This window comes from Gorilla gorilla, chromosome 19 (assembly GCF_029281585.2).
Source record: "Gorilla gorilla gorilla isolate KB3781 chromosome 19, NHGRI_mGorGor1-v2.1_pri, whole genome shotgun sequence".
NCBI lineage: Eukaryota > Metazoa > Chordata > Mammalia > Primates > Hominidae > Gorilla > Gorilla gorilla.
The window spans coordinates 78,970,894-79,092,789 of NC_073243.2; the positions used below are offsets into that span (position 1 = coordinate 78,970,894).

A 121,896-nucleotide genomic window follows, 5' to 3' on the forward strand; every position below is an offset into this window, starting at 1 on the left:
ATGTTCTGGGTGTCTACTCTGTGCCAAGCACCATAAAAGCTTTTTATGTGCATTAGCTCATTTGATTTAACCCTCTCAGCAATACTAGTAGTAGTAGTAGTAGTAATAGTAGTAGTAGTAGTGGTAGCAGTAGTAGTAGTAGTTAGGCTCAGAGACCAAGTAACTAAACTGCCACGGTGAGAAAGCTTGTAAGGGATGAGCTAACATATGAACACAAGTCAGTCTGACTCCAACATATGTGATTTAATAATTCCTAAAAGAGAGTTTCAAAATTTCATTATTTTATTTATCAAAAAGTTTTTAAAGACCTTTGACAGTTTCAAAAATCCCAAATAAGATTAAAATAGCCTCCTAACTGCACAAAACAAAAATGTAGCTAACTAAATAAGAATAAAAGTCTATCAGAGACAACAATGGAATCACATCATGTAACAAACCTTGTTCAATTAGAACCTCTCACAGAGACAGACCTTTCACCCTATAGTCCATGCTACTGTTGGACAGTTCTAATTACTACTAAGTTCTCTATACTGAGTTGAAGTCCTCCTTCCTTTAACTTCCATGCATGGGTCCCCTCCTACCATCTGTATACATAGATATAGAGTGAATTTCCATCTCCATATATTAGAGGCAGCCAAGATACCCCATCTCTATCTTTTTTTTTTTTTTTTGAAATGGAGTCTTGCTCTGTCACCCAGCTGGAGTGCAGTGGCGCAGTCTCGGCTCACTGCAGCTTCCGCCTCCCGAGCTCAAGCAGTTCTCCTGCCTTAGTCTCCTGAGTAGCTGGGTTACAAGCACGCGCCACCACACCTGGCTAATTTTTGTAGTTTTAGTAGAGATGGGGTTTCACCATGTTGGTCAGGCTGGTCTCAAACTACTGACCTCGTGATCCACCTGCCTTGGCCTCCCAAAGTGCTGGGATTACAGGCATGAGCCACCGTGCCCAGTCTATCTTCTTTTAAGTGAAATAGCTGTTTCTTCAACCATTCCTCACATTAGAGTTTCCTGACTCTTCGACCTCCTGTTTATTTGCATCTAAACTCATTTTTACCTTATGAATCTCTCTCTTCACATATAATATCTAATCTGAGTAGATCCTTCTAGAATCTAGATCCTTCTAGAATCTACAATGTTAGGGAGTATAGCAGGACTGTTAAGAGACCATTATCTCTTTTGCTTTGGATGTTATTATTGTAACCTGAAATCAATTAACTTCCTTTTTTTGTCTTCATATAACACTGTTGACCTACTCATATTGAGCCCTCAGTCTTTTTTGTACACATGCTCATCCCTGGCATGTGAATTAGAGGTCTCAAATGCAAGACTTTGTATTTACCTCAGTGGAGTTTTATCTTATGAAACTTGAATAAATCCTAAACTGTCAAGATTGACTTGTCCAATGGCTCCTAAGGAAAGAGTGAGCGAAGTAACTGTGAAGGAGCCCACTCTTGTCACGGACCTCTGGGAACTTAACAGCAGGAGCTCCTATGACCCCATTCCCATTCACAATAACCACAAGTAGAATAAAATAACCAGGAAAACAGCTAACCAGGGAGGTGAAAGATCTCTATAATGAGAATTACAAAACACTGCTGAAAGAAATGAGGTGACACAAACAAATGGAAAAACATTCCACGCTCAGGGATAGGAAGAATGAATATTGCTAAGATGGCCATAATGCCCAAAACAGTTTACAGATTCAATGTTATTCCTACAAAACTACCAACATCATTTTTCAAAGAATTAGAAAAATCTATGCTAAAATTCATGGAACCAAAAAAAGAGCCTGAATAGCAAAAGTATTGTAAGTAAAAAGAACAAAGCCAAAAGCATCACACTGCCCAGCTATAAGGCTACAGTAACCACAAAAGCACAGTACTGGTACAAAAACAGATTTATACACCAATGTAACAGGATCAAGAACCCAGAAACAAACCCACACACCTGCAACCATCTGGTCATCAACAAAGTTGACCTAACAAGCAATGGGGAAAGTACTCTCTATTCAATAAATGGTGCTGGGATAACTAGCTAGCCATATCAGGAAGATTGAAACTGGACGCCTTACTTTCACAATATACAAAAATTAACTCTAGATGGATTAAAGACTTACATGTGAAACTTAAAATTGAAAACATCCTAGGAGAAAACCTAGGAAATACTATTCTGGATATTAGCCTTGGCACAGAATTTCTTCTCCAAGAGCAATTGCAACAAAAACAAAAATTAGCAAGCAGGACCTAATTAAACTAAAGAGTTTCTGCACAACAAAATAAACTATCAATGGAATGAACAGACAGCCTACAGAATGGGAGAAAATATTTGCAAACTAAGCATCTGATAAAGGTCTAATACCCAGAATCTTTAAGAACTGACATATTTCAACAAGAATAAACAACTTAATTTAAAAATGGGCAAAGTACATGAACAGATACTTCTCAAAACGAGAAATGCATGTGGTCAACAAATATATGAAAAAATGCTTAACATCACTAATCATTAGAGAAATGTAAATTAAAACCTTAATAAGATACCATCTCACACCAGTCCGAATGGCTATTATTAAAAAGTCCCCCCCCCCCGCCAAAAAAAAAGTTGTTGGCAAGGTTATGGAGAAAAGGGAATGCTTACCTACTGTTGGTGCAAATGTACATTTGTTCAGTCATTGCGGAAAGCAGTTTGGATATTTCTCAAAGAACTTAAAACAGAATTATCATTCAACCCAGCAATCTCATTACTGAGTATATACTCAAAGGAAAATAAATCATTCTACCAAAAAGACACACACACTCATATATGTTCATTGCAGTGTCATTCACAATAGCAAAGACATGAAATCCAATTAGATGCCCATCAATGGTGGACTGGATCATAAAAATATGGCATATATACACCATGGAATACTACCCAACCATCAAACACAACAAAATCATGTCATCTGAGGCAACATGGATGCAGCTAGAGGCCATCAACCTAAGCGAATTAACACAGAAACAAATCCAAATGCCACATATTCTTACTTATAAGTGAGAGCTAAACAGTGAGTGCACATGGACACAAAGATGGGAACAACAGCCACTGAAAAATACTGGTGGGGGGAGTGCGGGAGGGAGGTAAGGATTAAAAAACTATGCAATTCTATGCTCACTACCTGGGTGACAGAAGCATTCATACACCAAATCGCAGCAAAACACAATTTACCCGTGTAACAAACCTGCGTGCGTACCCCCTGAACCTAAAACAAAAACTACAATAAATTATAAAATATTACTGAGATAGGTTTTTATGATTTTTCCATATTTGTAATGATTTATTAAAGTGAAAATGTATTTAATAAAAACAAACATACATTAAAAATGTAAAAAGATTGATTTGTGTTATTTTCTTTTTTATTTTATTTTATTTTTTAAATTATACTTTAAGTTCTAGGGTACATGTGCACAACGTGCAGGTTTGTTATATATGCATACATGGGCCATGTTGGTGTGCTGCACCCATTAACTCATCATTTACATTAGGTATTTCTCCTACTGTTATCCCTCCCCCTTCCCCCCACCCTACAACAGGTCCCGGTGTGTGATGTTCCCCACCCTCTGTCCAAGTGTTCTCATTGTTCAATTCCCACCTATGAGTGAGAACATGCGGTGTTCGGTTTTCTGTCCTTGCAATAGTTTGCTCAGAATGATGTTTCCAGCTTCATCCATGTCCCTACAAAGGACATGAACTCACAATTTTTATGGCTGCATAGTATTCCATGGTGTATATGTGCTACAGTTTCTTAATCCAGTCTATCATTGATGGACATTTGGGTTGGTTCCAAGTCTTTGCTATTGTGAATAGTGCTGCAATAAACATACGTGTGCATGTGTCTTTATAGTAGCATGATTTATAATTCTTTGGGAATATACTCAGTAATGGGATTGCTGGGTCAAATGGTATTTCTAGTTCTAGATCCTTGAGGAATCACCACACTGTCTTCCACAATGGTTGAACTAATTTACACTCCCACCAACAGTGTAAAAGCATTCCTATTTCTCCACATGCTCTCCAGCATCTGTTGTTTGTTGACTTTTTAATGATCACCATTTTAACTGGCATGAGATGGTATCTCATTGTGGTTTCGATTTGCATTTCTCTGATGACCAGTGATGATGAGCATTTTTTCATGTGTCTGTTGGCTGCATAAATGTCTTCTTTTGAAAAGTGTCTGTTCATATTCTTTGCCCACTTTTTGATGGAGTTGTTTGTTTTCTTGGAAATGTCTTTAAGTTCTTTGCAGACTCTGGATATTAGCCCTTTGTCAGATGGGTAGATTGCAAAAATTTTTGCCCAGTCTGCAGGTTGTCTGTTCACTCTGATGGTAGTTTCTTTTGCTGTGCAGAAGCTCCTTAGTTTAATTAGATCCCATTTGTCAATTTTGTCTTTTGCTGCTATTGCTTTTGGTGTTTTAGACATGAAGTCCTTGCCCATGCCTATGTCCTGAATGGAATTACCTAGGTTTTCTTCTAGGGTTTTTATGGTTTTAGGTCTAACATTTAAGTCTTTAACCCATCTTGAATTAATTTTTGTATGAGGTGTATGGAAGGGATCCAGTTTCAGCTTTCTACGTATGGCTAGCCAGTTTTCCCAGCACCATTTATTAAATAGGGAATCCTTTCCCCATTTCTTGCTTTTGTCAGGTTTGTCAAAGATCAGATGTTTGTAGATGTGTGGTATTAATTCTGAGGGCTCTGTTCTGTTCCATTGGTCTATATCTCTGTTTTGGTACTAGTACCATGCTGTTTTGGTTACTGTAGCCTTGTAGTATAGTTTGAAGTCAGGTAGCATGATGCCTCCAGCTTTGTTCTTTTTGCTTAGGATTGTCTTGGCAATGCCAGCTCTTTTTTGGTTCCATATGAACTTTAAAGTAGTTGTTTCCAATTCTGTGAAGAAAGTCATTGGTAGCTTGATGGGGATGGCATTGAATCTATAAATTACCTTGGGCAGTATGGCCATTTTCACAATATTGATTCTTCCTATCCATGAGCATGCAATGTTCTTCCATTTGTTTGTGTCTCTTTTATTTCATTGAGCAGTGGTTTGTAGCTCTCCTTGAAGAAGTCCTTCACATCATTTGTAAGTTGGATTCCTAGGTATTTTATTCTCTTTAAAGCAATTGTGAATGGGAGTTCACTCATGATTTGGTTCTCTGTTTATTATTGGTGTATAGGAATGCTTGTGAGTTTTGCACATTGATTTTGCATCCTGAGACTTTGCTGAAGTTGTTTATCAGCTTAAGGAGATTTTGGGCTGGGATGATGGGGTTTTCTAAATATACAATCATGTCATCTGCAAACAGGGACAATTTGACTTCCTCTTTTCCTAATTGAATACATTTTATTTCTTTCTCCTGCCTGATTGCCCTGGCTAGAACTTCCAACCCTATGTTGAATAGGAGTGGTGAGAGAGGGCATCCCTGTCTTGTGCCAGTTTTCAAAAGGAATTCTTCCAATTTTTGCCCATTCAGTATGATATTGGCTGTGGCTTTGTCATAAATAGCTCTTATTATTTTGAGATACATCCCATCAATATCTAGTTTCTTGAGAGTTTTTAGCATGAAGGGCTGTTGAATTTTGTCCAAGGCCTTTTCTGCATCTATTGAGATAATCATGTGGTTTTTGTCTTTGGTTCTGTTTATATGATGGATTACATTTATTGATTTGCCTATGTTGAACCAGCCTTGCATCCCAGGGATGAAGCCAACTTGATCATGGTGGATAAGCTTTTTGATGTGCAGCTGGATTTGGTTTGCCAGTATTTTATTGAGGATATTTGCATCAATGTTCATCAGGGATATTGGTCTAAAATTCTCTTTTTTTTGTTGTGTCTCTGCCAGGCTTTGGTATCAGGATGATGCTGGCCTCATAAAACGAGTTAGGGAGGGTTCCCTCTTTTTCTATTGATTGGAATAGTTTCAGAAGGAATGGTATCAACTCCTCTTTGTACCTCTGGTAGAATTCAGCTGTGAATCCATCTGGTCCTGGACTTTTTTTGGTTGGTAGGCTATTAATTATTGCCTCAATTTCAGAACCTGTTATTGGTCTATTCGGAGATTAAACTTCTCCCTGGTTTAGTCTTGGAAGGGTGTATGTCTTGAGTAATTTATCCATTTCTTCTAGATTTTCTAGTTTATATCTGTAGAGTTGTTTATAGTATTCTCTGATGGTAATTTGTATTTCTGTGGGATCGGTGGTGATATCCCCTTTATCATTTTTATTGCATCTATTTGATTCTTCTCTCTTTTCTTCTTTATTAGTCTTGCTAGCAGTCTATCAATTTTGTTGATCTTTTCAAAAAACCAGCTCCTGGATTCACTGATTTTTTTAAGGGTTTTTGTGTCTCTATTTCCTTCAGTTCTGCTCTGATCTTAGTTATTTCTTGCCTTCTGCTAGCTTATGAATGTGTTTGCTCTTGCTTCTGTAATTCTTTTAATTGTGATGTTAGGGTGTCTATTTTTTATCTTTCCTGCTTTCTCTTGTGGCCATTTAGTGCTATAAATTTCCCTCTACACACTGCTTTAAATGTGTCCCAGAGATTCTGGTATGTTGTGTCTTTGTTCTCACTGGTTTCAAAGAACATCTTTATTTCTGCCTTCATTTCGTTATGTACCCAGTAGTCATTCAGAAGCAAGTTGTTCAGTTTCCATGTAGTTGTGCAGTTTTGAGTGAGTTTCTTAATCCTGAGTTCTATTTTGATTGCACTGTGGTCTGAGAGACAGTTTGTTATAATTTCTATTGTTTTACATTTGCTGAGGAGAGCTTTACTTCCAACTATGTGGTCAATTTTGGAATAAGTGCAATGTGGTGCTGAGAAAAATGTATCTTCTGTTGATTTGGGGTGGAGAGTTCTGTCGATGTCTATTAGCTCTGCTTGCTGCAGAGCTGAGTTCAAGTCCTGGAGATGCTTTTTAACTTTCTGTCTCATTGATCCATCTAATGTTGACAGTGGGGTGTTAAATTCTCCCATTATTATTGTGTGGGAGTCTGAGTCTCTTTGTAGGTCTTTAAGGACTTGCTTTATGAATCTGGGTGCTCCTGTATTGGGTGCATATATATTTAGGATAGTTAGCTCTTCTTGTTGAATTGATCCCTTTACCATTATATAATGGCCTTCTTTGTCTCTTTTGATCTTTGTTGGTTGAAAGTCTGTTTTATCAGAGACTAGGATTGCAACCCTTGCTTTTTTTATTTTTCCATTCACTTAGTTGATCTTCCTCCATCCCTTTATTTTGAGCCTATGTGTGTCCCTGCACATGAGATGGGTCTCCTGAATACAGCACACTGATGAGTCTTGACTCTTTAGCCAATTTGCCAGTCTGTGTCTTTTAATTGGAGCATTTAGCCCATTTACATTGAAGGTTAGTATTGTTATGTGTGAATTTGATCCTGTCATTATGATGTTAGCACGTTATTTTACTCATTAGTTTGTGCAGTTTCTTCCTAGCATCAATGGTCTTTACAATTTGGCATGTTTTTGCAGTGGCTGGTACCAGTTGTTTCTTTCCATGTTTAGTGCTTCCTTCAGAGCTCTTGTAAGGCAGGTCTGGTGGTGACAAAATCTCTCAGCATTTGCTTGTCTGTAAACGATTTTATTTCTCCTTCACTTATGAAGCTTAGTTTGGCTAGATATGAGATCCTGGGTTGAAAATTCTTTTCCTTAAGAATGTCGAATATTGGCCCCCACTCTCTTCTGGCTTATAGAGTTTCTGCTGAGAGATCCACTGTTAGTCTGATGGGCTTCCCTTTGTGGGTAACTCGGCCTTTGTCTCTGGCTGCCCTTAACACTTTTTCCTTCATTTCAACCTTGGTCAATCTGATAATTATGTGTCTTGAGGCTGCGCTTCTTGTGGAGTATCTTTGTGTTGTTCTCTGCATTTCCTGATTTTGAATGTTGGCCTGCCTTGCGAGGTTGGGGAAGTTCTCCTGGATAATATCCTGAAGAGTGTTTTCCAACTTGGTTCCATTCTCCCCATCACTTTCAAGTACACCAGTCAGATGTAGATTTGGTCTTTTCACATAGTCCCATAATTCTTGGAGGATTTGTTCATTTCTTTCTACTCCTTTTTCTCTAAACTTCTCCTCTCACTTCATTTCATTCATTTGATCTTCAATCACTTATACCCTTTCTTCCACTTGATCGAATCAGCTACTGAAGCTTGTGCAGGCGTCACGTAGTTCTCGTGCCATGGTTTTCAGCTCCATCAGGTCATTTAAGGTCTTCTCTATGCTGTTTATTCTAGTTAGCCATTCATCTCATCTTTTTTCAAGGTTTTAACTTCTGTGGGATGGGTTCGAACATCCTCCTTTAGCTCAGAGAACTTTGTTATTACTGATCTTCTGAGGCCTACTTCTGTCAATGTGTCAAAGTCACTCTCTGTCCAGCTTTGTTCCATTGCTATCAAGGAGCTGCATTCCTTTGGAGGAGAAGAGGGGCTCTGATTTTTGGAATTTTCAGCTTTTCTGCTCTGGTTTCTCCCCACCTTTGTGGTTTTATCTACCTTTGGTCTTTGATAATGGTGACCTAGAGATGGGGTTTTGGTGTGGATGTCCTTCAAGTTTGTTAATTTTCCTTCTAACAGTCAGGACCCTCAGCTGCAGGTCTGTTGGAGCTTGCTGGAGGTGCACTCCAGACCCTGTTTGCCTGGGTATTACCAGTTGAGGCAGCAGAACAGCAAATATTGCAGAACAGCAAATGTTGCTGCCTGATCCTCTGGAAGCTTCATCTCAGAGAGGCACCTGGCTGTATGAGGTGTCAGTTGGCCCCTACAGGGAGGTGTCTCCCAGTTAGGCTACTCGGGGATCAGGGACACACTTGAGGTGGCAGTCTGTCCATTCTCTTATCTCAAACTCCATGCTGGGAGAACCACTACTCTCTTCAAAGCTGTCAGACAGGGATGTTTAAGTCTGCAGAAGTTTCTGCTGCCTTTTGTTCAGCTATGCCCTGCCCCCAGAGGTGGAGTCTACAGAGGCAGGCAGGCCTCCTTGAGCTGTGGTGGGCTACACCCAGTTTGAGCTTCCCAGCCACTTTGTTTACCCACTCAAACCTCAGCAATGGCAGACGCCCCTCTCCTAGCCTCGCTGCTGCCTTGCAGTTCGACCTCGTACTGCTGTGCTAGCAGTGAGCAAGGCTCCATGGGCATTGAACCCTCTGAGCCATGTGCGGGATATAATCTCCTGGTGTGCCATTTGCTAAGACCATTGGAAAATCGCAGTATGAGGGTGGGCGCACCCTGATTTTCCAGGTACCATCTGCCACAGCTTCCCTTGGCTAGGAAAGGGAATTTGCTGACCCCTTGCACTTCCCAGGTGAGGTGATGCCCTGCCCTGCTTTGGCTCACATTCCGTGGGCTGCACCCACTGTCCAACAAGCCCCAGTGAGATGAACCCAGTACCTCAGTTGGAAATGCGGAAATCACCCATCTTCTGCATTGCTCACGCTGGGATCTGTAGACTGGAGCTCTTCCTATTTGGCTGTCTTGGTACCCTCCCCCATGATTTGTGTTATATTCAAGTTAGAGACTGATGCAGATACAAGACCCTAGAGAGGTTTCTTTGTTTTGTTTTCCCTTCTGCCACTTTGACTGGTAATGTTCCAGATGGTGGCTGCTTTGTCAATCTTGGTCCCAGAGTAGGGACAATAGCGTAGTGCAACAAAATCCTCTGCTGGGTCACAGTGGACATGAGTGGGATCAAGGAATATGCCTTTGTTGTTTCAAGCCATTCAGATTTTGGTATGGCTTGTTACTACAGCCTGACCTAGCATGGTGAATAGAAGCACTTAAGTTTGTACATAGCAGCTGACTCACCTGGTACCAGATGCTAGTTTCAGCAGTTCATCCCTCTTACATAATTTGAAAGCTGAAAGACAGAGCTCCTCCCTCACTCAATATTGTTAGGAAATAATTCAGAACTGTTGCTATTTCCTTATCTGTGAAATTTGCCATTATTGCCACTATACACACACACACACACACACACACACACACACACACACACACACCATTCTCGGTTATTTTTTCCCTTCAAAAACAGAATTCTGCCCAGGGGCTGGTTTTAAAGTCCAAGGTTTCTTCACTTCTGCCCTGGTACAGTGACTCCCAAGATAGATGCATGTAATTCTTGTCCAAAGGACTACATTACAGCATCATGCAGACATCCAGATACTCAGTTGAATCACATGTGTCATGTTCTTTTGTTCACAAAATGCCATCACCACACAAAAGAATCCTGTGTTGTTTTCTCTGGTGGGTGGTTAGGGTGGGAATACATTATTGAAAAAGGCAGGGAAATGTTCAAATAAAAATTACAGACGGAATTTCTGATATGTAGCAGAAGGAATTTGACCTTTAACCAAATGGCTAGGTCCAAGAAGATACTGGAATAGTAATTTAATTTTAGAAACTCTATCAGGAACCACAACACAAACTACTTCAGCTCATACCAATCAATTATTTATCCAAGTAGTGATTGTAAGACACAGTATGTCACTTAATCGCCACTGACTCTTTTTTCATAATTTCATGTGTTTTCTCTCGTTTACCTAAGAAGGCTATAAATAACTAAAGGCAAAAATATCTTACATTTCAGTTAAACCAAATCATCTCCTGGCAACACTGAGACTACAGAGTGCTCAATCAATAATATCTTTTTAACACATTTTAATGATACTTTTGACACCACCAATTAATTTAAAACATAATTTGCTAATAACAAAACCTAAATTAAGGATAAAGTTTACATTTAGACAGCAAAAACAATTTTAATAAGAAAGCCCTAAAGGTGATTTTATTGTTTTCTTTGTAATTTTTTCATAGTAGCTGTAAATACCCTTGCTTTGTGTTTTTTATTAGCTATAATTCAGTTTAAAATCCCTTTATGAAGTCATCCATGACTGTCATATATTTAATTGCATGCTTAATTTTCCATTATTAGGAAAAATGAAAGTTGTGATATATTCAAAATGTTTACATATGTCCAGAGAATATTCAAGAATACATCCACTGAACCTTTTGATGTCATCAGAATTATAGTATGTGGCATCTCTTACAGCTATAATAGTAGAATGAATACAACAGAAATGTTATTTTCTCTTTGTACACCAAGTAACATCAGTGCTCCTATTTTCATTTTCTCAAATATCTAGCTAGAACTCATTTCAAGAAATGTCAAAATATAAAAGCCAAAACTTATAAAACAAGTAATTAAAAGGTTATAATTTACTTGAGGAAAAAAGGAAAATTTCTTTGCATGGTGAGCCCCTCTAAAGAATTTTAAATAATTTGATATATTAAAAATCAAATTACTAAAGTAATAGAGGAGTCACTATCTAGGAATCAAACTGGCTGTGTTCTTTCCTAGTTTACACCAATTATTATTATCATTATTATTATTGTTGCTGTTGTTGTTATTTATCTCTTTTTAAAAGAAAAGATCTCAGTCTGGTCAACGTGGTGAAACCCCATCTCTACTAAAAATAACAAAAATTAACTGGGTGTGGTGGCGGGCACCTGTAATTCCAGCTACTTGGGAGGCTGAGGCAGTAAAATTGCTTGAACCCAGGAGGTGGAGGTTGCAGTTAGCTGGGATCACGCCATTGCACTCCAGCCTGGGCAACAAGAGCAAAACTCCATCTCAAAAAAATTAGAAAATGAAAATAAAAGAAAGGATCTCACCCTGACCCCCAGGCCAGAGTGCAGTGGCACAATCATGACTCACTACAACTTTGACATCCCAGGTTCAAGTGATCCTCCCACCTCAGCCTCCTGAGTAACTGGGACCACATGCGTGCATCACCACACCGGCCTAATTTTTTGAAAACATTTTTGTAGGGACAGGGTTTCCTTATGTTGCCCAGGGTGATCTCAAACTCCTGAGCTCAGGCAATCCTCTTGCCTCAGCTTCCCATAGTGCTAGGATTACAGGAATGCGCCATCATGCCCAGCAAAAACTGCCCTTTTAATCTCTGGTGATGGCTCTATCCACAAAATCAAAGATTTTTTTTTATAATAATATAACAAATCTCAGACCTAGGATTGAACACCCTTTCTACTTTGAGTCTGGATAAAACATAATCTTCACAGCCACCAAAGCTAAATATCTCTCTAAATCAGCCTTCTTCTTAACTTAGATCTATAGGCTCCTATCTCTCTCAGGGTTTTGGTCTCTGACTGTTTCAATGATTCCCTCTCCACTGATCTTATGTTCTCCCCTCCTTCCAACCGCAAGAGAGGTAAAATGCTTTCCTCATCCCCTCCGTTGTCCAGTCTCATGGGGAAGGCAAAGTCATTGGGGCTGAGAATAGCCAATGAATAGGTCAAAGGCAAAGACTGAGACCTGGAGAACAGGAAAGCCTCACCAGACAGCATCAGTGATAACTGGTGGGGTTGGAGAGAGGGAGTGAAGACATAAAAGGACTTTCCTGCTGAGAAAAATACTTAATATTAGGTATTTAAACGTAAGAACTGTCTTGCTATAATAAACGTCAGTTGGCCCCAACTTTACATTTTAGGAGTAAACTTCCCAAACTATTTTTATTTTAAAAAGACAAATGGAAATAAGCCTTGGAATAAAGATGCATAAGTTAACTAAAATGTCAAATTTCTTTGCTTTATGCTGAACTGATGAGAAATCAGCATGTTAATTTTAGTTATCTCATGATTGAGAGTTATAGACATCTCATTTAATACATAAGAAAGTGACCTCTTTATGATAAATGCAGTCTGAATTGTTTTTCTGTCTAAATTTTGAGTTTTTAGAAAACTCTTAAAAAGTTAGGAAAGAGAAACTGTAATTAATTAAAAGAGATTTATGAGATATAGCAACCAAATAAAATGTGTAGGCTTTGTTTGAATCCAGATTCAAACAAACTGTTAAAAAATATTTTTGAGGGGCCAGGACCAGTGGCTCATGCCTGCAGTCTCAGCTGCTTGGGAGGCCAAGACAAGAGGATTGCTTGAGCCTAGTAGTTTGAGGTTACAGTGAGCTGTGATCATGCCACCACATTCCAGCCTGGGCAACAGAGTGAGGCCCCATCTCTAAAAACATATATACATATTTTTGAGGAAATAAGAGAAATTTCAATATTAATTGGGTGTTAAATGATAAAAAGGAATTATCGCTATCTTGTTAAAAATGATGGCATTGCAGTTATAAGAAAAAAAATCCTTATCAATTGGACATACATACTGAACTATTAACATATAAAATTGCGGGATGTCTGGAGATTTGCTTTTAAAATACTCTGGGCAAAATAAAAGGGGAGCAGAGAATTTAAAAGAAACAAGATTGACAAAAAGTTGATAACTGTTGAAGTTGGGCAATAGATACATGGAGACAATTACACTATTTTTTTATGATTTTTATGTATGTTTAAGATTTCCATAATAAAAAAATTAGCTTTAAAAATATGTTTTCAACAACAGCATTCACAGGGAAAATAATACAAGGAAAAATGTTAGAAACTGCTCTTCATCATTTGGCACAGGGAATGTGTAAATCGAGAGATTAAAGGAGAAAGAGATCAATGACATAGAATGGTGAAAGAAGATTTCAACAAGGAGGTGCAAATGGAATTAGAACTTAAGGAATCATAATGGGAAACAATTTAAAATCAGATAAATAGATTTTGATTAGGAGAGAGATTTTCTTTAATGAAAGACAGGAATAATGACCCAAACCCCAGATCATGGTAAAAGAGATCTAAATTAAGTTTATGGGAAAAATAATAATAAAGAAGTCAATAATAATAACACAACTGGCAGCAACTGAGTGCTTACCACTTGCCAGGCACTATGCAAAACACTTTACATTAGTCCATTTTCATGCTGCTGATAAAGACATAACCAAGACTGGGCAATTTACAAAAGAAAGAGGTTTAATCACCTACAGTTCCACATGGCTGGGGAGGCCTCACAATCATGGCAGGAGGAAAGGAGAAGCAAGTCACATCTTACATGGATGATGGCAGGCAAAGAGAGAGATTGGGCAGGGAAATGCCCCCTTGTAATGCCATCAGATCTCATGAGACATATTCACTATCATGAGAACAGCACAGGAAATACTTGCCCCCATGATTCAATTACCTCCCACTGGGTCCCTCCCACAACATGTGGGAATTCAAGATGAGATTTTGTTGGGGACACAGCCAAACAATATCATTCCACCCCTGGCCTCTCCCAAAGCTCATGTCCTTACATTTCAAAACCAATCATGCCTTCCCAACAGTCCTCCAAAGTCTTAACTCATTTCAGCAGGCCAGGTGAAATGGGAGTCAGGCCTGTAATCCTAACACTTTGGGAGGCCAAGGCAGGCAGATCACCTGAAGTCAGGAGTTCAAGACCAGCCTGACCAACATGGTGAAACCCCGTCTCTACTAAAAATACAAAAATTAGCCACGCATGGTGGCACATGCCTATAATCCCAGCTACTCAGGAGGCTGAGGCAGGAGAATTGCTTGGACCCAGGAGGCAGAGGATGCAGTGAGCTGAGATTGTGCCACTGCACTCCAGCCCAGGTGACACAGTGAGACTCTGTCTCAAAAAAAAAAAAAATCTTAACGCATTTCAGCATTAACTCAAAAGTCCACAGTCAATCCAACATCTCATCTGAGACAAGGCAAGTCCCTTCCACCTATGAGCCTGTAAAATCAAAAGCAAGTTAGTTAATTCCTAGATACAATGGGCTACAGGCATTGGGTAAATACAGTCATTCCAAATGAAAGAAATTGGCCAAAACAAAGGGGACACAGGCCCCATGCAAGTCCAAAATCCAGCGGGTCAGTCAAACCTTAATGCTCCAAAATAATCCCCTTTGATTCCATGTCTCACATCCAGGTCACACTGAAGCAAGGGGTGGGTTCCCATGTTCTTGGGCAGCTCCACCCCTGTGGCTTTGCAGGGTACAGCCTCCCTCCCAGCTGTTTTCAAAGGCTGGTGTTGAGTGTCTGCAGCTTTTCCAGGTTCATGGTGCAAGCTGTCAGTGGATCTACCATTCTGGGGTCTGGAGGATGGTGGCTCTTTTCTCACAGCTCCACTAGGCAGTGCCTCAGTAGGGACTCTGTGTGGGGGCTCTCCGACCCCACATTTCCCTTCTGCACTGCCCTAGTAGAGATTCTCCATGAGAGCCCCACCCCTGCCGCAAACTTCTACCTTGACATCCAGGAGTTTCCATACATCCTCTGAAATCTAGGCAGAAGTTCCCAAACCTCAATTCTTGACTTCTGTGCACCTGTAGGCTTGACACCATGTGGAAGTTGCCACGGCTTGGGGCTTGCACACTCTGAAGCCACAGCTCAACCTCTACGTTGGCCTCTTTCAGCCATGGCTGGAGCAGCTGGGACACAGGGCACCAAGTCTCTATGCTACACACAGCACAGGAACCCTGGGCCTGGCCCACTGAACCATTTTCTCCTAGGCCTTTGGACCCATGATAGGAGGGGCTGCTGTGAAGAATTCTGACATGTCCTGGAGACATTTTCTCCATTGTCTTGGGGATTAACATTCAGTTCCTCGTTACTTATGCAAATTTCTGCAGCTGCTTGAATTTCTCCTCAGAAAATGGGTTTTTCTTTTCTATCACATTGTCAGGCTGCAAACTTTCCAAACTTTTATGCTCTGCTTCCTTTATAAAACTGAATGCCTTTAACAGCAGCCAAGACACCTCTTGAATGCTTTGCTGCTTAGAAATTTCTTCTGCCAGATATCCTAAATCATCTCTCTCAAGTTCAAAGTTCCACAAATCTCTAGGGCAAGAGCAAAAATGCCACCAGTCTCTTTGCTAAAACATAACAAGAGTCACCTTTGCTCCAGTTCCCAATAAGTTCTTCATCTCCACCTGAGACCACCTCGGCCTAGACCTTATTGCTGATATTGCTATCAGGCTTTTGGTCAAAGCCATCCAACAAGTCTGTAGGAGGTTCCAAACTTTCCCACATTTTCCTGTCTTCTTCTGAGCCCTCCAAACTGTTCCAACGTCTTCCTGTTACCCAGTTCCAAAGTCACTTCCACATTTTCAGGTATCTTTCCATCAGTGCCCCACTCTACTGGTATCAAATTACTGTATTAGTCCATTTTCACACTGTTGATAAAGACATACCCAGGACTGGGCAATTTACAAAGGAAAGAAGTTTAATGACTTACAGTTCCACATGGCTGGGAAGGCCTCACAATCATTGCAGAAGGCAAGGAGAAGCAACTCACATCTTACGTGGATGATGGCAGGCAAAGAGAGAGATTGAGTGAGGAAACTCCCTTTATAATACTGTCAGGTCTGGTGAGACTTATTCACTATCATAAGAACAGCACGGGAAAGACTTGCCCCCATGATTACCTCCCACCGGGTCCCTCCCACAAGATGTGGGAATTCAAGATGAGATTTGGGTCAGGACACAGCCAAGCCATATCATACTTCATACACATTTCTCATTTAAGCCTCACAACAATCCTACGAAGAATGGGCTATTACTAGCCCCCAATCCACCTCTTTCATGTTTGAAGAAACTGAGCTCAGAGAGATAAAAATAACTTACTGAAAGTCACATGTTAAGAAAAGTCAAAGCTAGACTTAAATGCAGGTCTGTTTGAATCCAAACCCCCAGTCCTTAAACATCTCGTTGTTCTATTCCTTGTGACATGGCACATTTTTCTACATACAAGGAAAGCATAAGGGATATTTGGGGCTATAGTTCCTGGCATTTGTGATTCCCTATTGTTGCCTGAACTGTTTCAGGAACAATATAATAAAGAACTATGGAGAATCCCTCAGGGAAAGGTTTACAAATAATACAAGCACATGACACAAAAGAGAAAGTGAAGTACCTAGCCTCACATTTCAGCAAAGAAGCAGGAAAGAGAAAAGAGAATTCCACATTTGTCTCACACCCAGAGGTGATGAAATACCATAAAAAGGACTAGCTAAAGAAAAACTGAGAAGTATGTATGCCATGGTCACATTCTCCTGCTCTTGGAATCCATTTCTGCCCTAAAGATAATCCACCTAAGTGTTCCAATTGTAGAGTCCAAGATTGTTCTATGCTCTCCTCCATGAAACATTTCTGTCAGGCAAAAAATTCATATCTATTTACTTATTCTATGAGTGTGGAATAGAATGGTTGTCTAGCCTCTCACAAGTATTTACATTTTATGCCTTAACACATTCCTACTCCGCACTTCTCCCCCAGCAGCAATCAAAACAATCCCCAACCCTCCTTGATCACGAATAAAGGACGTGTGAACTGGAGAGCCAAGGAGTTCTTGCCTGAGCCTTGAAACATGCATAATCCGACTAGTAAATTCCTCATGTAATGGTGTTAAGGACTTGGGACATTATCTCTCATAGTCCTGAATAGAAATCACCATGTGGAAGCTGGAGAAACTGGGTTTTTATTTTCCCACTTTTTGCTGCTAACCTGCTGTACTATCTTTGGCAAGTCGCTTAGCCTCTCTGGGCTTCAGATTCCTTATTTGTAATGGGCCAGGGCCATAATTAAGAATTGGTTTTATAGCTTATTTCTAGCTGCAGAATCCTTTCATCAAATGATTATTTTTCAGGAGAACCTACAGTGTATAACAGACAAAAAGTGAAACTACTAAGGGAGGAGGGGTGAGGGGACCACTTCCCATGCTCCTTTATCACATTAAGGTGCTTCACAGCTTAAACATCCCATGATTATTAGTAGACTCCCTGCAGTCTGAGAAGGAGGCAGGGTCCCAAGTGGGCCACTGCACCAGAGGACTCCCTGGCCCCCAGATGGCTGCCTTCTTTTATCAATGAGCCTCTTCCTAAAGCAAATAAGCAAAGAGAAATCCCACAGAAACCAAGTCCGACGTGAGGACTCAGGGAGCCGATGGAATACTCAACTCCGTCCAGGCAAACTAAAATACACTCCAAGGAAGAGATAAGGTTTACGAAAAGGAAACTAACACAATCACTTAAAAGAATTTCAACACTAAACCACTTGAGCCAGGCCACCGGGAGGCTGCAAAACATCAAGGTCAGCCCTGAAAGAAAAGATTTCACAGGGACCCATGACTTGATTTTCCTTTTTTGTTTCTCATTGCCCTGGGGTCAACCTCTTTGAGGTCACTAAGTGCAGGAAGTGTCAGTGGCACAGTACACAGGCATTTCTCCTGGCTCTGAGTCTTGCAGGACCTCAGCACACTGGTAAGAGGGTTATAGGAGGAATGACTACAAATGAATAAATCTGGAATTCTGAATATACCAGACAAAAGCAGCTAACTCAAGAGGTCACCAGATGAAAAACAAAACAACTTATTTTTGAATTTCAGAAAAACAACAAGTTTCAGCTATATTTGAATTTCAGATAAATGACAAATGTTTTTAGTATATGTCCCAAATATGATGTACTTTTAAAAAATCATTTATTTGTCTGAAATTCAAATTTAATTGAGTATCCCATATTTTAATTTACTAAACTTGGCAACTTTATCCTCATTTTTTTTTAAGAGACAGGGTCTCGCCCTGTCACCCAGGCTGGAGTGCAGTGGTGCAATCATAGCTCACTCAACCTCAAACTCCTGGCCTCAAACCTCCCAGACTGCTGGGATTAGAGGCGTAAGCCACAGTTCCTGGCCCAAATTATTTCTTTTAAACTCTTCCTTGGAAATGGTTTTTACAAGATGAGGAACATTCCTTCCACTAGCCTCTATGGAGTTAAAGCTTCAGCCTTGATTTAATGACTTACTGCACACACACACACACACACACACACACATGAACACACACGCACACTCCAGAAACAAAAACCAAAACCCTAACTTGCACAACTCCTATTCTATGAAGACATTCTCTCACTCCAGAATGGGTCTTCCCAGGCTTCAAGATCCACCAAAGAGAATGGACTTCCAAAAAATTATTTTACTAAGGTACATAAGAAGAAAGCACCTTTTCAAAAATTCATTTTGGCATCAAGAATGTATGCTTTTTCCATGGTGGTTTGGGAATCATTACTTTAGAGATTTCATGACAAAGAGATGAGGCTAATTTATTATTAGTGTTGGTAAAGTTTAGTGAAAACTGAATTCTAAGAGAAAGATTGGAAAAGAAAACCAAAATAAGGACTAGTACTAAAATAAAGAATTGACCACATTTTTTAAGGAAGTTCAAAGAAAATATTTGCAGAATACTTAAAGTGCCTCCATGGATGGAGCCTTGTGGGAACAGCATTTGAAAACACTTGCTGGCTATTCTTTAGGCCTTTGCTAGCAGTGCATTTCTGCGATTCTAGTTACTCTTTAGTAGAATGCCTCCATGTTTAACCCAGGCTATGGAGAGGAAGGACATGGTCCTCTGGATGCCTACTCAATCTCAGAAAGCACAGGCCAGTAAGCCTCAACCAGGCTGAGTTCACTAGAGCCCCTTCTGACCTTGAGGAGTTCCTCCCTGCAATGTAAATAACCCCATGTTTTCTCTTCTTGCATAAAAAAAAAAAGTATACAAAGACAAATCTTCAAGCACCAATTTCCTCATTGAGATCATGCCCCTATCACAACGGAAGTGTTTTGCTGAGAGCTATTCATAGTAATTTCCGTTGGTAGTGATATACCCTCTGTTTCTGGTAAGTGCAAGGAAATCCACCAGCCTCTTCCTAGCAACCCCTTACTACTCACATAAGAAAGTGACCTACAGAAATAGGGATGGCCACCCATAAGGTTAAGAAGGTGGGTCAAGAGTCCAAGAAATAGGAAGAAGCTGGGGTGATTTTGCTTTATTCTCCCGTAACCTCATCACCACATTTTTGTGTATGAGAAGCAAAGTAGAAAGGCACCCCGTGGTCTCCTTCTGCCTTCACAACAATCTAAATCCTCCCTCTTCAGGCAGAGGGGATTTTAAATTAAAAGAGGCTTAAGAGTCACAACAACCAAATAAAATGAGTAGACCATTTTTGGCTCTAATTTAGCAAAACACCAAAAAAGAAACGTTAAGACAGTCAGAGAAATATGAACTTGGTATTAAATAAGTAATATTCAAGAATTATTATTAGTTTTGTTAGGTGTGACTGTTATAAAATTGTCCTTTTTTTAGATGCATGCTAGAGTATTTAAGGGTGAGAAATGCCATTCGTCTACTTAAAAGAGTATGTTAGAAATTTTTTGTAGTTTTTATTTTATAAAAAAGAAGAGAGGTAGAAAATGAGTATGGCAAAATGTTGAAAGTCACTGAAGCCCATCTCTAAAATGGAAATACAGTTCACTCTTGAACAACGTGGGTTTGAACTGCACAGGTCCACTTACACACGGAGTTTCTTCTGCCTCTGCCATTCCCGATACGGCAAGACCAACCCCTACTCTTCTTCCTCCTCAGCCTACTCAACATGAAGACAACAAGGGTGAAGACCTGTATGATGATCCACTTCCACTTAATAAATAGTAGATATATTTCCTCTTCCTTGTGGTTTTCTTAATAACATTTTCTTTTCTCTGGCTTACTATATTGTAATATTACAGTATATAATACATATAATATACAAAATATGTGTTAATCAACTGTTTATGTTAAATCGGTAAGGCTTCCAGTCAATAGCAGGCTATTAGTAGTTAAGTTTTTGAGGTGTCAAAATTTATATATGGATTTCAACCACACAGGTCAGCGGCCCCAACCCCTGTGTTGTTCAGGGGTCAACTGTAGTGAGATTTACCTTGTTGGACTGTTATTAAGATTAATGAGTTCATAAATGTATTTAGAGTACTGCCTGACATATAGTAATCATTCAATAAATGTTAGTCATTATCATTAGTTAAATAATTTCTTAATTAGTTAGTTAAATAATTTCTGAAAGCATGAAGGTACTCTACAACATCATCTAGTCCAACTCCTTTATGTAGTAGAAGAAACACTTAAGGTAAAAAATGTTTTGTTTTGTTTTAAATGTCACAATGTTAGGTAAGTCAGAGCAGGTTCGAATTCAGCTTTCCCAGAACCCAGGCCAAAGGCCCTTTCCCTACACTTTACTCACTTTAAGATATATTCAATATTGAACTGAGTCCGTGTCTACCATGCTTTCTGCTCAGTACTAAGTAAAATACTAGGTCTTTTAAATAATGTAACATCTAGTTAGATACAGTAATAATACTGGATTTTGTACAGTGGCTTTCACTTTTCAAAGTGCTTCTAACAAGTTCAAGCACAGGAAAAACATCTGTGGTGATGGAATAGTTGTTGCCTCAGGGTGGGAAGGATTGATTGAAAGGGGATATGAAATGGACATGTGGGAAGTTTCTGGGATGATAGAAATATTCTATATCTTAATTGGAGTGTTGGTTACATAGATGTACAGGCATACCTTGGAGATACTGCAAGTTCAGTTCCAGATCAGTGGAATAAAATGAATGTTGTAGTAAAGTGAGTCACATAAATTTTTTTGTTTCCTAGTATATATAAAAGTTATGTGTCGGGTGCAGTGGCTCACATCTGTAATCCCAGCACTTGGGGAGGCCAAGGCGAGCAGACCACCTGAGGTCGGGAGCTCGAGACCAGCCCGACCAACATGGAGAAACCCCATCTCAACTAAAAATACAAAAATTAGCTGGGCATGGTGGCATATACCTGTAATCCCAGCTACTCAGGAGGCTGAGGCAGGAGAATCGCTTGAACCCAGAAGGCGGAGGTTGTGGTGAGCCGAGATCGTGCCATTGCACTCCAGCCTGGGCAACAAGAGTGAAACTCCATCTCAAAAAAAAAAAAAAAGTTATGTTTACACTACACTGTAGTCCATTAAGTGTGCAATGGCATTACGTCTAAAAAACGATCTGCATGCCTTAATCTTAAAATGCTGAATTGGTCGGGCACGGTGGCTCACGCCTGTAATCCCAGCACTTTGGGAGGCCAAGGCGGGCAGATCATCTGAGGTCAGGAGTTTAAGAACAGCCTGGCCAACATGGTGAAACTCCATCTCTACTAAAAATACAAAAATTAGCCAGGCTTGGTGGTGCATACCTGTAGTCCCAGCTATTTGGGAGGCTGAGGCAGGAGACTCGCTTGAACCTGGGAGGCAGAGGTTGCACTGAGCCGAGATCGTGCCATTGCACTCCAGCCTGGGCGACAAGAGCAGACTCCATCTCAAAAAAAAAAAAAAATGCTGTATTGCTTAAAAAATGCTAATGATCATCTGAGTCATACTCTTTTTGCTGTTAGAAGGTCTTGCCTTGATGTTGGTGACTGCTAACTGATCAGGTTGCTGATCAGCTGGGTGGCTTTGGCAATTTTTAAAAATAGGATGACAATGAAGTGTGCCATATGAGTTGACTCTTGAGAGAATCTCTGGAGCATGTGATGCTGTTTGATAGCATTTTACTCACAGTAGAATTTCTTTCAAAATTGGAGATGGTCCTCTCAAACCCTGCCACTCCTTCACTAAGTTTATGTAACACCCTAAATCCTATGTTGTCATTTCAACAATGTTCATAGCATCTTCACCAGGAGTAGTTTCCATCTCAGAAACCACTTCCTTTGCTCATCCATAACAAGCAACTTCCTCCCCTGAAGTTGTAAATCCCTCAAGTCATCTACAAGGGTTGGAATCAACTTCTTCTAAATGCCTATTAACGTTGTTATTTAGGCCTTCTCACGAGTCACTAATGTTCTTGATGGCAGCTAGAATGGTGACTCCCTTCCAGAAGGTTTTCAATTTACCTTGTCTAGATCCATCAGATAAATCACTGTCTATGACAGCTCTAGCCTTATGAAATGTGTTTCTTAAATAATGAGTCTTGAGAATCAAAACTACTCCTTGATCCATGGTTGCAGAATGAATGTTGAGTTACCAAGTATGAAGACAACATTAATCTCCTTGTGTATCTTCATCAGAGCTCTTGGATGACCAGGTGCATTGTCAATGAGAAGTAATATTTTGAAAGAAATGTTTTCTTCTGAGCAGTAACTTTCAACAGTGGGCTTAAAATATTCAGTAACCATGCTGTAAACAGATGTGCTGTCATCTAGGCTTTGTTGTTGTATTCATAGAGCACAGGCAAAATAGATTTAGCCTTAGGATTTTCAGAATGGTAAATGAGCATCGGCTTCAACTTCAAGTCACCAGCTGTATTAGCCCCTAACAAGAGAGTTAGCCTGTCCTTTGAAACTTTGCAGCCAGGCGGTGACTTCTCTCTAGCTATGAAAGTCCTAGATGGCACCTTCTTCCAATATGAGACTGTTTCACCTACACTGAAAATGTAGTTTAGCCACCCTCAACAATGATCTTAGCTAGATCTTCTGGATAACTTGCTGAAGCACGTACATTAGCACTTGCTGCTTCAACTTGCATTTCTATTTTATAAAAAATGGCTTCTTAAACCTCTGAATCAACCTCTGCTACCTTCCAACTTTTCTTCTGAAGCTTCTTTACTTCTCTCAAATTTCATAGACTTGAAGAGAGTTAGGGATTTGCTCTGGATTAGGCTTTGGTTTAAGGAAATGTGTGGCTGGTTTCATCTTCTATCCAGACCACTCAACCTTTCTCCATATCAGCAAGAAGGTTATTTTGCTTTCTTATCATTCATGTGTTCACCGGAGTAGCACTTTAAATTTCCTTCAAGAACTTTTCCTTTGCATTCACAACTTGGCTAACTGTTTGGTGCAAGAAGCCTGGCTTTTAACCTGTTTCAGCTTTCAATATGCCTTCCTCACAAAGCTTAGTAATTTCTAGTTTTTTATTTAAAGTTAGAGACATGCAATTCTTCCTTTCATGTGAACACTTAGAGGCCATTGTAGGGTTATTAATTGGCCTAATTTCAACATTGCTGTCTCTCAAGGAATAGGGAGGCCTGAGGAGAGGGAGAGAGAAAGGAAACAGTTAGCCAGTGGGGCAGTCAGAACCCACACATTTATTAAGTTTGCTATTTTATAGGGGCATGGTTTGTGGCACCCCAAAACAATTATAATAATAATATCAATGATCATTGATTATGGATCGCCATGACAGACATAATAATCATTAAAAAGTTTAAAATATTGCAAGAATTACCAAAATGTGATACAGAGACATGAAGTGAGCACATGCTATTGGAAAAGTGGCACCACAGACTTCCTTGATGCAGGGTTGCCACAAACCCTCAATTTGTAAAAAACACAGTATCTTCAATGCACAATAAAATGAGGTATTCCTATATACATTCTCTAAAACTCATCAAATTGTACACTTAAGATCTATGCATTCAATCGTTTGTAAATATTACTTCAAATTTAAAAAAAGCTACTTCTACATACATGTATTTCTCTGGTTTCTCAACACTGTTAACTACAGCACATAAATATTTCTTAAGAGTTGAGAAAATTGGAAGTTCTAAAAGGGCATGTTCACTGATACATGGCAAAGCTAATGCTAGAAGTAGGTCTCTTGATTTCTGGTCCAACATGACTTCAAATACAAGAGTAAACTGAGACAACATAAAGCACAAATATTACTGAAAAAATAGAGGAGGCAACAGAAGAATTGCTAGCCTTGTTTGAAGAAAATATGGAGGAGATAGAGAGCATCACAGGACAGAAGGCTATGTGGGTGAAGTGGGAGTTATCCAAGCCCATTGCTAATATGCTCTGACTTACTTAATGCAGGTGGCATCTGCTCCTCTCTGCCAAAATGTCTCAAGCTATTGAGAGCAAGAATCATATTGTTCTGACTCTTTAATCAGGTCCCATAGCAACTGCATGCAGTAAACTCCAGGCATAAATACTGTCACTTCAGCTTTTCCTCTGGGTCATCAAATTCTGCTTCTTTATCACTTCTCTCAACCCCTTCCCAATGAGGGAAGGACACTGTTAAGTCTCCCTTGGATAAAATCTGAGCCACTTGACTCTACTTTTCCTAATGGCAGATACCTTGAAACCAGGAGAAGCATAAAAAACTTTGGGCTTTCTGTGGGATAGGGTGAGTGTTTAGTGATTAAAATAAAAGTCCATTGTGCTTTATTCTTCCCTCCAGATCTTATCAACATGGAAAATAATGCCCTTTACACAATGGCAAGGAAAAGTACAATGTGGTCTTTAATCTGTCCTTCATGTAAACACATGAGCCATTCGGCACCAAGTAAGCAAAGAGCAGTTTTATTAAGTGGGCAAGGGGGTGGAGGGTGCGGGGGGGATCCCGTCACTTTCACACAATGCATCAGAGCTGGGCTGTGTAATGTCACTATAGTCTTAAGGTAAAACTACCCACTAAGGAGTTCTAAACTGCTCCTGTTTTTATTGGCTTGGATAGCCTGTGGTTTAACTGCACGTAGCTGAGTGACTCAGTAGAGTTCATTGACGTACACTACCCTCATTATCTACAATGCACTAGCTTTTAGGACTGGAAGGTTCCTTAAAGATCCAGGGTGTGGGGAGTGGCAGATGGAGTGGGGAAGGGTCAAAGGTGAGAAGTGGTCCAGTTTCACTACAGATCTGTCAGAGCTTGTGACCTGCATCTTTCCTGTGGATCTTAATATACCATTGAGTCTTTGATTATTTCCTGTTCTGTTAGTCTCTAATTGCTCCATCCGTGGTGGCTTTGCTTGCCTAACTACATCAAAAGCTCCCAGGAGGAGATCTTATTATAGTGCTAGGCCACAGCAGACAATAACTACATGCCTTTCTCACAATACTCATGTCTGGCACCTACTATGTGCCAGACAATGGATTCTTACAATTACCCTATGAGAGAGGCACTATAATCCTCACCTTACAAATAAGAAAGCCAAGGCTAACAAACTAGGACATGGCAGAGCTAAGATTCTATCTCACGTCTAACTTAAAATCCCATGGACTTTTCATTAATCCATTTCATTAATCATGACATTTCCATTATAAGAAAACTTTTTGTAGCTACCATTACCTATATAACTCTCAAACTTTAGTAACTGCTTCCTATTACATTAAATTAAAACTTTCCAAGCTACCTTTTTGCATTATTTATCTTAACCATTCTTAAAAATCAGGAATTGTCGGCCAAGTGCAGTGGCTCATGCTTGTAATCCCAGCACTTTGGGAGGCCGAGGCTGGTGGATCACGAAGTCAGGAGTTTGAGACCAGCCTGGCCAACACAGTGAAATCCCGTCTCTACTAAAAATACAAAACTTAGCTGGGCGTGGTGGCAGGCACCTATAATCCCAGCTACTTAGGAGGCTGAGGAAGGAGAATTATTTGAACCCAGGAGGTGGAGGTTGCAGCAAGCCGAGATGGCGCCACTGCACTCCAGCCTGGGTGACAGAGCTAGACTCCATCTCAAAAAAAAAAAAAAAAGGGAATTGTCCCAATGACCAATGGTTGGGATTTTTTACTTGTCCTGCTGGATCCATTTTCTCCATTTTCCACCCAGCTCTGTCCCCTGAAAGTCCAGGCCTTTATGAACATCATTCAGTTCTCTTGCCTCTGGATTTCACTTGGGTTTAGCCAATGGGAGGCACTGGATGGAGGTCAAGGAAGGGAAGAGAGTGATGATGATGACAATTTTTTTTTTGATTTTATAATTCTGACATGACTAGACACTGCAGAGCTTCATTGGCTTGGCTGGGATCCTCTACAATGGCCACAGCACCTATCCTGTGGTTGTCTTCTAGAACCATGGCTATTCTCTTTAAGGCCAAACTTCTCCCTTCAGTTGCCCATTCAGTTTTAGGGGTACCAACTTCTAACTCACTGTTGCTAACCCCAGGGTGCTTCACCATTCCTTGTTACTTTCCTTTATAACCAAGTTACAACTATGTAAATAGTCCGTAGGTTGAACTTTCCTTGTTCAAAATGGAAATTGTTCCATTTGATGATCTCACTTATTTCCCGCAGGGACTCAGATTGCTACAACCTGAGCTCTGAAATCTGTTTTAAATCACTGATGAAATGTAAAATGTCTTTTCTGTATACATTTACACATTAATTCCACAAATATGTATTGAGCAACTATTGTGTGCCACACACTGGGTAGCAGATGTGGCCACTGCCCTCCTAGAGCACATAATATAGTAGGGTAGATAGATATAAATGGGTAATCATACACACTAATGAAAAACTACAACTGTGCCATGCGCTTTGAAGGAAATGCACATGGCCCATTGAGAGCTTATGATAGGAGTCAATCTAGTCAGGGAGATCAGAAAAGGCTGGTATGAAAAAGAAAAACTTGAACAGATATCAAAAGGACAAATAGTTGTTTATTGGGCATAGAAGGAAAGAAAGATCATTCCAGGCAGAAACTAATGGTTGATAAAAGCCAGTACACAGGAACAGAGAAAGCAGGAGGGCACTTGAGGAAAAATGAAGCTGAAGAGGCTTTGTAGACCATATTAAAAATCTGTCTTTTTTTTTTTTTTAGATGGACTTCCGCTCTTTTGCCCAGGCTGGAGTGAAGAGGCACAATCTTGGCTCACTGCAACCTCTGCCTCCCAGGTTCAAGCGATTCTCCTGCCTCAGCCTCCCAAGTAGCTGAGATTACAGGCGCCCGCCACCATGCCTGACTAATTTTGTATTTTTAGTAGAAACGGGGTTTTGCCGTGTTGGCCAGGTTGGTCTCAAACTCTTCACCTCAGGTAATACACCCTCCTCGGCCTCTCAAAGTTTTATGATTACAGGCGTGAGCCACCACGCCTGGCCTAAAAATCTGTCTTTATCTTCTAGTTGCAATGTGAAGATTGAATTGGAAGGCCAGAGTGAATAAACATAGACCAGATGGGAATTTATTACTGGAGTAGACAAAGTGAAAAGTGATCAGATGATTGTGGAGAAGATGGAAAGAAACTGACAGTTTTGTCCCTCCCTGGGCGATGTGCCTCTCCCTTATTCTTTATGTGTGTTACACAATTGTCTTAGGACAATGAATGCCTAACAAATGGGAAAATGCTGTCTTCTCATAGTGGGATGGGAGTCAAGAAACACTACTCGGCCAAGTGTGGTGATTCATGTCTGTAGTCCCAGCACTTTGGGAGGCCAAGGCCAGCAGATCACTTGAGGTCACAAGTTCAAGACCAGCCTGGCCAACATGGTGAAACCCCATCTCTACTAAAAATACAAAAATTAGCCATGGCACATACCTGTAATCTGAGCTACTCAGGAGGCTGACACAGGAGAATTGCTTGAGCCCAGGAGGTGGAGGTTGCTGTGCCACTGCACTTCAGCCTGGGCAACAGAGCAAGACTGTGTCTCAAAAAAAAAAAAAAAAAAAAGGAAAGAAAGAAACATTACTCTAGATCTAAAAAAAGAGGAAGAAACTCAATGACACAGTCATATACAGAGGCTCAGGACATGAAAAACTGTCTCCGTATTGGCTTTCTGCCTTTTCCTCTAACAATTCTCACTGCTTAGAAATTCTGTAAGAGGGAGATATTGAACTCGAGTCAGAGAGACCTGAGTTCTCATCTTGGTTATGCTACATAATATGTTGACTATGTAAATAATTAATTTCTCTGATCTTAAGATTCTTCCTCTGCAAAATGGAATAATAAATATTTTATAGGGTTGTCATAAGGATTAAATTAGGCAACACATGCGTATACATATACCTTTAGTTAATTTCGGTAACAGAAAACTGATTTAAAAGGACTTAAACAATAAGGAAAATTATTATCTAATATACTGGAAAGTCCTAAGATATGGCAGAATTCAAAGTTGATTGACTCAGTAGCTTAATTAATTCATTCTCAACTTTCTTCTCTGTCACCCTTAATGGGTGGGGTCTTTCTTGAGCTGGTTCCCTTTACAATTATAAGTTAGAACTACCACATTTAAAGAGAGAAATATCTAAACATAAAAAGGAAATATCCTTTGCAATATTGCATACTTAGGTGTGAGAAGCTTTAAGCAAACAGTAACAGATTTATATCTTATTAAGTAGAATGAATTAGAATGTAAGATACACAAGAATATGATTTTGTGTCTGTTTTGTTTACTGCTGTGCCCCTAACTTTCAAATAGTGGTTATGACTCAATGACTATTTGTTTGAATGGACCACATGTCTAAACCTATTCCAGCCATTAGAAAACAAGGTGGGATTATCATGTATTGACACTTTTTCTATAAACGGCAAAATGATAACATAGGTTTTGTGGGCCACATACAGTCTCTGTAACACACCAGTCTTCTTCTTGGAACCTTGTAAAAACATTTTTAAAAATTGTTATCTCATGGATCTTACAATCACAGGCCTAGGATTGAATATCCCACGGGCCATAGTTTACTACCCCTTGGCTTACACTGATCATTTGAAATGAAACAGAGTTAAGCACCATAACCAGCATAATATGTACAGCACTCAGCTGAGTCCTCAATATATCAAAAGCACTCAATCAATACTAGCTGCCACTGTTGATAATGCTATTGTTTTTTCTTGTTCCTGTCATTCTAGGATAGCTGAACTCTAGAATAACCTGCAATAAACCTACCGTAAGAAGTTGACTGTCTCTACCCTGGACTAAACAGCATCTGGGTTACAAATTATGTGAACCACCACATAAAAAGATGTACTGTAAGAGAATGAGTAGACACAGAAAATAATAAGCTCAAGGTCAAAAGCTAAGATTCACAAAATTAGCAGAGAATATGATAGGTGATAATGGGGAAAAATGAATTATATTCTCAAATATTAGAAAAATCAAAGTTAAAAATGTAAAATAAGTTCCTTTACAACAGGCCATTTCAGAGTCTTGAATAGGCTAATGTACAGTAAGTCTTTCCTAGGTAAAATTCTATGTAGGTTTTCTACACAACAGAATTATTTTTCCAGAGGGCATTTCTATGACATTTTAGAAAATAGTGCTTTAAGGTTTATGGCTGACCCTCTCATCTTTGTAGCTATTATTCCTAATCATTGAAGTGAAGTGGGTCCTTAATGTCCCCTGCTAAGCCATAGCCCTGGAGTGAAGTGGGTCCTTAATATCCCTGCTAAGCCTATCAACCCTTTTGTTGCTAAAGTGTGAGGAGGTGGGAGGGGACCTCAAATGAGGGGATCAGTTGGAATGGGTATTCACTAAATAGTATGGAAGGATTTCAGTATTTTAATAAGCAATATGACCGTACCATTATATACCACATGACTATCAGCCCTGTCTACATTTGCCAAACAGAAAAAGAAAGATGAAGTGGCTTTTAAAGGACTACAAACGAGTATTTGGAAAAGCTGGAATTCAAATCTGGTCTTCAAGGATCCAAATCCTCTACTGCTTTCTCTCTGCCTCCCGCTTTCTTTACTTGTGCATTCCTTTTCACATCCTATGGACCACCCTAGTTAAAGACTCAGACAAGGGAAAGAATACCAGATTTGGAGACAGGGACTTATATTCAAGTCCTACTTCTGTTATTTATTAATTGTGAGACTTTAGGCAACTGACCTAATCCTACAAGACTTAGTTTCTTCAATGGGGAAATCATGGTGATCACGCCTACATAGCAGGGCAGTTGAAAAACTTCTTAAATCCCGGGCGTGGTGGCTCACGCCTGTAATCCCAGCACTTTGGGAGGCCGAGGCGGGTGGATCACGAGGACAGGAGATCGAGACCATCCTGGCTAACATGGTGAAACCCCATCTCTACTAAAAATACAAAAAAAATTAGCTGGGCGTGGTGGCGGGTGCCTGTAGTCCCAGCTACTCGGGAGGCTGAGGCAGGAGAATGGCGTGAACCCGGGAGTTGGAACTTGCCATGAGCAGAGATCACGCCACTGCACTCCAGCCTGGGCAACAGAGCGAGACTCCGTCTCAAAAAAAAAAAAAAATACTGTGTAAAGTATTAAGCACTATTTAGATGTTAGCCTTTCACATTATTTGCAGATTGGCATTTTCATTTAAAAAATGTGAATGTTGGAACGGTCATTCTTTTTCCAGGTAAGGAAACTCACACTTCACAGAGATTAAATTATTTACCCCAGGTCACATAGCTAATGATGACACAGCCAGGACTGATTTCAAACCTCTTGACTTCTGATTCAGGGCTATTTTCTGGGCAGCCTCCTCTAAACTCCTAACATGGGCTTCCTATAAAGAGAGAAATGTGAATGACCCTAAACTACAGTCACGGCGCTGTTGACAGGCCACTGTCATCAGCTCCATTCAAGTTTGCAAGAAAAAGTCCTGCTTTTGGCCCAGCACATATCTTCTATAGTTCAGGATGTACCTAGCCAATTGCTAGGTCACTCCAGCTGCTCTGGTACTAGAAGTCACTCCAGTGCCTCTGGGACTGGAAGAGCAGAAAGTGGTTTGATCCTGCTTCTGCATAGATATAGGGGCAGAAGATAGCAGAAACAGAGACAAGTACCATACCCCATCAGGGTCTAATTTTCAAGCCCTCATCTGCCTTAGGCCAAAGGGGTCAGGCTTTCTGGTATGACAATTGAGAGGGAAGGGTTATTCTCAGCCTATAAAGATTTAGGGTTGAGACAATCCTGACTGAAAAGCAACAGAAAGTCAAAACGTATGGATCTACCCCAGACCCAGAACTCCAGGCAAGTTGAGTAAAGCCATGTGGTTTTGTGAAATAAACCTGGCTTTGGAGTCAAATACTTTTGGATTCAGAAACCAAGTCTCTGACTTACTTGCCCTGGTAGTCATTTGCATCACCTCCAAAATGTCTGGCTTTATCCTCCAGACACATGGCAGAGCTATACTTCCTGGCCCACCTGTGGATAGGTGGTGTCATACGACTAATCCTAGTCAAAGTATGATGAAAAGAAGGGATGGATGTCACTTCTAAGTAAAGCATTTGTTGCTGGTATGACACTCTCCAGAGGTGCCTTTCCCTCTGGTGTAGGGATATTTGTGGTGGTTGCTGCTCTGCAGCCTGTATCCCTAAGTATAATAAGCAGGGCCTTCCTGCTGGCTCCCAGTGAATATGTATTACAAGCAAAAAATAAACCATTATATTTTAAGTTACTGAGTGTATTAGGGTTCTCTTAGAGGGACAGAACTAATAGCATAGATATATTTAGAAAAGGTGGTTTATTAAGTGTTAACTCACATGATTACAAGGTCCCACAATAGGCCTTCTACAAGATGAGGGGCAAGGAGACTCAGTCTGCGTCCCAAAACTAAAGAGCTTGGAGTCCGATATTCTAGGGCAGGAAGCATCCAGCATGCGAGAAAGATGTAGGCTGGGAGGCTAGGCCAGTCTCGTCTTTTTACATTTTTCTGCCTGCTTTATATTCTAGCCATGCTGGCAGGTGATTAGATTGTGCCCACCCAGATTAATGGTGGGTCTGCCTTTCCCAGCCCACTGACTCAAATGTTAATCTCTTTTGACAACACCCTCACAGACACACCCAAGATCAATACTTTGCATCCTTCAATCCAATCAAGTGGACACTCAGTATTAACCACCACACTGAGATTTAGAGATTGTTTGTTATTACAGCATAACCTAACATATCCAAACTGATACATTAGCTATACCATTTCTAGTAAGTTATTTAGCCTCTCTGAGCATAAGTTCCTGATATTTAAAATAGGAATAAACACTTTTTCAGGGTTGTGGGGATTACCAATGGTTTATGTAAAGAAGTAGCACATATTTGGTCCTCAAGCAATGTTAACTATTACTGTTATCAAAACAAGGAGAAAAGCAGGTGGAAGCAAGATATCCTTAAAATATACACAGTTTGGAGACTTCACTCAGCCAGTCACCTAGATAGAGAGCTTTGGCAGCCAGGTAAGCCAGCTAGCAGAAGGCTCCTAAATGCCTCCAGTCAATCATTCATCCCTTCACTTTACCAACATATAGCGAGTATGTGAACAGTGTCAGTACACTTGCACTGTTCACAAACTCACTATATGTTGGTAAAGTGAACTGAACATATAATACAAAACAAAGTCCTGACTCTCCTGAACTTCACCTGTACCATCTAACACATTTGCATACCTATATTTTTCATTTTTCTTAATTGTACCTTCACAGAGAACTAAAGGGTCGGAATTTGATCCTTTGCATTTTAAGGTGTTTTTATTTCTTGGAAAAATGTTTGCCTATATTAACATGTAATTTCCACTGTACACCTAAAAATAAGAAAAATTATTACTGTATAAATTCACCAGTGGGAAAACGAGGGTGGAGAAGCTTTTGTTGTTGTTGTTCTTATTAGCATCAAGTGGCACTGCTAGGTCTAGGATCTGTACTCTCAGATTCTTGATTAAGGATTTTTTTTTCCAAATCCCAGGTTGACAATGAAGATACGAATCATCACTTTAGGAGGCTGTGGCAGGTGAATCACTTGAGGCCACGAGTTTGAGACCAGCCTGGCCAACATGGTGAAACCCCGTCTCCACTAAAAATACAAAAATTAGCCAGGCGTGCTGGTGCATGCCTGTAATCCCAGTTACTGGGGTGACTGAGGCACTAGAAAAGCTTGAATTTGGGAGGCAGAGTTTGCAGTGAGCCAAGATCACGCCACTGCACTCCAGTCTGGGCAACAGAGTGAGACTCCGTCTCAAAAAAAAAAAGATCTCAATCACCATTTTGCCTAAGAGATGTCTGGATAACTCCTATGTGAAAATGCTCTAGGTGAAAGATATAGGAATGTAGTCACTCTCTGATTATAATACAACATGAACAGTATACTAGACAGAAGTGCCCCTGTATCAAATTCTGCCTACTAGTGGATCAAATTTCAGGAAGTTCCTACTTCACAACTCTATGTGTTGAAAGACACCTAAGTACACATCTAATGGAGACACTTTCACCAGATCTGCATAGAATATAATAAGAAAAGACCAAAACAAATAGTCCCTGGCTTCCTGGTGACTTTTATTGGAATAAATTTCCTAGAAGGCTGGGCCACATCTAAGTTCTCACCAATAGCTCAATATTTCACTCTAAACCCATACCTTGAAATCCAACAAATCAGGAACCAGTTCAAATGTCATCTCCTTCTAAAAACCTCCTTGATTGCCCTATTAAAAGTGATCACCAATCATCTTTTGTATCTCAATCTGGCACATGCTATATCCTGAAGTCATATTCAGATGGCAGAGAAGCAGATGGACCGTGCTGAGACTCCACATAAGGACATCATAAAAAAATAAAATAAGAAATATAGATTGAGGTAAATTGTGAAGGTCCCTAAATGCCAGATTTAAAAAATCAGATTTTCCTCTACAGGCAAGAGTACCTGCTGGGAAAACTGGAGTATTTACAAAATAGAAATACAGTGATGTGATCATTTGTGCTTCTGAAGGAAAGGAAGAAGGTGGAGTAGAAATCAGGGTTTAAATAATGTGAATGATTGAGAATCTAAACAGTTATTTTTGTCTTGAAGATGTTTTTAGATTTACATTTCACTAGCCAGATTTGCTTCAAATCCAATAAACAAGCTGGTAGTATACAATTGCAACCGAACACCTGAATCTGTGAATTCACAGTTTCACCATCATCTGTGAAATCCTGGAGGAATTCTCCTAAATCGCTACTTTCATGGACGATAGCTCCTACTTTCCAACAACCCAGGAGACTCTGAAATACAAAGTACTCTTTCTAAAAAGTTCAGTAGTTGATTTAACCAAATACTGATTGCCTTTGGAAAGTAAATTTTTGCTTACACCGGTATCATTACAGTCACCAAGAGATTCTGGGTGTCTTCAGTAAGCAAACCCATTATTCATTTACAACCAACAGTGCATTCCTCTTCCTAAGTGGCATGGGAAATCCTGAGGTGCTCTCACTTCTATGTGTAAGACACACAGACTGCTTTGCATGAGTTGAACCATGAGTGGTCAGGATGGACTTATAGCATCCCCCAAGTGAAATCTTCATGGTTCCTCTCCATCCGCACTGACTCCAACTCACCAACTATGCTTGGAACAGCTTCGCGTTCCACCTCCCTGGAAATCTGTTGTCCCAAGCCAACTTGCTGTCACGAATCCAATCATATCCTTGTGCAGCTGAACATCTTTGACGAATCTTCGCCATTTTGTTTTACCCTTGCTTGCCCCAAGAGCCACTTCCCTTCCAGCTGGGTCAGCCAAAGACCTCTCTGTCCCTCAGTCTTCAGGCGCCCCTCTATGGTACTTCTGTTGTACTGCAAATAACGTATGCTAATCCTCCTTTCATTGTTCCCCATTTCTTCCCAAGTACTCTTTGCTACCCGCAGTAAGTAAAGCACCAACTTTACCCAAATTGCACTTTTCATTTTCTCTGTAACAATGGTCTTCCCACTTTTGGTTTGCTTACTTACCAAAACGTGGAAAGCTAAGTACCCATTCACATATTTTGTAAATGTTCTCTCAAATTTTTCATCATAAATTTAAATAATTGCAAAAGGTGATGTTTCCGGTGTATTGTAAATAACAACATTTAAAAACAAAACTGCTGCATGTTTTTATAAATTCGTCCAATGAAAGTTAAATACCCTAGCAACTTGGTATGCAACTATTTAAAAAAACGTAAATGAACATTTAACATACATGCTACATCGTTGCTTTTTTTAGGCATCAAAAAGAATGCCCCTCACATAATTTACCATAATAAAATATATCTTTATGCTATTTTAATCACCCTGTAATACTCTCCACAGCTAGCATATGTATGTTATTTGAAATATGAATTTACTTTTAATTGCTTGTATCCATAATCCTCTCATCCATATAATTTCTTCTAGATTGAAGTGGCCATTGAAATTATTGTTAGTATACAATTGTTCCAAACAACATATATATTACAAAGTTCAATAAATAACTAAATTGAACATAAAAAGTAAAATTTTATTGGACATATGTCTTTTAATGAGATGAGAATTTTTTCAATTAGTTCACTAAATAATAATAATTATTTTAATGAGATACTGCTCAGTATCAATTTTACTCATGTTTTTTATTTTTTATAAATGTAAGTACTGAAAAAACCTAGTCATATAAATATGTATAGAAGGAATTTTATTATAGCAATATAATTTAATGATTTGAACTCTTTTTAAGTTACATAGCAAAAATTCCACAAGGAACTATCTTCAAGAGTCATTTTTAATAATTTGCCAACTGGCTACTTTTATTGGAAACAAGGAATTGGAAGCCACTTGAGTTGCAAAAGGTCTATAATCTGACAAAATCGTCCACTTTCTGAAATCTGGAAAATACAACAAAAAGGCTTTATCCAAAGTTGTCAAGTGATTGATATGTCTTGTTCACTTTCAGGAAACTTGTTTAACCCAATATATACAGAAAGGTTTGAAAAACTCAAAATAATATTGACTTGAAATGTGGAAGGGATAGCAGTCACCATGTCCAGCCATGAAGGTGGCAAGAAGCCCCTGAAACAGCCCAGAAAGCAGACCAAGGAGATAGAAAAGGAAAATAAAGGCTTTTTCAAGCAGAAACCAAAGGAGGAGCAAAAGAAACTCAAGAAGCTAAAAGCAAAGGCTACAAGGAAGGGCCCTAGGCCACAGGTGGAATTAAGAAATCTGGGAAACCATGAACTGTTCCTTATGCCTGAGGCAATGGTGCCCCTTGATTCCATTCATATTTAAAGATCTGCCATAACATGTCTTGCCACCTGGCTAGAATGAAATGTTGTCTTGGAGCCTGCTGTACATTTAAGAATAAACTATTGTAAAAAACTTACACTGTCATACATATTTCAATAAAATTATTTTATCTTCATTTGTGTTTTAAATGCATTTGCAGATTTTACTCATTCAACAAGTGGAGAATCCTTGTCAAATTAAGTCAGACAGCCAAGTCAAGTATTGTTGAAGAAAAAGTCTGAAATTAAATAAGTATTAAATTAAATTTAAGATTATTACATGTGAATTCTAAATACAAAATAGGAAAGAGAAGAAAGGAAGGACATATAGGGATTTTTTTCTTTTAAGAGACAGAGTCTTTCTCTGTTGCCCAGGGTGGAGTGCAGTGGTGCTATCCACTAGTGGTTCTAGTAATCTTCTTGTTTCAGCCTCCCAAGTAGCTGAGACTACAGGTGTGCACCACCACACCCACCTGACTTTTCTTTTGTACAGATGTGGTCTGACCTTGAAATTTTAGCCTCAAGCAATCCTCCCACCTTGGTATCCCAAAATGCTAGGATTACAAGCATGAGCCACCACACCTGGCCTCAGAAATAGAACTTTGTTATGAGTGTGTTACCTGGATGCAATAAAGTGCTGTAGTCGTGTGTGTGTGTGTGTGTGTGTGTGTGTGTGTGTGTGTCCAGGTCTTATTCTGTTGCCCAGGCTGAGGGCAGTGACACAATCACATGTAACTGCAACATTGACCTCCTAAGCTCAAGCGATCCTCTTACCTCAGCCTCTCAAGTAGCTAGGACTACAGACATGCACCACTACACCTGGCTAATTTTTGATTTATAGAGACAAGGTCATGCAATGTTGCCTAGGCCAGTCTAAAACTCCTGGACACAAGCAGTCCTCCCACTTTGGCTTTCCAAAGTGCTGGGATTACAGGTGTTAGCCATTGCACCTAGTCCAGTGCTATAATAATTAATATTCATTCATTCATTCAGCAAGTATGTGTTGAATGAATGTACCAGAGCCTAGTTCCTAGGGATATAGCAGTAATCAAAAATAGATGAAAGTCTTTGATATAATAGCATTACCATGAAAAGAGATGGAGATTATAGGTGAAGTAGGTGTTAGGGAAAAGATAGTTCTCTTTTAAATATTTTGTTTGAGGTGATTATTAGACATTCAAGTGGAGCAATCAAATATGCAATTTGAGTCTGGAATTCAAAGAAAAATTCAAGGTAGCATCATAGATTTGGGAATTTTCTTCATACAGACGAAACTGGATGACATTATGGAATGAGTGTAGATAGAAAGGACTAGAGACCCAATGTTAAGATAAATAGGAGAAAAGGATAAAAGGAGACTAAAAAACTGTAGCCAGTTAGGTAAAGAAAAACATGAAAAAAGTGTTATCCTGGAAGCCAAGGGATGAAATGACTTCCAGGAAAGTAGTGGTGATCAACAATGTCATATGGTATTTAAGTTCAAGTAAGACAATGACTTTAGGCTTTGGACTTGGCAAAATGAAGGTCATTGGTGACCTTGACAAGAAAGGTTTTGGAAGATGATGTAGTAGATGGAGTTTAGGACACAACACCCCAAAATATGGTACCTTGACACTTGAAGAAACAGCAGAAACAAGAAGGTCATTGTCTTCTTGACAGTTGAAGAAACAGCAGAAAAAAGGTCATTGTCTTCTTACATTTTGTGCTGCTACAGCAGAATACCACAGACTGGATAATTTATAAAAAGTAGAAGTTTACTTGGCTCATGGTTCTGGAGGCTGGGAAGTCCAAAATTGAGAAGCTGCATCTTGTAAGGGCCTTCTCACTCCATCATAACATGGTGGAAGACATCACATGGTGAGAGAGAGCAAGAAATGTCCTAACTAGATTCTATACAAACCTACTCTTGGAATAATGAGCCAATTTCTGTGAAAATGACATAAATTCATTCATGAGGGCAGAGCCTCAAGACTTAGTTATCTCTTAAAGGTTTCACTTCTCAACACTGTTGCACTTGGGATTAAATTTCCAATACATGTTTTTTGGAGGACACATTCAAACCATAGCAGTCAGGCTTACTTTTCCCTCCCTCTTCTCCCTTGAAGCAGGTAAAAAAAGAATTCTCTGACTTTCTAATGTAAGTCTAGGTCATAAAAACTTTATCCTGAGGTGTCCACCCTGTACCTTGAGGAAAGAAATGACTTTATCCTTGAAGATACAGAGATGCCAAGAAGAATCTGAATAAACAGGTCTTGCTAAGTTCCCATCAGTTTTTTACCATTAGATCATGTCTTTTTGTCCTCCAATCATATTTCTGCATGACTTTTCATAAAAATACACGGGTTTCCTGCTTTCTTTCAGTCTTCATTTCAAAGGCTCTCAGCTAATGTAAAATGTATATTAAACAAATTTGTATGGTTTTCTTTTGACAATCTTTCCTTTGTTATAGGGGCCTCAGCCATGAATCTTGGGATGGGTGAGAGGTGATATTACTTTTCTCCCCCACGCAGGAAAAGATTCAGTTGAGTGAGTTTAAGACAGAATGCAGGGAAAAGAACTGGAGACAGTGAGTTGAGACACTCTCCTAAGGAGTTTTGCTGTAAAGGGGAGCAGAGAAATGGGACAATACACACCCAGTAGGAGAAGTGATATTGAGAGGTTTGTTTTGTTTTTATGATAACAGAAATAGCAGTTTGTTTATATATTAATTAGGAATGGCCTAATAGATGGCAGAAAATTAATAATCTGGGAAAGAGGGGAGAATGCTTGGAACATTATCTATGCATAAGCTAGGGAATGGAGTCTATCATGCAAGTGGAAGCATTGGTCTTTTGCCTGTACCTGAAGAGTTTAACAGAAAGAAGGTAGAGTATGAAGATATAAATTGTCAGTAGATACATTGACAATAATGATGGTGAGAGCCTGTGAAAATTCTCTTGTGATTGCTTCAGTATTTTCATTGAGACTAGGAATCCAAAGGCAGATGTTGGCGGCTTGAGGACTAGGAAAATTTATAAAACAGTCATCTACAAGAATGGGTGTATTAATCCATTCTCATATCACTACAAAGAAATATCTGATACTGGAAGCATAATGCTGGCATCTGCTTGGCTTCTAGGGAGACCTCGGGAAACTTAAAAACACAGCAGAAGGCAAAGGGGAAGCAGGCATGTCTTACACGGCTGGAGAAGGAGCAAGGCGGGGAAGGTGCCACACACTTTTAAATGGCCAGAACTCCCAAGAACTCACTCAATATACAGTGCCAAGGAGGGATGGTGATAAACCATTCATGAAGGATCACCTCCATGATCCAGTCACCTCCCACTAGGCTCCACTTCCAGCACTGGGGATTACAATTTGACATAAGATTTGTTGGGAACACAGAACCAAACCATATCATTCCACTCCTAGCCCTCCAAATTTCATGTCTTTCTCACATTGCAAAATACAATCATGCCTTCTTAACAGTACCCCAAAGTCTTAACTTCTTCCAGCATTAACTCAAAATTCCACAGTCGTATCTGAAACAAGGCAAGTTCCTTCCACCTACGAGCCTGTAAAATCAAACACAAGTTGGTACCTCCAAGATACAATGAGTGTACAGGCACTGGGTAAATACTCCCATTCCAAAAGTGAGAAATCAGCCAAAAGATTTCATGCAAGTCTGACCAAAAACCAGCAGGGCAGTCATTAAACCTTAAACCTCCAAAATAGTATCCTTTGACTTCATGTTTCCCATCCAGGGCACACTGGTGCAAAGGATGGGCTTCCAAAGTGTTGGGCAGCTCTGACCCATGGCTTTGTAGTGTTCAGCCCCTGCAGCTGCTCTCATGGGCTGGAGTTGAGTGCTTGTGGCTTTTCCAGGCACACAGTGTAGGCTGTTGGTGGCTGTACTGTTCCAAGGTTTGGAGTATGGTGGCCCCCTTCTCACAGCTCCACTAGGTAGTGTCCCAGTGGGGACTTTGTGTGTGGGCTTCAACCCCATGTTTTCCCTCTTAATTGCCTTAGTAGAAGTTCTCTATGAGGGCTCCATCCTTGCAGCAGACTTCTTCCTGGACAGCCAGGCTTTTCCGTACATCCTCTGCCATCTAGTTGAAGTCTTCCAAGCCTTCATTCCTTTCTTCACACATATGAGCATAGGCTGGTTGAAGCAGCAAGGCCAGATCTTGACTGCTTTGCAGTTTAGAAGTTTCTTTCACTAGATACCCTAAATCATCACTCTCAAGTTCAAAGTTCCACAGATCCTTAGGGAAAGGGCACAATCCAATCAAGTTGTTTATTAAAGCATAGTAAAAGTGACCTTTACTCCAGTTCCCAATACATTCCTCATTTCCATCTGAGACCTCTCAGCCTGGACTTCATTGTCCCTATCACGATCAGCATGTTGGTCACAACAATTTAACAAGTCTCTAGGAAGTTCAAAATTTCCCCTCATCTTCCTATCTTCTTCTGAGCCCTCATCCTTCGAAACTCTGCCTATTACCCAGTTCCAAAGTCACTTCCACATTTTTAGGTATCTTTATAGCAATGTTCCACTCCTTGGTACCAATTTTCTATATTAGTCCATTCTCACATTGCTATAAAGAAATACCTGAGACTAGGTAATTTTTAAAGAGGTTTAATTGGCTCACAGTTCCACAGGCTGTATAGGAAGCATGATGCTGGCATCTTCTTGGCTTCTAGGGAGGCCTAAGGAAACTTACAAACATGGCAGAAGGCAAAGGGCAGCAGGGATATCTTACATGGCTAGAGAAGGAGCAAGGGAGCGGGGAGGTGCCACACACTTTAAACAACCAGATCTCATGAGAACTCACTCACTATAGAGTACCAAGCGGGGATGGTGCTAAACCATTCATGAAGAACCACCTCCATGGTCCAGTCACCTCCCACCGGGCCCCACCTTCAACACTGGGGCTTACAGTTTGACATGAGACATGGTGGGGACATAGAATAAAACCATATTAATGGGACATTAAACTCAGACTAGGAAAATGTAAACTATTTGTCAGGAAGCCTTAAGGGAACACTTAGGATTTGTGAACTTTAAAGTGGTGCTAATCAGCAGTGCTGGCACAGAATTCTTCTGCTGTGTTAAGCCACATTGACATAAGCATAGAGTAGAGGAGAAGTTGGATTTAACAACTGTTAAATAGACAGTAAAGGATAGGAGAGTCAATGGATTAGGGTCAATATTTTCTTATGGATTCTCTATTTGCTTTGCTCTCATATGATAGTAACTCAAGAACAATGCAAAAATTATTTTATTCCCACTCACTCTGTACTATGTTTGAACCCACAGCATCCAAAAGTGGGTCAAAATCTTTAGTTCCAAAGTCATACTTTGTTGGTCTATTGATATAAGACACAGAAAAAAATAAGATACAAACTGTAGATATATAAATCAGATCCATGATTGACAGGGTCTGGGAGAGAAAGAGGTCAGGCTGCAAAGGAGAAAGAGAGAACTTTTTGATATATTGGATGTGTTAGTCTGTTCTTGCATTGCTGGAAAGAAATATCTGAGAATAGAAAATTCATAAAGAAAAGAGGTTTATTTCAGCTCATGGTTCTGCAGGCTGTACAGGAAGCATAGTGCCAGCATCTGCTTCTGGTGAAGGCCTCAGGAAGCTTCTACTCATGATGGAAGGAAAAGAGGGAGTAGGCACATCACATAGTGAGAGAAAGAACAAGACAAAGGGAGGAGGCAAATGCCATACTCTTTAAAAAAAAACATATTTCCCCAGAACTCACTCATTACTGTGAGAAGGGCATGAAGACATTCGTGAGGGATCTGTCCCCATGAACAAACACCTCCCATTAGGCCCCCCACTTCAACAATGTGGATTACATTTCAACATGAGATTTAGAGGGGACAAATATCCAAACCATATGAGTGGTAATGTTCTATAACTTGATAAGGGTTATTATTGTTTGACAACATGGATTTGTTAATATTCATTGAACTGTACATAAAATGTAGTAATATTTGCTGTATATATGTTAGAACTCAATAACCCTGAAATGAAACTAACCCTGCATGAAAATAAACATATAAGCATCACATATGTGGGTATGTATATATATGTGTGTGTGTGTATATATATATATACTCAATAATAAAATAAGAAAGAAGACATAGGACAGGTCTGGCAGCTCACGTCTGTAATCCCAGCACTTTGGGAGGCCAAGGTGGGTAGACTATGAGGTCAGGAGTTCGATACCAGCCTGGCCAATATGGTGAAACCTTGTCTCTACTAAAAATACAAAAATTAGCTGGGCATGGTGGTGCACACCTGTAGTCCAAGCTACTCAGGAGGCTGAGGCAGAAGAATCGCTTGAACCCAGGAGGCAGAGGTTGCAGTGAGCCAAGATGGCACCACTGCACTCCAGCTTGGGCAACAAGAGTGAGACTCTGTCTCAAAAAAAAGAAAGAAAAGGAAAGGAAAGGAAGGAAGGAAAGAAAGAAAGAAAGAAAGAAAGAAAGAAAGAAAGAAAGAAAGAAAGACATAAAAACATGTGAAGACCTCCCATGATTCTTTGTTTAAAGAAGGCTGTACAGACTCCAATATTTCAAATTGTCTCTTTGATCACCAAACAAACTTAGTTTTACAGCCTGAGGCAATGAAATATAGTAAGATCAGGAATGAATGGGAGATATGCCTTTCTTTCTTTTTTTCTTAATCATTATTTTCAGTTGACAAATAATAATGGTATCTATTTATGGTATACAGTGTGATATTTTGATACTGTTAATTAGCATGTCCATCACCTCAAATATTTATCATTTCTTTGTGTTAAGAACATTCGAAATCTTCTCTTCTAACTATTTGAAAAATATACAATAAATTGGCCAAGCGCAGTGGTTCCCACCTGTAATCCCAGCCTTCAGGAGGCTCAGTTGGGTGGATCACCTGAGGTCAGGAGTTTGAGACCAGCCTGGCCAACATGGTGAAACCCTGTCTCTACGAAAAATACAACAAATTAGCTGGATATGGTGGCGGGCACCTGTAATCCCAGCTACTCGGGAAGCTGAGGCAGAAGAATCACTTAAACCTGGAAGGCGGAAGTTGCAGTGAGCCGAGGTCACATCATTGCACTCCAACCTCAGCAACAAGAGTGAAACTCTGTCTCAAAAAGAAAAAAAATAAAATAAATAAAAAATGAGTTCCAAGATGGCCAAATAAGAACAGCTCTGGTCTGCAGCTCCCAGCGTGATCGACGCAGAAGATGAGTGATTTCTGCATTTCCAACTGGGGTACCTGGTTCATCTCACTGGGACTGGTTGGACAGTGGGTGCAGCCCACAGAGGGTGAGATAAAGCAGGGCGGGGCGTTGCCTTACCTGGGAAGCACAAGAGGTCTGGGGATTTCCCTTTCCTAGTCAAGGGAAGCCATGACAGACTACCTGCAAAACGGGACACTCCTGTGCAAATACTGCACTTTTCTCAAGGTCTTAGCAACCAGCAGACAAGGTGACTCTCTCCCATGCCTGGCTCAGCGGCTCCCATGCCCACAGAGCCTTGTTCACTGCTAGCACAGCAGTCTGAGATCAAACTGCGAGATGGCAGCCTGGCTGGGGGAGGGGCGTCCCCCATTGCTGAGGCATGAGCAGGTAAACAAAGCGGCTGGGAAGCTCAGACTGGGCAGAGCCCACCCCATATCAACAAGGCCTACTGCCTCTAGACTCCACCTCTGTAGGCAGGGCTTAGCTGAACAAAAGGCAGTAGACAACTTTTGCAGACTTAAACGTCCTTGTCTGACAGCTCTGAAGAGAACAGTGGTTCTCCCAGCACAGTGTTTGACCTCTGAGAACAGAGACACTGCCTCTTCAAGTGGGTCCCTGACCCCCAGGTAGCCTAAATGGGAGACACCTCCCTGTAGGGGCTGACAGACACCTCATATAGGCAGCTGACCCTCTGGGACAAAGCTTCCAGAGGAAGGATCAGGCAGCAATATTTGCGGGTCTGCAATATTTGCTGTTCTGCAGCCTCTGCTGGTGATACCCAGGCAAACAGAGTCTGGAGTGGAACTCCAGAAAACTCCAAACACCTGCAGCTGAGGGATCTGACTGTTAGAAGGAAAACTAACAAACAGAAAGGAATAGCATCGACATCAACAAAAAGGTCATCTACACCATAACCCCATCTGTAGGTCACCAACATCAAAGACCAAAGGTAGATAAAACCACAAAGATGGGGAGAAACCAGAGCAGAAAAGCTGAAAATTCTAAATATCAGAGCACCTCTTCTCCTCCAAAGGATCGCAGCTCCTTGCCAACAACAAAACAAAGCTGGACGGACAATGACTTTGATGAGTTGACGGAAGTAGGCCTCAGAAGGTCAGTAATAACAGACTTCTCCAACTAAAGGAAGATGTTCAAACCCATCGCAAGAAAGATAAAAACCTTGAAAAAAGATTAGATGAATGGCTAACTAGAATAAACAGTGTAGAGAAGACATTAAATGACCTGATGGAGCTGAAAACCATGGCACGAGAACTTCATGATGCATGCATAAGCTTCAGTAGCTGATTCAATCAAGTAGAAGAAAGGGTATAAGTGATTGAAGATCAAATTAATGAAATAAAGCAAGAAGACAAGGATAGAGAAAAAGAGTAAAAAGAAATGAACAAAGCCTCAAAGAAATATGGGACTATGTGAAAAGACCAAATCTACATTTGATTGGTGTACCTGAAAGTGATGAGGAGAATGGAACCAAGTTGGAAAACACTCTTCAGGATATTATCCAGGAGAATTTCCCCAACCTAGCAAGGCAGGCCAACATTCAAATTCAAGAAATACAGAGGACACCACAAAGATACTCCTTGAGAAGAGCAACCCCAAGACACATAATTGTCAGATTTGCCAAGGTTGAAATGAAGGAAAAAGTTTTAAGGGCAGCCAGAGAGAAAGGTCGAGTTACCCACAAAGGGAAGCCCATCAGACTAACAGCAGATCTCTCGGCAGAAAACCTACAAGACAGAAGAGAGTGGGGGCCAATATTCAACATTCTTAAAGAAAAGAATTTTCAACCCAGAATTTCATATCCAGTCAAACTAAGCTTCATAAGTGAAGGAGAAATGAAATCCTTTACAGACAAGCAAATGCTGAGAGACTTTTGTCACCACCAGGCTTGCCTTACAAGAGCTCCTGAAGGAAGCACTAAACATGGAAAGAAATAACCAGTACCAGCCACTGCAAAACAGGCCAAATTGTAAAGATCTTCGATGCTATGAAGAAACTGCATCAATTAACGGGCAAAATAACCAACGAACATCATAATGACAGGATCAAATTCACACATAACAATATTAACCTTAAATGTAAATGGGCTAAATGCCCCAATTAAAAGACACAGACTGGCAAATTGGATAAAGAGTCAAGACCCATCAGTGTGCTGTACTCAGCAGACCCATCTCACGTGTAAAGATGCATATAGTCTCAAAATAAAGTCATGCAGGAAGATCTATCAAGCAAATGGAAAGCAAAAAATGGCAGGGGTTGCAATCTTAGTCTCTGATAAAACAGTCTTTAAACCAACAAAGATCAAAAGAGAGAAAGAAAGCCATTACATAATGGTAAAGGGATCAATTCAACAAGAAGAGCTAACTATCCTAAATATATATGCACCCAATATAGGAGGACCCAAATTCATAAAGCAAGTCCTTAGAGACCTACAAAGAGACTTAGACTTCCACAGAATAATAACGGGAGACTTTAACACCCCACTGTCAATATTAGACAGATCAATGAGACAGAAGGTTAACAAGTATATCCAGGTACTGAACTGAGCTCGGCAACAAGCAGACCTATTAGACATCTACAGAACTCTCCACCCCTAATCAACAGAATATACATTCTTCTCAGCAGCACATCGCACTTATTCCAAAATTGACCACATAATTGGAAGTAAAGCACTCCTCAGCAAATGTAAAAGAGCAGAAATCACAACAAACTGTCTCTCAGACAACAGTGCAATCAAATTAGAACTCAGGATTAAGAAACTCACTCAAAACTGCACAACTACATGGAAACTGAACAACTTGCTCCTGAATGACTACTGGATAAATAACAAAATGAAGGCAGAAATAAAGATGTTCTTTGAAACCAGTGAGAACAAAGACACAACGTATCAGAATCTCTGGGACACATTTAAAGCAGTGTGTAGGGGGAAATTTATAGCACTAAATGCCAAGAAGAGAAAGCAGGAAAGATCTAAAATTGACACCCTAACATCACAATTAAAAGAACTAGAGAAGCAAGAGCAAACAAATTCAAAAGCTAGCAGATGGCAAGAAATAACTAAGATCAGAGCAGAATTGAAAGAAATAGAGACACAAAAAAACCCTTCAAAATATCAATGAATCCAGGAGTGGGTATTTTGAAAAGATCAACAAAATTGATAGACTGCTAGCAAGACTAATAAAGAAGAAAAGAGAGAAGTATTAAATCGATGCAATAAAAAATGATAAAGGGGATATCACCACTGATCCCACAGAAATACAAACTACCATCAGAGAATACTGTAAACACCTCTATGCAAATAGACTAGAAAATCTAGAAGAAATGGATAAATTCCTGGACGCGTACACCCTCCCAAGACTAAACCAGGAAGAAGTTGAATCTCTGAATAGACAATAACAGGCTCTGCAATTAAGGCAACAATTAATAGCTTACCAACCAAAAGTCCAGGACCAGATGGATTCATGGCCGAATTCTACCAGAGTTACAAAAACGAGCTGGTACCATTCCTTCTGAAACTATTTCAGTCAGTAGAACAAGAGGGAATCCTCTGTAACTCATTTTATGAGGCCAACATCATCCTGATACCAAAGCCTGGCAGAGACACACACACACACACACAAAAGAGAGAATTTTAGACCAATATCCCTGGTGAATATCAATGCAAAAATCCTCAATAAAATACTGGCAAACTGAATCCAGCAGCACACCAAAAAGCTTATCCACCATGATCAAGTTGGCTTCATTCCTGGGATGCAAGGCTGGTTCAACATAGGCAAATCAATAAACGTAATCCATCACACAAACAGCACCAACAACAAAAACCACATGATTATCTCAATAGATGCAGAAAAGGTCTTCAACAAAATTCAACAGCCCTTCATGCTTAAAACTCTTAATAAACTAGGTATTGATGGAATGTATCTCAAAATAGTAAGAGCTATTTATGACAAACCCACAGCCAGTATCACACTGAATGGGCAAAAACTGGAAGCACTCCCTTTGAAAACCAGCACAAGACAAGGATGCCCTCTCTCACCACTCCTATTGAACCTAGTGTTGGAAGTTCTTGCCAGGGCAATCAGGAAAGAGAAAGAAATAAAAGGTATCCAATTAGGAAATGAGGAAGCCAAATTGTCCCTGTTTGCAGATGACATGATTGTATATTTAGAAAATCCATTTTCTCAGCCCAAAATCTCCTAAAGCTGATAACCAACTTCAGCAAAGTCTCAGGATACAAAATCAATGTGCAAAAATCACAAGCATTCCTATACACCATTAATAGGCAAACAGAAAGCCAAATCATGGGTGAACTCCCATTCACACTTGCCTCGAAGAGAATAAAATACCTAGGAATCCGACTTAGGGATGTGAAAGCCATCTTCAAGGAGAACTGCAAACCACTGCCCAATGAAATAAAAGAGGATACAAACAAATGGAAGAACATTCCATGCTCCTGGATAGGAAGAATCAATATTGTGAAAATGGCCATACTGCCCAAGGTAATTCATAGATTCAATGCCCTCCCCATCAAGCTACCAATGACTTTCTTCACAGAATTGGAAAAAACTACTTTAAAGTTCATATGGAACCAAAAAAGAGCCCGCATTGCCAAGACAGTCTTAAGCAAAAAGAACAAAGTTGGAGGCATCATTCTACCTGACTTCAAACTATACTACAAGGCTACAGTAACCAAAACGGCATGGTACTGGTACCAAAACAGATATACAGACCAATGGAACAGAAGAGAGGCCTCAGAAAAAACACCACACATCTACAACCATCTGATCTTTGACAAATCTGACAAAAATAAGAAATGGAGAAAGGATTGCCTATTTAAAAAATGGTGCTGGCAAAACTGGCTAGCCATATGTAGAAAGCTGAAACTGGATCCCTTCCTTACACCTGATACAAAAATTAATTCAAGATGGATTAAAGACTTAAATGTTAAACCTAAAACCATAAAAATCCTGGAAGAAAACCTAGGCAATACTATTTAGGACATAGTCAAGGGCAAGGACTTCATGACTAAAACACCAAAAGCAATGGCAACAAAAGCCAAAATAGACAAATGGGATCAAACTAAACTAAAGAGCTTCTGCATGGCAAAAGAAACTACCATCAGAGTGAACAGGCAACCTCCAGAATGGGAGAAAATTTTTGCAATCTACCCATCTGACAAAGGGCTAATATCCAGAATCTACAAAGAACTCAAACAAATTTACAAGAAACAAACAAACAATGCCATCAAAAAGTGGGCAAAGGATATGAACAGACAGTTCTCTAAAGAAGACATCTATGCAGGGAACAGACACATGAAAAAATGCTCATCATCACTGGTCATCACAGAAATGCAAATCAAAACCACAATGAGATACCATCTCAGGCTAGTTAGAATGGCAATCATTAAAAAGTCAGGAAACAATAGATGCTGGAGAGGATGTGGAGAAATAGGGACACTTTTACACTGTTGGGGGAGTGTAAATTAGTTCAACCATTGTGGAAGACAGTGTGGCAATTCCTCAAGGATCTAGAACTAGAATTACCATTTGACGCAGCAATTCCATTACTGGGTATAAACCCAAAGGCTTATAAGTCATGCTACTATAAAGACACATGCATATGTATGTTTATTGTGGCACTATTCATAATAGCAAAGACTTGGAACCAACCCAACTGTCCATCAGTGATAGACTGGATTAAGAAAATGTGGCACATATACACCATGGAATACTATGCAGCCATAAAAAAGGATGAGTTCATGTCCTCTGCAGGGACATGGCTGAAGCTGGAAACCATCATTCTCAGCAAACTATCACAAGGACAGAAAACGAAACACCACATGTTCTCACTCATAGGTGGGAATTGAACATTGAGATCACTTGGACACAGGGAGGTGAACATCACACACCAGAGCCTGTTGAGGGCTGTGGGCTGGGGGAGGGGAGAAATACCTAGCATTAGGAGATAGCATTAGGAGCAATTTTCCTAAGGATACGCAGCTAATTAATAAACAGTACAGAAATAAGGCCAGATATGGATCTTGTTAAAAAAAATTATTCAGTGACACTCATTAAAGCATCTTAAGGAAGACATGATTCAGCACCATCACAATAGGTATAGCGACTATGGAAACAGGGTCATGCAGTAGGGGAGAGAGATTAGACCCAACTCCAAATTCAGCAGGAGCAAGGTGGAATTTACAGCCAAGGGGCAGGGTGGGGTCAGTGGATGGAAAATTACTAAGAGGAAACATTAGTGGTAAGAGGGATTCTGTCTCAACTGACCTAACAGTATTCTTGCTGACATTAGTCAGCATTGCCTGGGAGATAGCGGAAGCTGAGGAACCCAATCAGATATTGAGAGTGATCAGATATCAAGGGTGGGGGTTCTTTCTGAAACTGGATACTGCAATGAAGTATATGAACGGGCCTAGGAGAAGGTTCAGGAGCCTGACTAATGTTTGGCCAAGCAAAGAATCTTTGTCAGTCTTTCTTCCTAACAGTCCTATTCCACCATCCCAAAGGACCAAAAAGCAACTAGTGAAGCAAAGTACCACATGAGTGGCTGAAGTCAGAATTATGTGCAAACTTGACTGCTAGTCAGTTATGTGATTTGTGCTGTACTGCACAGAAATAAGTTGGCCATTGTTTTGTGCGTGAAACATTATGAATGTTTTATACAATCACATATTGTTGATTTTCACAGGAAGAAGAGGAAGCTCTTAAACACCATAGTGACAGATAGCCAGGAAAGGCTATGATTGATCCGGTTTTAACTATTCCACTAATTAAACATGGAAACATCAGCATTATTTTTTTTCCTGATTCCTTAGCGGCTGTTACATATGAATTTATAAAGGCAAGGGAGGCCATCTTAGTGGGTATTTGTGGGCACACCCAGAAGTGGAACACTGCAGTCTTGATGGAAGTTGTTGCTCAAAGATACGATACAAATGAGATGCCTGTTTGCCAAATTCCATATATTTTTCTTTTTCCTTCCTCCACTGACATCTCTGCTTTTGATTGGCAGGGAAATTACTTGATTCCACCAAGGTCATTACAGTGGAAATCTTAAAGCCAACTGGCATATTTATTGGGCATCTCTCAAGGCAGTCTCTCCTGCTAGCCCAGAGGGAGATTACTGGGAGATTCTGGTCTGTCCTGCTTCTACCCAACAGAGGTCACGGAAAAGGGGCAGTCTAAAATTTGACATACAGGCAATGGAGCCAAGAATTAACTGAGGCATCCATTTCTTTCAATCCCAAATCTAGTAATTTCCTTTCTGACTTTGTCAACATTCATCCACATGGTATAAGCAATAATGAACCACTGCCAAGTGCCCAGAGAGAGCCTCCAGGCTCTTGTTCTGAAGTAACTTTTGATCAGCCCCTCCTTTTCCAAACCCTTAATAAAAGAGTTCTTGCTCTTCCACTTTTTGTCTAAGCTCAGGGTGGACCCCTTAGATAATAGTCCAGATTCAGTGTTGAGCCAACAATGCACTTGGCTGTCTTACAATTACCCTCCTCACCATGGTCATAGGAAAATCTTCTGAAGCCACAGAAGTTCATCTTTTCAGATTTAAGACCTTCAATACATATTCCCCAAGGGAAAATATCATCAGTGATTTTTCTTTTTAGTAATTCAAGGTGTACTTTTAAACCATTTTCTATTTACTTGGTACTTTAGGGTATATAAAATTAAAGTGCATGCAATGGAGTTGGGAATCTGTATTGTAGAGAAAATAGCTGGGTTTTTTCACAGCAGAGAGAGTTTTCACTCTAAAACCCTGGGATCTGGCCTGCTGTATGGTGCCTGTAAGTGCTTAATAAATGTGAATTGAAGTAAATTGAATATAAGAAGCCAATTAAGTAACAAGATGAACAGAATAAAGAAGTACAAGACAGGCTGGAGACCAAGTTAAGGAAGGATTCAGGGAACCAGAAACCTGGCCTTCAGGCACAGGTGATTGGTTATCCATCACTGACTGAGAAGATAATTAATGCAAAGCAAAAAGTAGAAATAAGCAAAATATGCTAGATAGAGGAGCATTTTATTAAGGCAGTGTGAAAAAGAAAGCTGGAAAGGGAAGTTTAAGCTCAATATGGAAGATTTTTGAATCCCTGGCTTAGGAGAGAGGCCTTTCTCCTGTATGCAATGAAGATTCTCTGTAGAGAGTCAGGAGGTTGCCACTTCCTGCACCTTGTGAAAAGCAGCTCCAGTGGGCTCCATTTGCAATGTCAGCCCTACATTTACTATGACGTATGTTGTAAAATATGTAATAAGAAAGCCTCTGTCACTAAGGCTAAGAGGCAGATAGGTATGTATTTGTCTGTGTCTTTACTCGGGAGGGAAGCCTCAGAGATATGGCAAGGAAACAAAGAATTCATATACTCAAACTGCACTCTCTCTTAAATACATAAATAATATCTCACATATATAAATACCACTATTTTCAAAATGTATAGAGATATTGTGGGGATTATTAAAATGTAAATTAGTCTAAACACCTGGACTGAACTTAAAATAACCCTTTGCTCTTATGTATTTCTTCAGTCTGACACAGCTAATATCATGTAAGGCTCTGAGAGTGCTTTGTTATTGAAAAAGAGTCTTCATCTCTGGAATCTTAATAACCACTGCACCAAAGAAAATTCTTTCACTTGGAGTCTGATGAGTTATCACAATTCCAGGATATGAATACTCACATTACAAAGAAGAAAACTGCTTTTCTGAAATTGTCAATGTGGGGAGAATCTCCACGAGAAAGGGGAGGTGGATAGATCTTTCAGCCACAAATTTTCTAGTCTATAATTAATCTTCTCTTGGAAGAATGTAAGTAAAGAATAATTGGAAAAAATATTAGATAATTTTCACTAATTAGTGGGAGACAGAGAAGTGAGAAGGGGTATGAGCTCCACCATTATGGTAGGTTGATTGGATTAATGGCTCAATTTTTCACCTCTCCAAGCCCTTTGCCATGTAACCTTGTCATTCCCTCTGAACCTGGCCATGTGATTTGCTTTGTCCAAGAGAATACGAGCAGACATGATACTATAAGCATGGCTCTGCTTATTGCTCTTTCCCTCTGCCATGCCATAAGATGGACCTGCCTAGACTAGCAAGGAAGGACAAGAAGTGAAGAAAAGAAAAACTCCTAGTGATCCCAGTTGAGGTCATCCTCAATCAGTCAGTAACCAGTCAAACCCTAGGAGCAAGTCCAGCCAAGATCAGCAAAGCCACTGAGCCATCCCAGAGCTGGACACAAGAGGGGGACGGGCTGAGATAAACCAAGTCCAGATTAGATTAGCTGAACCCCCACAAACTAATGCACAAAAACAAACATTCACTATTGTATGTCACTGATGTTTTGTAGCCATTTATTTTGCAGCATTATTATGGCAATAGATGACTGAAACTACCACTTACCAGTTCTGTGGCCCTCAAAAATAAAGTAGAGGTAATAATGGCACCTATTTCAAGTGTTGGCATGAACATTAATTAAGATATTATGCATGAAGTTCTTAACACTGTGTGTGACACATAGCCTGCCCTCCAAAAGTATGTATGTGGGTAGCAGTATATGGATACCAAGAAAGTAAGAGTGGTAGTGTGTGTGTGTGTGTGTGTGTGTGTGTGAGAGAGAGAGAGAGAGAGAGAATGGAGATGGGGAAAGTGAAGGAATTATAGCTGCCTCACTATCCTGACCTCAGGGGGCATTACGGTTTTTTTGGTTCAAAGAGCAAAACAGCCAAGATCAAGTTTAAGCATTTAAATAAAACTACTGAAGATTCTCAGATCACAAAAGAAAAATAAAGTAATATGAAGCAAGATCATCTATTTTATGGAGTATCTTCAGTTATGTCATCTAAAATATCTCCTCCTATGGGGATGTCTCTTAATGTGCCTCCCTGCCTCCATACAGAAGTAGGGATATTTCCCACAATGTACAGTAGGGCCCTCAAATCTATCTCTAATTTTAGACTCACAAAGAGGCAGACTTAAAAGCAGCAGGTGCTCTCCTCCTGTCTAAGAAGTTTCTCCCAAAAATTAGGAGAATCAATGTGCTGTCAGAAGAATGATCCTTTCCAAACGTGGTATACTGAGAGACCCACATCCTTTAGAGGGACCCCATTACCTAGTCATAATGAAGTGGCCTTAACAAAAAAAAAATCATGTCAGAACACACGACCCAATAGTATATACAGCTGAACAAGATGTACAGATAGGCACGGGGCACTGGAGAGATGAGGCAACAGATAAAAGAGAAAATAATGCTCATAAAGCCTTTGTCCATTATTTCTTCCACCTTCAATGCCCAGCTTCTTCTCTCACTACTATTTCCACTGTTCTATTTCTAACTTGTGCTTTAAGACCAGCTTATATGAATTTCACTTCTCTGAAGCTTTCTCCAGTCATCATCCTAGTTCAAACTTCTGTAGACATTTATGTATAGAATAATCATAGATAAGAGAGAGAAAAATATAATCCAACAATCAGAATCCTAGTTATGCCACCCATCAGTAATGGAAACTTGGGCTAGTCATTTACTCTATCTGGGTCTCAGTTTTCTCCTCTGACAATGAAGATAGTATTAGTACCTACCTTGAACAATGACGAAACAGTCTATTAAAGTACTTGATACAGCCTGACATATGATAGGTGATATGGTTTGGCTCTGTGCCCCCACTCAAATCTCATCTCAAATTGTATTAATAATTCCCATGTGTCAGGGGAGGGACCAGGCGGGAGGTGATTGAATCAGGGGGGCAGTTTCCCTCATGCTGTTCTCATGAGAGTGAGTGAGTTCTCACAAAGGCTGATGATTTTAAAGTGTGGCACTTCCTCATTCTCACACCCACTCCCTCCTGTCACCTTGTGAAGAAGGTGCCTGCTTCGCTTTTGCCTTCTGCCATGATCGTAAGTTTCCTGAATCCTCCTAGCCATGCTTCCTGTTAAGCCTGCAGAACTGTGTGTCAATTAAACCTCTTTCCTTTATATTTACCCAGTCTCAGGTAGTATACTTTATAGCAGTGTGAGAATGGACTAATATATTAGGTGTTCAAGAAATATTAGTGATTATCATTATTTTGTTATGTATTATCATTGTTATATATATATAACTGTTCACCTAAGGATTCTTAATTCACACTGAGAACCTCTTTTGTAGTTAGTTATTTACTCATCTTATCTTTTCATTGGGATTGTAAGTTCTTGAAGGTTTATTGTTCCAAAATATCTTGTCTGTGGAAGTCAGAGAAATTTAAGGTATTCACAGCTTTAGTGTTATTTGCTCTCTGGTCACAGAATTGCTAACCTCCCTAATAATGGAAGAACCCCTCTGAATGCAAGTCCAGCCATGCTGCTCTGCAGGGCTAGCTGAACCAGGCAGGACTCATGGTCTCTGTTTCCCTCAGCAATTAAGAAGGATCTAAATGAACATATCAATTCCCCAGCTTAGGAGATGGGGCCTAGGCAGGCCAGCCAGACAGACAACCTGGAGAGGAAGTATAGTTAAACAGGTGGTGACTAATATAAAAAAACCTCCTTCCTGTAGCCTTAATAAAAACAGCAAACCCCAGACAGCCTGGATGCCTAGGTCCTGGGCAGCATTCAATTTAGGATGTTCTTTTCCCAGTGAGTCATAATTGCCCTGGTCCTGACACCTGTCACTAGAACAAGGCAAAATCGGTGTAATCACCAGAGCAATTGCTTCAGGAATACATTCTTTTAGTGATTTGGCTGGAGGAAGTTCAAAAATGCAAGTGATGGTTTTCAAATGTGGAGTGACCAGAGTTGCCCTAAGTACTGGGATTTCTAAATTTAAGGAAGAAAAGGGAGGAGAGAGGAGTTATAGTTACCAACAACAGGAAACCAAGTAATGAGAGACTCATCCCACTGTGGATAAAATCAGCTCTGATACTAACCATTGTTGGTCTGCATGAAAATATGAAAAAAATTATCAGATTCCCCAATCAAACAATTAATCATGGAGTTGGTCTGATAAAAAAACAAGAATTGGTGACCTATAAAACAATTGTCTAGGATGACACTCACCTTTTAACATAAAGCCAGATGAAAAGATGACTAAGCAGGGGAATGAATCTTTGAGTGGTAGGATAGAGCTTAGAGCTCACGGCTGGTGATTTTATTTTCTTGCCGTTAATGTCATTACATTCCTTAAAGGTCCTATAGCCATCTGGATGAAATTAAAATCACAAACCAATATCATCGTCTTATTCCTGGACCACCAACTTTGTAATTCCTGCTGCTAACGGTCCAATTTCCTTGTAGAGACCATCTAGTTCATTTCTTTGCTTTCTCTTGTTTTTTTTTTGTTTTTTTTTTTTGAGACAGAGTCTCGTTCTGTTGCCCAGGCTGGAGTGCAGTGGCGCAATCTCGGCTCACTGCAAGCTCTGCCTCCCAGGTTCATGCCATTCTCCTGCCTCAGCCCCCCGAGTAGCTGGGACTACAGGTGCCCGCCATCATGCCTGGCTAATTTTTTTTTTTGTATTCTTTTTTAGTAGAGACGGGGTTTCACCGTGTTGGCCAGGATGGTCTTGATCTCCTGACCTTGTGATCCACCCGCCTCAGCCTCCCAAAGTGCTGGGATTACAGGCGTGAGCCACCGCGCCCAGCCTCTTTACTTTCTAAGAATTCCAAAATCATGTATCTTATACTAATTGGTTGACCACTATTCTAAAAAAAATAGGAGTAACTGCCTCTCCTCCCAAATACCAATGTCTTCCCAGAAGTGTGATTAGGACTTAAGAGAGGGAATAGGATAATAATTCATGTAAAACATTTATTACTATAATTAAAACCCAATAAATGCTAGCCATTGTTATTATACACGTGTATGTTTCAGATATAATTACTTTATTAGCTTTATTACAGCTGATGTTCACACAAAAACAAGTATGCAAAACTTATCATATTGCATTATCTTTAAAAAGTAAAACTAAACCTGACCCCAGGCTATCTCTGAACTAGAATGTTGCCTAATATATTGCAGGTGCTCCAAAAGAAGGTGCTAAATAAATAATTGAATGAATGATAGCTGGACAACAAGCACAAAGAAAGCTATAAATCCCAATTCTAGCAGAATTTAAAGCAGATGCTGTAGAGACAGATTAGAGAAAACAAGAGAATCTCAAAGACTTGATAGTTTCTTTGAGACATTTGACAAAGTTAAGAATGGGATAAGGTGAATGCTAAAGAAAATAGAAAGGCAACTAGAGTTTCCTACACTCAGGGTGGGCAAATTATGACCTGCTGACTCAATCCAGCCGACTGCCTATTTTTGTAAATAAAGTTTTATTGGAGCACAGCCATGTTCATTCATTCATATATTGTCTCTGACTGCTTTCACACCACAGTAGCAATGTTGAAAAGGAACTGCAACAGAGACCATATTGTCTACAAAACCTAAAATATTCACTATCTGACTATTATAGAAACATTCTGCCAACCCCTGTCCTGTGTAAACAGAAGGCTGTACAAGAAATAAGCCATTATCATAACAGATTGCATGGATCTCTTGTGTAGCAAGGTAAACAATATTTACATTGCTATAATATAGACACTGTTTTCTAATTTTAAATATTTAGAACCACTTTATAGCTAAAACACAAAGTTCTTAATAATGATTAGGAAACAGGATACAAATACCAATACTATCAACCTTAAGAACATAAAAGTATAGATCTGAAAAGTTGGAAGCTGAAAGTGGGAGAGGAAAACTGTTAAGAAAGGACATGATTTTCCTCATTGTACAAAATGTGGAGTCAAGTGTAATTATCAATCAACATTTACAAGTGTAATCAATGAAATAATAAAAATGGTCATATGTTTGTATTAGGAATGGGTAAGGAGATCAAAGTCAATATTTATGAGCTAAATCCTAATATGGTAGGATGACAGTAGATAATGCCTAAAATATAGAATTCATAATTTAGCAGTAAACACGAAGATAACCATCAGAAGAATAAGAAAGAAACAAACAAACAGGTTCAGTGCTATGGTTTGAATGTATGTGTCCTTCCAAATTTCATATGTTGGAACCTAAGACTCAAAGTGATAGTATTAAAAGGTGGACTATAAAAACCGTAGAAGAAAATCTAGGCAATATCATTCAGGACATAGGCATAAGCAAAGACTTCACGACAAAAATGCCAAAAGCAATTGCAACAAAAGCCAAAATTAACAAATGGGATCTAATTAAACTAAAGAGCTTCTGCACAGCAAAAGAAACTATCATCAGAGTGAACAGGCAACCTACAGAATGGGAGAAAATGTTTGCAATCTACCCATCTGACAAAGATCTAATATCCAGAATTCACAAGGAACGTAAACAAATTTACAAGGAAAAAAACCCCCATTAAAAAGGGGGCAAAGGATAAGAACAGACACTTCTCAAAAGAAGACATTTATGTGGCCAAGAAACATATGAAAAAAAGCTCATTATCACTGATCATCAGAGAAATGCAAATCAAAACCACAATGAGACATCCCACACCAGTCAGAATGGCAATTATTAAAAAGTCAAGAAACAGTAGATGTTGGTGAGGCTGTGAAGAAATAGGAACACTTTTACACTGTTGGTGGGAGTGTAAATAAGTTCAACCATTGTGGAAGACAGTATGGAGATTCCTCAAGGATCTAGAACCACAAATACCATTTGATGCAGCAATCCCATTACTGGGTACATACTCAAAAGAATATAAATCATTCTACTATAAAGACACATGTACATGTATGTTTATTGCAACACTATTTACAATACCAAAGACATAGAATCAACCCAAATGTCCATCAGTGATAGACGGGATAAAGAAAATGTGGGACATATACACCATGGAATACTATGCAGCCATAAAAAGGAATGAGATCATGTCCTTTGCAGGGACATGGATGAAGCTGGAAGCCATCATCTTCAGCAAACTAGCACAGGAACAGAAAACCAAACACTGCATGTTCTCACTCATAAGTGGGGGTTGAAAATGAGAACACATGGACACAGAGAGGGGAACAACACACACCAGGGCCTGGTGGGGGATGAGGGGTGAGGGGAGGGAACTTAGAGGATGGATAAATAGGTGCAGCAAACCACCATGGCACATGAATACCTATGTAACAAACCTGCACGTTCTGCACATGTATCCCATTTTTTTTAGAAGAAAGGAAGACAGATGAAAGTAAGAAAGAAAGAAAGAAAGAAAGAAAGAAAGAAAGAAAGAGAAAGAAAAAGAAAGAAAAAAACCTTTGGGAGGTGATTAGGTCATGAGGGCAGAGCACTTATGGATGGGATGATACCCTTGTCAAAGGACTTGAGGGAACTAGCTAGGCCCTTTTGTCTTCTGTCCCTTCTACTATCTGAGGACACAGTGTTTGTCCCTTCCAGAGGAAACAGTGTTTAAGGCACCATCTTGGAAGCAGAGAACAGGCCCTCACTGGACACTGAACCTGCCAGCACTTTGATCTTGGACTATTGAGCCTCCATAACTATGAGCAATAAACTTATAATGTGTATACATTACCCAGTCTAAGGTACTTTGTTATAGCAGCATGAATGGACTAAGACACTTGGTTAAAAGTATTAAGAATGGTAGCTTCAAGGGAAACACCTGGGAGAAGGACTGAAGATGGGGTGCAGCAGAAGCTCCAGGTGAACCTGACTCCATTGGTCCATGGACCAATATTTGAGAACCACTGCTAGAGACAAGGCCAATTTTTTAGACGTTTAGTTTTTTGAAGTTGTTTTCTGGTTCTTAGTGTGAACTACGGTTATTGAAAGTGGGCAGCTCCAGGTGACAGACAACAGAATGTAGCAAAAGGAATCATGGGTTCAAACCATGTTTCTACTCCCTTTCAGGCTAGGTGAAACCCCCTTAGGTGTCAGTTTCTCCATCTGTATAATAGGAGTCAAAATTCTAGACTGTCTGTTACTCAGGAAAATTATCAAGGTGAAATGAGATAATTTTTACAAGAATGCTTTTTAAACTATGCAAAAATTATTTAAATTATAATTTGTTATTGTTATTCTCGATATGGTCAAAGGGGAGTCAATAAACCTGATAGCCACTCTGCTGCAAGAAGTCATTGCTGTTATTGTATTAGGTCCTCCTTTCCATTAAAGTTTTGAATGCACTTATTAAAATATGTTATCAGGAGGAAGGTTAAATTATTATTCAATTACATTATTCTGGTTTTGATCAGCACAAGAAGTAAACATTCTTTCTGCTTGAGGAGTTGGGCTCATACCCAACTACAGAAGCTGGAGTTAGGGGACAAATTATTCTCTTCCTCAACTTTCTGGTAAAGGGGACACACGTGTAAAACCTAAGCCTGGATAATTGGATGCTTCTTCCTTGGATTTTTGAATAGAGAAAGAATGACGTAAAGGACAGAGACAATGGCTCAAAGGTAGGGGGCCAGCAGCTGTAGCTCAGTGTGCTCAGAGGCAGTCAGGTCAGTGGCCATACTCCAACCAGCTGTTCCTGTGACATGTTCTAAATTATGTACCTGTTGCCTGGCTGATACAGTTTGGCTCTGTGGCCCGAACAAAATCTCATCTCAAGCTGTGATCCCCATGTGTCGAGGGAGGGACCTGGTGGGAGGTGACTGGATCATGGGGGAAGTTTCCCCCATGCTGTTCTCATAGTGAGTGAGTTTTCATGTGGTTTGGTAGTTTAAAAGTGTTTGGCAGTTCCCACCTCACTCTCTCTCTCTCTCTGTCTCTCCTCCGCTGCCTTTTGAAGCAGGTGCTCACTTCTCCTTCACCTTCTATCATGATTGTAAGTTTCCTGAGGCTTCCCCAGCCAGGTGGAACTGTGAGTCTATTAAAGCTCTTTTCTTTACAAATGACACAGTCTCAGGTAGCTCTTTATATCAGTGTTCAGGTAGCTCTTTATATCAGGGTGAAAATGGACTAATTCACTGGCCTTCCTTAGTTTATGTCATTTCTGAGCTTAGAAACCTTCTCCTTCTGCATTTTGTGAGTTACTCAGTATATTTTCAGTGGATTCCTTTCTTGCTTGAGATAGATTCAATACTTGGGTCTGATAGAACATTTGGACTAGAGTTTGTTAATCTCATTACAGTAGTTACAGTTGCCATTCATCTGAACCCTATAGAACCAGACATTTTGGAGAGGGGTAAAAGAAAGGAAAATTTTAAATAAATCTAACAGAGCAATCTGAAATGAGCTTCTTTATAGCACAGAGAGGAGAAAAGGCACAGAGGGGATAGTCAGGGATGGGGTTCTGAAAATAAGGGAGGGGCTCCTCAAACAAGGTATCAAATAGCACCAAAATCAGGTGCTGCTTCCTACTTTATTATTTCTTATTAGCAATAGCATTCACCAAGACACTCAAAACCTGCCCCTGATCCATGAGACCCTAAACTGTGCAGACCCAGGGGTCAGCAGCACCAAAGTAAGAACTAGAAGCTAGTAACAGAGATTCTTCAACTACATGAAGCAAAAACTAAAAGAACTGAAAACAAAATAGACAAAGCCACAGCTTGGGTTGTATATTTCAATACCTCTCTCTCATTAATTGATGAAACAAGTAAACAGAGAATCGGTAAGGGAATATGAGACCTGAGCAACACTATGAACCAATCTGGCCTGATTGACACTTATAAAACATCCCACCCAACAACAGCAGAATACACAGTCTTTATAACTATGCATACACTAGTTAGCAAGACAGACTGTATTTTTGTCCTTAAAACAATCTCAATAAATTTGAAAATATTAAAGTCATACAAATTACGTTCCCTAGCTGCAATGTAATTTACTTAGAAATCAGTAACAGAAAGGTATATGGAAATTTTCCAAACATTGTATTGCTTCATTTTGCTTATCTTTATTTTCTAAGTGTCTGATAATAAATGTGCATTTCCTTTCAAGTAAGAGAAAAAACAACAAAAGTTACTATTATTTAAAATATATACCTTGCCTTTAAGAGGCTTATAGTCTAGTTGGAGAAAGAGACGTCTAAATAACATAATACCTGGTGGAAAGGACTAAGCACCCTTGAGGAATGAGGGAGAATTGGTTGGGTCAAGTGTAGTTTCACACCAAAACTGAAGCCACTACTCTCTCCAACATCCGGACCATCATCACATTGTTCTATCTGAACAACTGGGCCTACTGTCTTCACTCATGATGATGTTCTCTCAGGGGATCCTTTATCTCTGACTTCCAACTCCCGCCCCTGGCACCCCAGTGCACCAGACCAGAGTATTGATGTTTGAACCTCAGTTGTGAGCTGAGTTCAAGATCCCTTCCACAAGTGAAGGATGCACCTGGACATTTGCTGCAGTGTCCTTGAACTGCAGGTCAAGGATGATTTCTAGAAGTCCCCTGGAAGTTCCTCTTTTTTTTTTTTTTTTTGAGACAGGGTCTTACTGTTACCCAGGCAGGAATGCAGTGGCACTATCACAGTTTACCACAGCCTCAACCTCCCAGACTGAAACTATCCTCCCACCTCAGCCTCCTGAGTAGTTGGGACTATAGACCTATGCCACCATGCTCAGCTAATTTTATATTACTTGTAGAGATAGGGTCTTACTATGTTACCCAACCTACTTTTGAACTCCTGGGCTCAAGCAATCCTCCCCCTTCAGCCTCCTGAAGTGCTGGGATTACAGGCATAAACCACCATGCCAGGCCCCTGGAAATTCCATGCTAGAAGACAACCTGCTAGGGGAGAGAGCATCTCTAAAGCTATTGTATCCCCACTGCCTAGCACACAGTAGTTGCTTAGTAAACATTTGCTAATTGTGTCATGGATATATTGAGAATAAAAGCATGAGCCCAAGATTGTTTTGGTCGACTGGTTATTGCTGGGATATTTATAGACAAAGCCTCTTTCCAGTGTTTTCCACCAAACTTTCCCGTAGTGCTGAGCAGGGCTGAGCAAGCCAAGCAATGAGGAGATTGGTCCAAATTCTTCAACTCTTTCTCAGCATTCTGGATTCACTAAAACCCCAAACACATTTCTATCTGGCAATTTCGTCTTTCATTTTTCAACCCCAGTGAGTTTCCAATAAAATTGAATCTCTGTTGCAAATCTGTTTGTGTTCCACTCCATCCAAATGCCAGAACCATCTACTATTTCAAGTTAGAAGCCTCCAAAGGCTCATGCCTGAGGAAAGGATAGCTGGGAATCCCAATTTACTCTCAAACAAACTAAAAGTAAAAAAGCCAAGAGTAGATAGAGAATGTATTGCATAATGAAATCCAAACTGTGAGTACTAATTTGTGATGCAGAAAAATGGACACTGATTTAGGACTGAGATGCTGAGCCCAGAATCTGATTTTATTTCTTGATTAATTAAGGTATGTCACTTGGCCTTCTTGGCCTCAGTTTCCCCCCATCTTATCTAAGGAAGCTGATTCTTTTATGGGAATCAATAAGTTCCCTTCAGCTTTAGTGTTCTGTGATTTTGCAATGCTGCTTTACAGATGCTCAGGGCCCTATCCCTTGGCAAGCTGCCTCCTCTGTCCCTGTCTTGTCTCATTGCTTGTCAGTGTGTGCTAAAACAATAAACGACTGGTTGATTGCAAGAAAAGTATGCGTTGGATCAAGCAGATGTATCTGCTCTCTGCCCTCTGGAGAGAACATAGAAGGCTTTCATGTTGTCTGAATGGGTTCCACATTTTGACCTAGGGACCCTTCAATTCTAAGTAGGCCCCATTGCCAATATATGAAACAATTATTTACAATTAAAGAAGCATTCCATACCAAACCTGCCACCATTGTTTTATTTTAAAAAGAAAAAAAGCATAATTCCAAAGATCAAATTTCTAATCCTGAAAATGGAAAAAAAGGAGGGGTGTTGGGGGGATGCCTGGAACCTGGTTTTCATGTACTGTTCAAGTTTAATAAGAGGAAATGAGTCGGCTAAGTGAGGCAGCCAGTCTCCATGTTACCATGGAGCTAAATGGATTCTTGGTGTGTATCTGTGACATGAAACACATAGCCCCCATGGCACCCATCAGCCTGCTCATCCTTGGTCTCAAACCCAACCCTTTCTTTGGGCTGAAGGTTTTTGGTGGCCCATGCAAGTGGTTACGTACAGGACGCAGCACAATTTCAGTCACATGAAAATTGTTACCTCCCTTCCTCTTCCCTGAATGTGATTTCAAAATTATCCAGAGGCCTGTCTTCCACATTCACCCAACTTCTATAGAGTAAAACAGCATTTTCTGAAATGTGGTCTGTGGAACTTACATCCTGACAAATAAATAAAATGATACATTTACTAACACGTTTGAGATGTGCTGCATAATATCTCCTTCTCTTGAAGTTTACTTAGCATATCAAAGGCTCTGAGAAGTTCCATGCACAGTAAATAGTGGTTTTGATACTGGTCAGGAAGAGCAAAGACTACTGGGCCAAAGGAACATTTCATGTCTCTGTATATATTGTTCATATTTTCTGATCCCAAAGTTCCTCCCCAACGTATCTTCCCCCACCAAAATCACCAGTTGGAAATTACCTTTCCTCCTCTGAACTACAAGAACACTTATTTGCATAAACTTTTTAAAAATTCTTTTTTGTATTAGAGATATACACAGATATGTCTTATCTGTCCCATTTGCCTGTATGCTCCTAGAGAACAGAATCCTTGTTCCTTAGTCTTTATCTATCATAGAAGATTGTACATGAGAGGCTGGGTGTGGTGGCTCACACCTGTAATCCCAATGCTTTCAGAGGCCGAGGTGGGTAGATCACTTGAGGTCAGGAGTTCGAGATCAGCCTGGGCAACATGGCAAAACCCTGTCTCTACAAAAAATACAAAACTTAGCCAAGTATGGTGGTGCGTACCTGTAATCCCAGCTATTTGGGAGGCTGAGGCAGGAAAACTGCTTGAACTTGGGAGGTGGAGGTTGTGGTAAGTCTAGATTCCGCCACTGCACTCTGGCCTCCGTGACACAGTGAGGCTCTGCTAAAAAGTAAATAAATAAATAAATAAAAAAGATTGTACATGAAAGCAATCTATACATGTTTAGTTCCTTGACTGAATGATAGATGGATTGAATGGATCATTCAATCTAGGAACTGGCAGCTTTTAAATATCTATACCATCTTTGGCAAATAACAATGAAATCTTCGGCTGGGTGCGGTGGCTCATGCCTGTAATCCTAGCACTTTGGGAGGCCGAGATGGATGGATCACTTGAGGTCAGGAGTTTAAGACCAGCCTGGCCAATGTGGTGAAACCTCCTCTCTACTAAAAATACAAAAATTAGTTGGGCATAGTGGCATGCGCCTGTAATTTTACCTACTTGGGAGGCTGACTCAGGAGAATTGCTTGAACCCAGGTGGTGGAGGTTGCAGTGAGCAGAGATCGCGTCATTGCACTCCAGCATGGGCAACAGAGCAAGACTGTCTCAAAAAAAGAAAAGAAAAAGAAAAAAAATTAAATCTTTAAATAAATTTTAAAAACCCATGCTATACTCAAAGCTGAAGTTTGGAAAGTTAAAATATTAACAGTGACTGTGTAAGCATCATATGTCTCCCCTTTCCTTCTCTCTTCACTCACTAATTCAGTTTCTGAGAAACAGTATATCATCACTCTTTCATCTTCGCATCTGGAAATGTGCTTCAGGTATTCATACAACTTATTTATCATAATTAAACTTGACTTCAGAAGAAAATGTCAATTTCAGAGAGTCCATTAGGGTGGGATTATATTACTGTTTATGAATAACATTTTGTAGGCTCAATGTACAGAAAACTATATAGTGTTATAGGCTCTAATTCTGAAACTTATTGGTTAGAATGGTGATTGTTCTGGTTAATTGAATATTCTAATTATTAAAAAATTACAAAATAAAAGCTCTACATACATTATCAATTTTCAAATAATTTTAGTTCCATAAAATGTACCTAACAGTAATGTTAAGCTGAAAGGATTAGATCAGTTTTTGGAGAACATGAGAAACAAGCACTGATCTCTAGAAAACAAATACAAATAAGACAAAAATCTCCACCATCAATAGGCTTATTATATAGTAGAATTTCTCAAGCCTGGTACTATTAATATTTTAAACTATATAATTCTTTGTTGTAGGGTGTAGTCCCATACATTGCAGGATGTTAAACAACATCCCTGGCCCCTACCTTCTAGAGGCCAGTGATACCTCCCCAGTAGTGACAATCAAAACAATGTCTGGTCATTGCCACATATGTCTCCTGTGGAATAAAATTGCCCCAGTTGAGAACCTCTGTAATGAAGAAAAAGATACTTAAAGTTTTAACAGGAGTTCAGAGTCATCTTCTGACCACGAATTCTAATTTTACAGTTTGATATGATTTGGCTCTGTGTCCCCACCCAAATCTCACCTTGAAATGTAATAATCCTCATGTGCCAAGGGTGGGGCCAGGTGGAGATAACTGAATCATGAGGGAGGTTTCCCCCATACTGTTCTCATGATAGTGAGTGAGTTCTCACAAGATCTGATTGTTTTATAATCATCTGTCATTTCCCCTGCTAGTATAGTCTCTTTGCCTATTGCCATCCATGTAAGACATGACTTGTTCCTCCTTGTCTTCTGCCATGATTGTGAGCCTCCCCAGCCTCCCAACTGTGGAACTGTAAGTCCATTAAACCTCTTTTTCTTCCCAGTCTCAGGTATGCTTCTGTCTGCAGTGTAAAAACAGACTAATACACAGTTCCATTGGATGTAGGAAATATAGGAAACCTTGGGCTAATTTTAGAATGAGTCTAAAACATAGCAATAAATGTTTGACATTATATTTCCTATTCATAGGAGAATAAAAAACTAAAATATTTGCACTTTCTGTGGATCTGAATCAGCCACTAGGTATTCACTTTTTGTGCTCTTCTTTGCACCCAGCTTTCAGTTAGGCATGAAGAAGGTAGAAATCTCAGTTACAGTCCTATGTGCAATTCAAATCTACTTGAGCAGCAGAAGTAATGGAATTAAACTAAAAGCCATCTTAGAGATAACTTACCTACTCCTACATTTTTATATGAAAAAATAAGATCCCCCAAATCGAAAAGGCGATATAACCTAAAAACATTTAGTAAATGGACTTTGAACTAAAACAAAAATATCTTGACTCCCAGGCAATGGCTTTGACCAATAACAAATATTTGCTATCTGCCAAATAATGTGAGACAGTCTGCGAGTGCTGGAGGTGTTCAGAGTGAAAGGAAACTTGAGGTGGGCGGGAATAGTTAGAGACAGAAACAAAGAAGAGGAGGGACTGAAGTCAGGCTCTGAAGAGCACAGGCAGCTTCAGGAAAAGGGTCTGGAGGGCCATTCTGGTATCTTTCCCATGGCCCTAATGCCAACTTGGGAATAATATGAGAGGACACAGAGCAGCAGAAAAGTGGCTGATATGAACCAGGAACTAAGTTCATGTTGGGAAAGAAGGAAAAGACGATTTGGGATAGTTTTCAAAATCATTCTGAGGAATCCCAGATGACTTTCTTTTCTGAGTACTGTCCTCACTTTTGCTCTATTCAAAGTGCCCCACTGGCCCAGAGAGGACCCATGGGAGCAGCTTTGCTGAAGGTGAAAGGCATCCCCAACTCTTCAGTCCATGAAACACATCGACTTTATGGTTCAGATTATGAAACCACACTTCAAAGTCCTAGGAACAGAAAAAATTGTTGTGCTTCTAAAACGGAAACTTGTATCACTTTTCACCCTTTAGTATTGACCTTGAAAATCAAAATGGACTTGATTCCTTTTGTCTTGCATAAGTTAAATTTTCCTTCTGTATCAAGGGATAAATCTGGCATCAGTAAACAGATTACATAAATCACAAAAAAATGAACGTGACTATATGAGCCAAGAAATTGAATTAATCCAATACCAAAACAAACAAACAAAAATACATTTAAAAACCTAAAACACAAAAATGTCATCAAAACCTAGAAAAGATCTTGAAACATCTGGTGTTATTATTACTACAACTATTATTTCCAAGGTAAATGAGATAGGGTTATCCTTCTCCCACTTTCTCAGACATTTCTCAGGCAAAACACCTCACTGAGTCATTGGAATGTTTTATCCACTGTTCGCAACTTTTAAAAATATTCAGTGAGCACCAACTACGTAATTTGTTTTTCCTCTTGTAATCAAATTTCACTTGCATGAAAACATTTGGAGAGGAGGAAATACAGACACAAAACTGGAGGAGACAGCATAATGTCTGTTTCAGATATGATTCCCAACCCTATAGACTCAGATCTGAGTCCAGTGCAGAGGGGACTGCAGGCAGAAGCCAAAGAAAATGTTTTCAAAGGAATTCTGTGAGGTGTGGGGGCCTACACAGTGCATTGCTATTTTGAGAGACAAAGCACAGAGCTGGGAAGTGGGGCCTTCACACCTCTTTGTGAAGCATCGGTCCATCCCAGTGAGAACTTTAGGAAGAGCATGAGGACACTGCACCCTTTGTGGGACAAAAGTGTCCCCTGAAAGAGCACGAGCAGTTAGGACACTGTGGAAGTATTTTTTAAATTTTTATTTGTTAAGAACCTCAATGTTTGTTTATTTATTTATTTATTAGAGACAGGGTCTTGCTCTGTCACCCAGGCTGGAGTGCAATGGTACAATCATAGCTCACTGCGGCCTTACAGTCCTGGGCTCAAGCGATCTTTCCGCCTCCACCTCCTGAATAGCTGATACGCAAGGTGCGTGCCACCATGCCCAGCTAATTTTTAAAATATTTTCGGAGAGATGGGATCTCACTCTGTTGCCCAGGCTGGCCTTGAATTCCTGGCCTCAAGTGATCCTCTTGCTTTGGCCTTCCAAAGTGCTTGGATTACAGGCATGAGCAAATGCACCCAGCAGTTAATATGTACCAGTTGCTTTCTGTGCCAGCCATTCTTCTAGATGCTAAGGGATACAGCAATGAACAACAAACAAGGGCAGAAGAAGGCAATAAGGGAAATAAAGAAGTACATGAAAAACTGTTTATGAACTCATCTGGGACATCCCAGGAACTCCCAGAAATAACTAGGGAGTGGAGCTGGCAGGCTGCAATTGGAGGTTGAAGCTGTACAGATAAGAATATAAACCTGTTGGCTGGGTGCGGTGGCTCATGCCTGTAATCCCAGCACTTTGGGAGGCTGAGGTGGGCAGATCACAAGGTCAGGAGTTTGAGACCAGCCTGACCAACATGGTGAAACCCCGTCTCTACTAAAAATACAAAAATTGGCCGGGCGTGGTGCCATGCACCTGTAATCCCAGCTACTCAGGAGGCTGAGGCAGGAGAATTGCTTGAACCCGGGAAGCAGAGGTTGTAGTCAGCCAAGATCATTCCATTGCACTCCAGCCTGGGCAACAGAACGACTCTGTCTCAAAAAAAAAAAAAAAGAAAAGAAAAAAAAGAATATAAACCAGTTAAATTCTGCTTAAAATTCTTACTATGATCCCATTGATATATGCACACTGATTTACGCCTGCATGGATAAGGGCTGGAAGGAAATATATTAAATGGTAACAGTGATTATTTATGGACAGTTGAATTATGAATGATATGTTAATATAATTTCATATAAAATCTATTTCCAAATGTCCTAGAGTGAATAGTCTTCCTTTATCCTCACAAGATACATTCCAAGATCCCCAGCGGATGACTGAACCAAAACCTATATATACTATGTTTTTTTCTATGTATACCTACCCGTGATAAAGTTCAATTTATAAATTAGGCACAGTAAGAGATTAAGAACAATAACTATTAGTAAAATAAAACAAGTATAACTTTACACTGTAATAAAGTTATGTGAATGTGGATTTGATAACCAAGATGGCTACTAATTGACTCATGAGCAAGTAGTGTCTACAGCATGGATCCACTGGACAAAGGGAGAATTCACTTCCAGGGCAGAATGATGAAAGATTTCATTATGCTGCTTAGTATGCTGAAAAACTTAAAACTTATGAATTGTTTATTTCTGAAATTTTCCATTGAATATTTTCGAACCACGGTTGACGGAGGGTAGTTGAAACTATGGAAAGCAAGACTGTAAATAAGGGAGAAGTATTGCATATGTTACTTTCATAAACATAAAAATTTTTTTTGGTCTAGGAGGCAGAGATTGTGTTACTATGTCATTAATTTTCCCTGGATAGTATGATGTCCTAGGGAAAACGCTGACCCTGCTGTATATTTAGAAGAAATGTATTTGATGATAAACATACCAAAACATTAGATTAAAATAAAATGTGTTTCTAAAGAACAGTACAGATAGTTGAAATGACAAATTTTTATGCTGCTGGATTGTAATTAAATGTTCACTTTTATTGCATCCTTTTCCAGCAAAGTAAACTTTACCAGAAATGAAAAACAAGAGTATAATTATCTCTCACCAGGAATACTTCTAAAAATAAGCTATGTAGTTTCTTAGAAGATCAATTCTACATCAATAAGTAGATAATTAAGAGAACTCTCCAGACAATTCAAGAATTCAAATATCACATCTTTGCCTTGGTGTCTCTAAATATCCTGTTATCATAAACATGTACTTTCTAGTTCATTTGTAAGGAATTCCTCTTGAAACATCAAGGGTTCAAAAGTTTACTGTTATCCCTTTTGTAACCATGTACTTTAATATTATACATATATTAATTGATTGTGCTGGAGAACTATAATTCAACCTAGTGTCTCATACAGTTGGTATTTCTTAGTTAGAAAAAAAAAAAAAACAAGAAAACAAGAAGAAACATAATCTTGTTTTCCCTCTTTCACACCTAATTGTGATTTAAAAAGTAAGGTTAATTTTCCTAAAAACAACCTGATGAGACTTTATTCCAACACAAGCAACAGGTGCATACCTGGGTTAGATAAACGAATAAGATACAGAGACCTGTAACACACCTGGAGGGGCCAGGGTTAGGTAGAGAATAAAAATGAGAGATTAGCTTGGGGACCCCAGAATGTGGAGATTCCTGAAAGTGAGAGACTCTGGAAAGACAGCTGGATAGCACTGATGCCTAGCATCAGTGCTATCCCCAATGGGTCACTAATTACCACTTGATGATGATAATGTTAGTGGCAACTGTACACCTGCATCACTGCATTGCTACTCCCAGAAAAGGAACTACAAATGCTGATTTGGCTTAATCAGACCTTCAACAGAGTTAATAATCCAAGAAGACCTCCAGAGAATTGTCAAGGAGGTTTATTGTCCGTAAAACATTCATGACTCCAATCCAAAAACAAGGGCAAGCTCACCAAGCTTCAGAAGCCAGAATGGCTCCATCCTACAAAAAGATAGCCCAGGAGTTCTAGCCATGGCACTGCACATACATGGGTGGATGGTTTTGTTCTGGAAGCTCAAATCTTGGGGACTGTTTTGCGTCCTTCCAGATCTGATTGATTAAGAGGTAACCTTTGAATTGAGAAAGTTCACACTGCTTAGGTCAGGTTCACTGGGAATATTTGCTGCACTACAAGACTTTCTCTGGAGCCCCTGTTCCCTTTCAGAGACCCTATGCTAAGATCTTCTTGGAAATCTAAGAGAAGAGTTGAGAAGAACATCATAAACCACAGCCAGCCTATAGAAAATTGTGATAGTTGGTTCTACTACACTGAAAATGTGGGAGTTTTACATTTCACATTTATGTTTTACATACATTAGGCATACCAATGTATATAAAGCTGCTAAATGGTATCCGTCACATAATAAGAATGCACACATTCCAACCAAAGTTGCCAAACTTTGGATTGTGAGCCATCAGGTTTTTGGTAAAGTTTTACTGAAGCACAGCCACATCCACCATTTACATATTGTCTATGGCAGCTTTCATGCTACGTCAGCAGAGTTGAGTATTTGTGATGGAGACAGTGTAGCATTCAAAATCAAAAATATTTGCTATCTGCCCCTTCCCAGAAAATGTTTGTCAGTCAATACTCCACTATTTTTCCATTCAGTCTTAGCTTGCCCTGGGAGCCGGATAGAAAACACGAGGTATCGGGGGAGCTCTCCTCTCCCTGATGGAGAGAAACCAACTTGGAATCTCAGTATACTGCTAAGTCTCATCAAATGAACTGTTCTGTCTGAGTAACAATCCAACAGTCTTATTGTAAAAATGCATACACTTTTATTATCACAAAGGCCATACAACCAAAGATGCAAGCCCTTAAGTAACTGTCAAATCACACAAGAGGATGGGAATGACTTTCGTGTTGAATTACGATTCATCATCTCAATGGTGCTTGCCAAGGTTTTCTCATTGTTTCCATTTATGAAACACTGCTTTTTAATTTTACCTCTTGAAAGGGTAAAAGAAAAAAATATGCTTTGAGTTTTTTCACTTAAAAAAGAGAGGTTCAAGTAAGTAGTGCATCTTAATAGTACTATTCTTGCTTTTAAGGGAGGGGGAAAAGGTGGGAAAGCTAGTAAATATATTTGGAGAGAAGAGGAATCCCCCTTTAAGCTAAAATATGGGTGGAACAAGTACAGTCAAACATCAGAAAAAGCAAATTATCCATATTACCAAGCTAAATTCCAAGAATCATCTGGAAAGTATGTTCTGTGACAAACTACTCTGAATGCTCTTCTATATCACTCACCAGTTGGAGTTATTAAGATTTACATCAAATTTCCTAGTGTTTACTCCTGGGTCTTTTTTTATTTTTATTTTTACTTATTTATTTATTTTTGAGACAGAGTTTCGCTCTTGTTGCCCAGGCTGGAGTGCAGTGGCGCGATCTCGGCTCACCTCAACCTCCGCCTCCCGACTTCTAGCGATTCTCCTGCCTCAGTTTCCTGAGTAGCTGGGACTACAGGCATGCACCACCACATCCAGCTAATACTTCTGGGTCGTTGCAAATCCCTTATGGAAGCTTTTAGCTTTTAGGTGGGAAGGCAAGTCTGTCTAAAAAAAGAGAAAAAAAGAAAAATGTAAGAGACTGACGGAGGTAGACTTCATGTTCAAACTCAGCTCTGCCATTTACTAGCTATGTGTCCTTGGGCAAGTAGATCAATTTCTCTGAGCTTTGGCTTCCTCATTCATAAACTGATGACAATAATAGTTTCCACCTCTTTAGGCATATTCATGTATGTAAAGCAGTGAAGTGGTACCTGTCAAATAATAAGAATGCAAACATTCCAACCAAAAACACCGAACTTTGGTTTGTGAGCCATCAGTTCTTTTTGTATATAAAGTTTTATTGGAACACAGCCACATCCATTCATTCACGTATTGTCTATGGCAGCTTTCACTCTACATCGGCAGAGTTGAGTAGTTGTGACAGAGACCATGCAGCCTGCAAAGCCAAAAATATTTCCTATCTGCCCCTTTCAAGAAAATGTTTGCCAGTCCCTGCATTAAACAATTTTTTAAAACTATCATTATGATAACTTCCTTTTTTTATTTTACGTAGAGAGAAACTTTCACAAACTGACTTTCAGAGAAGTATAGCAACTTAATAAGAATGATCCAACAAAGTGAAGACAGGGCTTCTCTTCTGCTCTTCCCACTGCGTATTCCTTACTACATTTATAGAACCTTGAATGAGAGCATTTTTTCAGGAAGCACATTTAGCTTAGAGGTCCCATGACACATCTGCTATTTTTCCAACTGACTGGCATTCAATTCTGATGGAACTTACTAAAATGAAACATTCTCATTTAGGGTAGTGAAAGTGATTAGAAGTTGTGCATAGTTTGGTTCTTCCCAAGAACCCTACCCCAAAATATTCTTTTTTTTTTTTTTTGAGAAGGAGTCTTGCTCTGTCGCCCAGGCTGGAGTGCAGTGGCGAAATCTTGGCTCACTGCAAGCTCCACCTACCGGGTTCACACCATTCTCCTGCCTCAGCCTCCCAAGTAGCTGGGACTACAGGCGCCCGCCACCACGCCCGGCTAATTTTTTTTGTATTTTTAGTAGAGACGGGGTTTCACCCTGTTAGCCAGTATGGTCTCCATTTCCTGACCTCGTGATTCGCCCGACTTCGCCTCCCAAAGTGCTGGGATTACAGGCACGAGCCACTGCGCCCGGACATTTTTTAAAAAAATTCAACTTCTATTTTAGATTCAGGGGGGTACATGTGCAGGTGTGTTACCTGGGTATATTGCATGATATTCTTGATTTTTAAAAAACTGGCTCAGATAACCCCAGTGTGCTGTCTTTCTCTGGGCTCCGTTTTCTTTGAAGTCCGCGAGAGTAGGAAACATCCCCAGCGGGGCTGAGTCCCTGACTGGAGCCTTGATCTCTGAATGTAAGTTTAACAAAAGCCTCAGGGTCACCCAAGTTATCATCAAGTGGGTAAGTTAAAAATGGAGGCGTGCAGACAAATTGGCCGTTTAAAAATTAAACTTATCCAGAAAGACAGTTCAACTCAGAAAGCATTTCACTTCTACAGCACCTTGGCTCACTTACTGATAATCTCTGAAGAGACATTTTTACAAAGTGAATTTGATGTGTAGCTATGTTCTATTCACTTTTATCACCAGAACTCCCTTTCTATCAAAATAACAAGAATTTGAACTCAAACTTTAGAAAGGAAAAAAAAAACAACTCAAGAGAGAAAAGGCGAGTGAAGCAGGATTTCTGTGGCTTTATTTCTTAAATTGAAAAAAGACAGCATCAGAACAAATGGTGCCTCCAGGGCTCTTGGCTGCCCTTTCTGTCCTTCCATTGTGTAACCCTTAGGAAACGACTTAGTTAAAAATAAGAAACTTTTAAAAAATAGAATTTTCTCACCCAGATATTTAATTGGTTTATTTGCAGAGATAAAATGTCCTTCTCTGATCTAAAGATGAACTTCCAAATTATATGAAAATTCATACAGAATGAGAAAATTTATTAAATTCAAAAAATGATGTTTTCGGGATTGGAGTTGTTGAAAAATAGCATCAAGATTTGAGCAATGGGAGGAGGTTTTCACTGTTAATTATTTTATCGCTAACATTTTGTCCAATTTAAGATAAATTTATTTTCTTTCCTAGATGGCTCTGGGATTAAAGCAAGTCTCAAACTCGAGGTAGAGTTTTGTAGCCAAGTTACAAGAGCTTGACAAAGTTTATCATGGGAATGCTGACGCCACCTTACAACAACGTGACTAGCACCACTATAATGTTATCAAAATATGTGGGAAATAATTTGTTTCAGTAATAGAGAAGAGAATATAAAATTGCCACACTGAAATAAAGTACATTTTCTAATTGTTTGCTGATTCTAACACAACAATTTTGCAAAACGTGAGGTAATTTGAGGGAATGTAGAAATCCAGTTAGCACATACATGAGAGATATGGGCACGTGATATCCAACTTGTCTTGCTCCCTCTCTGAAACCAACTGGAATATTCCTGCAACATGCAACTTTTGTTTTTTAAGTATAAGTTCATCAAGAGGATTTAAGAAGAGGTAGAAAAATACTGAAGCCTGACCACAGAAAACAGGAAAAACAGCAGAAGGCCTCAATTTTCCAACCCAGGAATAGATAAAAAATACAACTGAAAATAGCTCAAGAAAGATATTACACAGGTCCTGGCTTTCCTTCATTTTGGAAGTGAGCAGGGAAAGCAGAACAAAGATGGGGAGAACGAATGCAAAAGCTGGTCTCTTATGGTCGCAAAGCTCCATCCTGTTTGGATAGCCATGGTTTTACCTGCATTCATGACACATCACATCTCAGTATTGATTCAGAGAGTGGTCACATTTTCTTATCTCTGGAAGAATCTCTGTGATCACTTCTTAAGTTTTGGAAAGTAGATTAGTCCAGCTACTTCATCATCCACAGAGAAGTTAACCTCTGGGCTTCCCATATGTTCTTCTAGCTCTTTACTGTTGAGCTCTTCCAGTTTCCGTAGCTCATCTCCACAGGGAGAGCTCTTCTTGGGAGAATGTGTCCATTCACGTTTTCTAACTGTCATCATCTTGATAGCTTACAACTATATAGAACTTTCCATTTTCCACAACTCCTTCAAATATCCAACAGCACCTCTGTGCAGTAGTATTATTCTTCTCAGTTTACTGAGGCAACAGAGCCAGTATTAACAGGCTCACTATTTATATACATAATCCAACCTTACACTCACTCTGGAAAAAGGATTTATTGTAACTTCACAGTTATAAGAATTACATAAATGACTTCCCTATATAAGCAATATTTAACTGCTTTTGGACACCAAGACTTCATTTTGAACATTTTGTAGAAAATCCTTCTCAAAAAGCTTGTATGTCACAAAGGACTGTCAATATAATTTAACCTGTTCTCGAAGACACAAGGTTGTAATTAGAAACATCTGTTATTTTGTAATGATGTAAGATAGTTTTGTTTCTTTGAGTCTAGCAATCCTCCCCTCTCCTCTTATCAGGCTATCTGCTGCAATTCTGCCTCTTACAGCCCTGTTTCTCTCTCAAATCCTCTTGCACAACTAAGTATTGGGAATCATAAATAAGAGAACCACAATTATTAAGAACTGCATGTTAGACAAAGTTCAAAGGATTACATAAAAATTAATGTTAATTAGTTTGGTTCAGAAACCTAAAAGTTATTTCACTTCTCAAAGAAAGCTGTTTTAAAAAACTTATTTTCTATCCAGAGCCATTTTAAGAAAAGAAAACCTGAAATTCTCAAAGTCCGAAATTCAGATAAGCTAGGTGTGTGTGAACTTTAATTTCCACTTTTATTCACATCTACCCAATTTCTTACATCATCCTGTAAATTATCTTCAAACAGGGTTTCAAGGCAGTCTAGTAATCTATGAGTAATAACTACTTTTTATCTATTGTTATTGATATTATATTGAATCATAGAATTTTTTAACAATTGGTTCCCCAAATTACTTTGAGTGATAGTTCAAGAAGAAAAAGAAAAAATTATCATTACCAAAGTCGACAGCTGATGTAAAAACATCATTTCAAACATCATTCATTTTAAAGAGAGATGGCTCCACTGGAATAGAAATCAGGAGGTCTGGTATTAATGCTAGCTAGCTGTGTGAATTTAGCTAAGTAATTTGATCTATCCAGTCCAAATAGTCTTTTTTTTTAATTAACAGATATGATTGAACAAATACAGTTTTTAAGGTCCTGCTCAACTCCCAGATCTTGATATTTACAAAAAAAAAAAAAAAAAATTAGAATAGCAAAAATCTGTGACAAGCGTGACATCTAGTGGCTTTTCAGTTTATATACATCCTGACCTATCAAGAATTCCAACGAAGTCACCATTGATTACTATAATCTCATGCATGCAAATATTTAGAATTTTTAACTTAGAGGAACCTAGGGGATCATATACTTCAACGTTCTCATTTTCCACTAGTGAAAATGGAGAACCAAAGTGGTAATTTTTGTCCATGCTTAAGGTCACAGAGGTAGAGGTTGCCCAAAGCCTACTGACTCCCAATCCAGCATGTTTGTCATTACATTTGTACCCTCAAAAGCCAAACAAGGAAAGAAATAATACTTTAAAAAATTGTATTCCTTTGTACAAAATTATTTTCTAATATCAAACCTGTTAGTGATAATTACACTGTTTTGTAATGTTTGTTTACTTATTTTTCTATAAGTTTCATGAGGTTAGAAACCCCAGGCCTCACTCATCTTTGTAGCTCCAGCACCCAGGCCTATACTGACCCTATCACTGATGCCCTAATCTATCTATCTATCTAGCTAGCTAGCTATCATCTATCTAATCTATCTCTATCATCTATCTAATCTATTATCTATCACCTATCTATCATCTCTATAAAGCAAGAATTAATAGTACATTGTCAACATATCCTTTTTAAAATGTAGTGGGGAGTGTGTAATTTTAGAAAATGAGCACATATTGTATACGATTTGTGTGACCAAAAGGAAAACACATTTATTGGAGTGGGTTTTCCCACCTTTCCTTTGAAAAACCACGTATTTACCTTTTGCATTATTTTGGTGGGGCTGACCCAGTCTCCTGCAGTCCCAGTGAGTTCATGACCAAAGCTTGGCGAGTCTCCATTTGTCTTCCAGTGGGCACAGTGACTGGCTCAGGGACTTTTCTGCTAAAGCCACTGGGAAAGATGGCTCCTCTTCCTCTGGGATCTTGAGCTACAAAGATGTAAAGATAAAATAGAAAAATTACTGGCCCTTTTTTCCTGGCACACGGAAATAGCTTTTGTAAAACTGAAGCTAGCACGTGAAGGGAAGCAGAGATAGAGACTGGATTCATCATTAAAGCCTCTGAATCTGGCCATGCCATTTTTTGTTTGTTTAAACTTGCTTGAGCGGGTTTCTGTCTCTTGAAATCAAGTGCTGATAATATTAAAATATATCACTCAAAGGCTGAGTGCAGTGGCTCATGCCTGTAATCCCAGCACTTTGGGAGGCCAAGGTAGGTGGATACTTGAGGTCAGGAGTTCGAGACCAGCCTGACCAATATGGGTGAAACTCCGTCTCTACTTAGAAAAAAAAAAAAAAATTAGCCAGGCATGGTGTCATGTGCCTGTAATCCCAGCTACTTGGAAGGCTGAGGAAGGAGAAGTGCTTACCTGGGAGGTGGAGGTTGCAGTGAGCTGAGATCATACCACTGCACTCCAGCCTGGGTTACAAAGCAACACTCTTGTCTCCAAAAAAATAATAATAATTAAAATATATGACTCAAAAAAGCAATTTTTTGAGGACAAGCCTTTCAGTTCCCAACTGTTTCCACGCAAAACAAGGCAGTTTTATCAACTCAGCTTGAAAATAGGAAATCATATCCTAGATATGAGATATCAATTATCTCTTCCTCCTTCTCTTAATGCTTATATTGCAGCATCTGATTCAGCTATTGAAAATGTATTGCCAATCTTGTTTCAATCCTTTTTTTATCTTTAATTTTAGGTTTAGGGGTACATGTGCAGGTTTATTATATAGGCAAACTGTGTGTTTTGGAGGTTTAGCACACAGGTAATGTTGTCACCTGAGTAATAAGCATAGTACCTGATGGGTACTTTTCTGATCCTCTCCCTCCTCTTACCCTCTACCCTCAAGTAGGCCCCAGTGTCTGTTGTTCCTCTCCTAGTGGATCCATGTGTTCTCATTGTTTAGGCCCCATTTATAAGTGAGAACGTGAATATTCATTTTTCTGTTTCCTGCATTAGTTTGCTTAGGATAATGGCCTCCAGCTCCACCCATGTTGTCACAAAAGATGTGATCTCATTCTTTTTTGTGACTGCATAGTATTCCATGGTGTATAGGTACCACATTTTCTTTATCTAGTCTACTGTTGATGGGCATTTAGGTTAATTCTGTCTTTGCTGTTGTGGATAGTGCTGCAATGAACATACCATGCATGTGTCTTTATAGTAGAATGATTTATATTCCTTTGGGTATATACCCAATAATGGAATTCCTGGGTCAAATAGTATTTCTGTTTTAAGAGCTTTGAGAAATCACCACACTGCTTTCCACAATGGCTGAACTAATTTACATTCCCACCAGCAGTGTATAAGCATTCCGTTTTATCCACAACCTTGCCAGCATCTGTTTTTAATTTTTTTAATATTAGCCATTCTTACTGGTATGAGATGGTGTCTCATTTTGGTTTTGATTTACATTCCTCTAATTATTAGTGATGTTGAGCATTTTTCATATGCTTATTGATTGCATGTATCTCTTCTTTGGAAAAGTGTTCATGTCCTTTCCCCACTTTTTAATGGGGTTGTTGGTTTTTTGCTTGCAAATTTGTTTAAGTTCTTTATTGATTCTGGACATGAAACCTTTGTCAGATGCATAGTTTGCAAATATTTTCTCCAATTCCATAAGTTGCCTGTTTACTCTGTTGATAGTTTATTTTGCTGTGCAGAATCCCTTTAATTTAATTAGATCCCATTTGTCAATTTTTTTTGTTGCAATTGTTTTTGGCATCTTTGTTGTGAAACCTTCGACAAGTCCTATGTCCAGAATAGTATTTCCTAAGTTATCTTCCAAGGATTTTATACTTTCAGGTTTTACATTTAAGTATTTAATCTACCTTGAGTTGATTTTTTTATATGTGTTATAAGATAGCAGTACAGTCTCAATCTTCTGCATATGACTAGCCAGTTATCCCAGCACCATTTTATGAATGTGGAGTCCTTTTCCCATTATTTATTTCTGTCAGCTTTGTCAAAAATCAGATGATTATAGGTGCGTGGCATTATTTCTCAGGTCTCTATTCTGTTCTATTGGTCTGTGTGTCTGTTTTTGTATCAGTACCATGCTGTTTTGGTTACTGCAGCCCTGTAGTATAGTTTGTGCCTTGTAATTGGGGCATTAAACCTGTTTACATTGAAGGTTAATATTAGTATGTGTGGATTTGATCCTGTCATCATGTTGTTAGCTGGTCATTATGCATACTATAAACATTGCTATATAGTATCACTGGTCTGTGTATCTAAGTGCGTTTTTGTAGTGGCTGGTAATGGTCTTTTCTTTCCATAATTAGTGCCCCTTTCAGGACCTCTTGTAGCACAGGTTTGATAGTAATGAATTCCCTTAGCATTTGCTTATCTAAAAAGGATCTTATTTATCCTTCACTTAGTTTGGTGGGATATGAAATTATTGGCTAGAAATTTTTTTCTTTAAGAATGTTGAATATAGGCCCCCAGTCTTGTCTGGCTTGTAGAGTTTCTGCTGAAAGGTCAACTGTTAGCCTGGTGGTTCCCTTTGTAGGTGACCTGCCCTTATTTCTTGCTGCCTTTAACATTTTTCCTTTCATTTTGACCTTGAAAAAACTGATAATTATGTGTCTTGGAATGATCTTCTTGGGTAATAGCTCACAAGGGTTCTTTGTATTTCCCAGATTTGCATGTTGGCCTCTCTAGCAAGGTTGGAGAAGATTTAATGGACAATATCCTAGAATATATTTTCCAAATTGCTTGGTTTCTCTCCTTCTTCCTCAGGCGCACCAGTGAGTCATATATTGGGTCTCTTTCCACAATCCCATATTTCTTGGAGGTTTTATTCATTCTCCTTTATTGTTTTTTCTTATTTTTGTCTGACAGTTATTTCAGAGGATCAGTGTCAAGCTCTGAGATTTTTTTCCTCAGCTTGGCCTATTCGGTTGTTAATACTTGCCATTGCATTATGCAATTCTTGTAGTGTGTTTTTCAGCTCTATCAGATCAGTTTGGTTCCTTTGTATAACGGCTATTTTGTCTATCGGTTCCTGTATTTTTTTTATTGTGATTCTTAGCTTCTGTGGACTGGGTTTCAATGTTCTCCTGAATCTCAATGACCTTTATTCCTATGTATATTCTGAATTCTATTTCTATCATTTCAGCCATTTCGGCCTGGTTAAGAATGCTTGCCGGGGAACTAGTGTGATCACATGGAAGAAAGAAGGCACTCTGGCCTTTTGAGTTGCCAGAGTTCTTGTGCTGGCTCTTTCTTATTGTGTGGGCTGATGTTCCTTCAGTCTTTGAAGTTGCTGTCCTTTGTTTTTGTTGTCCTTTGATGCCCTTGGAAATTTGATTATGTATGATATAAGGTGAGTTCAGTTGACTGGATTCAATTCTTGTTCACTACTAGGTCTTGGAGAAGCCTCCTCTGATTACTGTTTCCATGCCCACATTTCTTTTGTTGAGTGTTCTGGTCCACTGGGCTCCCTTTGGTAGGGGCTGCAGTTAGTAGACAAGCTGTATCCTTGCCAAGTCAGCCCTAATCTGCTGTCTGGATGCTTCCTGGAAAACATGGGTTGTGCCTGTCTGCAGAATTCAGGCAGAAGTAGGACCTCTGGGTTGTAAACTCTAGTGGGTGTGGCCTGTCTGGCTATGGGAGGGGAGGATGGATGGAGTTGCCTGCCCTGCTGTAGGGGTTTTCAGGGCAACAGGAGGCTGAACTCTTTGGTAAATTCAGGCAGAAGTAGAACCACTGGGCCAGAAGCTCTAGCAGATGTGGCTCCCCTGGCTACCAGTGGTGGGAGTGGGTGAGGATAACTGCCTTGTTGTCCAGATGCTTCCTGGAACAACAGGAGGCTGCACCCACTAGCTGAATTTCCACAGAAGCAGGATCGCTGGGCCCAAAGCTCTAGCAGGTGTTGCCCACCTAGCTATCAGTATCAGAAATGTATGGGATCATGCACCCTACTGTCTGGGTGTTTCCCAGGACAATAGGAGACTGCACTCTCTGGCTGAGTTCACACAGAAGTGGGACCACTGGGCTAGAAGCTCTAGCAAGCATTGGCCACCTGGCTAGCACTGGGGTGGTGTGGGTGGGTGGAGTGGCTGGCCGAGTTCAGGGGGAAGAGAGACTGCTGGACTGGAAGCTCCGAGCCATGTTCAGCAAGAGGGGGTGGAGCAATCTTACTGTTCCCAGGCATCACAACTGTGGCCTCTATTGGGGCTGATGTGCTGGTGCTAGTCTGCTTCACAGCCCAAGGCTTGTAGAGGTCCCCTTGAATCCAAGAGTTGCTCCCACATCTGTGTGGCTCTCTGCCTCAGTCTAGAAGCATAGTGCAGGGGGAGGGGTCATGGGAAGGCTGAGGTGATTGTCCTATTCCCAGTCTTTAAAGCATGAATCCACCTGGGGGCTCTCTCTCACTCTTTGCCATGTTGGAGAGGTTCTCCTGACTCTACGCTGAGCCCACACAGGCTGGTGCCCACCTTTGCTCCTCTCTGCTCCCTGTGTTCTCCTGCTGCCTTGATGGATCCCAACATGGCTTTTCAGATGATTGACCTGCAGGGTCAGTGTTCACTAGCCCTTTTGCTTCCTTTTTGTGAGAATGGCGCATATGAGCTCCTTCTAGTCCTCTATCTTGGCTTCATCCCCTGTATTGCTTATCTTTATGTTGAGATATTTTATTTCTTCAAGCAGACTGTAAACTCTCTAAAGGCACAAATCACAGAACAGCCTAAAACAAAGTAGGCATTAGTAGATATATTCTTGAGGAACATAAGGTCTAAGTTGTATATACTATCCAGATTATGCATTACATTCTGAGAAAATAGTTTATGAGAGTTATTTCCTAAGGAAAAAAAAACTCCTAACTAAATAAAATTTGCAGTAAGAGTGAGAATCTTTGCTTTTGTTGCAATTTCTTTTGATGTTTTTGTCATGAAATCTTTGCCTGTGCCTATGTCCTGAATGGTATTGCCTAGATTTTCTTCTAGGGTTTTTATAGTTTTGGGTTTTACATTTAAGTCTTTAATCCATCTTGAGTTAATTTTTGTATAGGAGTAAGGAAGGGATCCAGTTTCTGTTTTCTATATATGGCTAGCCAGTTTTTCCAGCACCATTTATTAAACAGAGAATTCTTTCCTCATTGCTTGTTTTTTCAGGTTTGTTGAAGATCAGATGGTTGTAGATGTATGGTCTTATTTCTGAGCTCTCTATTCTGTTCTGTTGGTCTATGTGTCTGCTTTTGTACCAGAGCCATGCTGTTTTGATTGTTGTAGCCTTTTAGTATAGTTTGAAGTCAGGTAGCATGATGCCTCTTGCTTTGTTCTTTTTGCGTAAGATTAAGGAACTTAAACAAATTTACAAAAAAAAAAAAAAAAAGAAGAAGAAGAAAAGAAAACCATTAAAAGGCCAGGCATGGTGGCTCATGCCTGTAAACACTTTGGGAGGCTGAGGCAGGTGGATCACAAGGTCAGGAGATCAAGACCATCCTGGCTAACATAGTGAAACCCCGTCTCTATTAAAAATACAAAAAATTAGCAGGGCGTGGTGGTGGATGCCTGTAGTCCCAGCTACTCGGGAGGCTGAGGCAGGAGAATGGCATGAACCCAGGAGGCAGAGCTTGCAGTGAGCGGAGATTGTGCCACTACACTCCAGCCTGGGTGACAGAGCGAGTCTCTGTCTCAAAAACAAAACAAAAAAACCCAACAACCCATTAAAATTGGGCAAAGGACATGAACAGATACTTCTCATTTATGTGGCCAACAAACATGACATTTATGTGGCCAATAAACATGAAAAAAAAAATCCCAACATCCCTGACCATTAGAGAAATGTAAATCAAAACCACAATGAGATATCATCTCACACCAGTCAGAATGGCAATTATTAAAAAGTCAAGAAACAACAGATGCCGACGAGGCTGTAGAGAAATAGGAATGCTTTTACACTGTTGGTAGGTGGGAATGTAAATTAGTTCAACCATCGTGGAAGACAGTGTGATGATTCCTCAAAGACTTAGAACTGGAAATACCATTTGACCCAGCAATCCCATTACCAGGTATATACCAAAAGGAATATAAATAATTCCATTATAAAGATAGATGCATGCATATGTTCATTGCAGCACTATTCACAATAGCAGAGACATTGAATCAACCCAAATGCCCATCAATGATAGACTGGATAAAGAAAATGTGGTGCATATACACCATGGAGTACTATGCAGCCATAAAAAGGAATGAGATCATGTCCTCTGCAGGGACATGGATGAAGCTGGAAGCCATTATTCTCAGCAAACTAATGCAAGGACAGAAAACCAAACACCACATGTTCTCACTTATAAGTGTGAGTCAAACAATGAGAACACATGGACACAGGGAGGGGAACAACACACAATGGGGTCTGTCGGGGCGGGGGGTATGGAGGGAGAGCATCAAGATAAATAGCTAATGCATGTGGGGCTTAATACCTAAGTGATGGGTTGATAGGTTCAGCAAACCACCATGGCACGTGTTTACCTATGTAACAAACCTGCACTCCTGCACATGTATCCCAGAACTTAAAATAAAATTACATTTAAAAAGAAGATAGAGAGAGAATCATGTAATTTGCAGAATTACCCCCAAGTGGTGGTGTCATGTCGCAGTAGTTACTAATTTTCCACCAAAATATTTTCCTCCCCTCAATAACAGAAATTAAGTGAGGTACATGACTCTCTAGCTAGAGACCAGATTCCTCAGCCTCCCTAGAAGCTATGCAACTCAGTTTGGACCAGTGAGATACGAGTAGAAGTAACTATGTGCCACTTCTGGGTCTGGGCCTGAAAACACTTGGAATAAGCAATTCCACTCTTTTTTTTTTTTTTTTTTGCAAATTGAAATGCAGAAATACCAGCAACCCAAGTACAACCATGCAGATGAGAACCCTCTAGAGAAAGGGTTAACAAGCTATCACCCATAGAGCAGCCACTTGGTTTTGTAAATAAAGTTTTATTGGAACACAGCTATGTCCATTTGTTTACAAAGTATATATAGCTGCCTTTGCACCACAATGACAGAGAACTTAAGTAATTGCAACAAAGACCGTGTTGGGCTGCAAGCCTTAAATATTTGCTATCTAGTGTTTTCAGAAAAAGTTTGCCAACCACTGCACTAGAGCAAAAAGATAAAAGGAACTTGGGGCCCTACATAGCTGTAACAGAAAAATAAGTAATCATCTAGTTTACTGTCATTGTATTTTGGAGCCTCTCTTCTACCTCTGTTTAGCATTTACTGTAACTATTATATCTTATAAATTGGATTTCTGTTTTCTTCTATCTGATTGCTAGAAATAGGGGCTTATGATGGCTAGGGGAAAGCATGAATGTGGCACCATGGTCTTGTTGGCTCCCAAGTAGGTTGTACCAGCAGAGGACTCCCAATTTTATTAAGCTTCCAAGCTGCTTCTCATTGAAAAATTCAGCTGGCTATGTATATCCTTGAACTAGCATAGTGTCTCTGATTGAAATATTGGTATCAACATTCCCAAACTCAGTTCTTGAGAGATAATTTAAAATAGTCCAACAGGTCAATGGGAAGACATGATGATTAATTTACATGTCAACTTGACTGGACCAGGGATGCCCAGACATTTGGTTAAGCATTATTCTGCTTGTATCTGTGAGATTTTCTGGATGAGATGAACATTTGAATGGGTGGACTGAGTAAAGAGTGCCTTCCTTAATGCAGGTGGGCCTCATCCAACAATTAAAGACCTGGGTAGAACAAAAAGGCTGAGTAATAGGGAATCCTCCTGCCTGATTGCTTGAGCTGGAACACTGTGCCTTCAAACTTGACTGAAAAATGGGCTCTTTTGGATCTTGAGCCTGCTGGCTTTTGGACTGGAACTTATACCATGGGCTCTCCCGGGTCTCCAGCTTTCCAATTGCAGAACTTGGGACTTCTTAGCCTCTATAATCATGTGAGCCAATTCCTTCTAAGAAATCTCTCTCTGTCTCTTTCTCTGTCTCTGTGTCTGTCTCTCTCTCTTTCTCCTCCCCTCTTTCTCTCTCTTCAGATAGGTAGGTAGGTAGGTAGATAAATAGATGGCAGATAGATAGATAGTAGATAGATGATTTTGTTTCTCTGAAGAACTTCAGCTAATATTCAGAATATTTTTATGTATACATAAATTACTCATATATTGCTATAAGAAACAGGACTTGAAAAAATGTTTTTATTCATAATCACATCACTGTAATTGAATCATTGGGTGGGAAGTACTCAGAAACAACATGGACATGTGCAGATTTGTTTGGAGGAAAAACTATCAGACTATACAACTCACAGAACCAAGTGATTCTTTACCAGCAAGCACTCAAGTTCCGTATTTTTAGAAACACCTTCCAGTTACTGCCCTTATATGCATTTGTTTTGATTTGATGATGCCCAAAAGATTGTACAGATGAATTTTCATTTTTTTAGAGCAGTATTCCTAACTGTAAGTAATTTTGCCCCCATAGGACATTTGGCAATGTCTGAAAGCAGTTTTGGTCATGACAACTGGGAGAAGAGTGCTATTGATATTCAGTGGGTAGAGGTCAAGGATCCTGCTAAGCACCTATAGTGCACAGAACAGTGGCTTCCCTCAACAAATAATTATTTAGCCCCAAAATGTCAATAGTGCTGAGGTTGTGAAAAATCCTGCTTCAGACAATGCTTTTGATATCTGGGTAAGGCCACATATCAAAGTCCAGCAGCCATTTATTTAGTAAAAATGAACTCACAGCCTTTCCTGGAAACTGTTTTTAATAGAGGTAGGTAGGATGAAGAAAAGTGTGAGGTGCTCAAATACCTTCAGGGAATGGCACAGATACTCTGCAAAGAAATGAGAAGGGAGGGACGCCAAAGGCAAATGCACAATTCTACACATTTACAACTTACTTTGGAGGAAAGCATGCCCTTTGGAGATGAGGTTCAGAACCTCCTAAAAGCTATCCAGAATGTATTCCTCATATGCTAGGCCTCTCAAAGCTATTTTAAACCTGTCTTAGTCCATTTTGTATTGCTATAACAGAATACCACAGCTAGGAGATTTACAAAGAGAATGAACTTATTTCTTAAATTCTGGAGGCTGGCAAATCCAAGGTCAAGGGGCCTATACCCAGTGAAAGCTTTCTTGCTGCATCATCCTATGGTGGAAAGCAGAAGGGCAAGAGAGCTCAAGAGAGCAAAAGAGCAAGAGGGGAACAACTCACTTTTATAGCATGCCCACTCTCACAATAACTAACCCACTCCCAAGATAATGACATCACTCCAATCATGATGGCAGAGCTGTCACGACATAATCACCTCTTACTAGGCTCCACACCCCAACAGTTGTATTGGGGATTCAGTTTTCAACACATGAACTTTAGGGGACACAGTTAAATCACAGCAAAAGCTCTCAGCAAAGAAGAGATATGACAAAAATGAAAACAAATTGAGGAATATTATCCAGAATGGCTCCAAATAAATCTAGAGTAAACCAGAGATGGTAACCGGCTAGGGCATTCACTTCCCCAGACATAATTAACTTTTATAGCCCTTTAGAATTTGCAAAGTACTTTGTATACTTATACTTTCATTTTATCCTCCCAACAAGTTCTGGAAGCAGGTTTATTACTTCTATCACCATTTTATAGCTGAGGAACATGATTATATCACACAGGGCTCCAACAGAGAACAGAGGGCACACTCGGGTTAGAGTAATTTAAAGAGGGTTTATTTAAAAGAGATGAGAATAGGGAGTCAGGATCCTACAAATAGTAATTGTGGGAAATCTGTAACCACATGTAGGCCAGGCAGGGTGAGGGTAGCCAGCGTTTGCTGGAACCTAGAAGGGAAGTGTTCTGTAGTTATTGCTGTGAGATCAGCAGTGACCTTTGGTTGTGAAACATCAGCAGCACAAGGCAACCTCCTCCCGGGAAGGGCCAGGGGTATACATGTCCTGATTTTGTTTTCTTCCCTCCCAACTCCTACTGAGGGTCTCACTGGCTGGAAGCAACTGGAGGCCAATGGCCCAGCAGTCCATTGGTACAGGCCACACCTTTTCCCCTTCAACATCCTCTATAGCTTTTCATCCACATGAAAAGTGTGTGCCTCCAACACAAGGGACACATGAAGTCCCTTCAGAATGTGTATCATCATGGAGTGATCTTGATTCAATCATATTCCCTCACGAGAACTAAAAAGTTAGCCACTCCTAGTATTCTTTATATATGATACATATATAAGGAAAAGTTGGGGGAGTGGAAAAAAAAGTAACAAAAAACATAACTTCTACAGGCCCTACTTCTTTCTGGTCATGAGGGCTAATTTAGCAATCATAGCACTAGCACCAGCTCCATGGATGCACAACCTGGGCAGTCACACAGGACTCAATACTTAGAAGCGCGCTCTACACTTAGTTGCTGCTCCACTGTGCCTATTAAATAGATTGAAATTAACAAGGAGCCATACATTTTTATTTTGCATTGGGTTCTGCAAATTATGTAGCTAATATTGTATAACTCTGTTCTTCTAGCACCTATTCAAGTTACCCTTAGCCTTTGTCAGGACCTCGCTAGACTGGGTTCTTTACCTAGAAGGATAGCCCAAACCTTCCTTCCTTCCTTGTCGTTGTTGGGTTCCCAGAGTTTTCCAACAGCAGAACATTAGACAAGGAAGTACTAAAAAATGTCTCAGCGAATCTCCTAGGTTCTTGACAAAATTCTCCTTTATGTAGAAGAAACCCATTTGTCCCCTTGTAATCAGGATCAATCACTCTGGCCAGAAAAACAACCCCCAATTCTGCCTGTGAGTGTAGCAGTACGTGAAGCCCCACATAGGGTGTACTCTTAGGCCAGTTGATCAGAACCATGACTGTGCCCCTGATAGAAGCATTCTTCCCTCAGGGATTAGTTTCTTCAAAATCATCCAGCCCAAGGTTGTAGGAACCAGAAGCAAAAATTATTCAAATGAGTAATTAAGGATTGATAATGAAGAAGACTCTTTTGCCCCAAACCCATAGATGGTTATGTACAAACTTCTATTATTTGTAACATTACTTGTAGCATATCACATAATTTTGCTTCACCTCTCAAGGCAGAGCTATTGACAGCCACTTTCCTAAAAAGTATGTAGGAGGCCAGTGTGGTGGTTCACACCTATAATCCCGGCATGAGAGGCCAAGGTGAGAGGATCATTTGAGGCCAGGAGTTTGAGACTAGCTGGGCAACAAAGCAAGACCTTGTCTCTAAAAAAAAAATAAAAATAAAAATAATAATGTAAAAAATTTTTAAAGCATGTAGGGTAGTTGGTGATACGGTTTGGCTGTGTCCCCACCCAAAATCTCATCTTGAATTGTAATCACCATAATCCCCATGTGTCAAGGGTGGGACCAGGTGTAGGTAATTGCATCACAGGGCAGTTTCCCCCATGCTGTTCTCCTGATAAAGAGTGAGTCTCATGAGATCCGATGGTTTTATAAGTGTCTGACATTTCCCCTGCTGGCACTCATTTTCTCTCCTGCTGCTCTGTGAAGAGGTACCTTCTGCCATGATTGGAAATTTCCTGATGCTTCCCCAGCCATGCAGAACTGTGAGTCAATTCAACCTCTTTCCTTTATAAATTACCCAGTCTCAGGTATTTCTTCATAGCAGAGAACGGGTTAATACAGTGGGCATAAATTATAACACTGGGAGTAAATCAGAAGTTTTTTTTGTTGGCAAATACACAAAAGTTGTATAACAGTGTTTTGTGCTTTAGGTCTGAGATGTGTTGGACGCTCCCGTGATCTTTGCTTAGCTCTAAATACACATAGTGAAAGAACACCTTCCTAACACCAGAGGGCACTGTGCCACAGGGATACCTCTGCGAGGTTCCCACACTAGCAACTCATTACATTCTTCCCCTATGTTCCTGCACCACAGTCAACCTGTTAGAAATGCCTTCTGCACCTGTTGTTTCCTGACTTTTTAATGATCACCATTCTAACTGGTGTGAGATGGTCTCTCATTGTGGTTTTGATTTGCATTTCTCTGATGGCCAGTGATGATGAGCATTTCTTCATGTGTCTGTTGGCTGCAAAAATGTCTTCTTTTAAGAAGCGTCTGTTCATATCCTTCGCCCATTTGTTGATGGGGTTGTTTTCTTCTTGTAAATTTGTTTGAGTTCTTTGTAGATTCTGGATATTAGCCCTTTGCCAGATGAGTAGATTGCAAAAATTTTCTCCCATTCTGTAGGTTGCCTGTTCACTCTGATGGTAGTTTCTTTTGCTGTGCAGAAGCTCTTTAGTTTAATTAGATCCCATTTGTCAGTTTTGGCGTTTGTTGCCATTGCTTTTGGTGTTTTTAGACATGAAGTCCTTGCCCATGCCTATGTCCTAAATGGTATTGCCTAGGTTTTCTTCTAGGGTTCTTATGGTTTTAGGTCTAATATTTAAGTCTTTAATCCATCTTGAATTAATTGTTGTATAAGGTGTAAGGAAGGGATCCAGTTTCAGCTTTCTACACATGGCTAGCCAGTTTTCCCAGCACCACTTGTTAAATAGGAAATCCTTTCCCAATTTCTTGTTTTTGTCAGGTTTGTCAAAGATCAGGTGCTGGAGAGGATGTGGAGAAACAGGAACACTTTTATACTGTTGGTGGGACTGTAAACTAGTTCAACCATTGTGGAAGACAGTGTGGCGATTCCTCAGGGATCTAGAACTAGAAATACCATTTGACCCAGCAATCCCATTACTGGGTATATACCCAAAGGATTATAAATCATGCTGCTATAAAGACACATGCACACGTATGTTTATTGCAGCACTATTCACAATAGCAAAGACTTGGAACCAACCCAAATGTCCAACAATGATAGACTGGATTAAGAAAATGTGGCACATATACACCGTGGAATACTATGCAGCCATAAAAAATGAAGAGTTCATGTCCTTTGTAGAGACATGGATGAAGCTGGAAACCATCATTCTCAGCAAACTATCATAAGGACAAAAAACCAAACACCGCATGTTCTCACTCATAGGTGGGAATTGAACAATGAGAACACTTGGACACTGGAAGGGGAACATCACACACCGGGGCCTGTTGTGGGGTTGGGGGACGGGGGAGGGATAGCATTAGGAGATATACCTAATGTAAATGACGAGTTAATGGGTGCAGCACACCAACATGGCACATGTATACATATGTAACAAACCTGCACGTTGTGCACATGTACCCTAGAACTTAAAGTATAATAAAAATATATTAAAAAAAAAAGAAACGCCTTCTGCTTTTTCTTTTTGCCATCCTTAAATGAGGGCTGTTTTTAAAGTTGAATGAGAACAAAGAGTTAAGAGAAGCTGCTAGAAACAATGTTATATAGCAGTTAAATATAATTGTTAGCCTATCATTTTCTGCATCCAGCAAATTCAGGAATCTTGATCTCTCTGGTTTTCATTATACTTAGTTAAAATTAAGATACAATTCAGGCAAATGTGTCTAATGAGCATAATTAAATTGTTTTACATTAAAAGGTAAGATTAGATCCTATTGATTCTCATTCTAATTTAAATGTGGGGAGTTAGTTTGGTCTATTTAAGCCTATTAAAATTGTACATAACTCCTGGAACATCAAGCACTACTAATAATCTACTCTTATCATAAACTTTCTTCTAGATCTAGTTAGTAAAGGGGTTTTGACTTCTTTTATAATACAAATAAAGAGGTAATTTTCCAAACCTTGCTTGAAAAATTAAGCAAGTTTTGTCTCAACACTCAACATTTATTGAACATCTGCTGTGTGATACGTTTACATCTTCCAGATGCTGGCAAAAATACACAAAGTGTGCTTTCGTGAAGTTTTCAATCAAGGAGATAAAATACATTTTAAAAAAACTATAAACTTGCAAGGTAGGAGAAGAGCTTAAGCTCAGGAGTTTGAGACAAGTCTGGGTAACATAGTGAGACCTCATGTCTACTAAAAATTAAAATATATATATATTAGCCGAGCGTGGTGGTGTGCACCTGTAGTCCCAGATGTTCAGGAGACTGTGGCGAGGGGATCACTTGAGCCTGGGAGATCAAGGCTGCAGTGAGCTGTGATCACACCACTGCACTCCAGCCTGGGCAACAGAGCAAGACTCTGTCTCAAAAATAAATAAATGGATAGATAGATAGAATAAAAAATAAGAAAAAATTAACTGGGTGTGGTGGTGTCTGCCTGCAGTCCTACCTACTTGGGAGGCTGAGGCAGAAGGACTGCTTGAGTACAGGAGTTTGAGTCTGTAGTGAGCTATGATTGTGCCACTGCACTCCAGCCTGGGTAATGGAGCAAGACCTCATCTCAAAGAAAAAGAAAAAAGAAAAGAAAAGGACTATTATTGAAATCAAGGTGTCAGCTAAAGAGCAGTTATATATATATATATATATATACACACACACACATATGTATATGTGTATACATACATATGTAATCTGCAAATTAGGTAGCTAATATTGCATAACTCTGTTCTCCTAGCACCTTTTCAAGTTACCCTTAGCCTTTGTCAGGACCTCGCTAGACTAGATTCTTTACCTAGAAGGATAGCCCAAACCTTCCTTCCTTCCTTGTCTTTGTTGGGTTCCCAGAGTTTTCCAACAGCGAAACATTAGACAAGGAAGTACTAAAAAAGGTCTCAGTGAATCTCCTGGGTTCTTGACAAAATTCTCCTTTATGTAGAAGAAACCCGCTTGTCCCCTTGTAATCAGGATCAATCACTCTGGCCAGAAAAACAACCCCCAATTCTGCCTGTGAGTGTAGCAGTACGTGAAGCCCCACATAGGGTGTACTCTTAGGCCAACTGATCAGAACCATTACTGTGCATATATATATATATAATATGTGTATATGTGTATATATGTGTATATATATATATATATATATATATATATACATATATAGTAAACTTGCTTAGCTCTAAATACACACATAGTGAAAGAACAAGTTGAACCGGTAAGTTCTACCAAGAACCACATGAAACTACCAGCAGACACTATTGTAAGCGCCAAGGGGACCTTTCTCCTTGGCCCTCTGAGGTTTGGCTGAAAATCACTGACATGAAGAACATTAATAGAAAAAACATACAAATTTACTTAACGTGTATACACAGGAAGAATCACAGCGTGATTACCCACCCCTCAGAGGGCTTCAGAAGCTTGTGGATACAATCCCAGCGATACAGGTTATGGTAGGGAGAAGAGGAATTCTGTTGAGGGATTACAAGGGAGAATGAATGTATCAGGAACACATTAATTTGTACAACATCTTGTGAAAGGGTCTGCTCAGGTGTGATTACTACATTCTTGGTTTTACAGGGAGGCAACAAAAACAATTATGTTCCTTGTGATGTGTCTAAACTTTATCCTTTGCTTTGGCCGAGATGGCGTGGGGATTTAGGGGAGTGGGAACTTGAGGCTTCTTCAGTTCAGATGTCAAAACGCCATTATTTGGGGGTATGTTTCTGCGCCTCCAACACTGTTTAACAGGGAGGCTTGTTTCATCCAGTAAGGGGGTCAAGAAATGGTTCCCCGAAGAAAACGATTCTTGAAATCTGACAAATAAATGAGGTGTCAAACAGGCAAAAAGTGTGTCGGAATGAGCACGGATGAGGGTAGGGTGGAAAAATCTTGGTACTTACTCTGTGGGAAGACCTGAGGAAAAAAAGCCACTACAGTTTATAGTTCAGTGTATGGTGGGCGAAGGAGATGAAGCCGAAAACTTGGACAATCTTGTCCAAGAGCAAGGGAAAGCCACCAAAGATTTTTCAGCAGATTGCCGTGATCATATTTGTATTTGAAGACTACAACGGTGCTGTATGAAAAATGGATGCACAAAGCCGAATTGGGAAGCTATTGTTCCTGGAAAGTATAACCCTGAAGGCGGAGAGTTGTAGAGAACAGAACTGATGTTTAAAAAGAAAAATCCACAAGACGTGGTGGTGGAGCACGTACCTGAAGTTGTGCCTATTGCGCTTCTGATTTCAAATAAGTAATTGTTTTAAATTGCCTACTAACATAAAAAAGCCCAGTCGATTCCAAACACTGGCACCCAGGCGTGAGAATCCATGGTTATTTCCTTGGGTGAGCTTTATTGTATTTTTGCGGGCGCTATGGAAATGCTCCTCCAGGCAGTACAGATCAGCAGCGGCTCGTAGTGAAGAATGTTCAAGGAAGAGTTTACCCCGGATCACCAGGACATGGGGCTTGGGGAGCCTGGACTGCCATGAGGAAGGTCGATTCACCACTACAGACAGGGAGCCTGAGGCCTGGGTGGTGCCGACAAGTCGGCAGTCACGCCAGGTCAGGAAGCGCCGAAGCCGCGGGAAACCCTGGACTCCATCCCGGGATTTGTCCCAGTGTCGAAGATGGTATCCAGGTTGCCGAAAACTTCCCGGAAGTTTAGACTAAGACCTACTTATTATCTACGGTGTCCGGGAAGGTCCATGATTGTGCCACATAAAGTCAGAAGGGAGGAAAGGCGCACGCGCATTGGGGACTTGACTCTGGAAAGCGTCCAGACCAAGGTCAGCGGAGAGTAGGCATGTAGCTTCTGCAGTTGCTCCTCCTCACCCTCCGCGACCTGATTTCCTAGAAGGGCTCTGTCACCCGAAAAGATTTTCCACTGGCTTAGAGGAGGGAGGGCCCGCCTTCCCCCGTTATCCATTGGCTGCTCGTTCCGCCGCAAGTTGGGGGCGGGGTTAGGGCGCCTTTCGATTGCATCAGCTGGTCCAGCCGAGGCCAAGTTCCCGGGCGCTAGCCCACCTCCGACCCGCCTCTTGGCTCCTCTCCTCTAGGCCGTCGCTTTCGGGTTCTCTCATCGCTTCGTCGTTCGCCAATGTTTGAGGAGAAGGCCAGCAGTCCTTCAGGGAAGATGGGAGGCGAGGAGAAGCCGGTGAGCAAACCTGGTGGGACCCAGAGACCAGCCTGGGACTCTAGTGGGTGCAGACGCTACGCTCGCGGCGGGAGCTGGGGGCAGGAAGCAGGAAGCGGCCGGGACCGCGTGGGTCGGAGAAGTGGGGGATGGTGGGACTCCTGGAAAGTCGGAACCCCCTTTGGGAACCATCCATTCATAAATTAGGGTGGGGCCTTGCAGTTCATCTGTGGGTCCATTCTCTTTACAGATGAGGAAACAGACCTTGAGTGAGCGACTTGTTCAGAGCCTCACATCTACAGTAGTTAGACGCGGAGACAGAATCAGAATCTTAGGCTTGGGGCTTCCAAACTTGCGTTTATGGCTTACTGTAAGCGGAAAACACATTGCAGAGCCTTATTTAATCAATCTCCTAAGATCCTGCGGGGGTAAAGAGCTCCATTTTAAGGAAAGGAAAACCGAGTGCCCGAGATCTGACCCAGCTTGTCCAAGTTTGGGTGGTTAAGTATACATTTTGCCCGGCACTGATCTGGGCGGTGCATGTGGGAAGATGAATAGGGCCCAGTTCCCCGACTTTGAGGGCCTCACAGGCTGATGTGTAAGAGACAGGAAAACAGCTCTAGTGCTTTGTGATCAACCTTGTGGTATTACAGAAGAGGAAGTTTAGGAAGACACTTTAGAATTTAGTTTGGAAGAATGATTTCACCAGGTAAACAGGCAGGACGGGGCTTCCCACGTAAAGGTAGGGAAGGCAGTGAAAAGGGGCACGCAGGTGAATTGTCTTTCGGGTTGTTTGCAAGAGATATGCCAGAAGGGTTAAAGGAACAGCAATCAGAAGGATCTTAGGCAACAAGGATGTTTGAAACTTGTATTCTATACATGAAGGATCTTAAGCGGGAAGATTGTATTGGTAAAAGTCACGCTGGCATTGGGATAGAAGGTTAGGCCACATGCAGAACGCTGTTGTAATAGTCCAAGTGAGAAGTGGTGACGTCTTCAGCTAAGGGATCCTCTATCCCAAGTCTGTGACAGGACAATTCACTTAAAAGCCAAATTTTTTCTTGATTGTCCACTCGAGATTGAATGGAGAAACTGCATACGGGCACATTCTAACTATGTAAATTTAATTCTAGATGATAAATGGTGACTGTACATAGATTTTTTTCACATAAAATGATATTTTTACTGTTTTGTAACTTTTTTTTTTTTGCTTAATAGAATGTGGTCAACAACTTTCCATGTCCATAAATATTCTCCTATGCTATTCTTAATTGGACGTGATATGTATGGTTAACAAATATGTAATTTTTCCTTCCTGTAATAATTATACAATAGTTAATATTTATTTTGAGGACTAAATACGAGTTTGGCACTGTATTAATGCATTCCATGAATTAACTCATTCTGTCTTCTTTTTTTTGAGACGGAGTCTCGCTCTGTCACTCAGGCTGGAGTGCAGTGGTGCGATCTCGGCTCACTGCAAGCTCCACCTCCCGGGTTCATGCCATTCTCCTGCCTCAGCCACCAGGCCTGGCTAATTTTTTGTATTTTTAGTAGAGACGGGGTTTCACCGTGTTAGCCAGGATGGTCTCGATCTCCTGACCTCGTGATCCGCCCGTCTCGGCCTCCCAAAGTTCTTGGATTACAGGCAAGATCCACCGCGCCCGGCCTCATTCAGTCTTCTTAATAACGCTGTGAAGTGGGTTCTGTTATTATCTCCATTATACAGATGAGAAAGCAGGCGTAGGAACAGTAACTTGCTCAAACCCAGTATCCCCTTTTTTTTCCTTCCTCAAACCCAATATCCTATAGCCAATACTAATAACCCCTGTGCTGTTCTGAGTGAGTCAGGGACAGATCATTCCTGAGAAAGGTAATTCTGTAGCTTCTCTTCACAATCCGGTTCTGTTTCCCAACTTTTGGGTTGGGATTTTAGATTACTTGTATGTAGATGTACATAACATATATACTCAGGGAAATAGAGAACAGTTGCCTACTCTCTTCCCACTGTTGTAGAAAAGGGGTCATAGGCCTCAGGGTTCCAGAGAGACCTGTTGTAATTTCCCAGCTCTATTACTTAATGATATAAATGGGCAAGTTACTTCTTTGAGCCAGTGTTCTTGTTTGTAAAATGGAGCCGTATTTAGAACCAGAAAACCTTTGTGGTGATTGTCTCTCTCTCTCTCTCTCTCTCTCTTACTACCCCTGTTCATTTGGCAAATGGTCAAAACCAAAATAATCTTATCAGAAATATAAAACTTAATTTATCATCTTTCCATTTTAAACCTGCACAGACCTGCGATTTTTCTTTTTTGTTGTTGTTGTTGTTGTTGAAATGGAGTCTTGCTCTGTTTCCCAGGCTGGAGTGCAGTGGCGCGATCTCTGCTCACTGCAAGCTCCGCCTCCCGGGTTCCAGCCATTCTCCTGCCTCAGCCTCCCGAGTAGCTGGGACTACAGGCGCCCGCCACCACGCCCGGCTAATTTTTTTTTGTATTTTTTAGTAGAGCCTGGGTTTCACCGTGTTAGCCAGGATGGTCTCGATCTCCTGACCTCGTGATCTGCCCGCCTCGGCCTCCCAAAGTGCTGGGATTACAGGCATGAGCCACCGCGCCCAGCCTCAATTTTTCTTTTTACCCAGTATACTTGATCAGTTACATCACTTCTATAGTATAACAAAGGATCTATTGAATCTAAATGAAGCTTTAAAGTTTATTAAACCCAGACTTCTGGAGTAGGGGGGATTTTAGCTCAGCATGAAATTAGGAGTCATATTTTAAAATTAGTTTTTTTTTTAATTATACAAGTAATGCATTTTATAGGATTTAAAAGAAAATGGCCAAAATGTCCATCAACTGATAAATGGATAAGTAAGCAATGGAATATTATTTGATAATAAAAATGTACAATGACAAGTATTGATGCATGTTACAACCTGATGATCTTGAAATTATTATGCTAACTAAAAGAAGCCTGTCACAAAAGACCACATAATGTGTGATTCTATTTATATGAAATTCCCAGGATAGGCAAATCTATAGAAACAGAAACTAGGTTAATGGTTGCCAGGGTCTGGAGATGAAGGCAACAGGGAGTGAACTGCTAATGGGTACAAGGTTTCTTTTTGAGGGTGATGAAAATACTCTAAAATTGATGGTAGTGATAGTTGCACAACAGTGAATACCTAAAAACCATTGAATTGTGTACTTTACATGGGTAACTTGTATGGTATATGAATTGTATCTTAAAACTTAAAAAAACTAAAGGTCACAAACATGCAAACTAATTAAAATCCCCGTTTACATTCCTGGCACAGGATTTATTACTTTAAAACTTTCTATGACTTCACTTGCTTCTAATTGAAGTCTGTATTCCTTATGGTACCTTTTAGTTCTTGCTTCTGTGAGCCTTAGTCTGTCTTACCTTGTATTACTTTCTAAAACAATCCTTCATTAATCAGCCTGGTTTAGTCATTTTTTTCTCTGTTTAGATTTTAACATTTCTGACAACAAGCTTATGTGTACACATAGGACACATTTCCTCTATTCTCAGAATCCACCTGTTGAAATGCATTCCATCCTTTAAAGTTCTTACGCTAGTCCTAGCTTTTTTGACATCTAATCATAGCGTTACTACTGTGTTTTCTCCTCCAGGAGTTTCTCACACATGTATGCCTTACTTTCCCGGGAGAGACTAGGCTTACACATGGTAGGGATTGGGCCTTATGTTTGCTTCTTCCATGGCTTTTGGTAGCACTGGTGGAATTCATGGGCACACTTTGCATTCAGTTTTTTTTTTTTGTTTTTCCTGGAAATATGCTTACTGAATCAACTGCGTGCTTCCTTGTGGCCATATGTTTGATATGTGGTCCAAGTAAACCTGAAGCGAGAGTCACAGGAATAGTTAAAATAAAATAAATGAAATTTGAGGAGTTAAACATCGTTAGTAACTCCTTCCTACTTTTTAAAGACTTGCCTTTATTGTAAGTTGTTAACCTGTCTTTGCCGGTGATGAAATTGTTCAGTCTTTCGATATCAGATTTCCATTTTTTAAAAATTAAATAACAAATACTAAAATAACATTCTCAACACTTTTCCTGGGGCATCACAGGATGGAGGTGTCACATTAGATTAAAATATAAAACGTTTTTTGCTTATTTAGATTGGTGCTGGTGAAGAGAAGCAAAAGGAAGGAGGCAAAAAGAAGAACAAAGAAGGATCTGGAGATGGAGGTCGAGCTGAGGTAAAAGTTATCATCACAGAGGGCTCTGTTATCAAAGGTTGGCAAATCGCAGGGAACTTTCTGAGACTTTCCTAGTGTGTAAGAGTTCTAATGGTTTACATGGTGGTGTAAGATGGTACTGGTTGGAAAAATCAGGAAGAAGAATTAGGAAAGGGTAATCTGAGAGGGGAAAAAAGACTTTCAGTTGTTACTGTAAAAGGAAGCAACTGGCATATGATTGTATAAGATGATCTGATTGTGGGGTTGAATATAAAAATCAGAGAACAAAAGTTGAAGAGGAGACTGGTAATTATTCAGTTGCCAGATGTGATGCCAGCTCTGACATTTCATTAAATGAGATGTTAGGGAATAGAGACTTGGTGTTTGGGCTTACACTGAATACAACGAAAACCAAAGAAAGCCAGTTTTTTGACCCCCTCCTTGCCCTTTCCATCTGGACCTGCCCTGGGGTTGGCTTCTAACCCGGGACAGATCCCCTTAAGGCCTCTCAAGTCTGCAGAAAATGCTTTCACTTCCCCAGGCTCACACTGAAAGGAACTGGCATATCAAAAGCCAGCCCTAAATCCACCTGGTTCCTGAGTATTTTGCTTTTACAGGCAGTTAAGCTTGCCTTTCTACTTTATTTTTACTGCTGTGAACTGTGCTTCACTTTTTGCTTTAGTCATTACAGCTGTTTTATTGGAGACTCTTTAGAAAGCTACCAGAAGGAAGAAGCACAAAGGAACAGCCTTTTTAGAAGTAGCACAGTAAGCTGGCTTTTAAGAGCCACTTTTACAAATGCTGCAATTGCTGAATTTATAGTGCTGTCATTTACTTTAGGGTAAGTTTATAGATGATCAAGTGTAGTGTTGCTTAGAACCCTACCTAACCATTTATCTTACGGCTGATCAGTTGATCAGTCTCCCGACCATTATACCCCACTGTAATTATGAAGAAAATTGTTGATTGTGAATTTTAAAATTTGCAAGCCAATGGAAAAATGCATATGTTCCCTAATTTCTTTTTTATACTTTCAATACAAACATACATGCTGTTCCATCACAGCTTGAGAAATGACCTGGAAATAACACAAAGAGTATAATTAGAAGACTCTTCTGAACAGAGAATTTTAAGTGGGACATGTGATTATTTATGTTTAACGATTGGTCTGGAAAAAAGAGTGTACAGTGAACTGTCCAAGACCTTGGTCTTCCCCTCCAAGGGCAACATGCAGGTTTTATTCATCTCTGCAATCACAGAGACTGACACAGAGGGTATCTGCTGAATGAATGTTGAAGAGATTTTGACACGAAATTCTAATTGGGACATTGCAAGTGGTTATGATGATAAACTGCAGTTAAGATACAGAGGGTAGTGCAGGTGGGTAGGATTATAATGATGCTTTAGAGTAGATGGAACTGGGTACTGTGCATTAGTCTGAGGGGTTCAGATTATGGTTGTAGAATGACAGGCTCTGTCTGAGCTTTTAGTTAATTCATGGGTTCTTCACCATTGAAGGTTATGGACCGTTGTGATAATTTGATGAAAAGCTCTCAAAGAGCAACTGAATGACTAAAGAAAGGGAGGGACTGCTGTGGGTGGGAATTACAAAGATATTAGGGCCTGATACAGTGGTGGGAGCCAATCACTTGAGACTGAGTGGGAGAATCACTGGAGCCCAGGAATTTGGGGCCGAAGTGCGCTGTGACTGTGCCTGTGAATAGTCACTGCACTCCAGCCAGCCTAGGCAACATAGTGAAACCCTGTCGTTAAAGAATGGAAAGAAGGAGGGAGGGAAGGAATTACTGGGCAGACAATTAATCTTTTTCATTTGATATTATTTTCTATTATCTTCAGTCAATTTTGTTTTGTTTTGTTTCATTTTGTTTGAGACAAGTCTCACTCTGTTGCCCAGGTTGGAGTGCAGTGGCCCAATCTTGGCTCACTGCAACCTCCACCTCCCAGGTTCAAGCAATTCTTATGCCTCAGCCCCACAAGTAGCTGGGACTACAGGTGTGCGCCACCACACCTGGCTAATTTTTGTATTTGTAGTAGAGATAGGATTTTGCCATGTTGGCCAGGGTGGTCTCGAACTCCTGGCCTCAAGTGATCCATCTGCCTTGGCGTCCCTAAGTGCTGGGATTACAGGAATGAACCACCATGCCCTGCACCAGTCAGTTTCTTAAGGATTAGATATTCACTTGTACTCCTTTCAAATTGTGGTATGTTGATATATATGGAGACGTTTTGGTAGCATTATCAACATTGAATAAATGTTAAAATCTGTATTGCAGTAAGTCATTTTATATCTGATAGATTGAAATTCATTTGAAGATAGAAAGTCATGGCAAAATTAAGCAATCTCCTCTTCACTTTTGTATGAGGTGTTAATGTTCATGTAATTTGAAGATGATAAATGCTGTAGATGTTAGTTTGACTGTTTTGTTACCACAGATTCACTGCCTTTTTGAAATGTTCCATAGATTATAGAGTCTGACAGTAGAGGAAGTCAGCTCTCTGATTGCTGTCTCTTTTTCTTTCTTTGCCAAACCTCTAGAAACCTAAGTGGTTGTTTTATATAGAATATTTTTGTTAATTTTATCTACTATAGAAAGTAGTAGTGTGTTGTTTTATATAGTTGCTAATTACATACTCCAAGGTGATCATGGCATCTTTGAATTCAGTAAATACTTTCCTTGAAGGGGAGACCTTAAGTCAAAGAAATTTGTGATTGGTTGTGAGTGGACATACAGGCTGACCAGCTGCACAGACCATCACCTGGACATGATTGAAACAAAATGGAAAAGCCAGTTTATTGTTTTTATTTCCAGTATTGTTTATAGCTCTATGTGTAAAATAATTTAGTTAGAAAAGATCCTAAGAAGACATCTTAAAAGAGAAAAGACCACTTGCTGTAAATAGTAGCAAAATGGTAATTGTCGATTCAGCATAAGAATAGGGCATTTAATTCCTTCTTTTACCTTCATTTAGAACCAAATTGAGGTAATGCTGGGTGATTTTGGCAGTGTTTATTTACCACATTGAATCAACAGTCCTGGGTTTCTGTATTGTTTTTATTATTTCTTTCCCATTTCTAAATAGGAAAGCAATATTTACTGATCATTTATTTCCTGATTTGTTTGTTGTCTTGCAGTTGAATCCTTGGCCTGAATATATTTACACACGTCTTGAGATGTATAATATACTAAAAGCAGAACATGATTCCATTCTGGCAGAAAAGGCAGAAAAAGATAGCAAGCCAATTAAAGTCACTTTGCCTGATGGTAAACAGGTTGATGCGGAATCTTGGAAAACTACACCATATCAAATTGCCTGTGGAATTAGGTATAAGCTACACCCATCATGACCTTCCATAGTTTGTGGTCTAACTAAACTTCCTTTTATTATCTTGTCATGTTTTATTCTTATAATATTTTTATGTTACCGTTCAGTGTTTTTAATCTGTTTAATTTGCCTACTTGAGATTTTTTTAAAAATCAAAATGATACAGAGCTTTGTAGTCAAAATTCAAAGTTAATTTCTGAAAGAGTTTACTTTGGTCTTATCTTTTGGGGCATTGTATGTTTTTTGTCTTACTATGATTATAAATGTTACAAAACCAACTAGACAGTGTTTACCTATTTTGACTTAAATGCCTTGGTTTTGAAGTTAAAAATGAAGCTAGATAATCTCACGTGGAAAGGTTAAGAAACTTCATATAACACATGAAAAAAATGTACTATTTTTATAAATTCAATGAAAGACTGTTCCTAGTCTTAAAACTTTTATTGGGGTGGGAAGAAGTTATTTCAATTAACTGAGAATTAGATGCATATTTTGTAATAGGGGAGAGGCTTTCCTAATCTGATATGATTGGGATCAATAATTGGTCAGTTTATCAAAATAAGAGTTGGTAAAACATACATATATATGTATATATATGTATACACATACACACATATATACACACGTATATATATACACACACATATACACACTTATATATATATACACACACACACACACACATATATTATATATATATATCTTAAACTAGGTATTGGGAAACTCTAGTCATAATCTGTTTGTGTACGTCCTGAAAGTGAAAAATAAAAATGATTCTTTTTTTTCTTTTTTTTTTTTTTTGAGACGGAGTCTTGCTCTGTTGCCCAGGCTAGAGTGCAGTGGCGCAGTCTCGGCTCACTGCAAGCTCCACCTCCTGGGTTCACGCCATTCTCCTGCCTCAGCCTCCCGAGTTGCTGGGACTACAGGTGCCCGCCACCATGCCCGGCTAATTTTTTGTATTTTTAGTAGAGACAGGGTTTCACCGTGCTAGCCAGGATGGTCTCGATCTCCTGACCTCGTGATCTGCCCGCCTCGGCCTCCCAAAGTGCTGGGATTACAGGCGTGACCCACCGCGCCCAGCCAAAAATGATTCTTAAATTTTTAAATAGTTGGAAAAAATAAAACAACTAAGAATATACAACAGAGACCATGTTTGGCCTGCAAAGTGTAAAATATTTGTGTGGCCTTTTACAGAAAAAGCTTGCCAATCTTGGTCTTAAACACTTCAACTTAAAATATGTGAATATATATGTATTCACTAACTTTATATACATACATAAAACAGTGAATATATATATGTATGGCAAGGTTTGGGGGATAGCGAGTGCTAATTAGAGTTCTTACATTATCTTAACACATTGAGAAGTAGTCTGAGCACAGAATCCTTGCAGATTTTCATGTAGTTGTAGAGTTACACCTAACTTGACAGTATTTTTGTGTGTGTGACTTGGATTTATCAAGCCTTCTCAAACATTCAACTTGGTTTTCATAGAAACCATAATTCCCTTATTGTGTTATTTTATAATTATATATTTTTAAGTTTATTTATAATTGTTATGTATTGAATTGAACCGTTTGAAATCACCATATGAATTGTCATGTGGTTGATTATCATCAATTTTGTATTGTTGAACCAAACACGTAAAAGAACAAGCACAAAAACAGTTTGGGGAACCAACGTGGCTGATTCTTGGTAAGCCTATTATACAACTAGTGGAAGCAGAACCAGTTAGGCCTATGAGCCATGAGCGTCTACTGTACCACAGACATTAGTTAGTACTTTTTACAAAGTGAATGGAGTGTTTCCATTCATTTGACAAGTGCTTCTACCTACAAGTTCTTCTACCGTACTCCAAAGGAGGTAAAAAGTTGTAATACCATGCAAGTTTCTATGTGAGAGCATAGAGAACTGGATAGACCTTTACGTATCAGTTCAACCTTTCATTTTAGAGATAATTTTGAAGGTCAGGTTGATTAATAGATTCCTCTGTTGTCACACAATGAGATTGTAGCCGTGTCATTAAAATTTAGGCTTCTGTTAGTTTGGGAACTTTTTCCTCTACCTTCTACAATGTTGATCTAGATTACGTTGTAATTTATCAAGTCTTCAGTTGAAAAATATTCTTCAAGAACTATAAAATTCTAAGTTGAATTACATAACTGGGCGCGTTGGCTCACAGCTGTAATCCCAGCACTTTGAGAGGCCAAGGCAGGCAGATCACCTGAGGTCGGGAGTTCAAGACCAGCCTGGCCAACATGGCGAAACCCTGTCTCTACTAAAAATTCAAAAATTAGGCATGGTGACTCATGGGACCTGTAGTCCCAACTACTTGGAGGCTGAGGTGGGAGGATAGCTTGAACTCGGGAGGTGGAGGTTGCAGTGAGCCAAGATTGAGCCACTGCACTCCAGCCTCAGTGACAGAGCGAGAGTCTGTCTCCAGGGAAAAAAATAAAAGGTTGAATTACATAAAACATTGATGGGCTTTAGCTCTGGAGTTAAGTCACTGATCTGCACTGAGAATACTTTATGAAATTTTTACAAAAGTCCAGAATAACTTTTTGTTCTGTGAAAAATTATAACATTGTTAACAGGCTATTTAAAGATTCACATAGTTAGTGGTGAATATGAAAGGGAAGGACAAAAAAGACATGTTCCATTTGTGTCAAAAGGTTTTTCTTTGAAGTTTTGTTTTGTTATAAATCTTTTTTTTTTTTTTTTTTTCTTGAGACGGAGGAGTCTCGCTCTGTCGCCCAGGCTGGAGTGCATTGGCGCCATCTTGGCTCACTGCAAGCTCCGCTTCCTGGGTTCACGCCATTCTCCTGCCTCAGCCTCCTGAGTAGCTGGGATTACAGGCGCCCGCCACCATGCCCGCCTAATTTTTGTATTTTTAATAGAGACGGTGTTTCACCGTGTTAGCCAGGATGGTCTTGATCTCCTGACCTCATGATCCACCTGCCTCGGCCTCCCAAAGTGCTGGGATTACAGGCGTGAGCCACTGTGCCCGGCCGTTTTCTTACAAATCTTAAAGATTATTTTACCCTTTGAAAAATTGAAATGATCCAGTATGGCCCATGTGTAATCTACATTTTCAGAGTAACTCTATTCTTAGAATCTTGGGGCTCCATATTGGATCATAAGATAAAAGTCATGTTCTTCCCAAAGAATATAGAGAATATGATTATCCTTTTTATCAGTTCTTTAATCTCCTGAAAACTGTTTTACACTAATATGACAAAATACATTTCTCTCTGCCAAATTCATGTTATGTTTTGTGAAATGCATGTATTTATTTTATTGGCTCCATCTGATCTCAGGAGGAAAGAAAACATTGTTTATAACCTATGGTAAAGTTAGTAGGAGCATTGAAAATAGAAAGAAGTTTGTTGTTTTCTTTCTGTTTGGTTCTTCTCTCTTGATCCTCAGATAGGAGTTGTATACATTTGGTTGTAAACCCTTAGACATAGAGAGCCACCAACACAGCAAGCCTAGCTAGCTTAAAGCCTTCTAGTGGTAGATTTCTTTGAGATTTACAGTGTAAAGGGTGTATACTTTTTCTTCACAGTGTAGAATGTTGCCTACCTTCGTTGAGATGTTCAGGCTGTTACAGACTATTATTTCTCTAGCTGTGCATTTAGATGTATAATCTGGCTTATCTTACTCAACTCTGCTCTAGTCACACAGCTTCCTGCATAAACCTTTCTTCACTTGCATCTCTGCTTGCATCTGTGGCCATTCCCTCGTCTGGAATGCCATGGCCTCCCCTTTTCTCCCTGTGAGTGCTTTATCCTCAAAGCCTTTCCAGATGACTCTGACCTGTACTGCTTTCCCTCCTCAGAACTCCTGTAGCTTTTACACTCTGTGTGCTCTGATATTTCATCACTTGATGATACTTTATGTTTAATGTTGTATATTGGGTGTGTAATATTTTTACTCACATTATATGGAAAGTTTTATTAAATAGTCTTTCATTTTACCTCTATATTTGTTATAAATATTATCATAGGCATTTGCAGAATTTATTCTGAGGTTAGCATTGTCTGTCAAAGAAAGGATCTGGTGTACATTTTAAGCAGGAAGAGGAACAGAGAATTTATTTAGTAGGCCTTTTTTTTTTTTCCTTTGGAGTCTACATAGCTTAGCTTTGTAGAAAGAGAAAGGTGGGTGTATTAAGAGAAAACTCGGTGTGGTGACTTGTGCCAGTTGTCGCAGCTACTCTAGAGGCTGATGTTGGAGGATTGCTTCAGGCCAGGAGGCCAGTCTAGGCAACATAGCAAGACCCTGTCGCTAAAAAATTAAAAAAAAAAACTTATTTGTTGGAGAAATTAAGATTATTCAAACCATTGGAAATTGATAGTGCTTATTTATCAGAGTTGCCATATCTGCTTAAACAAGAGGCATTCAATGTCAAATGATAATGTTCTGCATTTTCAGGATCTTCCAGTTACGTTCTTAGGTACATTTTTGGAATTTGTTGTTTTTATCATTATATTTCAGAAAAATAGAGATGCATCAATATAAAAAAATCAATATATAATAAAAATAGTGTTTATTTTCCTGTTTTCAAATTAGATTCGTGTGTACTTATATATGTGTGGATTTTTTTTTTTTTTTTTTTTTTTTTTTAAGTCAAGGCCTGGCCGACAACACCGTTATTGCTAAAGTAAATAATGTTGTGTGGGACCTGGACCGCCCTCTGGAAGAAGATTGTACCTTGGAGCTTCTCAAGTTTGAGGATGAGGAAGCTCAGGCAGTAAGTTGCTGATTAGTATTCATTGAATTTTAGGATGCAGATTCACATTTGAAGTCTTTTCCAGCTCAGTCCTGCTGCGATTGGGTGGCTAACATTTATTGTTGTCTCACTGTCATATTTGAAATCTTCATTTTGTCCTTCATTTAGGGAACATAATAAAAGTGCTTGCCTTAGAAAATAGAGGGGTGAAGCTGAATAAGTCTTTTCATTACTAGACACTTCAATAGGGAAAATGTTTTGGGAATTGTATTAAACATTGATTAAGCAAGTAAAAATTGTTTTCTAAACTGTGAACACTATTTTATTTTAATTTTTTTTTTTTTTTTTATGATGGAGTCTCTCTCTGTCACCCAGACTGTAGTGCAGTGGTGCGCTCTTGCCTCAGTACAACCTCCGCCTCCCAGGTTCAAGCTATTCTCCTGCCTCAGCCTCCCAAGTAGCTGGGATTATAGGAGTGCACTGCCACACTTGGCTAATTTTTGTATTTTTAGTAGAGATGGGGTTTCACCATGTTGGCCAGGCTGGTCTTGAACTCCTGACCTCAAGTGATCTGCCCACCTCGGCCTCCCAAAGTGCTGGGATTATAGGTGTGAGCCACTGTGCCTGGCCTCTAAACTATGAACACTCTAGCAAGATATGTACATTTGACAAATAAATTTGAACCTTACTTCAAAGCACTGCCTTTATTGGACAATTTCTGTATTTTTTCTCATCTTAAGATGCAAATCTGCTGGATAACACTATAAAAGTCAACCTGCATGTGATGACAAGATTTTCTTTTTAATTCTCCATGGCTGTGTATCATATAAGGGGAGACAAAGTATTTTGTTTTAGTGATGATTGTTCACTTATGTATGTGGATTCGTGGTTTTCAAATGTATTTTGGAGCCCTCAAGTTTCTTACGAGAATTTTTTAATGTCACTTTGGTACCTTAATACTAAATCTTGAAAACATTGCTTTGGGTGTATTCTGACTCATCCCAGTGATTGCTTTAAAACCAAATACTGCCATTTGATTTCAGTGTACAGATGTTTGTCCTCGTGTTTTGTCATTGTGTTGTGGGGTCGGGTTGTACCACCTTTGTTTTGGGCCAGTAACAACATGTAATTTCTAAGTGATGTTCCATAGCCAGCTAAAGGCCAGATCACAGTGTCTGAGACATGGTGCTGTGGGCACATTGACTCAAAAGAATCTAAGCCATTGCAATCAATGAGTTAGTCACATTGTGAGTAGCAGTTGTTTTCAGAGAACAAAGTCTATGTCATTTAATTAGTGATGCCAAGTTTAGTTTAATTTGTTTGAAAACAGCTAAACCAGATGATTTCCAAAATAAAAATACACTTTAGTGATTGGAAGCCTTTTGAATTACTTTGGCTATGGATAGAAACAGTAGTTTATAGATTTAGAAATTTAGGATTTTATATATTGGGTTTACTTGTAGTAAATATTATCATCTGTCTCTTTCAGACAACCACATTAATTGGCAACTTGTATGCCAAGACTCAGACCGTGCCATTTTTCTTTAAATTTTCAGGTGTATTGGCACTCTAGTGCTCACATAATGGGTGAAGCCATGGAAAGAGTCTATGGTGGATGTTTATGCTACGGTCCGCCAATAGAAAATGGATTCTATTATGACATGTACCTTGAAGAAGGGTAAGCCATCAACTAGATAAAGAAAACTGAAGTCAATGACTATGGGTCCATAAGTTATTCTTAAGAGTTCTCAGTAAGGGAGGAATGATACAGATCTCACTGCTTCTTCATCAGGTATGCCCATTATCAGTACTTGAAGTGTTGCAATTTACTTGAAGTAATAGAGGATTTGATGAGACCTCTGTTCTAGATTGATGGAGGTAGAGTCCTAAGGTATTTTGGGAAATTCAGGGAGACTGGTCCTCCCCTCTCCTTTAAAACCTGGTGATAGAGTTGCGGGAAGGGGTCACTAGTGAGAAAGGTCTCCATGGATGACCAAGGTAGAAGCTACTGAAAATATGAAATGTAAAAATTACTTATGAAAAATGTTTTGTTTAGAGTTCTAAGATACGATGCAATAATTTTTTTAATATTAAAACCCTTGAAGTATTCCAAATACTATTTCTAAATGAACGTTTTTCGAAGCCATGGTGTGATTCGAATGGAATGAAAAGAATATACTTTCTTCTCCTTCAGGGGTGTGTCTAGCAATGATTTCTCTTCTCTGGAGGCTTTGTGTAAGAAAATCATTAAAGAAAAACAAGCTTTTGAAAGACTGGAAGTTAAGAAAGAAACTTTACTGGCAATGTTTAAGGTAAATTGAACCATAGTGAGTGGCCCCCACTGTTAATATCATTTATTCATGTTAGTTGAAGTGACACCACTGGGGTTCCGTGTACTAAGCTGAAGTCTAATTGGTTCTTTAGCAAAAATTAAGTGTTTTTATTATTTTTTTAATTTCATTTTTTTCCCAGCAAACCATTCCTTCAACATGTTTTTAAAACATGAAGTATCAACATTTATATTCATACAGTGCTACATTTTAGCTATAGTACTTTGAAGTAAAAATTAAAGGACAGTTTTTTAAAATAATAATTTTTCCTGTTTTCAGTACAACAAGTTCAAATGCCGGATATTGAATGAAAAGGTGAATACTCCAACTACCACAGTCTATAGGTAAGAATATTAGATGTCATTAAATGTATCTGGTATGTATGTCATTTTCTCTTTGTTAAAATTCCTTTCATTTTATCTTTAGGTGTGGCCCTTTGATAGATCTCTGCCGGGGTCCTCATGTTAGACACACGGGCAAAATTAAGGCTTTAAAAATACACAAAGTAAGTAATGTAACTTTAAAGACTGTGAATGTATCTGTCTAGAATAGATATGTGTTTAAACTTTCACTGATTTCTCTTTACCATTTTCTGTTGCACATGAAAGGATGGTGTTTTCTCATGCTGTCTATTAACTGGAAGATGTATGCCATCAGGGTTTTATAATTGAAATCCCTCAAGGGGTGACTGACTTGCTGTCATTGCCAGAGCAATCACAGGGGATGGAGATTTTACAAAATCATACAGCATGGGCCATCCTGGCTCTATAAAAGCTTTGAGACTCACTAGGAGTATGTGCTTTTGCCCTTTATATGTCTAAATTAATAATTTCCCAAGTTGTTGTTTTTAACAGAACCCAGTTTTATACTAGTTCATAAACATTTTATGGAGGTTTTTAAAATGCACTTTAAATCAAGAGAATAATTGAGTTATTTCAAGATTTTTTTTTTATTGGCTCATTTCTATTATTGCTCATTTTGTGAGAAATGCCTTTGCAGGCAAAGTAATGTTTGTGGAATTGTGGTTGAGTATTGAGGAGTGGGCAGTTTTGGGGGTATTGGGGTGTAGAATGGGTCTCACTCTGTTGCCCCAAAAAGACAGAGTGGAGGACCACTTGACCCTGGGAAATGAGGTTGCAGTGAGCGGAGATCGTGCCACTGCACTCCAGGCTCAAGCGGTCCTCCTGCCTTAGCCTCCTGAATAGCTGCGACCATAAGCGCACACCACCATGCCTGGGTAATTTTCTTTTTTTTAAATAAAGAATGGGGTCTCCCTGTGTTTCCCAGGCTGGTCTTGAACTCCCGGGCTCAAGCGATCCTCCTGCCTCGGCTTCACAGAGTGCTGGGATTACAGGCATGAGCCACTGCACCCACCTGCAGATTGAGGGAGGGGCATTTTTGAGGATAGAAAACAGCCAACTTTGTGCTGCAGAATGAGTAACTACTCTAACAAGGCCTCAAAGCAATTGGGAGTTAAAATAAGTGAGATGTTTACAAATTTGAATGTTGTTTCATGGTTAATCCTTGTTTTCAGAATTCCTCCACATACTGGGAAGGCAAAGCAGATATGGAGACTCTCCAGAGAATTTATGGCATTTCATTCCCAGATCCTAAAATGTTGAAAGAGTGGGAGAAGTTCCAAGAGGAAGCTAAAAACCGAGATCATAGGAAAATTGGCAGGGTATGTTCAAGAACAATGATGTGTCTAGACTGAGTTTTCTTCAACTTCATTTGAAGTTTGAAATTTAGCTGCATGAAGTACTAGGAATTTTTTTTTGAAGAGATGTTGTAGCTTTTTAGTAACTGGTGCTATGTCCTGTACGAACTATAAACACTTACTGATTGTCCACATTATCTGCCTGGAGTATGCTCAGTACCGCACAAAAATGCATTTGAACTACTTTTATTGAGAGCAAACACTGATGATCTACGGTTTTCTGTAGAAGAATTATAACAGCTTCTCATAGAGCTGGGAGAACTATGGAAACCCTCTAGTTTCACCGACTCATTTAAAATGTGGAAACAGAGTCCCACAAAGATTACCTACTTGTTGCCCAAGGTTTAGCAGCATGTCGCACATGGATCCTGTGCTGTCATTTCCTCTACCCATTATCTCTGTTACTGCTGAATGTCCTCTAAACTGGAAGTTAGGCTAGATAAAACATTCCCCCCCTAAAATAGGCACTCTGTGCCAGGGGTCCTTGGCTGTTAGGTTATGAAGCTTGAGCTGGAGGTAGCAGCCACTGCCTTGCACCCCTGACTACCTGACATTCCAGCTATGAGGTAGCCAGCAATGATTGATGGGCCCTTCCCTGAGGGCTTTTGGGCACTTGGGGAGGGGGGTGTTGGCAAGGAGGTAGGAGGGTGTGTTTCTTTCACCATGACCCAAAGTCAGCCAACTTTACCATCATCTATTTCATTATCAGTGTCTTTTTCCCAGTCTCCTTCCTGATACTCCTATTAAGAAAATAAATACATACATAAATAAAATGAAAAAAGATCCAGATCTTGGAGCTTTAAGGAATTTAAGAACCATGAGAGGTACTGCAGTGGATAGTTAAAGAACTGAAGGGACCCTTATTCCCTGCCACTGTTGGGGAAACTTGACTGGATTGAGGAATATAACAGGCAGGGCATGTGTTACACATCTGCCAAATTGTAAATCAGCTGCAATTCTATACCACCAGAAACACTGACGTGGTTTCTTTGATTCAGGATTGGCACTGATTGAAATATGGGACATCATGACCATATTCTGAGCTCAAGAACACTGAAATGTATGTATATATACACACACGTATACGTGACATACATAAACATTCTTTTGCTTTTCTTTTACCCAGGACCAAGAACTATATTTCTTTCATGAACTCAGCCCTGGAAGTTGCTTTTTTCTGCCAAAAGGAGCCTACATTTATAATGCACTTATTGAATTCATTAGGGTAAGTCATATTTATTGCTTTCTTCTTTAGATTTAGGATATATGATCATTTTATTAAATAAGGTCTACTAAAAGGAAAGATAATCTGTATTTGAGAAGAAATATATAAGACGATAAGTAAAAGTAGAAGTCTGTGGCCTCATAAATCATCCCTAATAGTTGATTTTGCCCATATACACATAGAAACTGGTGATCCTGAAGGGGGACCTGTGGTCCTTGACATAGGAGCTCTGTGCCCTCTTTGACTTTGATCGTTTATTTGTATTTTCTTTGAAAAAACGGTTTTTACATTGCTTTTTTCCTTTGTAAATTATGAAATGTTTCAAGTATAAGTTTATAGAGAATAGTATATCCAATATCTTGTACTTAACTACCCACATTTAACAAATATTCACATTCAGCTATATTTGCTTGAGATTTTTTCATTCATGATATTAAAAAAAAAATTAGTTGTTTGAAAAGCCTCTCTTTAGGACCCAGTTTTGATCCATATACCTCCATATACTGGTATATATATCCATATACTGGTATATCATATACCAGTTTTCCAGAAGAAACTACTGTTTTGAAGTTGGCATGGATTCTTTTTGTCCATGTTACTTACATCTAGCCCATGTATTTGTACCCTTAAATTATTTATGTATTTGTGTGTTACATATAGGAAGCCTCATTGTGTATCAGACTGCCTTGTGTTTTATTTTTAGAGACATGCAAATCAAGTTTGTTTCCACTTGCTACATATTATTTTGTTATATAACTACCACAACGCACTCATCCCTGTATTGATGGACACTGATGTATAATTGTCCCTTATTATCAGCCATGCTGCAGTAGCATCACTTTTATAAGCTTCCTTAGGTACATGTGCCAAGAGTTTTCTCTCCGGTATATACTTAGAAGTGGGATTTCTGAATCATGGCATGTGTCCATCTTTTTCATGAGAGAGTATAAAATCGCTCTTTAAGGTTTTACTCCCACTTGAAGTATGAGCATTTATTTGCCTACACATGTTTCTGTTTATTTTCTATCAGAGCGAATATAGGAAAAGAGGATTCCAGGAGGTAGTCACCCCAAACATCTTCAACAGCCGACTCTGGATGACCTCGGGCCACTGGCAGCACTACAGCGAGAACATGTTCTCCTTTGAGGTGGAGAAGGAGCTGTTTGCCCTGAAACCCATGAACTGCCCAGGACACTGGTATTCGGCAGCTTTGAATTTCTACTGAAGATTTTCACATGCTACAATTCATCCTGGGTTCTTCCCTCCTTTAACAACATTTTCATTAAAAACAAATTATGTGATCAGAAGAGCATTTAAACACAACATCATTGTTGTATTATATCTTCTGCACCTGATTAGATCCCCACTTTTTTTTTTTTTTTTTTTTTAAAGAGGTCTTCCAACTGGAGTGCAGGTATGCGATTATAGCTCACTGCAGCTGGGACTGCAGGCATATGCCACCATGCCCAGCTAATTTTTAAAATTTTATTTCTGTAGAGATGAGATCTTGCCACGTTGCTCGGTCTCAAACTCCTGGCCTCAAGCTGTCCTTCAACCTTGGCTTCCCAAAGCGCTGGGATTACAGCATGAGCCACTGTGCCCAGCCAGATCTCCAGATCTGTGGGCATTCAGTAATGGTACTGGGATCATAGCAATGACCAAGGCAGAATATAAAACAGGAAGATGGAATATGGGGGTGTAACAAATTACCTAGTGTGTTGTTGTTTTAAAGAAACCTGTTCTGTCAAAACCTGCTAATGACTCAGCATTCTTGGAAAATGTTCCTTGTCATGAGGCCGCTCTGCTTTCTATCTTTGAAAGTTGGGTGAAGAATAGCTTAAGGGAAGACACAGGAGAGCTGTGAATACAGGTAGCTTAGTGTCTGCAGCTCCTACTAGCCAGGCCTGGAGGGCAGAAGAGGTGAGGGAAGAATCTTTGTGAACAAGCTGTATTATAGGCTAGGGGACCAACCAAGTTCATTCTTAATTTTCCCAGATTCTTCAGTTGTTGGAATACTTTTTTTAATTCTTCACTGTGGTTCATTGAGTTATAACTTATTTGCTGTTTTATTCATGCAAGTGCTTTTACTGCTGTATGAAGCCCAGAATTTGAGAAATGTTGCTTGGATGGACAGCTAGAATCAGTGGCTTTTTGACAACCTTTCATGTAATTAAATATAGCATTACAGAAGCAGTTTTATTCTTAAGTGTCCGTGGACTTTTCTTTTTCTCTTCAGCCTTATGTTTGATCATCGGCCAAGGTCCTGGCGAGAACTGCCTCTGCGGCTAGCTGATTTTGGGGTACTTCATAGGAACGAGCTGTCTGGAGCACTCACAGGACTCACCCGGGTACGAAGATTCCAACAGGATGATGCTCACATATTCTGTGCCATGGAGCAGGTATGAGACCCTGGGAATAAAATACTTAGAAAGAAGTGTCAAGAAAGTCAAGGAAAATAACTACTGTTTCTTTTTTTGTTTTTTAATTTGAAGATTGAAGATGAAATAAAAGGTTGTTTGGATTTTCTACGTACGGTATATAGCGTATTTGGATTTTCTTTTAAACTAAACCTTTCTACTCGCCCGGAAAAATTCCTTGGAGATATCGAAGTATGGGATCAAGCTGAGAAAGTAAGTGGTGTTTTTCAGCGTGCTTTTGAATACTGTTTGAAATTGGCTTGTTCTGAGATGTAAGAAAGCCAAGCCTCTTTAAATGGATAAAAGCAAAATGAAATTGGAAATGGTTCCTAGGTTTGTGTAAGCTAGTTTTTTTCTTCATGATTATGTATTTTTGAAATGGTTGAATGTTTTCATGGCTTTTTTCAGTTATCAAGCTATAAGCTTTAAAAAGGGGTTGGTATGAGCATATGTTCAGGTGGACAAAATTCTGAAGCAGAGAATATTGATCTATGAAAGTAATTACTGTATTTTTAGTCTCAAATTAGGCTAAAAGAAGGGAAATTGCAATGAAAAAAATAAAAATCATTTTGCTTTATCCTCAGCAACTTGAAAACAGTCTGAATGAATTTGGTGAAAAGTGGGAGTTAAATGCTGGAGATGGAGCTTTCTATGGCCCAAAGGTGAGCACTGAAGTACATTTGGGTAATATGATTTTCACTTGTGGATGAAGAAGATACGACTTCGAAAAAAGTTGGAAAAAAGAAAATCAGCCCTAATCCAACTATTGAGCTCCACTTTAGTATCACTGGCATTTTATAATAACCCAGTCTTTGCTTCTTAGATTGACATACAGATTAAAGATGCGATTGGGCGGTACCACCAGTGTGCAACCATCCAGCTGGATTTTCAGTTGCCCATCAGATTTAATCTTACTTATGTAAGGTGAGTTTCTGGTGTCTGCTCTGAATATTCTCTAGGGATATATAAGAGAAAATATATATAATAAGACAAAACAATTTTTTTTTCTTTATAGCCATGATGGTGATGATAAGAAAAGGCCAGTGATTGTTCATCGAGCCATCTTGGGATCAGTGGAAAGAATGATTGCTATCCTTACAGAAAACTTTGGGGGCAAATGGTAATTTTTGTCACTGTCTTTTTTTTCTGATTAGTATAAATTGGCTACAAGAAATGTCTACTTTTCGATTTAATTATCAGATGGAAAGGGAGAATGATTCCAATCGGTTGCTTCTAACTAACAACAAGTGTTCATTAAAAAATAAGGAATCACAATCTAAACACAAACTTTTTAGCATTAAGAACAATTGCTAATAGTAATTACTTTAATTCCAGAACTTGATTTGTTTGGATGTTGTATAATACTTTCTAATTAGGAATTAGTATTCTGTAAGAAGTATACTTACTGTTTTGGATGCTTTTCTAGTAACTTTGTTTTGGGATTTAGATGGCTTTGCTGGTTTTACGTAGATAAATGAGGAGGCTTATGGCTTTCTTCGTTCAGCCTTGCTAATCATAACAAGCAGGTATTTGGACATCTTTTAAAAGCCAAGCATTTTTTAAAACAGATGCCAAACCGATCAACATTTGTGATTCATTTCTGTGAGGTTAAGTAAGTTTTTGTTTCCAAGATACATGGCCACATAACTTTCATCTTAATTCTTAAGCAGTTTTTTCTGGACCCACAGTGCATTTGAAAGCAGCACAGGGTTATAAAAGCACCCGTGTGCAGAGCCTTCCATATTAATCATATTGATTTAAAACTTTTGTAAAATGATGTACGTTGGTTTAATCTTACACATTACTGTCATTTCAGTTTTATTTGAACTTGGTTACTTCAGAAATTAGGACAGTTTCTCATTCTGATCAATGATATAAGATAATCTCTTTAGATTTCTCAAAGTCAGATAAAATGTGAGACACATTCTCTGCAAGGTATTTCAAGAATTAAGGGAATCCTCAGCTAATTGCTCTGCTAAACCTGTTTTAGGTGGGGAAAAGTCCATGATTAGGGTAGAATTTAGTGCCTACTTTAGCCTTTTGCCTGATACAACAGAACAACTGAAAATAGAGGAATGATGGAGAAAAACATTAGCCTGATGTTTGCAGCATCAGAAGCATTTGACACTTGAATTGCTTCAAAGGGAGAATTGGATGGGCTTATTTTTTAATAAGTAGTGAAAACTCTGATTTTTACCAAGTGCCATAACCAGTTATTATCAATTACAATTTGCTGAATGGTACAAAATGGATTTTGAGTAAACTGAGGGCACTGTGTCCCCATGAAGAATAAGTAATAAAATGAACAATTAATCACTACATGCAGTTATTAAATCATTTGTTTCCTCCTCTCACAGCCAATGCACAGTGTTTTGTGATGTATTAAAGTGTGAGGCCTAGTCCTATCCTCAATTTGCTTTGCTATCTACTTAGCAAGACAAATTGTAGTTACAGGCTTTCCTTATGTAGGGTTAGTTTTCTTCTCCTGCATCTCCTTGCCTTAATCTTTATTGGATAGGTTTTTTCATTTTGGGGTTTTTTAAAGCCAAGTTTTAAAAGTAGTCGTTACATGTTCCAGGAAAAGATACTGAAGAGTAGAGTAAGAAATATGCTGTCCCTGTTTAGTGAATATGCCCACATCTACATTGAATATTTTTATTCTCTTCCAAAGGCCCTTTTGGCTGTCCCCTCGCCAGGTAATGGTAGTTCCAGTGGGACCAACCTGTGATGAATATGCCCAAAAGGTAAGCCTTAGATATGAATTTTCTTTCAATTTAATATCTGTTGTTAAGCTTTTCAAATCACATAAGCCCTGTATTCTTGGTGAATCGAGCTGTTGTGATATAGAGAAATGTTACTATTTTTAATCTTTGTTAAGCCTGAATAGATTATATTACTTCTTTAATGCTTTTCTCCATGATTCCATAATCAGAAGACATATTTGGATAGTGTTTTATGTACACTTGTATATTTCATTGTATTTGTTTTAAGAGATGGGATCTTTCTCTTGCCCCAGCTGGAGTGCAGTAGTACAGTCATGGCTCACTGTAACCTCAAACTCCTGGGCTCACGCAGTCCTCCCACCTTGGCCTCCCAAGTAGCAGTGACTACAGGCAGGAGCCGCCATACCCAGTTACACTTGTATATTTTAGTATTTAGTATTTTAAAAAACCAGATTAGCAGATATCAGGTACTTCAGTATGGTAGGTAAATTCCCGTTCAAAATACAGTTTAGGCTGCTCTTTGACTCAGTGAGTAATTTTGCTTCATTTTAATGTAAATTTCTTCAGGTAGTTGAAATTTTTTCAGGTTAATAGTATAGCAGACCAATGTCTTGCCTCTCTACCAAAAAAACTAACTTACCAACAAATGTATAGCCATTCATAACTTCACTTTAAAGCATTGTTCTGCCATAGTGAAAATTCCATACTAAGGAATTTCAAATTATTAAAAGTTGATGAGTGAACAATACTATAACATCAAAACCATCATGTCTTCAGACCATCAGAATAAATCACACTCAGGTCTTAATTACCCTTAAGAAATAAATGAACTTGAGCGTGGAGATGCATACCTGTAGTTCCAGCTACTTAGGAGCTTGAGGCAGGAGGATCTTTGAGGGTTCAGGGTGTGATGATTGTGCTTGTGAGTAGCCACTGCATTCCAGCCTGAGCAACATAGTGAGACCCCATCTCTTAAAAAAAAACTGAAGTGGGCCAGGCATGGTGGCTCACGCCTATAATCCCAGCACTTTGGGAGGCCGAGTTGGGTGGATCATGAGGTCAGGAGATCAAGACCAAGGTGAAACCCCGTCTCTACTAAAAAATACAAAAAATTAGCTGGGCGCAGTGGCGGGCACCTGTAGTCCCAGCTACTCGGGATGCTGAGGCAGGAGAATGGAATGAATCCAGGAGACGGAGCTTGCAGTGAGCCAAGATCATGCCACTGCACTGCAGCCTGGGTGACAGAGCAAGACTCTGTCTCAAAAAAATAAATAAATAAATAAATAAAATGAAGTGAACACTAAACCATCTAATAGATAAACCATTCAGACTATTCCTATTACTGCACTCAGTAGTTTTAGTTACAAATGATGACAATCAAAGTTATGTTCCATGGTTGAGTGCACTTTGTCTTATTTGTATGTGAAAGCTCACACAGTAGGAAAAAGTTCTGTATTGGTTAACTGAGTTCTCAACTGGAGACAGCACTGACTTCCCCATTCCCTTTGCGGGTAGGTGGCATTCCAGATTATGTGGTGGTAAGCTTTTCTTTTGCGGGGAAAGAAGACAGGGCAGTACTCCTGATACCTAATAACTACAGAGCAGACATGTTAAACACCCTGTAATTATCAGGCCACTTCCCCAACTGCAGAATTGCCCATCTCACGTGCACACACAGGACCCATGTTGAGAAAAATGAAGAAACTGATGCCTTATTCTTTAAAGTAGTTCTAAGTTGAAGATGTAGACCTATCTTGGCATTCTAAAATTCTGTAACGACCCCTCTGAAATGGGTGTAATAAAATGTCAACAGGTTAATTGGTTCGTGATCACTGTGGCTTAAAAATCTAGTTAAAATGCTAAGACTTGTGCACAGTATAGGCAAAGTCACTTAGATTGTTTCAAAAAGCATGCCTTATAGAAATAAACATTTGACATACATAAATAACCCTTGGTTTACACATAACTCGCATTTGAGAAATGAATGTGTTGTAGATCATTTAGAATCTTTTTCAATCAAAAATTGAAAGAAATATTTCGTCACCCAGGTCAACCAGAGATTGCCGGTTTTACTCATGATACTTAAGTAGAGTATGATAGTTACTATTTCACCTTCAGCTGTACTTAAGATGTTTTCCTGGAAAAATTCATTCTGCTTTCTGACCAGGATTTCCAGAAACTCTGACCCTTCTAAGAGGTCTGGGTGGAATTGTGATGGTGATTCTGCTAGTAGACAGTGTAACTTCTGCATCTGCAAAAAGAGGATAGGCCATCACTGCTCACATGGCTTTGCGTGAAAGCCCAATGGTACTGTCTCTATAGCAGAGATGAGGAAGGAACACCAGCGTCCTCCAACTTTCCTGTTCTTCCTTTGGGTTAATGGCCACTGTAAGGAAACAGTTTTCTGCCAAGTGTGGGGTGATTTGAATGTAAAATGCCCAACTCTCATAGCAGGCTGAACAGAAACATTTTTTGTACTCATTGTTAATTTGTTCTAATCTAAATTACTTTTAGACTATTAAATATTATTCTATTTTAAAGTTAAGGGACTAATGTCTATGATAACCTGATTAAAAAAAAAACTTTCTGATACTCAGAAGTTAAGATTTATTCAGTTGAAGATCATTTCTTTCAGGTGTTGATCGTGTGATATTTTTCACATCTGTAATCTGAGGTTCATATGAAATGATAGTGAAATAAAATTGTTCATTTAGGTCTTTTTGTCATATTAATATGTTATCAGGTTAATGGGAAGTTTAATCTAGTTAATGTAAAATTAATAAAATGTAATCTAGTGTATTGCTTTTTTGGAAAAGAAGAATACTGAAAACATTGTTTACTTAATACACATGACCTGAGGTAATAAAGAGGAGCTGGCCTTTTTGAGGGGGGAAAAATGGCAGTGAATAATATTATCTAAGACAGTTTTGCCAGCTTTAAATTCCTGGAAGTTCATCCAAGAAGTCCTGATCCCTATGTTCAGTAAAATCATGTAAGATCAAAATATAATTCTGATTTTAGATCTGACAAATTCTGTATCTCTGTTACAATAGGTACGACAACAATTCCACGATGCCAAATTCATGGCAGACATTGATCTGGATCCAGGCTGTACATTGAATAAAAAGATTCGAAATGCACAGTTAGCGCAGTATAACTTCATTTTAGGTAAGAATGGAAACTTACCAAAGAAAATTTGCCAGACATCAGGAAAATCTACTGAAACCTTGAGACAGGCTTAAGTGAATTGTAATCAAGAATTTATTTAGTTCCTTCCAGTCCTGATTTTTTTTTGTATTATATATTTTAATATATAATAACTATAAAAATAGGCTCATGCATACATACTGGGTTTTTTTTTTCCACTTAAATCATGGATGTCTGTGAGAAAATATTTTGCTATTATAACAAGAATGAAGACGCATTGCTTTTAAACACATCTGTTGGATTACTTTCTCAAGATAATTCCTTATGTGGGATTACTTGAAAAAAGATATTCATGATGTTTAGGGTTTTATTATTTGGTTGTTAAGTTGTCTAGATTGACTCCATAAGCACAGTAGTTTTAGATATTGCAAAGAGTTTCTTTTAAATATCAACAGATGGTCACTTGTACCTTTTAATGTATCAGAAGCTTTTGGGTCCTAGGATCATTTCTTTTCAGATGTTCAGTGTGAAATCTTCCATATCTTTAGATTAAGTCTGACAAAGCTTTGTGTGTTTGTTTTAGTTGTTGGTGAAAAAGAGAAAATCAGTGGCACTGTTAATATCCGCACAAGAGACAATAAGGTCCACGGGGAATGCACCATTTCTGAAACTATCGAGCGGCTACAGCAGCTCAAAGAGTTCCGCAGCAAACAGGCAGAAGAAGAATTTTAATGAAAAAATTGCCCAGATTGGCTCCATGGAAAAGGAGGAACAGCGTTTCCATAAAATTGACTTTGTACTCTGAAAACGTCAATTTATATTGAACTTGGAGGAGTTCGGCAGAGTCCGAATAGGTCAACCTGCAGGCGTAACTATTTTTGACCTAGTCAGTTTTTAAACAATGTGCATTTGAAGGAGTTAATTAAAAGAGAGCCAATAAAATGATTTTACTCATTCAATATCTGAGTACTGGAAATGAAACATGAGGAATGCTTTAGTGTAATGTGGGAGAACTTTTTTGTAAATTTAATGCAATTGAAAAAGTTTTCAAATTCAATTAAGGTAACTAGAATTGGATTATGGTGTAAAAATAAAAAAAAAATGTATTCACATAAGTTTCAAGACTGCTCTGTCCCTCACATGTACACATACGTGCCTGAGACATAATGTGGTTCAGTATTTATCTTTACAGTTTTACAGCAAATATAATGCAGGGTGGATGGAGACGGGGTAGGTCTGCAGCATCATAATGCTATTCATAAACTGGGTGTGAGCTGGGTGCTGGCTTCTCAGAGGATAAACACTTTTGGGAGTGTCATTTTTACTTAATGTTGGATGGACACCTTTTCAAACAAAAACTACCATGGATCTATTACAGAGTAGATTTGCAC

The 121,896-nt window shown here is 39.5% G+C and overlaps 1 protein-coding gene and 1 long non-coding RNA gene across 3 annotated transcripts; one reads left to right on the plus strand and one right to left on the minus strand.

The window, feature by feature from the left end:
* Positions 1 to 64,421: 64,421 nt before the first annotated feature.
* LOC134757604 (uncharacterized) lies at positions 64,422 to 94,169 on the minus strand. The gene is made up of 3 exons (XR_010131779.1): positions 93,735 to 94,169; positions 77,558 to 77,726; positions 64,422 to 64,648 (listed from the first exon to the last, which is right to left on the minus strand). It is a non-coding gene; the product is annotated as an uncharacterized lncRNA (long non-coding RNA).
* On the plus strand, positions 92,857 to 121,620 carry TARS1 (threonyl-tRNA synthetase 1). Of its 2 annotated transcripts, XM_019013461.4 has the most exons (19): positions 92,857 to 94,674; positions 98,812 to 98,892; positions 102,026 to 102,216; positions 106,844 to 106,967; positions 108,503 to 108,624; positions 109,141 to 109,258; positions 109,556 to 109,620; positions 109,703 to 109,781; positions 110,811 to 110,957; positions 112,120 to 112,218; positions 113,249 to 113,415; positions 114,455 to 114,617; positions 114,711 to 114,848; positions 115,220 to 115,297; positions 115,459 to 115,559; positions 115,651 to 115,755; positions 117,307 to 117,379; positions 120,412 to 120,526; positions 121,089 to 121,620. In XM_019013461.4, the coding sequence occupies exons 1-19, from the start codon at positions 94,618 to 94,620 to the stop codon at positions 121,235 to 121,237; spliced, it is 2,172 nt and encodes a 723-aa protein (XP_018869006.3). In that variant the 5' UTR covers positions 92,857 to 94,617; the 3' UTR covers positions 121,238 to 121,620. The 2 variants fall into 2 exon arrangements, with proteins under 2 accessions (XP_018869006.3, XP_063556880.1); XM_063700810.1 differs by lacking the exons at positions 92,857 to 94,674; positions 98,812 to 98,892 and adding an exon at positions 99,869 to 100,251.
* Positions 121,621 to 121,896: the final 276 nt, after the last annotated feature.

What these genes read in the sequence shown, in the direction of transcription:
- TARS1 (XM_019013461.4), top strand. Translation starts at nt 94,618, where the DNA reads ATGTTTGAGGAGAAGGCCAGCAGTCCTTCAGGGAAGATGGGAGGCGAG. An exon ending in GAGATGGAGGTCGAGCTGAG is followed by an intron (nt 98,893 to 102,025) that starts GTAAAAGTTATC and finishes GTTGTCTTGCAG; the next exon opens with TTGAATCCTTGGCCTGAATA. An exon ending in TATGGGATCAAGCTGAGAAA is followed by an intron (nt 114,849 to 115,219) that starts GTAAGTGGTGTT and finishes CTTTATCCTCAG; the next exon opens with CAACTTGAAAACAGTCTGAA.